The 121896-nt window shown below is 41.7% G+C and overlaps 3 protein-coding genes across 4 annotated transcripts; 2 read left to right on the top strand and 1 right to left on the bottom strand.

Annotated features, from left to right (window-relative positions):
* Positions 1 to 1200: 1200 nt before the first annotated feature.
* On the bottom strand, positions 1201 to 63340 carry PTDSS1 (phosphatidylserine synthase 1). Its single transcript, XM_030553523.1, has 13 exons — positions 63087 to 63340; positions 52657 to 52748; positions 45910 to 45954; positions 37683 to 37807; positions 34250 to 34408; positions 28504 to 28655; positions 26138 to 26279; positions 23949 to 24061; positions 21751 to 21816; positions 7348 to 7447; positions 6909 to 6977; positions 6280 to 6349; positions 1201 to 4705 (listed from the first exon to the last, which is right to left on the bottom strand). Exons 1-13 carry the CDS (start codon positions 63263 to 63265, stop codon positions 4596 to 4598), a joined length of 1422 nt encoding a protein of 473 aa, XP_030409383.1. The 5' UTR covers positions 63266 to 63340; the 3' UTR covers positions 1201 to 4595.
* Positions 63341 to 63549: 209 nt separating this feature from the next.
* On the top strand, positions 63550 to 86441 carry MTERF3 (mitochondrial transcription termination factor 3). Of its 2 annotated transcripts, none has more exons than XM_030553525.1 (8): positions 63550 to 63638; positions 65072 to 65423; positions 69205 to 69357; positions 70796 to 70985; positions 76809 to 76956; positions 77949 to 78020; positions 80516 to 80677; positions 86187 to 86441. In XM_030553525.1, the coding sequence occupies exons 2-8, from the start codon at positions 65093 to 65095 to the stop codon at positions 86379 to 86381; spliced, it is 1251 nt and encodes a 416-aa protein (XP_030409385.1). In that variant the 5' UTR covers positions 63550 to 63638; positions 65072 to 65092; the 3' UTR covers positions 86382 to 86441. The 2 variants fall into 2 exon arrangements, with proteins under 2 accessions (XP_030409385.1, XP_030409386.1); XM_030553526.1 differs by having other exon boundaries at positions 65069 to 65423.
* Positions 86442 to 91445: 5004 nt separating this feature from the next.
* LOC115646987 (cytochrome b-c1 complex subunit 7) lies at positions 91446 to 102386 on the top strand. The gene is made up of 4 exons (XM_030553527.1): positions 91446 to 91540; positions 97226 to 97297; positions 99496 to 99662; positions 102154 to 102386. Exons 1-4 carry the CDS (start codon positions 91522 to 91524, stop codon positions 102229 to 102231), a joined length of 336 nt encoding a protein of 111 aa, XP_030409387.1. The 5' UTR covers positions 91446 to 91521; the 3' UTR covers positions 102232 to 102386.
* The last annotated feature ends 19510 nt before the right edge of the window (positions 102387 to 121896 follow it).

Here is a 121896-nt window from a genome sequence, read left to right as displayed (position 1 = left end):
ATGCAAAATGAATAGCTAGGTTTACTAGAACATAGGTATTCTGCCTGCTAGAAAGCTGAGAAGTAGTGTCAGAAACAAGAGAAAGCTGTCATAATACTGACAGAAACCAACAGGACTCCACTGGCCATCACATACAGCCCCCAGCTAAAACCCCTCCAACGCATCATCAAGAATCTACAACCCATCCTGGACAATGATCCCACACTTTCACAGGCTTTGGGTGGCAGGCCAGTCCTTGCCCACAGACAACCTGCCAACCTGAAACATATTCTCACCAGTAACTGCACACCGCACCATAATAACTCTAGCTCAGGAACCAATCCATGCAACAAACCTCGATGCCAACTCTGCCCACATATCTACACCAGCGACACCATCACAGGACCTAACCAGATCAGCCACACCATCACCGGTTCATTCACCTGCACATCCACCAATGTAATATACGCCATCATATGCGAGCAATGCCCCTCTGCTATGTACATCGGCCAAACTGGACAGTCTCTACGGAAAAGGATAAATGGACACAAATCAGACATTAGGAATGGCAATATACAAAAACCTGTAGGAGAGCACTTCAACCTCCCTGGCCACACTATAGCAGACCTTAAGGTGGCCATCCTGCAGCAAAAAAAACTTCAGGACCAGACTTCAAAGAGAAACTGCTGAGCTTCAGTTCATCTGTAAATTTGACACCATCAGCTCAGGATTGAACAAAGACTGTGAGTGGCTTGCCAATTACAGAACCAGTTTCTCCTCTCTTGGTTTTCACACCTCAACTGCTAGAACAGGGCCTCATCCTCCCTGATTGAACTGACCTCGTTATCTCTAGCTTGCTTGCTAGCATATATATACCTGCCCCTGGAAATTTCCACTACATGCATCTGAAGAAGTGGGTATTCACCCACGAAAGCTCATGCTCCAAAACGTCTGTTAGTCTATAAGGTGCCACAGGATTCTTTGCTGCTTTTACAGATCCAGATTAACACGGCTACCCCTCTGATACATAATACTGATGTATTTTAAAAGTCTGCTCTCCTCTCAAGTGGCAGATTGCAGTGAGACCCCAGAGTGTTATAGCCTCAGTTCTATGATGGAAGTGGATGAACGCATCAGGCTGCAATTAGTAGTATAAAAATTAACAGTTTCTAACAAGTGATCACCTGCTGTGCCCTGTTGTACATAGATGACAAACACATATTGTTGACAAGGGTTGTTTTACTGAGTTACTGCAAAATACGAGACTTTGCAATCAGTACAGAGCAATTCTATTAAAAACAATGTTAAACACATGGTAATTGGTGTGTCATCTTGTGATAATGTAGTAAATACCAAGGCTTTAACAGATGAAACAGCAAACTATTTTCTTCACAGCCGAGTAACAAAAGAACAGAAATCAAGCTCCTCTCTGTATTTTATTAGATACTGTGTTTGATTTACACAGCTCTCCATCCAGGTTTAATACTGGCAGCTGGTAGTGAGGTTCACTTTTGGTGGCTTCCGGTTCATTGTATACCCTCCCAGCATTCCCCATCCTGAAAACCGTCTATTGCTATTAAATCCACTCAGTGTTGTAAAGCGTTGCCACTATCCTCGCTTATGCCATGCTGGACTGAATTAGCCCCCCTTCAATGACTGACATTAAGTAACATCTCTGGAGGGCTAATTCAGTCCATTCAATGGCAGGGAATAGCTTGTTTTAAAACTGGAGGACAGAATAATAGGAGAGAGAAGAGAATAAAAGGAAGGTAAGATGAGAAGACCTGGAAGGACAAAGAATGGGTAAAAAAAAGGGACAGTGCATTTGTAACAGTAACAATGACTATTCAAGCAGCAGAATTCTTGATACAAGGAAATTAGTTAATGGAACAGCTCAAGTTATTCATCACTCTCACTGGCCATTGCACATGAACTGTATGTGGAGTACAGCGATAAGGGGGGAAATGATAATTACTTCAGATTTATAGCAGTGGTCAAAAGCACCATCCTATTTGTGCCAATGCAAGGCCCATTGCCATGGAAAATGGAGTGGAAATAACACTTGTCAGCCAGCAGATGAATTGTCAGAACACTTGTCAATCACAGCCAGGATTGCTGGCGGAGTGAAGAAAGTGCCATTTTTCAAACTGTCTAAAAGATTTTACTTAATTTCCCCCTACCTCCCCCACTCTCCCTTTATTCTTCAAAAGAGTACAAACAAAAATACACCAGGGGAAACATGTGAAAGATGTTTTTTCTGGACATTCCTTTTCCATAGGCATTATGAGTTGAAGGTCCTGACCTATGTTTTACTGGTCTGACCTGTGCTAGTGTAACAGAATTCAGAAGTCAGAACCTTTAACAGATGAACCTTCAACTTTCTTCATATTTCCTTTTTTAAATTTTTAGGGTCCAATTCCCAAATGCGAGTACCAATTCTGCTCTTGCAAAACATTTGCATATACCCGCTGTGTGTGGGAAATGGATAACTTTATACACAAGCCCCAGTTTACACAAGCCAGGGTGTGTTTTATATGTACAATGCGAGCGTGCACATATTTTGCAAGTACAAAACGGGCTCTCACTTTGGAAAAATTGTGCCCTTTAAATACAAATTATACATCTGAAATACAAAATGTAAATATGATGTTAAACTTCAACTTCTTGCTTTGGTATTGAATCAATAGGAAAAACAATTCACAATGCCATCCTCAGTCTTGCAGTGACTGAATTATAAACAAGTGAAATATAAAAGTAACAAATTTGAATAGCCAAAGAAACTTGCAAATACATTCAACAATAAGCAGCATACTAAGAACAAATGGAGATGCCGCAGATCACAGAACTGGCAATATAAATGAAAACAGAATATTTGTAGAAAAATCCAAAAAGTCTTCCAGACCCTTTTCCTGTAAATTCAACATAGTTGCAAAAAAATGATATAGCAGCTTTCAATACAAGTTAGTTCTTAAGTTGTACATTTGTGTTGGACTGCACAAAATTCAAAGGGCTTCTAATGAGTTAGGCAGCAGCATAATAAATGCATTCAAAATTTTGATAATTTGTCATCATGGAATACACACAGAATGGTTTTCCTATTTAGAGTGTCATACGCTTGTATGATAAATCCTTTACAGCATTTTATAGTACATAACCTGTGGCAAATCACAGCAGCATATATCAGAAATGAAATCTTAATTATTATAAGGACTAGTGACTCATGGATGTTATGTATTTGTCTTCACCTGTCTGCTTTGCTGTGCTCTCTAGGGTTACAGGACCCACAACCCAGTTGGCACCAAAAAAAAATCTGATAACAGTACAGGAACTGACTGATCTCGCAGGTTTACTTAAAGAATAATCATTATGCTAGCTGCAGTTTGAGGGAATCACCCACTTTGAGATCATAATTAGTATGGATGTTTCAAATATGTGGTTTTTTGCTGTTTGCTATTTGATAGCATGTTAGGAAATAGGAAAACACTGTTTAAACACAACAATATTGTGTGACCCCCCTCCTACTCGCAGCAACAAAGTGAGTCTTTACGAATGATTGTAATCTTACAAAAAGTGAGCTACAGTACTTCGTGAAGAAGCTGCCTTGTCACCAGACTGGGCAGTACCAAAAGCCTTCAAGCTGCCTTTAATGTGAATCTTATTTAAAACTTGAGGCAAAGCAAAGAGCAAGTATTTTACAAAGTATGACACAACTGAAAGAGTAATACCTACTAGTACTGTACACATAACACTACGTGCAGCTAATGGCAGCAAATACACAGCAGTAAATGGGGAGAGGGGGAGTAAACTGAACAAAACTACATCTGCCCTCGCTACTGTGTAACAAGTTTCATATAGGCATTGGAATTAGGCTTTAACAAATGGGATAGGGAACAGAATCAGAAACGAGGAAACATTTGAAATTAACTCTGCAACCTTTATAAGAAACCTGGACACATTCCCCAGTTGGTAAAATCCTGCCACCGAGTGGAGAGATATCATTAAATAAAAATGAGCAATTGGATAGAAATATGGAATTTTTAAAAAAAATACTTAAAATAAAAGGAACCATTATATGGAAAAGTTTAGTTATCTGATTGAGAATGAAGGGCAGGGCTGCTTTTAATCAAAGATTGTGTATATTTCAAAACAAAGAAACTAATCAAAACAAAGACACAAAAACAACCAACCAATCCCATGGCGTTCCCCTCTCCCAAATCAAACAACCCCCCCAAAAACATCTGGTCATCATCCATTAGCCTTTGGGTTAATGTTCTCAACTAACAAAGATATTAAAAATGCAAATTGTGATACCTGAACATACACCTTCACATACCTGCCAGGAGCAAACTATTTTTCCTTTCAACATACTACTACTTGTTTCTGAATGCCAAGTGCTGAAGAAATTAGATTTAAGTCAGTGAATGGCACATGGCAACAGACAATGATCTGCAATACACTGATGCTACATTTTAAAAGGTATTAGACCCTTCAGTTGCTGCAAACATTTCCCCCATCTTCTACCTGTTTCTTATTACCTTCTAATAGGGAATTCAGAACCAGGTCCAGTTTTCCTTCTCATGTGTAGGCACACTCTGGAACATCTTTAGAGACTGATCTTATTTCTTGCCAATTCCATTGGTTACTTTTGTTTTGGAATGACGATTCCTTCTTCTAGATGAATGGCTCTCGACGTTGCCTGAATGTTTTGGTGGACTATCTTCAGTACCTACAAAGAAAATCAAAATACATATAAGATTTGGAGCTGACTACTGAAAGCAATTCTTCACCATTTTAGTTTTTAAGGTTTCCTAGATATGTAACGTCCTAAACTACTGTAATTATTGCAGGCTGAAACTATTGTTTGATACTAGCACTCCATCTAGTGGCCAAATTAAAACATTTATTCTGTCAGATTCTGCAAGAAAACCTCTCTCCAGGCAACTTCAAAAATTTAACAAACTAAAATGTGATGCTGAAGTGTTCCTCATTTAAACTGATGTCACTCATTTTAATCCACATTCAAATTTGCCATCTCCCTCACATTGTTGACAATTATTTATATTAGAAATTAAGAACCATGAAACTGAGGTTGAAGAGAATTATGGAATGAATCCCCACATCACTAAGTTTCCTCCACGAATAATGTTTAGTATCTCTCATTTTGCATCTTTGCCACACACATTAGCCCTGTGCAGGTAGCAAGGTCTGATGATGATTAATATACACTGGTATTAACCTCTTGCACACTTTAGCAGAAAATTTGCCATTGAGCAGATAACTCTGATGAAGTCAGGGCACACTGTTAATGTTTTTAAACCAGCAATTAGATTATTTTCTTTTTCTATGCTTGAAAAATCTATTTTAATGTATGTATTTTTAAAATAAATCAATCTAACATGCTTCTTTAAATAACAAACCAAAAAGAAATCAATACAGGCAACCTAGGAAATCTAGGCACGCAACTGAAGAAAAACATGTGTAAGTGCTTTAAGTGTCAGGACTCTAGAAAGTTACAATGAAAAGAAAATATTGGTTTAATGATGTAAATACACCTGGAATGTAACCTCTGAATGGTAGTTTCCAGATGCTAATCTTGTCCTTTTTCCATAGGAATGTCCTCACTAAAGTGTGAGAAGGAGAAAACAGGCTGCCTATTTGACCCTCATTGCAATAAAAAGTGGCTGACTAACTGCGTGAACCCTGCTGAACTGCATTAGGTTTGTTAATTAACTAATATACTTTGATCTAGTTCTCTTTGAAACAAAATGGACATCAGTAGGGTCCACATGGACAGCTAGTCTGTGGCAGGCTAGTGCAGGATAGATTGGCACCCCAACTTGCCATGAACTAAATGTTCATGTAGTGAAGCCATTAGTAAGGGTCCGTAGGAACATAAGCTCCTGGGCACATTCCTGCTTGCTCACTAACAAGCAGGCATAAAAGCACATCTTACATTGTTCACTTGAAGCCATACAGGGGATGTTCAGTGAGAAAACCTGCCCAACAAGATAGTGAAATTTTCCAATCTCAAACATTCACTGTCAGGAGGGAATGGAACAGCAACAGGCAGAGGAGCCATTTGTTCCATTAAAAATTAAATCACATTCTAATGAATGGAAAGAAAATCAGTGGGGAAAAATAAAAGTGGCTTTGCAGCTCATTTCTATATGCACCTGAATTGTAAGGGTTAGAAAGTAGATCAAATAACCTATACTGTAGGTTTCTCAAGATACATTTGTTAGGACTGAGCTGTATTCCCACTGAAACGACACTCAAAATGTGCATGCAAAGCAGCAGTACCTTTAGTGAATTTTGAATGAAGCCATGAGGCATCTGGGCTGTATGGGCTGTCCTCACTTTCTGATAAGGTCTGTAAAGACAAGGAGGACACATGTCATTGGGAGGCTGAATCAATCTCCACTTCTCCTTTCCACTACATTTTCGGTTAGGACTTGTAGCATTAAAGCTGCAGCAAGAATTCTGACAAAAATGCTAATGGAAGTACAGGTCTTTCCCCATCTCATTATCAAGCACAAATGGCTGATACAACATCAGGACCGTAAAATGGCAATAAAGCAACAGCTCCGAGGTGGTCTGTCCTTTAACAAGCTTTTCTCAATATTTTTCATATTCTTCTTGTCTTTTCAGGTAGACAGTGGAGACATTAGTTATTTATTATTCCAACCTTGATAAAGTTTTAGCCTTATTTTGTACAGCTAGGATTACAGTGCTCCTTGAAGACAACAACACACTTTGGGCCCACTCCAAAGCAACCGACTTCAATGGAAGCGTTTCCAACTCACTTCAAAGGACTCTGGATCACACCCTGATTCCTATGTCAGAATTCTCTTTACAAGAACGTATAACAATGTGGCTGTGTTGCAGTTTAATTTTGGCTTAAAATAAAAATTGAGTCCCCACCAAAGTACCTTTTCTCGGTGGCCAGAGTACTCTGCATACCAAACCATTCCATATAAACACAGGAAAGTCGTAACAGCCTACAAGAGGGTGGAAAAAACAACATAAAAATGTTTACAGAACTTTGGGCCAAGATTTCTACTGGTTTAATTGCAGAGAGTCAATGCAGCTACTCCATTTGAGAGAGTTTGGCCCTTTGTTTCTGAGAATATTAGTAAATCCAATGTGTTTATTAAAGAAAGAGTATTTACGAATTCATTGCACCATTAACAATTTTCAGAGTATTAGGGCTCACATCTGCAACTCTTACTGGGTTTTAAAGTCCTTACTTACTGAATTCAGCAGGAGTTCTTGTATATGTACACACTACTCAGGTATATAAGGTTTGCAGGATGGAGGCCTCAAGGAATTGCTGGGCACTGTGTTTCATGGGCGAGAAGTCTCACTTACCACACAAAGAAGCCAAAACACAACATACAATATTTGTGTTTTGGAGAAGAGCTCTTGACCAAACTTTATGCACACAAAAGCTTCAAGGAAACCAATGACTCTGGGGGTAGAGAAAGAAAAAAGGTGAGATTATAAACACTGATGAGGTAGAGTCTGGACTCTGTCCACTCTAAATAAGCAGTAGCTTTAGCCAGATTTCTGATGAGTACACCGTTCTTTTGCAGCAGTGTTAGTGTAGAGAACATGAAGAATGATAGGCTGACAGCCCAGAGGGCTGAAATTCTCTGATTATCCATGATATGGGCACAAAGGGTTCAATGACAGTGAAAGCTTCCCCACACTCTCTGCTCATGTGCCTCCGTCTTCACCTGGAGGGATAAGATGATCATTCCATTTCTATGTCCACTCAACCCACAGGTTCTCTGTTGAGACAGTCAACGAGGCAACCATACTGTGGACATCTGTCTACTTCATGCTGGACTGAACCACCAACTCATTTCATACAGGTCAAACAGCCATTAGATGGTAGATGGTAGCTAATTTACCATTCTAGAATGGTTTCAGCTGGGGAGCCAGAGGTGAAAAGCCATTCTCAATCCCCTGAACCACCATTCCTTCTGGGTGAGTCCCCAGGCTGCTGCTCCAGTAGTTAGGTTTGATAGACACGTGAAGGTTCTGGTGCCTCCCTCAAATTTTCCACCCAGCGGTAAGATGGGAAGAGTAGAAGGAGGGTAGCAGGTAGAAGGGGTAGACCTGCCAATTATCAGACAGCCATTTCCTTCTCCTAGCTAATATGCACTGGGACATGAGTAGTGGCCACACAAAGCTGAGACTATGCCTTCCTGGCAGAAGGAGAGATTCTTCCAGGCCCCAAGTACATATGAAAGACATTAAAAATGAAGGTCCAGATCCTCAGTAAATCAGTGCAGTTCCACTGCTGTCAAGAGAGCTGCACTCATTTACACCACATGATTTGGTCCTACCAGTCTGAAAACACAGAGAAACAACCTTAATTGTATAAACTTGAAGAGATTGGTTCTTATATTTATGGTACAACTGACATATCTGACAACATCCCAGGAAACAAAGCTTCCATACTTGCTAAGTAGCAGGTGACACAATATCACTGACATACGTGACTAATTCATGGATCAGGCCACAGGTGAGAGAAGATAAGGCAGCTCAGACAGCAGCAAGCAAAGTAAATTTGCAGACAGAAAAAACAACTTGAAAAAAGGTAGGTTTTTCTGGTTTGTTCTTTACTGGAAGATACCATGTAGGTGAATATGAAAATTGTAGGACAACAATGCAACATTTAATTTTGCACCTTGGAGTGCAATTATTCTTTTGATGACTCTTAAAAAAATTTGCAGATATAATTTGCAGCTGATTACACATGTAAAATATTGTTTGATTCAAGTGACACTGAACATTGTACATTCATAAACACAAATCCAATTTAGGCACAGCAATAAATCCAAATACTTTGCTATTAGACAAAGGGTCAAGTACTGATTGCATCAGACATTATTAAACATCCTTTTAAAAGGCTGCAGAAACAAGGGCTCTTTCAGATGCCATTCTTATACCAAAAAATATTCTTCACAAAGGCTGTCAATTTAAAATAGGTCCCCAGTTATCAAAGACATCTATTTTAGTCAGTTTATAATTAAATCTTCAAAAGCTCATGGGAACTTGGTGAGACTACCATAAGGGGTATATACAATTTATAGCTCTTGAGACAGCTGGATAGGCACTGGTACCTTAGAATGTCTTATTAACTTGTTGAAACTGAGGTTCTCTCAGAACTATACAAATAAGTTTTCTCCTCAGAAGTGTGTCCAGAAAGAACTATGAAAAATTAAATGAGACTGATTGGCTTACAATAACTAAGGACTGGAAAGACTACAAAGAGATGTTATCAGAATATCTGTGAGGTGTTGGTTGGGGGTGAGGGGAGATTTTGTATGATGTCACAACAGTATGAGTGTGTGCATGAGGGGGGGAGGGAGGGAGGAGAGTTTATAGATGCCTAAGCAACTACTGATTAACTGGTCTTCCTAAAGAAACCAACAGAGATGAGAAGGAGTCTAAAGGAGTCTCAGGTTCTCATACAGTGGAGATTCCTAAAGCAGAGGATATGAAAAAGAAAGGACTCTTCGTTCTGGTCATCTACCTCAATCTCCATTGGTTGCAGCTGTTTGAGATGCTGTTTGCTCAGCAGAAAAAGCACATCTATATCCTCCTCAAACCTCCTTGAAGAGGATATCAAACACCCTGCTTAATGCAAATCTTTCTGTAATCATGACCTTGAATCACCCTCACTCATCTAAAACTGATGCTTCAGAAAAGAGGGTAGATAATGTTGACGATTTCACAAGAGACTGGATGCATAACCAGAACGAAGTATGAAGTCCGTTAGTGGAGTCCTTATCGATTCATTGTTAAATAGAACTCTATGAAGAATTGTGAGAACATCAGAGTTACCAGAAAAAGTTGAAGGACCTGGTGCACATGAAGCACTTACATTCCATAGCAATAATACTTTTTAGCATTAGAAAGCATTGGGTTAGAAGTTTGAAACACTCTTCTGTGTTCTCAAGTTTTTCAGAACACATTTTAAATAACACATGGGACCCTTCATCTGACTCATCCCATCTTTCAAAAACCCATATTAAGCAAAAATTGGAAGGTAACAAATAAGAAAAGGAGCATGAAGGTAATCTGGAATCATAAAGACACCTAAAAATTATGACAAAATATACAATAATCGTGATTGTGCAAAGTCTATTCAGATGCACAGTAAATCTTTGACTTGTCAATCAGGATCTTTTCTCTTCAGGCAGAAGGGTGTTAGTTCTTTTTCTTGTCAAAACTTTCTGCAGTTGATCAGGGAGAGAAACACATTTTTCATTTATTCAATTGAGAAAAATAATTTGATTGGGCTAAATAGGGCAATGAACATGATAAAAACTACACAGAACAAAAAGAGAACTTCTGAAGATTCCCTTTCAGATTCTGTTCTTCCTGAACTTCACTCAGGTTTTGTTTAAATATATTATCTGCATTATCCCCCTTATTTTAGTGAAACTTCTATATGCTTTCAAATGATCATTTACACTTTTTTTCTCTGTTAAGGATGACTTTTTTCTGACTGCCCAAGGTGATTAGAATGTTCTTTTTTTTAAATTTATTTTGAAGCTTTTTCAAGGAGAGACAAGGCTGTTAAATTCAGTTAGTGGTAAAGAGACCGTTTCTGCTCCTCCTAACTCTGAATTTTCAGATGTATAAGCACAAACGCACAAACTTCCTAAAATATGTCCCTTTTTGGCAATACATTTTTTTTTATGATTTGTATTATTTGACTACAGTCTAAACACTTCCATAGTTATTTATTTATTAGACAGCTCTCTTCTTACCTAGGAAACTTCAATTTAAATTTTCTTTAAAACACATTTTCTTGCTGCTTGTCAGTCACCCTATTATCTTTTTACAAACCAGATATCAATGACTGAGACTATTAAATTCCCTTCCATGCACACAGCTTCTTTATACATTTTGATTTATAAACCATACCTAACATGACATTCGAGATGTACACACAATGCAGTCTTTAAAAACTCCATACAAAACAAAAGTCAAAGTTCACCTAATCTGAATCTACTCACCCTTACTCAGCCCTGACAAAAGCCTAGAATAAGAAACAGGGTTTCTAACATGCTGTGAAGGTCAAAACTTGTGTCAGACCAAAATTGTCTGGGGAATTTCCACTGTGAACTTCATCTTCCCAACCCCCCACTGATTATTTCTAGAGCTTGTCATCTTGAGCATGTCATCACAACCTCTGAGTTAAAAACCAAGAGGAGAGGATCTTTCTGAGATACACAGAATACAAAACAATAAGAGAGCTTTGTAGATCAATGCCAACACGCTGACTTGCATGAAATGGAAGCCAGTAGAGTCTCTGCAGCACAGGTGTAATGTGCTTCCTGCAGGAAGTACTGGTAATACGTGAGGAGCTGCATTCAATACCAGCTGAAATTAGCCAATTTGTCTTCATAATTCTGTCAAGGCAACATTACCCTCCTGTAATTTCATATCTGCCCTAAAATGGTAATGAAAGAACTAGACTTTCCATGCTGAGCTAGATAACACAACTGCACTGAAGTGTGTTAACATGGGTTTGAGGCAATAATGAACAGTCCAGCAAACTATGAACTGTAGGGTGCATTTTTGATTCATGTACAAAGACCAGACTAATAGACACTGTGTCCACTCTTCACCAGACTATAATAGACACTGTGTCCACTCTTCTCCCAAGAAAGAACAATGAAAGGAATCCACCAATACCACTCCTCAGTTGGCGAGAAAGGCATTGAGCCACTGAGCATGTTTGGTTTTCTCCCTCTGATACGGGAATGTCTGCACTGTCCCATAAAGCTTCAAATCTCCAACAGTCAATGGAAATTGATGTGTTTACATCAAGAATGTAAACAGACATTTACTTAATTAAAATGATACAGTAAAACTACACAGAGAAAGGATAGCAAATAGGATACTGTACTTCTTACTTTTTCATCTTTTGTCAGTAGTACATAAAACACTAGACATATTCCTATAAAAAGCATGCGGAAGCTGATCTAGCAGTGGTTGAAACTAAATTTAAAGGCAACTCCCCTTCAAATAATTTTTTTAAAAAAATCAAATGACCACAGAGAACAAAAAACAGACCCCATATTCATCAGGTAAATCAATTTTGTGGACAAAAGAAACTATAGATATTTAAGAAGGACCAGAAGTTAAATTGTGGCTCTCTTGAAGTCACTGGTAAACTGTCCTCCACTTCAGTGGGACCAGAATTTCACCCCTGGTCTCTATTTAAAAAGCAATTATTCAGTCTTACTGGTCCAAATATTTTGATTCTTTTAATAAAGTATTGCTCTAATTGACTATATCCTGCTAGATTCTTCCACTTCACTAATGAAATAGTGATGCCAAGCAGACTACTGTTCACATTCGTTCTCCAAGAGGCACAACATTACCAACTACTCATAACAGTAAGGAGTTTCTTGGCACCTTTCCCTTTGGTCTGAAATGTACAAGTACACTGATCCAATTAGTGTGTGCACATTCATGCCACTTCTTGATCCATTCTTTAAGAGGAGAAACCTAATCCATCTTGTGAAAGATTAAACAGCTTTCTCTGCACAGAAGAAGGTCAATCTATCTTTAAGACTCAATGACATATAGCTAAAAAGCTGCCTTTATCTTCCTATCTTGTTTGGCCAAATTTGTTCACATGCAGGATCCACTCAAGAAGAGAAAACTTGAACTTGTACATTTAGCATCAAGAAGCTCTATCCCTCAAACCTGCAGCCAAAAGCTCAGACCTACATTAAAGCCTGCACTGCTCTTAAGCACCCTTAAGAAGATATATGAATATAATAAAAAAGGTTCCTTCATTGAACACAAAATAGCTTTTCAGTGAAGACTTTCGCTTAATGTTCTCACCAACTTTCAGGTGCTAGAAATTCACTGCTTTAAAGAGATGTTCATTTGTTCAGATTCTTGATTAACACCTTTATTTTACTAGTGCTTGTTATATAAAATATCCACATATAGTTGAAAGTCTGAACCACCCTCTATGATCTAGCTATATTAGGATTTTGTATAATTTACAGGATTGCCAACCACAAGCATACCAATTTTTTATATAAATAAGACTAAAAGAAATCAAACAGCTTTTAGGTTTTTTAAAATTTATTTTCTTGTGATTGAGCCTCTAGAGTTCACATTTTCCAGCTTTGTTCCACATTCATGAGGGTTATAAACTTCCTTTTAAATGAAAAGTAAGATTCTTACTTAGTCACATGATCCTAGGAGCTGAGGCCATCAGAGAAACAACCAAATACCTTATGACTTTGACAAAATCACAAGGAGTTAACACCAATATTAGATGTATATATTGTGTTACCTAAGCACTGCACAAAATTAAGGAACATAAAGCCTAGAACAAAATGGTGTGTTAGTAAGCAAAAGTACCCAAGTTCAAAGGAACTGACAGATGAGTGCGTGACATATTCTGCTCTCTAGAACAATGGCTCTTGACCAAGGGTCTAGAGCCCCCCTGAGGGGGCCATGAGAGATTTCAGGGGGTCCACCAAAATAAACCAGAGAGGGGCCAGTATTAGACTTGCTGGGGCCAAGGGCAGAAAGCCAAAGCCTGAGCCCCACCACCCTTGGCTATAGCCGAAGCCTGAGGCATGGGGCCCTGGGCAACTGCCCTGTGCGTTACCCCCAAACGTCGGCCCTGGCTTTTAATCTACTGGATATGCAGAAAAACAGTTGTGGCACAGGTGGGCAACGGATTTTTTAATAGCATGTTGGGAAGGCCTCAGAAAGAAAAAGATTGAGGACCCCAATCTAGAACATGTTAAATTGCAGTACGAAATATGCTGTATACTGTATTTTGATTTTCTTTTATCATTTCTTCCAGTGTTTTGTAACTGTGCTAAACAATGTAGCGCTCAAATAAATAGGAAGTGACACTCATTTGGGGAATCTTCTGAGGTTTCAGAGTTTGATACAGGATTATAAATTACTGTCTGGAAATTCCATCCCAAACCAGTACTCTAGAAACTGTAACACCTTCTACTCTGCTGCTTACTATTATAAAATATTAGGGCTGTTGAGTAATCGCCGTTACTCACGCAATTAACTCAAAAAAATTAACTGTGATTAAAAAAATTAATCGCGATTAATCACACTGTTAATAAAATATCAACTGAAATTTATTAAATATTTTTGGATGTTTTTCTACATTTTTAAATATATTAATTTCTATTACAACACAGAATACAAAGTGTACACTGTTCACTTATTATTTTTGGTTGCAAATTTGCACTGTAAAAATGATAAAATAAATGGTATTTTTCATTCATCTCATCTCTTTATCGCGGAAGTGTAACTTACAAATGTAGAATTTTTTTTGTTACATAATAGCACTCAATAACAAAACAATGTAAAACTTTAGAGCCTATAAGTCCACTCAGTTCCACTTCTTGTTCAGCCAATTGCTAAGACAAACAAGTTTGTTTACATTTATGGGAGATATTGCTTCTTATTTACATCACCTGAAAGTGAGCAGGCATTCGCATGGCACTTTTGAAGACAGCATTGTAAGATATTTACATGCCAGACATGATAAACATTCATATGTCCCTTCATGCTTTAGCCACCATTCCAGAGGACATGCTTCCATGCTGATGATGCTCATTAAACAAATAATGCATTAATTAAATTTGTGACTGACTTCCTTGGGGGAGAATTGTATGTCTCCTGTTCTATTTTACCTGCATTCTGCCATGTATTTCATATTACAGCAGAACACCTTGCACAGGCAGATTTACAAAACGCAAAGAGGTACCAATGTGAGATTTCTAAGGATAGCTACAGCACTTCACCCAAGGTTTAAGAATCTGAAGTGCCTTCCAAAATCTGAGAGGGATGAGGTGTGGCAAATGCTTTCAGATGTCTTAAAACAAGCAATACTCTAATGCAGAACCCGAACCACCAAAAAAGAAAACCAACCTTCTGCTGGTGGCATCTGACTCAGACGATGAAAATAAACATGTGACAGTTCGCTCTGTTTTGGATCGTTATCGAGCAGAACCTGTCATCAGCATGGATGCATGTCCTCTGGAATGGTGCCTGAAGCATGAAGGGACATAGGAACCTTTAGCGCATCTGGCACATAAATATCTTGCGATGCCAGCTACAACAGTGCCATATGAATGCCTGTTCTCACTTTCAGGTGACATTGTAAACTAGATGTGGGCAGCATTATTTCCTGCAAATTATACTCAAATTTGTTTGTCTGAGTGATTGGCTAAAGTAGGACTCAGTGGACTTGTAGGTTCTACATTTGTAAGTTCAACTTTCATTATAAAAGTACTTGTATTAGGTGAATTGAAATACACTACTGAAATACACTGGGAAAGAAAGCTTCTAGAGCCTCCCGAGATAGTGCTTGGGGTGTGCTACAGACTGCCGGGATCTGATTTGGATATGGATAGAGACCTCTTTAATGTTTTTAATGAAGTAAACACTAATGGGAAATGTGTGATCATGGGAGACTTCGATTTCCCAGATATAGACTGGAGGACAAGTGCTAGCAAGAATAATAGGACTCAGATTTTCTGGATGTGATAGTTGATGGATTCCTTCACCAAGTAGTTGAAGAACCAACAAGAGAAGATGCCATTTAGATTTGGTTTTGGTGAGTAGTGAGGACCTCATAGAAGAAATGGTTGTAGGGACAACCTTGGTTTGAGTGATCATGAGCTAATTCAGTTCAAACTAGATGGAAGGATAAACAAAAATAGATCTGGGACTAGGGTTTTTTATTTCAAAAGAGCTAACTTAAAGAATTAAGGAAATTAGTTAAGGAAGTGGTTGGAGTGAAGACTGTGGATCTAAATGCGGAGGAGGCCTGGAATTATTTAAGTCGCAGCTGCAGAAACATCGCAAGCCTGCATCCCAGAAAGGGGAAAAAAAACTAGGCAGGAGTTGTAGACCAAGCTGGATGAGCAAGCATCTCAGAGAGGTGATTAAGAAAAAGCAGAAAGCCTACAAGGAGTGAAGAAGGGTGGGATTAGCAAGGAAAGCTACCTTAGTGAGGTCAGAACATGTAGGGATAAAGTGAGAAAGGCTAAAAGCCAAGTAGAGTTGAACCTTGCAAAGGGAATTAAAACCAATAGTAAAAGGTTCTATAGCCATATAAATAGAAAGAAAACAAAGAAGGAAGAAGTGGGACCGCTAAACACTGAGGATGGAAAGGAGGTTAGGATACCTAGCAGGCCCAAATCTAAATAAGTACTTTGCCTCAGTCTTTATAAGGCTAAGGAGGAGCTTGGGGTAATGGAAGGATGACAACGGAATGAGGATATGGAGGTGGATATTACCACATCTGAGGTAGAAAGCCTACTTGAACAGCTTAATGGGACAAAAGCGGAGGCCCAGACAATCTTCATCTGAGAATATAAAGGACTGGCGCATGAAATTGCAAGCCCGTTAGCGAGAATTTTTAATGAATCGGTAAACTCAGGGGTTGTACCATACGACTGGAGAATTGCTAACAGTAGTTCCTATCTTTTCTCCCTTTCTTAGATGATCCGAGTAACTATAGGCCTGTTAGTTTGACATCTGTAGTATGTAAGGTCTTGGAAAAAATTTTGGAGAAAGTAGTTAAGGACATGAGGTCATGGTAATTGGGACAAATTACAACATGGTTTTACTAAAGGTAGATCGTGCCAAACCAACCTGATCTCCTCTTTGAGAAGGTGACAGATTATTAGACAAGGGAAATGTGATAGACCTAATTTACCTCAATTTCAGTAAGGCATTTGACACAGTTCCACATGCGGAATTATTAGTCAAATTGGAAAAGATGGGATCAATATGAAAATTGAAAGGTTGTAAGGAACTGGTTAAAGGGGAGACTCCAACGGGTCGGTACTGAAGGGTGAGCTGTCAGGCTGGAAGGAGGTTACTAGTGGAGTTCCTCAAGGATCGGTTTTGGGACCAATCTTATTTAACCTTTTATTACTGACCTTGGCACAAGAAAGCGGGAATGTGCTAATAAAGTCTGCGGATGACACGAAGCTGGGGGTATTGCTAACACAGAGAAGGACTGGGAATATCATATAGAAGATCTAGATGACCTTGTAAACTGGAGTAATAGTAATAGGATGAAATTTAATAGTGAAAAGTGCAAGGTCATGCACTTAGGGATTAATAATAAGAACTTTAGATATAGATTGGGGACGCATCAATTGGAAGCAACAGAGGAAGAGAAGGACCTTGGGGTATTGGTTGATCACAGGATGACTATGAGCCGCCAATGTGATATGGCCGTTAAAAAAGCTAATGTGGTTTTAGGATGCATCAGGCGAGGTATTTCCAGCAAAGATAAGGAGGTATTAGTACCGTTATATAAGGCGCTGGTGAGACCCCACCTGGAATAGTGTGTGCAGTTCTGGTCTCCCATGTTTAAGAAGGATGAATTCAAACTGGAACAGGTTCAGAGACGGGCTACTAGGATGATCCGAGGAATGGAAAACCTGTCATATGAAAGGAGACTCAAAGAGCTTGGCTTGTTTAGTCTAGCCAAAAGAAGGCTGAGGGGGGATATGCTTGCTCTTTATAAATATATCAGAGGGATTAATATTAGGGAGGGAGAGGAATTATTTAAGCTTAGTACCAATGTACAAATGGGTATAGACTGGACACTAGGAAGTTTAGACTTGAAATTAGACGAAGGTTTTTAACCATTAGAGGAGTGAAGTTCTGGAACAGCCTTCCAAGGGGAGTAGTGGGGGCAAAAGACATATCTGGCTTTAAGACTAAGCTTGATAAGTTTATGGAAGGGATGGTATGATGGGATAGCCTAATTTTGGCAATTGATCTTTGATTATCAGCAGATAAGTATGCCCAGTGGTCAGTGATGGGATGTTGGATGGGATGGGATCTGAGTTACTGCAGAGAATTCTTTTCTGAGTGCTGGCTGGTGAGTCTTGTCCGCATGCTCAGGGTTTAGCTGATCGCCATATTTGGGTTCGGGAAGGAATTTTCCTCCGGGGCAGATTGGCAGAGGCCCTGGAGGTTTTTCACCTTCCTCTGCAGCGTGGGGCATGGGTCACTTGCTGGTGGATTCTCTGCAGCTTGAGGTCTTCAAACCACAATTTGAAGACTTCAATAACTCAGACATAGGTTAGGGGTTTGTTACAGAAGTGGATGGGTAGGGTTCTGTGGCCTGCTTTGTGCAGGGGGTCGGACTAGATGATCACATTGGTCCCTTCTGACCCCAGAATCTATTCCTTTTGTTTTTTACAGAGCAAATATTTGTAACGAAAAATAAGTGAGCACTGTATACTTTGTATTCTGTGTTGTAATTGAAATCAATATATTAAAAATGTAGAAAACATCCAAAATATTTAAATAAATTGTATTCTATTATTGTTTAACAGTGCTATCAATCTAATTGCTTGACAGCCCTAAAGAATATCATTTAATGTTGCTAACTGCCAGCTCCACAAATGAAATAGCTACACAGCACATCAGCCTGTATGCCATTCCAAAAGCAGACAACTGAATCTCAATGTTCACTGGTTGTTATAATGGAATCTCTTAAGATTCAGGAAATGGGCATGAAATGGATGTTCCTTAAAACCTCAGTGCCAACTGATTCTCCTAGGTTGCTTATATTTGCCAAAAGCAAGAAGCAGGAGCAAAAGCGTACCTCAGCATGTATGAGCCCTGATGGGACAATATCTACAAGAGCAAACCTTGCTTACATGAACAGCACTGATGTCTGCAACTTCAAGAGGACAGAATGTTCCTTTCAAAAAAAGCACAGATGTTTTAAGACAGATTTGTTCCCTTCACCTTCTATAATGTTTCTATGATCGAGTGAGAAAACAGGAAGCCCTTAAAGGCTTTCTGCAGTCTGTAATCCTCTCCCAGCTTTATAGGACAGGTTTCTATGATTTTTGCCAGCTGTGCTGCTACATTGTCAGAGGCCAGACTCCTACAACATGGATCTTACCCAGGCAGTTACAGACATTCTGCTTTCCAGAATTGTCCATTATAAAACAATCCTTTCCATATCTCAAAAATTAAAATAAGAAAGGGGAAAAAAAGCAGGATAAGACTCTAAAAAGATATAACTTTAAAAAAAAGTTTTTTCTACTTAACATCTTTCATTACCATTACTTGCATTACTTTTAACATGTTAAACTTCAACTGTTGTAGAAAAGAACATTTGAGATAACCCCATTGTCTAAAGCAGTGGCATATACAAGTGAGGAAACAGTAAATGAAAAAATAAGGAAATGTTAGTATTAAAGGTGTTGCCCTACTACTCCAAGATCGATGGGAAAAAAACAGTTACCTACCTGTAACAGTAACTGTCGGTCTGCAAAACGTGGGTACAGACATATATTCCACTTAGTGTGCGTGTGCCCACTGCACTGAAATCGGAGAATTTTGCTTTACATTGCCCATTGGGGTGGTGCTTGTGCCCTCTGGCCCCATAGCCCCTCCCACAGCTATTTAAAGGCAGCGCTGCCTCGACCCCCTTCCATCGCACTGAACATCAATAGCTGATTTTCTGTTTTGCTCTGGCTTTTTTTTTTTTTTTTTTTTTTTTTTTTGACAGTCTTCTGATTTTGTTTTGTTCAAAATCAATGCTGGTCAATCAAAGAGACTGAGTGTAATTGAGGACTGATTTTTCAGATCTGCCCCTTATAATCAATCATCTAGGTATGGGAAGAGATGAGTTCCCCTCCTCCTGAGATAGACTGCTATCACTGACATGCATTTGGTAAATATGGATGGGGCTGATGTCAAGGCAAATCAGAGAATTGTATACTATTAATGCTGACCTGCAACTAGGAATCTCAGAAACTTCCTGTGGTTTGGGAAAATCAGCAAATGGGAACACGCATCTTGGAGACTAAAAGCAGCAAACCAGTCATTGTGATTCCAGCCACAGGAAGAAGGAACAGATAGAAATTGGATGGTATAACCCAATTGCAAAGTGCTTAGGAGTCACTTGTCTGAGGTTACTGAATCCCAAGCTCTATGGAAGTGGGACAGCATGTCCCCAAAGGGAGGGGAAACAGCCTTGACTGGTGACTGGTTTGTTGCCCTTGAAGGGAGGGTCAAATTGGCTGCTTGCCATTAGTTGATGGACTATAGGCTGGCTGGCTGAAGATGGAAAAAAAGAGGGCCTTCTTTTGTGCAACATGTGTCTCCTCTTGGAGAAGTCCTGTTGTCTTGCAGAATAAGCAGGCTGCCTGAAATACTGTTGGGAGTACTAGTGGAACTGTTGTTGTTGTTGTAGATCCCCATAATGATGCCTTAACTGTTGAGGTATAAACCCCAAAGGATCGTAAAGTGGCCCTGGAGTCCTTAAGAGAATGTAATGTCTCATCAGTCTTTTCAGAAAACAAAGACACAGCCACGTCTGTAGCCAAGAAGCTCTCCTCATTGTTACAGCTGAAGCCATAATCCTAGATGAGGTGTCCTCCATATTGAGTGCTGATTGCAGTGATGTCTTAGACACTAGTGGGCTCTCTGCCAGAAAAATCTTAAACTCTTCCACAGCATCCTCAGGCAACTCGTCTATAAATCTGGACATTGTGTCCCAATTCACAAAGTCATATTTAGATAAAAGCACCTGCTGATTAGCAATGTGCATATGTAAGGAAGACATAGAATAAATTTCTCCCCCATTTAATCCAATCCCTTGGCCTCTTTTAGATATTCACTTATATCTGCCCTGCCACATTCTCTCAGTAGCGGCAGTCACTGCAAGCGAATTAGGTAGTGGATGCAAGTAGAAACACTCAAATCCTTGCACAGGGCCTGGACTAACGTGGCCCTTGGTGTTGAAAACAGGATCAGTTCTGTTATTTTTAAGCATCTGTTGAAGCACTTTACCAGAGAGTTCCCTTGTGATCCAAAAGAAGGCTTCCTGCAGTGTCAAAGAACCTTTTTAGTGGAAAGCTCTATAATTCGGCAGGGGAGTCCACTAGCACAGATTGGAAGTTCTGGTTAGCAAAAAGGTCTGTACCATCTCTAACTTCTATGATATGAAGAGGATTTTGTAATTTAAAATTTTATTAAGCCACTGTTCCAGAAGCCAAGTAACTAATAAATGAAGACTAATACAAATGAGCTTGACTGGATTTTTATATTGATCTAAAAATAAAATCTGCTATATGTCATCTAGCTGCGGAGAATGGTGAAATAATTTACAAAGTGTGCTTAATAAAAATTTGTATAGTGCCCAGCACCATGGGATCCTGATCCATGACCTGGGCTCCTAGGTGTTACTACAATGAAAAGTTATTATGTATTAAGAGCCTAAAATTCAACTCTCGTAAAGCCAATAATCACTGAAAACAGAAGGAGTTGTGCCCTCATACCTGAAGGCAGAATTTAGCCCTACTTAATTACGTTTCAATATCTCTGCTAGGCAAGCACTTTGCACAGTTAAAATGGATGCATAGGGGGAAGCTATTTGCTAAGCCACCAAATGCACCACCAACTAAGTAGGGGACAGAATGCAGAGCCCTAACTAATATTTCTCTCTTTAACCAGCTGCACCTATAACTCTCCCTTCCCTTCTCCATCCTTTCCACCCCACAAATCTAAGATTTTCTTCCCCCATAGGCTTCTCCCAAGGAACCTTTTCTGTGCATGTCTTTTAGAATGAAAGCAGTTTGGGGCAAGGACTGGCTTCATATCATACCTGGCAACGCACTGCCAACACTTAAAACAACAAAAACAGAACATGGCCTCGTGTTTGTAAAATTTCCAACAGTCAAGAACACTTACCCGAACACCCAGCACTGAGTTCCTACCCTTTTGCACTGTGTGTCTGTGAGGTAGGCGTAATATTGCCTGGAAATAGAAACAACAAATGAAAATTCTTTAACGAAGCACAACGCTTCTGAAATACATTTACACTTTTAAAAAATGATTAACATTAATATTCCCTGTATCAAAAGTGGAGCACTTAGGGCTTATATCATACGTTAAGCTAAATCATGATGAAAGCCTACTGGATGGCTTCAGTTTTAGTAGGACTAATCAACAGATGGGGGAAAAAAAATTAACCAGAGGCTAATAAGTCTTGGAAGAGCAAATTTGATTCAAAAAATTATCCATGCTCTGAACTTTGAAGTTATTTTTCATTTTAAGTTATTCTAGTTCCTGAGTGCGCATGTACGGCTTGGGAGGTAAAGTGTGTAAGTAGAGGGTTAGTCTTGGGGAAAAAAACCCATAGTCTAAGGAAACCAAGGATCTGTTTAAAAATTAGATTCATCATTTTAAAATATGCCTCTTTCCTGTTTTGACGTTACTCTGCAAGGCTCCCATTCTGACATTGCGTCTAAGTGGGAATGGAACATAGTTTACATGACTATACTGACAACTCTGGTGACTGTTATCCTCCATTCACAGAACACACACAGCACAGGCAGCAGCACAATGCAAGGTTTTTCATCATCTGCCAACCTGTATCAGCACTGACCTGGAGAGATCACTGCTAGGGGTGGGGGTTAATTCAGTTTCCAAGCCATTCAATTCATGTTTTTTCTACAGAGACTGCCAATAAAGAATACTACTTGTGACAATGATTGTATTTTGAGGGTAACAGATTAATGGCTAATTAATGTGAATGGAAGGTAGAGCAATACTTGTGATATGATTATTAGGAAAAATGCCATTTGCCAGCATAGTGGGACACATGATGCTGAATTGTCTTCTTTTTATCCTTTCACAAATACAGAGGAAATTAAATTCAAAAGTCTTATGTTACTGTAACGTCAGGGTTAAGAATTTAAACAGAGGAAGCATAACGGGGAAGAATGGTCCAGTGGTTCGGGGTGCTAAGCTGCGACTCTGGAGACCTAGATTCAATTCCCTGCTTTGCTACAGGCTTCCTGTGAGACTTTGGGCAAGTCATTTATCATATGCTCCAGCCCAAGCAGGAACGTCTACACTGCTATTTTTAACCCACTTGCAGGAGCCCCACAAGACCAAGTCAAGTGACCCGGGCTCTGAGACTCGATGCCACGGGCTTTTTTTTGTTTTTGTTTTTTTTTGGGCAGTGTAGACATACCCTTTGTTTCTCTGTGCTTCTGTTCCCCATCAGTAAAAGGAGGATAATAGCACTTCCCTACTCACAAGACTGTTATGAGGATAAATACACTAAAGACCGATAGGCGCTCAGATACTATGGTAATGGGATCCATATAAGTACCTAAGAGAGACAGAACACACAATATTGAAAAGTTACAGTTCCTACACAAACAATTTGCACACACATATTAAAATATATATTTACCAGAATCCCACCAAAAAAACAACCTCAAGTACAATATATGCTTCAATAGCTGGAATCTTGACTTCTCTATTTGGATGTAAACAGAAGCTGGTTGCTACACAGAATTACTTCATGAAATAATTTTGTGAGGTGACTATGGATCGATTAGTTCTCAAATCCCAATCATGGTTCATATTTTGTAGCTTCACTAATTATTCAGAACAAGGAACTATCACCTTTCCTTATAAACAAGTTGTGGTATATTCCATACTCAAGCATAAATAGGTAGCTAGAGGCAAGTATTATGGAAAGACCCACAGGTTTAAATTCCCTAACCTGCATGCTGTCATGATTATATGGCTCTTGTCAACAAAAGACCCTTACATGAAATTATGGGTGGCTATATATTGAGTTAATCCATCCAACACAGGCAACTGCTGTGCAATCAGAAGAGAGAATGAGGGATTCTTATCAAATAGAGATTTTCACACAAGTCTCACCATTAGTAGCATACACCCAGACTGCTGAATTTTATCCTTAGTCTTATACCTAGTACTGCAAAAATAATGATAATTTTGCCCTTTTTGAAGACTTAAATGCATTATTTCTTTTCACATACTATATTTATTTATAAAGCCTGCACACCTTTTCTTGAGTTCCAAAGGGTCTGAACTACTGTACAATTAGAAGAAAAAAAAGAAGTTACCTTACAGTGGGTGCTGTGATAATTCCAATTAAGAGAATTCTACCCCAGCTTAAAGGGTGACTTGCTTGGAATACAAAGATATGTTTCAAAAAGAATGTGTTCAACTCAGTCAGCTGGAAATAAAAAAGTCAGTTAATAAGGTTCTATTTTACAGGACAGACACATGCACATGTAACCCCTTCTCAGAGACTGATGCAGAAAATGTTAGGATTAATATAATAATTAAAATACACACGAGGGAATTATGTATGGTTTACTGCAGCTCAGTAACTAGCTCTTTCTGCTTGGATTAAGAACTAAAAGCTCTAAAAATAGCTTCAGAATAGGCAAAGTTGTATACCAAGTCAACATACCAAAAAATAAAAATTAATAAAAACACCACCATCACTCCCCCCCCCAAAAACAAAACAAAATAGTGCTGAACTACTTTGTATACTTCAGATAACCCATCAAGGTTTCAGTTAATAGTTTGCAGAGTTCCATTTTGGAATAACAGCGTAATTCTTGACCACTTTCTCTTCTTTCTAAATTTGTGTCCTAGCACTAGTTCAAGTCTGTAAAATTCAGAGCTCACTGGACTCTTTACAAACCAAATCCAGATGAGTTTTTTCTTTTTAAAAGAGTTCTGCATTTATATCTGTTTAGTTTAAAAAGTTTTTTTTTAATTAAATCCCTTGTAAAGATCTAAAGTTAGTATAAATTATGGGCAAGTGGCTGAAATATGCACAAACATGTTCACAATTTAGTACTAGTATATTTATGCGCTCACCCCAACAAAACCACAAATGATCAAACTAGTCCATCACTTAAAAAAAATAAACAGTTAAAATTGAATATGAAAATCTGCAACTGGAGGTGGCAGCTCCAAGCAGCTGTAATAAACCACCTGCTCCCTTGAAACAGGTACTCGGGTTTAATTATACTGAAATCTTTAACCCCTTAAGAATTCTCAAAGTAGAAAATCAAGTGAGGATGTGACTGCTCAATGTGATCATTTTTTATTTTAGATAGCGACCCCTACATTGTATTGTACTGAAGTATTTTTGGAGTAAGAAGTGTAGGACCTGGTGTCCCAGTGGGCCTCATCTCAAAACAAGACATCTCTCACAAATGAAGTCTGTTCCAATTAGCAAAATTGTAAGCAAGTAAATTGCATGCTATCTTGGGAGTGAATTTTCTACAATGCTAGAATGATAATATTCAAACATCTCTGTGGAGATTGCAGAAATTAGCCTAATTTTTATGGGGAAAGAATTTCTTCTACCTCCCTCCCCTCCCTTAACATTCACTGCATTAATTCTCTTCTTTTTTGCATTAATGTAAAAGCCTTTGGCAGCAGCAACATGATTGGGGGCAGACGCCAGTGCCTGTAAATAGTTTGCAGTTGCTCAGTAATGCAGGGCTCTATTGCTGTATCTCCTTCTGATCAAGAATGGTTTAAATTAAACCAGTGGTTCCTGAGCTTTTAGGGCAAATGTACCAGTTTAACAGAGTTGTATGAGGTAGTGCCTGCCAACTCAGGCAGATTACAGACCACACAACTGAATGAGAGGCAGATAGCAGTAGCACATAAGTGCCCAGAAAACAGGATCATCACTAAAGGGTATGTCATTAAGGGCTATTACGGGCTTCACTTAAGCAAAACTGCCACTTGTATTAAATGTTGCCTGACTGAACACAGATTAGGGGCAATGGGATTAGAGTCCTAAGAAAGAGAGCATATCCCTGGGTACCATCACAAATGCTGTAAAGTATTTCAGCAAGTGCCTAATTTGAGGCACATGAGTAAACCCATTAAAGTCATATGCACTTAAAGTTAGGCATATGTTGAAGAATGTTGGTGAACTGGAGACTGATTTCTGAATATCATACTGGTAGATGGCACCATCAGCTGGGAAAAACCTACCCATCTGTCTCTTCAGTTCTTATAACTATCCACTGCATACAGTAACCCCACAGCCGGTATATCAATCTGCAACCATTTGTTTCTTTCACAAATACTGTAATTTCACTCCTAAACTGTAGTCCACATGCATTGGATAGTGTCCAGAATAGTTGGTAGTATCAGTTCATTTAATTATACATTTCAATGATGGACTAAGATAAGAATATAATATCTTCTAACCAAACTCAGCCAGTAAGTAAACTGAGCTGAGACTAGTTTTGATTTCACAAAAGTTATTTCTTACCTGCCAGATGATCATGAAAAGATATATTCCAGCCACTCTTTGAAATGAAGACTTGGGGTCAAACCAGCGAACATAGGTCCAGCTAGCTGGAGTGAACTGTAATACAGCTCTTTTGATTTTCCCTGTGGTGGTATGAATATCCCTGAAAGAAAAGAATGGCTGCAGTAAAGACAAGGAAAAGATAAGGCGGGGCTGGGGGAAGAGTGATACTGCATTTTAGTATTTCTATAATAAATCATGATGCAGTGCTCTTTCCCATACATCTATACTTAAGGGCAATGTGCTGTGTGTTACAGCAAAGGTTGCATTAAGAGGCAGAATTTATTGAGTGTTTCGGTGAAGAGGCAAACAGCTATTATGAGAAATAGCCTTCTTATAGCAGAGCTATATACAGACTTCAGTCAGTAGTAAAAAAGCAAAAACTAGAAAACACTGAAGGCAAACTCCCAGTGCTATCTAAAGTACAGTTATTCAATTTGGGTTTCAAAGCATTTTTTTCTTCCCCTGAAGGAAAAAGGATCAAAAGGAATGGTGTTCTGCAAATCTCCCACAGAATCCTAAAGAGACGTTCCCTCGTTATCTCCCTATTTTACAGCTTCACTGTCCTTACCAATACGTGTAGATGGTGATTCCCTTCTATAGATCACCAACACCACTCCTTAAAGAATCCGTCAGATTTCGTTATTTAGAAATATGAGATTCCTATTCCACTGGTCTGAGTGTGTTGCTATTGCATGATTCCCAACCCATGCTATCTTGGTATTGGACCCAACTTGGGTGTCCCACATGGCCATGTACAGCATTGTATATAAGCCATAAGCTTATCTCTGCTTCATAATTTCCCCCCCACGCCCACTCCCCATCTTGGAAGGAGGGGGAGTCTCTGTGAGATGGGCTGCATTTTGTTTTTAACATCTTTGTTACTTGAATGGTTAACAAAACAAATGGAAGGAAAGCTGTTGGTGGAACCTTCCAACTCTCCTCTCCTCTCCTCTCCTCCAGCTGAGGGTTGGGAAAGCAACAAATTAGATTTCAGCCTGTTGTGATGTCACTATCCTACTCTAAGTCTGTGCTCCTCCAGGAGAAACGGGGAAATAGAGACTGAAATTTCTGGTATTTGTTTTTTTAAGTGCAAGTTTGATTTGTTTATTTCTTTTAATCTTCGAACCCACCTTTACATAACAGAAAAGAGCAGTAAAGGACATTAGCAAAATCATTTTTCTCCTTGCAGTTCACCTTTGTAAAATCACCAGCCAAGAAATTAAAAATGCTAGGAAATCACATGAGCTTTTTAAAAGATAATGACAACCACCACCACACCACCCTAAAATAAAAAGCTAGTGGTGAAGACGGTTCCCTCAATGGATATACTATTTGTCTTACTCCTAATCTGCACTGCACTCTTCCACAGATGTGGGACACCAACTCTATGATGTTCCTTGTGTCCCTGCAGGATTGCAAAGCAGGAAATCCTGAATTTAGACCAAAACCCAGGTCTCCCTCAGCTTAGCAAACAGCATGTTCAGTTAAGGAAGGTAATGTGGTTTAGTGTATAGGATACAAGACTGGAAGGCAAGAGATCTGGGCTCTCTTCCTAGCTCTGCCCCTAACTTCCTGTGAGTGACTTTGGACAAGTCACTTATCCTCTTTCAGTTTCAGTTTCGCCATCTGTAAAAGATGGATAATACTGCTTTGCCATCTCAGTAAAACTGCAGATGAAATTAAATCTTTGAGTTGGATGGATGAAACATACCATAGGCCAGATTCTGCCACTCTTATTCACACTGACTACTACCTTATACTGCAAGTGCTTCCACTGACATCAATGGAACCACCTGTGGAATAAGGTACTACACAACATACGTTTATCAGAATGTGGTCTTACATATGTTAGGTACTGATAGTATTATTGCTGGGTTACCACACTAGAGCATAACAGCCTGATTTCAAACCTACTATTAAAAGGATTTAACGAGTCCAACAGTTCAGATGTACGTGTGTATTTGGTTCCTTTTCCTTCAAACAATGCTTTGCTGCCATGAATTAAAAGATTAAAAATGCAAATATCATTTCCTTCTACCATTTTGTTTTCTATTTACCCTCAACTTTCACCTTTAAGACTAAGCAAAATTCTTAAAAATCCAATAATAATCAGGAACACAATTCACACAAAAGGATTAACACAAGATGGTGCCCCAACATTATTAATCTCTTATATAGCACTGTCAATATACACTGATCACACTCCATTTCTATAGCATATGCATTTTACATACATAAAGACATTTCACGGGGAGCTAATAATTCAGAATTTTACACTGCAATATTTAAAACATGAAGCTTATTGGCTTTTACTTTAGACCTACTTGAAACTTGCCCAGTGATAGGTCCTCATCTCCAAGAAACGACAAACTATCATGCCCAACCAGATGCCACCCCCGTTACATAGCAGGATGTCCAAAATGACTTGATCCCACCAGCATTCAGCAAAATTAGGCAGAAGATGCATGAAGAACAGCTACAGAATACAGCAAAAAAAATTCTGGGTGAGGAACAACATAGAATTCTTATAAAGATTTTCAACTTTCTTTCTTTCTTTTTATTTTTTTTTAAAAAGCAACTGTTGAACAAACAAACTGTCATATTTTATGAGCCTGTTTAAAAGTCCATGGAAGTCAATGGGCATCTTTCCACTGATTCTAGTGGATTTTGGATGAGGGTCCTACAAAGGCTTCAGAGGTTTCCCTTCTCTCACCTTTTCCCTCTAGTGCTGTACTATCTACAGGAATCAAGTGCAGAGTTTTGACCCCCTCAGATATAATTCAACGTTATAACACAGAACCCTTGCAGAACAACTGCATTTTTTTCAGAAAAAGGAGGGTGGTTTTTTGCTTGTCTAAAATCAAAAAATCATCTTTGTTATTTAGTGTTAAACTGTCTGTTCTCTGAACAGTCAATAACATGGAATCAGCAGAATGCATTTACTTTTTAATCATCAGCATCAATATTGAAGCACATTGGAACGCATGATTTTTAAGACTTAAACTGAAAACAATTCAGGAACTTAAGTCTTTTTTGTTAATGATTTTTTGGGGAATTTACTAGCAACCTGTATGATGCAATTTTTCTATTCATAGATAGACACAGCATAGAGAGTGGCAGTGCAAGCTTTGCCTTGCTGACCTACCAAACTGTCTCAGTCCTTGATCTGGAGGGGCCTAGGAGCAATAGGACATTTCATTTTCCATGTGTTTTCAATCCCTTGCATTTCTGCTAACTGCCAATCAAGATAGTGCTGTGATGGTGCTATTAAAAAAGAGAAGACTAAGGGTTGGTCTACCTACTGCTTAAGTCGATGTAACATAAGTCACTCAGGGATGTGAAAACGACAACCCCCTGAGCAATGTAAGTTACACTGACTTAAGGCGCTGTCCACATTGTGCTATGTTGGCAGGAGACTGCCTCCTGCCGACATTACTTCTGCCTCTCGCGGAGATAGAGTAATTATGCCGAAAGGAGAGCACTCTCCTGTCAGTATAGTGTGTCTTCACGAGACACGCTACAGCAGTGCAGCTGCATTGGTGCAGTTGTGCTGATGTAGCGCAGTAGTGTAGACATGTCCCGGGACCAACTACTTATTTCACATAGTGCAGAATAGACAGTAATGACTTTCAGTCAACAGCTAGATTCAAACGAGCAATATAGGGGTAAAAGAGCTGTTACAATCTCCCAATATTTCGAGTTTCCTACGAACTTCCTTTGGAGAGTGTAACATCATTCATTTCTAAAGCTCACTGTCTTGCTCCTGTATGACTCGTGTTCATGTCATAAGCAGCATATAGCATGAGTCCAGCAATAAGATATACCCTCTGCCCTTCAAGAAGTAACTTTATAATCTTCATTCATAGAGTGAGTAAGGCAGCATAGTGGGACTGAGATATTTTAAGTAAAACACAAACCTGATTCATTCAAGGCTAGCAATGGATTGCTCAGCTTAAGTGAAAACAAGTTTTGATCTTCATTACAGATTATCTCCCCAAACCCCAAAGGTTCGAAATTGGATAACATTTAGCAATTCATCAGAAAAGGGGATATGTGCATGTTGAGCAGTCCCTGTGATATGTTCAAGGAGGTGACAAGTAAAACAGATATTCCTCATAGTATTCTGTATTTTCTTTCATTAACGCTAACAAAAGTAAAAGGAATTGGCTTGCGTAGTCTCTTGCGTTCTACCAGAATTTCACATTAAAACATCTTTCATTGCCAGAAGCATGCAGAAAAAATATTATGTCAGATACGTGAGGGAGGGGTAAGGAGTGCCTCATGCACAGAGCAAGAAAGGATGCTGGTCATTGTAAAATGAGATACAGAGATCTATCCTGACAGTGATACCTTTCCTCCAGGGTAACTGCAGTAACAGAACCGTTTAAACATCTCTATTTTCCCTGCATTAAAGCTGTGGGCCAGTTTTAACATGAAAAGGAAGAACTTTAAATTATTCTCCAGAAGCAAAGATGTACACGATTTATACTCCAACAGTAGTTTCAAATCAATCACCTTACTTTGTAACATTTTTGGATAAATCAGGTGTGAAATGGGCATTATATCCATTTCTTAAATTATGTTTTAACTCTCTTACAGTATTTAATGATCTTATCTAATGCATTATTTTTTTCCCAAAGACACTGCAGATTATAGGCAAGAAGGCTGAGTGTAAACAAAGTAACGATATTTGCATAATACCAATATGTGGTGGTGGTGGTGGTGCTGAGCACGGAGCATCAAAGGTATGTTGGAATTCCAACTTTAAAAAGATAGTATTCAGCATGTGTGAGTGTCCAGTTTCAGTATGGGGATTTAGCCAGCTGACAGCTATCAATGTTAACAGGAGAGGCACAACAACTAAATCCCTATCCAGCTCCCCTGATAACTACTGTAGGTTTCTAATGACTCTTCTGAAATAGTTAAAGCCCTAAAAATCCATTTGAGTGGCAGCATCCTACCTATATGGTAATCTTTCCCCTAAAGACATTGTCTATTCCAATATTCTACCCTTCACTAGCAGGGAATACCAATCATATGGGGTCAAGTTGTGGGGGGGTGGCTTTGTGATAATCAGTAGGGGATGATACAAGTCATTTTAATTTGTGATTGAGTCAGGATTTCAACCTGTTCTCTGAAGGTGAAGGCTAGTGCATTAGCTCACTGTGCCAGCTAGTGCCTTCATGAACTGGAATTCACTTTTAATTTTAAACAATACAGTTCTAAGAGGGGCCTGGAAGAGATAGAATCCATGAATACCTAAGAACAACACCACACATCAGTAGGAGGCCAATATTTTCAAACTGAGGGGGACTCACATTAGGTTCCTAAATCCGTATATAGTTTCTAAAACATAAGTCAGTTGATATTCTGAAGGCTCAAGCACCATCAAACTCCAATGAAATGACTGAGATCTGCTGCTTTAAAAATTAGGCCTACTAAGTTGAGTGCCCTAAAAATGGATTTAATAACCTAAATTTAGATGCCAAAGTCTCAAAATTTTGTCTGAAGCCTTTTTGGCTTGTAAGAACTAGAGCCTTCTTGGTTTGAATTGCTTAATAACTGAAAGCAAATTTCAGAGAGTCTGTCTCACTGCAGCTTCTAGAACATCAGCTTCCCCATAACTGGCATCCTCCATACCCTGATCATTCAGGTATTACAAAACTGATTCAACTTTATAGAAATGTGGCCTCAGGAGTTTAGGTAGATAACATTCTACTGATCAAATTATAGGTTAGATAACTTAATTTTATCCAACTTTTATCTTATTTAGAATAACGAGTATTCAACTTAATTATCACAACACATCTGAGAACAACAGGTTACTGCATAGACTGCTGTCCCTACTGGCCAATTCAACACAGATGTCAGCAATTACACTGCTCTACAGCCAAAATGCTTCTGAAATAAATGTAGTCCATCTTTACTAATTCTGGGTCACTGAGAACGAAAATGATGCTTAAAATTGTTGATTGGCTCTAGTTTTCAAGATATGCTATTGGGTCAGTATATACAACCCTTGACTTGGGAACGGCGGAGGATAAGTGAGTTATAAAGGGAAGGGATCTCAATTTAAACCAGAAATGACTAAAATACATCTTTGACTGGATCTATGAATAAATCTATGACTGGGTTTGGACAGTACTTGCTTTTTAGGCAAAACAATGAACGATGCAATCTGAAGCTGGTATTGCGTCAATCATGATATGAATTGCATCATGTTATTCCTAGAAGTCATGGATGATGCAATCATAACGAAGCTTACATCACTCTGCTGAACAAATTGCCCTATATCAGCTCTAGAAATCATACAGTGTCATGCTCTCTTATTTGTCAGTGTTTGATTTTGCAAAGGGACACATTTCTGTTTAGCCAAAGTGAGCAGAGATGCCTCGTACTTGTGTGAACAGTGCAGATAACTTCTGCTATGTTTGTGGTGAAGTGACTGTTGCATCACAAAAGTGCAGTATAACCACTATGGTTAAGAAAGCCTATCACCTTTATTTTGGCTGCAAAATTGGAGATCAGGACAAGAGGTGGGCCCCACACATATGCTGCAACACTTGTGCAACAAATCTTCGCCAGTGGTTGAACAGGAAAGGGAAATCTATGCCTTTTGCAGTGCCAATGATTTGGAAAGAGCCAACAGATCATACCAGCAATTGTTACCTCTGCCTGGTGCCTCCAGTTGGGAAAGGTGTGTCAAAGAAGAAAAAGTGGACTGTGCATTATCCAAACATTCCATCAGCTATACGCCCAGTACCCCACGGAGAAGGACTGCCGGTTCCTGATGCACCAGAATCATTCTCACTTGAGTCAGACGAGGAAGAGGAAGAGGATGAAACTTCTGGTCCTGAACCATCAATGTCACAGGACCCACATTTTCTCCCATCCTCCTCCTCTGAACCACACCTCATAACACAAGGTGAACTGAATGACCCTGTCAGGGATTTGGAACTACCCAAGAGTAAGGCAGAGCTGTTGGGCTCCAGACTACAGCAGTGGAATCTCCTGGCAGGCTATCAGGGCAAATGGAGCCCATCAATGCTTGCAGACTATTGCTGGACAGTGACAAGAGATGCTCCATTTAATGAATACAAGAGACAAGCCAAGAAGTGCCGAGTAGACACTGAATAGGACTAAACTATGTACATAATAGTTTTTTGCCTTTTGTTTCATAATACATTTTATTTATATAACCCTTTTGCTGATTTTTAAAGTATTACATAAAAAGGACAGGTGAAATATTATCACGTAAAGCAACCATAAACGCATGAAAAGACCTAGGGTTACAATTTATGATTAAAACTCTACTATCTACACAATATACATAGACATAAAATGTAAAAACTTAAGTATCTTAGAAACAGTAGCCAATCAGTTGTTTTAATTGTCATATTTGAATTCAGCACATCAAAATACATAATAAATAGCACATTTTATCTCTGAAGCAGACGACTTCTCAAAAATTGTAGACCAGTGTTATCAAGCACAAAGAGGGCTTGAGAATGAGAGTCAGCTGCAGAAGTGAGTAATGTGTGCAGGGGCCCACGCAGAGAGAGAACTGCTTTAACATCATAGCACAGAAATCAGTCAGTAATCCTTACAGTTATACGACAGTGTGTTAAGATAAAAGTTGAAAACAATACTGTAGGCTGGGGTCACGTTCTGTAGGATACTGTTACATATGGGGAAAAGTAGGGCTGGGCACTGCAGGGCTCGTCTAACCTAAGGCTTTGTCTACACTAGGGAATAGCTTCCACTTGGCAACTGGTGCCCAGCAATTCATGCTGATCCCTTAGTGTGGACAAGGGCAAGCTAAGGTTTGCACTGATTGAGTTAGTCAGAGTTTACTACTAACTATTCTCACTTTCTAATTTTATTTAGTGTAACCTATTTTGTCTTTACATTTTTTTCCTGAAATGATTATAGCATATGCTTTTTACAATTTATTTTGTACGTATACTTGTATTTAGCTAGTGCTGAAATAAAATTGTCAGTTCTCTTTCCTGTATGCTATGAATAATATATAGTACCATCAGCCTGCTCATGATTAACATATTAACCTACCTCAGTGAGCTCCCAGGTAATGCTAATAGTCCAACATAGCCCATAGCTGCGGACCAACAAGGCCTTCATTGCCCAGCCCCAGAAATGCCCGAAAGCAAATATGTCAAAATGGCTGAGGATTCTCTCCCAGGTGATAACATGGCAGTTCACAGCATATTCCTGTTAACAAAACAACAGAACCTCAGTTAGGATTTACATCTGGAAGCACCAGAACAGAAGCATAAACTGAAAGGCTGAAATTAAAGATATTTTGGATTTTGAAATCCATGTTACTATTTCCACCAACATTAGAAATGCCCTCTTCCGCCTCCTCCTACCCCTGGCAATTAGGTTAGAAAAAGGGTCACTGGGAAACTGAATGGTGAACTCTTGAAAACAGAAGGAATTTTGCTTCTTCTGGTGTGCATCTCAATCATTTTTTACTTGTTTAAGCAGGTGCTGATTGTTAACATTGCCGGTAATTATGGGGCAAATTCTGTCCTCAGTGCATAGCCTCAGGTACGTACACTGTAGGTTGGTTTTTGTGCATGGTGTGGATTGGGAGCAGAATGTCCCTCTTGGGCCTCAGAGCTATACAGAATGAAGTCTCTGTACCCTGCTCCCTGCACGGATAGAACTGCACCAATGCTGCTGCGATCAGGACCTCACATACCTGTCTTACATGGAGAGAGGACTTAACACTATGTACAAGTTTATATATATATATATTTTAAATTAACCAAACTGCTGTAAGCAAAAACCATGCTGCGCTCTTTCATAAGCCATAAATCTGAGATGAGGTAGAACAGGGAAAGATAGAAGAAATCCAAAGAAATAGTTATGTGAAATAATGTTGCTCCCCATCCCTCAGTGCTCTTCCTCAGTTTGTAGCCAGTAAAGCTGCAGTAATGAAGAATAGGATAATAATGATGTCATCTTGGTGTAAATGAATCTGAAAGGGGTAGAGACAGTCTCTGCAGTCTTTGGGGTGAATGCTACACGTGTGACTGAAGGACAGAAACAACAGTAAGGAGAAAGAAGAATGGAAAACACAAATACAAACCCCCAAGCAAACAGGTCATGGGATAAAAAAAAGTTATATACAAGTGATCAAGGTTCTCTTGCTTTAATGCTGTCCTTGAAGGTCTGGTTTTCAAGAAACTCAACAGTGGTACATCCTCAGCACAATGCTTGAAGCAGTTCCACAGACAAGTTGCAGCTCCAACTCCCACTGACTTCAGTGGAGCCAGGATTTCACCTAAGCTCTCCCCACACAGGGACTACAAGAGCTGCTCACTGCAAGTGCCCTTGCATGGGCAGCAGGTATAATAGGCCAGGGGAGGCTAAGCCTCTGCTAACCCCGGCTGTTGTATGACGACACTCTGGCCCACTCCCCTTCTTCTCTGAAGCTGGGGGCGCTCAGCTCCAGTCAGCGGCCTGGGAGGTCAGGCTGGGGCTCAGGCTGGCCAGCGGCCCAGTGATCAGGGTGGCCTGCAGCAGCCAGAGCAGCTGGGGTTAGGCCACCCAGAAGCCCAGGACTCTTCCAGCCATGGGGGAGTGGTGGTGTGGCTCAGGGCTCCAGCAGATGAGGCCTTATGCGTAGGGCTGGAGGTGGGGGTGGGGAAGGGCAGGGAGAGAAGGGGCATGGAAGCCCTGGGCCAGGCCCGGAGCAGTTGTGCGTGAGTGTGTGTGTGTGTGGGGGGGGAGGGCGTTTAAGGGGCGCTGAAGCCCCGAGCCCAGGCTGGAGGGCTGGGGGCTGAAGCAGGGGAGATCAGATTTCATGGACGGTGACATGTTTTTCACACCTATGTAACTGGCAGGGCCCTACTTATGCAGAAGGGACGGGGTAGGGGGCTAGCCTCCCGAAAGCTGGGGGTTCATGCGCCAACCATGGTCACAGGTAAAAGCCACTCTAAGAGGATGGCTGAAAGGTGGGATATTGCCCTGTCTCCTCTTCTCACAGGCTAGCGGAGTTGATTGGGCACAGAGAGAAGTGAAAGTATCATCCGTTGTAAGGGTGGCAAAGCTGCAGTTGCAGTGCACGTGCCCAGGGAGATCCCTCCAGAGGAGTTAGGAGCCCTGGAAGGAAGCCTATTGCAATGTAGTTCACTCTGCACCCTGTCCAGTGCAGAATACGCCTTAAAAGCCACAATCTGGCCCTACATTTTAAAAACCATTACACCAGAATTTTAAAAAATGTGTTCCGAGCAAGTCTCCTAGCTGTAAGGTTTGTATTTATTACTACTACAGTGTAATACCAAAGACAGGATAGCATGAGAAAGTTTAGGTCAAAAGCCTATGAAATTACAGAATCTTAATCTAATTATTTAGGTTATTCACTACTGCCACATTACAATAATGTAGGGTGGATTTTTTTTTTTTGGTAAAATGTAAACGTTATCTTATTGATAGGCACAGCATTTTGAGCACCAGAGAGAGACTCTTGTTTTGCCAACAATGCAAACAAAAGCATCAGAATATCTACTTAGTGCTTTAATTTTTGACCACAGATGGGCATATATCCTACAGCATGCCCTAGACTCTTCCCAGGCCTGGCCACAGAAGACCTGCACAGTATGAACTTTATGGGTTTTGGGGAGAAGGACAAGGAGGGAGAATAAAGTTGCTTTATGCTTTATTACTTCTTTTCCTGCATACACATATGCAGAAAACAGGGTCCAAATTCAAGCCATAAAGCTATAAAGTTAAATTAAGTTTATCTCCCAATTTGTAGAATGACCCACATGCATATGCAATTTTTTAACTATGTACTCTGTTTTATTTCTTGAACAAAAACAAAGTGTATTGTTTGCCTGAAGGAGATTGTAAGTTCCTAGACAGGGCAGGGTGCTGCAAGTTTGTATATTGTAGACACAATGATAATACTCAAATAAAAAGCATAAGACTTGCAGCAAAGATTCCCCAGAAAGAAATCTAATTATACCTGGAGCTGCAAGTATAGCTCTGACACCCTAGCAGTACGTGCCACTTGCACTTTCCTTTGTGTCAAGAGGAGACAGGGCCATAACTCTGGATTTAGTTTGTTCACAAATAAGTCATCTATTATAGCTATTTGTAAGTGATATGAAATAAATTAAGTCTGTGCAAAAGCACAAAAGAAACAAAGTTCCATTGCTTAGTACTTTCAGGAAAAACCCCTCATTCCTGATTATATTTGGTCTGATAGCAATGGTAGACCTCCTATTCTGACTTGACTCCAAGCTGCTCAGGCAAGATCCAGATACTACAATGATAGATATCCTTCAGATATCTAGTATCACTTCCATGATTAATATAACCCAGAACCTCAACACAAATATTTCTAATATGCCCAATAGATCAGTTTTTACTAATCTGAATCAGAAAGAGTAAAAAAATTTTTTTGTAAAATGTAGAGATCTGACAGTTAATACAAAATAGCTGTAACTTGCATGAGGATGCTATGTATACGTACCATGATGTCTGCTTCCCTGGTGGCATAACGAAGATTAGGATCTAGCCAATACATCACTGCTTTGACCTGCTCCAAGTTAAGGAAGAGCACAAACACCAGAAACAGGAAATAGAGAACGCTGAGACCTGTTGGAGGTAGAATCATATTCACATGCAATGTTTATTGAGTATCGGAGGGTAGCCATGTTAGTTTGGATGTGTAAAAGCAGCAAAGAGTCCTGTGGCACCTTATAGACTAATAGACGTATTGGAGCATGAGCTTTCGTGGGTGAATACCCACATCCGACAAAGTGGGTATTCACCCACGAAAGCTCATCCTCCAATACGTCTGTTAGTCTATAAGGTGCCACAGGACTCTTTGCTGCTTTTAATGTTTATTGAGGAAATTCCATGGGCCAAATAGTCAAAAGTTAGTTACAAATTGGTGCCCCAAAGCCTGCTTACAGAGGTTAACTGCACATAGAAATGCCAATTTGCACAAATGCAGGTTTTGTTCAGACAATAGCTGCATACAAACATTTTACAAACACAGACCATGTGGTAATCTTTGAAAACAAACAAACAACCTCCCCTCCCCAGCCTTTTATACCATTGCCTATCGCATATTCTATTATGCAGGCATGATGGCGCAAAACAGAACCAAAACAAGGCCATGTCTACATCTAAAATTTTGCAGCGCTGGTTGTTACAGCTGTATTAGTACAGCTGTATAGGGCTAGCGCTGCAGAGTGGCCACACTTACAGCAACCAGCGCTGCAAGCGGTGTTAGATGTGGCCACACTGCAGTGCTGTTGGGCGGCTTCAAGGGGGGTTCGGGGAACGCGAGAGCAAACCGGGAAAGGAGACCAGCTTCGCCGCGGTTTGCTCTCGCGTTCCCCGAACCACCCTGCAAACTGCAGGGAAGGAGACCTGCTTGCTCGGGGGTTCGGGGAACGAGAGAGCAAACCGGGAAAGGAGACCAGCTTCGCCGCGGTTTGCTCTCGCGTTCCCCGAACCACCCTGCAAACCGCAGGGAAGGAGACCTGCTTGCTCGGGGGTTCGGGGAACGAGAGAGCAAACCAGGGAAGGAGACCAGCTTCGCCGCGGTTTGCTCTCGCGTTCCCCGAACCACCCTGCAAACCGCAGGGAAGGAGACCTGCTTGCTCGGGGGTTCGGGGAACGAGAGAGCAAACCGGGAAAGGAGACCAGCTTCGCCGCGGTTTGCTCTCGCGTTCCCCGAACCACCCTGCAAACCGCAGGGAAGGAGACCTGCTTGCTCGGGGTTCGGGGAACGCGAGAGCAAGCCGGGGAAGGAGACCAGCTTGATTACCAGAGGCTTCCTCAGGTATGCTGGGATACCTGCTTATTCCACGGAGGTCAAGAAAAGCGCTGGTAAGTGTCTATACTTGATTACCAGTGCTGGATCCTCTACACCTGAGACAAAACGGGAGTACGGCCAGCGCTGCAAACAGGGAGTTGCAGCGCTGGTGGTGCCCTGCAGATGTGTACACCTCCTAAGTTGCAGCGCTGTAACTCCCTCACCAGCGCTGCAACTTTCTGATGTAGACAAGCCCCAAGTCACATCCAAAGAGCAATTTAAACACAGAACTTAAGCAGGAGCACAGGGGAAGCTCTGAAAAAAAGAGATATTGGGACTCAGGGACTGGGCTTTTCCTATCCCGATTTCATTCTCTCCTGGCCTCACTAACATAGCCTTCTAAACCAATAATTACATATTCAGGAACAGAGACACCTGCTTTGAGCTGCTCTGGAAATGCAAATTTAGCTCAAATTTTAGCTTTCCTGGTTAGCAGCTGCTTTGATGTGCTGGAGATTATCATTAAAAATTTAATTCTAAAAAAAGGAAAACTAAGGAAATTCAAAACCACAAAACTACATTAAGATGGTGTTAAGACTGAGTGTACATATCAGTAATTTAAGGGTAAACACACATAACAGGGATGTTTTAATACTTGATTTTGGGCATAATTACAATTCTGGGAAATTCAATTTAGGTTACACTTAAGAGAAATCTAAACGTGTCAATGCAAGAAATGCACAGTTTAGACACGCAAACAACCTGTCCACTAGCAAATTCTGTCCACTAGCAATACCACGAAGAGGAAAAATACAGAAAAACCACCAATATTTGTCTTTAAAATCAGTTTAATTAGGACAAACACTAATAAGTCTTAATAATAATGAGGTTATTGCATGATGTCACTATATATTAAGAGCCAAATCCTGTCCAGAGATATGCAGAGAGAATATGAGAGCTAGAGAACAGTGCAGAGAGCTTCCCTCCCACAGGGGATCTGTACAATATCAAGGAAGGATGGATACCTATCTAGCTACTAGACGAGGTGTAGCCTACTGATTAGAAGTTGTGGTGAAATATGCACTTTCCAATTGTGCGTGAGACACTGTTTTGGAGTTGCAGTTAGGTGCACCTCTCAGAGGCATCCTGCTCTGCATTTACTGAATAACTGTGGCTGACTAGTCATGCCAAGGGAAGCAGAATCACACCAGAGCAGGATTTTTCCCTAATTACGCAGGCACACTCTCTCTCTAATAGTACAATAGACGTTCTGGGTGTGTCAAACTTGAGACCATCCTTTAAATTTACAATTATTGTAACCCAAGACGGTACAGCAGAAGCCAGGTTATTCAAGCTTCGCAGTTAGCTGAATTCTCAAACTTGTTATAGCTAATCAGCAGTGACTCTCTAATGTCAACAAATGAGTCATCAGTTACTTTAAGGGGCTAGATATTTTAGCTACATAAAAAATCCCAACAGAGGCATCTTCAATATCTTTTTGAACAGATCTATTCTTCATATCAGACTTAATTCTATAAAACTATTTTCAAAATCTGCTTTATGCCCCATGAACCTCCAAATATTTTGAGAGGAATTTTGCACGTTTTTGCCACGTATTTCAGATAGTTTTAAGAAATAGAATTTCACTGAGTAATTCCTGCAGTGGAGGGAATTTTTCTGCCCTGCAATGTAAGTGAACACTGTGCTGATCAATTTATGTACTCTGGTTAAAAGATTTGCAATTAAATACCACATTTAGATAACACACTGATGGTCAAAAATACCTACCTAGATAAAAATATGCTGGCACACATGGCTAAATGGGACCCAAGCTGCTCCCCAATAATGTAAGTGTGAAACATGAGTGATTGTAGCATGGGTTCAACTGCACTGCCAGAAATGATAAAACACAGGGTGCAAACCCAGGCAAACATACCCTTCTCCTGGCCTAGTGCACAGAGGAGGGCTGTTGGGTTTGAGAGCAAGCCTGCCCTGCATCTACCTCACAGTGGCAGCTCCTGTCTCACGGGTTTGGGCCCGACTGCCTGCTACAGGCATTGCAGCTGGTGTACAGAGTCGCAGAGCCACTCAGTTCTGTCCTGGCTGCAGATGCTGCAACACTCATGCACCAAATTAAGATACTTCTAGGATTAAAATGTTTAATAAAATCACAACATTTGAAAACTCCTTTTTTTGAAACATGAAAACATTTCTCTCTCTCTCTCTCTAAGCCCCCATGCTTCCAGAATGAATGTGCAGTGCCTGGGAGAGATCATAAATGCATCAGCGCCCTCAACAAATGATTCATAAATCTGCAAAAATTTTAAATTTAGGGCTTCTTTCAACGTATATTCATAAAAACCTATTCACAATTTTTTCTGCTTCACTGGAGTTGATCATTTTAAGTAAAACTTGAAGCTCTAACTGTAAGACATTTTGGAATACTATAGGTCATCCCTCTATCTGTAGAAACAAAGCAGCATCCCTCCATAGTCAGGTTAGAGTACAGGAGCAGTGTCTAATTAAAATATTTGTCAATGAATTAATGAAAAAAATATACAACACAGTTTAGGAATAAAACAATTACAGAGATGGCAATTTTCTTAGGGAGGTTATTTAAAACTTGAAAATGTAATCTAACTCGATCTCCCAGGCTCCTGGCTCAACAGCAGTCGCAGAGAGCCTCCATGGATTTCAAGCTCCTGAATCCCTGACAGGGAGATCTATGAAAAGAGGCAGGGAAGTTCTGGAGTGAGTTGTAGGAAGCAATGTAAGAGGCTTCTAGGTTCAGCACGTGATATCAAGATGGCCATCAATGGAACAGTGGTGGTGACTTGCAATGGATGTACCATGTTTTTGCTCCTGCTTGAAATCCCTTCTGTCTTCATGTGCATGAAGTGCAGGTTAGTGGCTGTGCTGGAGGAAAAGATTCTTGCGTTGGAGGAGCAAGTAGAGACGTTACTGAGAATCAGAAAAGCTGAGAATTTCCTAGAGAGCCAGGTTCAGGAAACAGCAGTACCCCAGATTCAAGGAAGAATGGAGCTGGCCACAAATGAATCAGAGAGAGAGGAAGTCAGAGAGGAGGCCTGGCAGTTTGTAACTACTATAGGCAAGAGGTCACAGTGGCATTCTACATGGCTGGAGACAGATGAAGATGGGCAGGCTGTGGCCACGAAAGAGAAGAGGACTGTCAGGGATTCCACACATCTAGAAATTTCAAATCAATACCAGATCCACAACGTGGAAACTTTGGAAGACATCTTTCAAGATCCAGCCGATCCAAGGGAAAGGAGACATGTAAGAGGGACACATGTGCCAATTCCAATATATCTTTTTTTGAGATGGGGCAACCACATCTGCAGACAGTATTTAAGATGTGGGAGTACCATGGATTTATAGACAGGCAATATGACATTTTCTGTCTTATTATCTATCCCTTTCTTAATGATTCCCAACATTCTGTCACAGCACACTAGTACTGACTTTGCTAGTGCTTTTTATGTAGCCTGTCGTAAGACTGGGCAAATATCTAGATGAGTTGATGTACCTTCTGGAGGACCTGTGTGTATCACTGGCTGAGAACCACCGTCCTAGTGGAATTTATCATTACCAAGAAATAAGCTACCAAAGACTCTGAACAGAGGTTGCAATGGAATTTTACCTACATATCAAGAATACTTATTCATGGAATTTTCATTGCTTTTTTCCTTCCTCAGGCAGCCAGATTTCAGCACCTTTACTCTTAAAGTGCTTCACATACACAGAGTAATTACTGCACTCGCAAATGGGGAAGAACATGACATTGTTTAACAACATAGAGCAATGTCATACAACAGTTTGGAATAGGAAGTGAATGGGGGAGGGGGAAGGATAGCTCAGTGGTTTGAGCACTGGCCTGCTAAACCCAGGGTTGAGAGTTCAATCCTTGAGGAGGGTCATTGGGGATTAGTCCTGCTTTGAGCAGGGAGTTGGACTAGATGATCTCTTGAGGTCCCTTCCAACCCTAATATTCTATGATCCTACGTGGATAGCCTAACATAAGAAAATCAAGTTTGCCTGCAAAGAGTTCTATCACCCAAAGAAGACAGATGATCCTTGTTGGAGATTTAATCCTCAAAAGAATTGAAAGAACATTCTGCAAGGGACAAGCAGACAACAGGATAGTGTGCTGCCTTCCCAGAACCAAGACTAAATAGGCTTCTGAAGTCAACAGGTGAGGAGACATTGGTGATGGTTCAGATCGGCACTAATGGAACTGCATTGCAGGATATTTCACAGATATTAGATTACTTCAGGGAACTCAGAAATGCGCTGAAGAAGAAGAAGAATGTCCAAGCAATCTTCTCTGAGATTCTTCTTGTTCCATGAGCTACATAATCCTGCAGCACTTCAATTTGAGTGATATATGTGGGAGATCTCATGCGGCCAATACTAAAATATTTTGGAATTTCTAAACATTACGGATGACAATTTTCTACACAAAAAGTGTTGCAGCCAACATGGGGGAATTCTTTATTAAACCTTGTCCTAACAGATAAAGGGAAACTGATGACAGAAATAGAAATTAATAGAGCTTAGGTATAAGTGATCATGACTCGATTAAATCCGTAGTGTTCAAGCAGAATGAAGTCCAGACCAGTAATATTGGTGCTTTAATAGGGCCAATTTCACAAAGCTAAAATCAATTATGAGCCAAATCAGCTGGGAGGAAGAATTTAGTCAGAAAAGAATGACTCATAATTGGGATTCATTTAAGAACACCTTACTAGATGCCCAAAAAGCTGTAGACTCACAGCTGAGGACGAAGGCTGTACTGGTAAAAAAATGACCTGGTATAGAGGGGAAGTGAAGGCAGCTATAAATATATAATTGGAAGAAGGGGAAGCTGATAGTAATTAATATAAATCAGAAGTTAGGAACTGTAGAAAATTGATAAAGGAAGCAAAGGGGTGCAGGGAGAAATATACGGCCAGTACACTTAAGGACAATAATGATTTTTTAAAAATGCATCAGGGATAAAAAGAATCTTGACAATAATATTCACACACTACTAGATAGAAGTGGTAGTTATCAATAGTAATGCAAAAAGGCAGAAGTGTTCAATAAATATTTCTGCTGTGTATTTGGGGAAAACAGATGATATACTCTCATCATATGGTGAGAACACTCTTTCCATTCTACTAGTACCTCTGGAGGATGTTAAACAGAAGCAATAAAAGTTAGATATTTTAAAATCAGCAGGTTCAGATAACTTGCATCCAAGAGTTTTAAAAGAGCTGCTGAGTTGTTCGCTGGACCATTAATGTTGATTTTCAGTAAGTCTTGAAGCACTGGAGAAGTTACAAAAGACTGGAAGAAAGCTAAGGTTGTGCCAATTTTTAAAAAGGGTAAACAGGATGATTCACATAGTTATAGGCCTGTCAGCCTGACTTTGATCCCTTTCAAGATAATGGAACGGCTGATATGGGACTCAATTAATAAAGAATTAAAGGAGAGTAATGTAATTAATGTTTATGGAAAACAGATCCTATCAAATTTTTTTTTTAATGAGATTACAAGTTCGGTTGATAAAAGGTAACAGTGTTGCCATAATATACTTAAGACTTCTCTAAGGCTTTTGATTTGGTACCATGCAACATTTTGATTACGAAACTAGAAAGATATAAAATTAACATGGCACACATTACATGGATTAAAAACTTGCTAATGATAGGTCTCAAAGCATAACTGTAAATGCGGAATTGTCATTGAGCAGGTCTGTTTCTATCATGGTGCCACAGAGACTGGTTCTTCACCCTAGGGTATTAATCATTTTTATAAATCACCTGGAAGAAAACTTAAAATCATCACTGACAAAGGTGGCAGATGACACAAAAATAGGGGGAGTGGTAAACAATGAGGAGGATAGGTCACTGATTCAGAATGATCTGGATTGCCTGATAAACTGGGCCAAGCAAACAATATGCATTTTAGTACAGCTAAATGTAATTGTGTACATTTGGAACAAAGAATGTAGGCCATACTTACAGGATGGGGGACTCTATCTAGGAAAGCAGTGACTAAAAAAAGATTTGAGGGTCATGGTAGACAATGAACTGAACATGAGCTCCCAGTGTGATGCTATGGCCAAGACAACTAATGTGATCCTGGGATGCATAAACAGAATAATCTTGAATAGGAGCAGAGAGGTTATTTGACCTCTGTATTTGGCATCAGTGCAACCGCTGCTGGAATACTATGTCCAGTTCTGGTGCCCATAATTCCAGAAGGATGTTGATCAATTGGAGAGGGTTCAGAGAAGAGCCATGAGTATGAATAAAGAATTAGAAAACATGCCTTATAATGAAAGACTCCAGGAGCTCAATCTCTTTAGCTTATGGTTAAGGGTAACTTGATTACAGTGTGTACATACCTATGTGGGGAACAAATATTTAATAATGGGCCCTCCAATCTAGCAAAGAAAGGCATAACGTGATCCAGCGACTGGAAGCTGAAGTTAGACAAATTCAGACTGGAAACAAGGGGTAAATTTCTAACGAGGATAATTAACCATTGCAACAATTTACCAAGGGCCATGCTAGATTTGCCATCACTGACAATCTGGATATTAGATATTTTTCTAAAAGATATGCTCTAGGAATTATTCTGGGAAAGTTCTATAGCGTGTGTTATATAGGAATCTCAGACTAGATGTTCACAATGTAAGGCCCTGGAATATACGAACCCTGGCAGGGGAGAGCTCTCCGGGAGCTGCAGATCATGCAAGCATTGGATCTATGGGCCCATGGCAGACAGCATGGCAGGGCCCATAAATGTGATTTGGTGGAAGGTAATTGAACCCTACTGGTTTTTTTGAAAAAAATCTCAGGTTCAACCAACCAGCATTTTCTGATGAAATTAGATAAGATAAAAATAAAAATTTTAAACTTACCAAAAACCATCCGCCATATCGCTGGATGTGGGCGAGTAAAAGGCCCTGTGGAGAGAAATGTTTGTTAGATGACAGTGAATTTATTACAAAGAGTAAAACTACAGCATATTATTAAGACTTGGTTCAGGGGAATAGCAGCAAAAGTTAAAACACAAAGATCAGTTTTCCTTCAAGCTTTACAATGTACTTGAAGGTGTGGCCTAGAGAGCCTCAGCTGTATTTAAATAAAACAAGTTTATTAGTAATTGATTCTAAGATTTGAAGGTTTTTTGATCATTACTGGGACATGGAAGAAATATGCAACTACTTTTCACTGGCATTCTTTCCCCGGTGGCAGGAAGATGGCATGTACTTTGGATGCATGTATGCTGAGGTGCCAGCTGCTGGCATTTCTAACAGGCTGATCTCCTGATCTGTTTTCTAGACTACATCTGTTTTGTGGTTTTTTACAGTTGCAGGCACGTTTCATTTTGGGAATGAAAAAGTAATCAAGTACAAGTTTCTGCAGGTTAGCAATGAAACTGGGGGCACTGACTCCTAAAAATATTATCAGGCAGGCCACCTAAAACTTCTAACAGACTTAATATCAGATATCACAAAGAATATCAGGCATCTTATACACAGAGATTGGATCTGGGTGAAAAAATCAGCTCTTCTGTCTACAAAATTGAAATTGATACCTTTAAAGACACCATTAAGATCAAACACAAATCCTGATTAAACACATAGCTCAAAAGGGCTTAACTTCAAGATATTTTCTCAAGAGCCTGGATTCCTGAGGATGAGTGTCCTCTTATTATGGCTTCTGTTTTAGATTTATTTATTTTGCAAGAGATTAGAATGACTTCCTTTATTAAATTAAAACGCCAAACTAGTGCAAAAAGAGAAGTGGAGATAAGGGCCATCTTTGTCTGGTAGAGCTGAAAAGTTTCTAAATATAATCCATTCTTCTAGACTGCAGGAAGAGGCTGAAAACATAGATATTTAATACATATTACGAATTGCTCTTTGAATCCCATATGCAAATAGCTATATCTATTTCACCCTGCAAGGGTTTTTTTCTAAATCCATAAATGAAGGACAGTCACATGCAGATCTGACATGCATCCAACGAAGTGGATATTCACCCATAAAAGCTCATGCTCCAATACATCTCTGAGTCTATAAGGTGCCACAGGACTCTCTGCTGCTTTTACAGATCCAGACTAACACGGCTACCCCTCTGATACTTGACACCATGCAGATCTTGTGGTTTGGGTGATTACATTATGCAACCTCCTTCGCATATCCAAATTTGTTCTTCCCTATAGTTAATCGGTTTGGTCTGCATGTGATACATAATTCATTTATGGGGGTAGGGAGATTAGTGATTACCTTGATGAGATTTTATAGAATGTAGCTATGGGACAGGCACACTGAGTTAAACCCTTGTCTTTTTTTGTCAACAGCATGATAGTGGTTGATGTTAATTTGGACGAAGTTATTTTGAAATTACGAATTGTGTGAGTAATCCCTGAATTTGTAAGGAGCTATTTACTTCACAAAGATTTTGGAAAAAAATCTATCCAGAACTAATTATGAGCCATGAATCCAAGTTTTCTAAGAGATTTAATAAAGTTAACAATCATTTAATCTCCACCTTCCTAGCATCCTGATCTTTCTGTTATCTAAGCATACTTAAAAATACTTCATTCCATCCGTAATTTTTCACTAAATATATAACTCCCATCAGGAAACTCACATTAACAACTTTTCTTTTTTTTTTTTTTAAAGTGCTAGTTCAAAAATTATTATTATGGGGAAGTTCTATGGGATGTGTTATACAGGAGATCAGCCCAGATGCTCACAGTGGTCTCTTTTCACCTTGGAATTTATGAAGCTGAATTTTGGCTGGCTTTTACATCTGATGAGAAGAGACATGATCTCTAATTTATCCTCTCTGCCCCCTCAGATACTCTTGTGTGATCCTTCAAGATTAAAGAATCATTTGCTGTTGAAGACAGAGCTGATCACCAGGAGTTCATACAAGCTCTCTTTTGTGCCAGAACAGCCTCATCTAGAATGCACTAATTCATATTGTGCCAATGTGCACGCCAAAATAAAACTTTCATGGCAATTTTGATATGGGTAATATAACCAGGAATTCAGTTTCTTGCACATAAAACTTAATCATAAGACAAAGGTCTAGCGTGTCCTTTTAAAATGTTCCTCTTTAATGTTGCAAATCTGTCCCGATTGAAACTATTGCTGAACAGAGGCAGCATGGGAATATCTGAAATGGGGGGAACCAAAACTGACCAACAAATGTATGGTTATAGCCAGTCTACAGCAGCAAACAAAGATCACAATATATGTAACTAAGAACAGGATAACACTTCTCCCGAAGAGTCTCCAGTGTAACCAAAGTGTTATTCTTTTCAACTCCCATCATTAGTAGAACACGGCAATACAAATATTTTGATTTACTTCACAACCACACTCACAATCATTGAAAAATTCTTTCAAGTTTCATTTTCTTAGAGGGTGGAGATGAAGTAGAGTAACTCTATTGTTGTACATCCGTAACAATAAAGGTTAGATTTAGGTTTTAGTCCTAGCTCTGCCACTAGCCTTTTATATGACCTTCAGCAAGACACTTTCCCTCTCGGAGAGGAGCGTAGCTAGGGGGAGAGCAGGGGGAGTGGCCGCTCCCCTACTGACCACATTCTCCAAAAGTGGGGCCTTAGGCGCCGACTCCCTGGGTGCTCCGGGGCTGGAGCACCCACGGGGAAAAATTGGTGGGTGCTGAGCACCAACCAGCAGCCCAGCTCCCTGGTTCCCGCCCAGTTCAACTCTGCCTCCTCCCCTGAGCACGCTGCCACATTCCGCTTCTCCCTCTGGCTCCCAGCACTTGCGCCACGAAATAGCTGATTCATGGCAAGCCTAGGAGGGAGAGGGGAGGACGGGGAACGTAGCGCGCTGGGGAAGAGGCATGGCCAGGGCAGGGATCTGGGGAGGGGTCCAATAGGGGCAGGGAGGGGTGGAGTCGGGTAGGGCGGGGATTTGGGAAGGGGTCCAATGGGGGCAGGGAGGAGGCAGGGCCGGGCCGGGGCAGGTGGAAACAAAACATAGCGATCTGGCAGGAAAGAACAGAGATTTTTTTCAAACGAAAGCTACAATAAATTAATAAACAGAAAAACACAATGAAAAATGTGGTCTCCACCCCTGCAAGTGCTTTAGAAGCATCATATCAAGTTGCATACCACATTTCCAAGAATAAAAAGCCTTACACAACTGGGGAAAAACTGGTTCTCTCAGCTGCAACTGACATTTGCAGGACAATGCTTGGTGACAGTGCGGCAGAGAAGTTAAAAATGATCCTGGTGTCAGATAACACAGTTAGCCACCAAATCTCTGATGTGTCAGAAAATATCAAGACACAGCTGATCTCTTGATTGCAGTCCAGTTTATTTGCAATCAGGTTAGAAGAAACATACCCCATACCCCAGTCAAAAGCTCATGATTTATATTAGTGTCTTTGGATTTTCAAGGTGTTCAGCAAGGGGATTTGTGTTCACTTCCTCATTTCAGGTCCAATCCAACATTCTCCATGCACTCAGAACTCCTATACATTTCAACAAGAGTCTTGGTTCCACAAAAAATACAGGATCAGGCCCCTGATTTTCTTCTCAGGATGGAAGCCAAGAGAATTTGATTTTCTCACATTATTACAAACTGAGAAAAACTCTTAAAACTAGCAGAGGCAGCTAAAAAGTACAACAATAAAAATATCCTGAGATTCCATATAGACTGGACACTGAAATGCAGAACTATGACGTGACATGCAAAACAACCAAAAGTGGCAAATGACTTTTGGATTATACCTCATCTGATCCCTTCTTGTTCCACTCATTCAGGTCACCTTTATAGAAGGGGGCCTATATGGTCTGAAAAAAAACCTTCTGGTATTAGGAAGGTAGCTCCTGGAGGCTCCAGCTATATGAGGGCCCATTATGCTAGTAAGAGACAGTCCCCTCACTCCAGACAGACAGAAGATGGAGTATTATCCCCATTTTATAGACAGGGAATTGAGGCCCAGAAAAATTAAGTGACTCATCCAAGGTTCCCCAAGGGACACTGTGGCAGAGGCAGGAACTGACCCTACATCTCCCAAGACCCAGTCCGTTGCCTTATCTACAAGCCCATCCCCTAAGCTGAAGATGCTCCCTAAAGAATGGGAAGTGTTCCAGAGCTCATGTCTGCACCCCATGCTTTCCAAGATGGCAGCTGAGTTTTCTCTAGCAGCAGCAGGATTGGCTGCTTTAAGTGCTATATTTACAATACACCCGCCTTCCCCGCTGCAGAGACTGTACCCTGGATCTGTAGCCCCACAAGTACTAACCCCCTTGAGCCAAGGGAACTACCTTATTGGCTGTGAGTAAGTGGAACCAGCCACTAGGGGGCACTGCACTCCCACAGCCTACCCAATGGTTACACCCACAGATGAGTGAATCTAATTCGCTCCCCTTTCACTAAAAATACATCTAGGATCAGCCCCGTCCCCCACGCCAGCACAGACGATGGCCTGGTCCCCACTGAATCCCTCTCACATTTCATGCAGTCCCCCTGCATATCTGGGTTCGTGGGGTGCTCCTCAGCACCCCTCACCACAAGTTCTTTTATGCACAATGTAGGCTCCAGCAATAAAACCCAAACACCTAATCCGAGCTCTCAGGTATTTCTTTTGCCTCTCTGCACTAAGCCTTCGGCCACTTGGAATTGCTCACTGCCTTCCCGAATGGGTTTGTAGTTGATATTCTGCGCATGTCACTGGTAATACCTTTGTCTGATCTTTTGAAGACATTTTGCTGCAGTAAATGGAACTTGGGAGGTTGTGGGTTGTTGGTTTTCTGGTTTTTTTTGTTTTTTTTTGTTTTTTTGACTGAATGGTGCCCTGGAGAGAGGTGATGGATTGATGGCTCTAGTACCTAGAGTCACCTCTGGTTCCTGTAGAACAGGAGAGCAGCAGGGCCAGCCAGCCAGCCCTCACCCATGATTCCCCAGTGATGGGCTTCTGTAGATAAATCTCCAATAATTTTCATCTGACTTTACATTGTGCCTCTTCATATAACCTTGTAGTTGGTCTATCCACGTATGAACTCTGTTTTCATGAAACTTTGTATCAAAGCCTCATGTAGAAACCTCATACTGATGAGCCTTGGCATATGAAAACTCTGTATCAAAGCCTCATATAGAAACTCTGCATTGCCCTTGGTATAATGTTTAGCCCCCAACGACAGAATAAGACCGAAGAAAAATGTCTCTTTGCTGAGAATAGGCTAAGATTTCCCCCCACCCCTTAACCAATTGCCCTGTTGAATGAATGAGGTGTGAATGAGGAAGGTGTGAAAGGCAAGCACCTCCAGACAACTGCAACTGTTGGAGGGGTGATGGAAGCCAGACCCGAAGACAATAAAACTTGTTAAGTGGGCTCAAGTACTTGTAAAACAATATCATTCTTGTGTTTTTATTTTAAGTACAAAATTAATATGTATAACGAATTGAAAAGTATGTAATTAGTAATTTGATATGTTGTGTGGTGCCTTTTTTATGTGCTCGCTCCCCCTGATGTTAGAAACTGGCTATGCCACCATTCTTGGAGCCTCAGTTTTCCCATCCGTAAAGTGTGGATAATGATCCTGACCGCCCCTTTGCAAAGCACTTTGAGATTTACTGATGTAAAGCACTGTAGAAGAGTCAGGTATTATGATTTATTATTATTAAGAGATTTAATCCCCAAATATGCTGAAAAAGCTGACATTTCCATTTTCAAGCGAGATGTGTTGCTCATGCCCATTCCATGTTAGGTGAGCGTGCTCGCCACATGCATTGGTGCTGGAAGTTTTTCCTCAGTGGTATCTGTAGAGGACTACGTCTGGTGCCCTCTGGAGTGATGCACAGATGCGTCGATATAAGGGGTTGCCCTCCACCATCCCTCAGTTCCTTCTTGTCGGAACTCCGAAAGTGGGGAAGGAGGGTCCAAATAGAAAGCTATGGTGTGCCTGACATCTAGAGTATGAAGGTGTCTCTCCTCATTGATCTTGTGAAGTTTCAGATAGAACATGGGAAGGAAGACATCCTGGTTGATTAGAGGAGCGTGCAAAGTCTGATGTCTCTCCCTCTCTTGGTCCAGAGCTTGAATCCCTTACAAATGCGGCACTTTTTGTGGATATGGGACTCACCCAGATACTTCAAACAGCTTAGGTGTGGATCACTAATTAGCATGGGCTCCTTAAAGCGATCACATGACTTACAGCCCGAGGAACAAGGCATGCCCCATCCCTGGTTTAACTCCCTTAGGGGACTATTCGCTAAGATCTACTAGCTATTAAGAACTGTAATCTAACTACTAACTAACAACTATTTACACAAAGTTCAAAGAACCACGGAATAGAAACCGCTTGCTAGAACAAGGGGAGCGTTCCAGCACCGACATTGGCAATAAGAAGGAACTGGGCTGGGGTAGGAGGTTTATACCGGAGCATATGCGCGCCACTCCAGAGGGCAACAGAACCGGTCCCCAATGGATACCACTGAGGAAAAACTTCCAGCACTGGTGCATGTGGTGAGCACACTCACCTAACATGGAATGGACATGAGCAATCACTTGAAGAAGCAGCAAGCAATCCTTTCCATCTCAGAAAGTAAATGGCAACAAGTGAAAAGAAATATGCAAGTGAAATAAAGGTAAAGCTTCAATATACTTACCATTTGGAAAAGCTAGAACACTAATGATTAGAAAGAAGAAAACCACAGAGAGGATACCCTTCCAAATATTATCTTCCGGAATAGAATCATTCCTGAAAAGACAGACATCAAGTTAGTAACATGACTTTTTTGAAGACAATGACTAAAGGCACTCTAGATACCAGGTTAATGAAATACATTTGGAAATAAGCATTGAAAATCAGTGGCGGTTCACAACCAATAAGAGATGCTAAGTTAGTAATGGTTTCACTTGTCACCCTTGCACATCCATTTATACAAGAACAAAGCTAAACATAAAATCAATATACACAGGCCAGGAGCACAGCTTCTAGCCATTGTCAGAACTGACCTCAAAGTTAAAATAATAAGACTTAAATTATTCCTCTTCTTTTGGAGAAAGGTTGTGGTTATATTATAGCCAAAAGATAGATGTAAGCATCCAGTGTGAATATCTTGACAGGAAATCCTGGCAAGCCTGATTTAGCTGTTTTTCCTTCTCAGATAGGTAAGAGTACCATCTAGTTTACATAGGAGATCCAGCCATTTCAGAATAGATCTGGCTTTTGCAAACAAGTTCTCTCTTCTTCAGTCAGTTCTAGGCAGGGGCAGCTCTATGTATTTTGCCGCCCCAAGCACGGCAGTCAGGCAACCTTCAGAGGCATGCCTGCAGGAGGTCTGCCGGTCCTGTGCCTTCGGCGTACTTGCCGCCGAATTGCTGCCGAAGTTGCCGGAACGGCGGACCTCCCACAGGCGTGCTGCCAAAGGCTGCCTGACTGCTGCCCTCACAGGGACTGGCAGGCTGCCCCCTTGCAGCTTGCCACCCCAGGCACGCGCTTGGTGCGCTAGTGCCTAGAGCCGCTCCTGGTTCTAGGAGCCTTAAATAACAACATCAGTAAGTGTAACCATTAATTATTAAAAGCAGCAAAGAGTCCTGTGGCACCTTATAGACTAACAGCCGTATTGGAGCATGAGCTTTCGTGGGTGAATACCTACTTCGTCGGATGCATGTCATGTTGGATATATCCAACGAAGTGGGTATTCACCCACGAAAGCTCATGCTCCAATACGTCTGTTAGTCTATAAGGTGCCACAGGACTCTTTGCTGCTTTTACAGATCTAGACTAGCATGACTACCCGGCTGATACATTAATTATTAGTAACTCAAATACAAGCATAGTTGATATAGCACATCTTAATTATTACTATTAAGATTAAAATCTTATTGCTTATAACTAAATATTTTAATGTACTCATTATGAACTTATCTAGATACCAATTTACAATGCACACTAATATATTCCATTATTTCTGCCTTCTCTTTTAGTGTCAAATTTTCTTTCCTGTTTTACAATGGACTAAGCTGTGCATGGTGAAGTAAGGGTATCTTATTTCAGGATGGTTCAAAAATGAATCTGCAGCAGCAGAATTTGCCCCACAATAATTGCCAGGATGGGATCAGTGAGGAAATAGTACTGTATGTTAGAGTTTGCACGAACATTTAGCCTCAGATGCACGATTATAAATGTGGGCTGAGCCGCCTCTGGTGGGGGTGTGGAGCCCAGGGTGGAAGTGATGGATTTGTCTCTTCTGGGACTGACTGTGCCAGCCAATCGCACCGGCTTGCTGGGCCCCTCAAAGCACGGGGCCTGAAGCGGTCACCCCGATTCACCCTACCCAAGGGGCGGCTCTGAATGTGTGACATATAATTTTCCCCTCTTCCAAAGTGCTGCATAATCTCCTATTTAGATTGTAAGCTCTTTGGGACAGGAACAACTTTTTTTGTTGTGTGTTTCTACAGCCCTTAGCATATTAGATTCCTAATCTATGACAACAGCTCCTAAGTACTATGGTAATACAAATAAAGAATAATAATATATTACACCACAACAGAGTGCCATGGCAGCCTTTCTTACCCGTGAAACTTCTAAGCCCTGGATAGGTCAGGTCTGCCATGGGAAGGCTGCTGCCATGTGAAGCTCCCATACGGCACATGAATAGAGACCTACCAAATTAATGACTGTGAAAAACACGTCATGGACTGTGAAATCAGATATCCTCCATGAAATCTAGCTAATGGAGGGGCAGGGATGGGGGCTCCTACCATTCACCAGGCTCCAGCTGCTGGGGAGGGGTGGGACAGGACTTCCTCTTCCCCTGCACAGCTGCTCTCAGGGGGAGATCAGACACATCTCTCAGTACCTCCCCTGACTGCAGGAAGCTCATGGCTGCTACCAGCTCTGAAGACTCCCAGCAGCACAGGGGAGATCAGACTCACCTCTACCTCCGGGAATCTCCCCCAGCCGCAGGAAGCTCTACAGCTGCTGCCTTCAGAGCCCAGAACTGAGGGTAGGAATCCCATGACCCCCTACATCAGCTTTGCAAATCCGCCCCCCCACCGCCCTTTTGGCTCAGGAACCATGTGGTTACAACACCCTGAAATTTCAGATGTAAACAAAAATGTGAAATTGACCAGTTTAAAAACCCTCTGGCCCTGAAATTGATCAAAATGGACCATGAATTTGGCAAGGTCCTACATATGACTAAAGCTCTCACCAACAGAAGTGGAGAGCTTTACTCATATTTAATAAAAGATTTTCCTCACCTACCTCTAAAGCACCTCATGGCAGTGATCCTTCTCTAATCTTCCCCCTGTTTCATTCAGATTTACTAGTGTCAGTTTCCCGCTTGTAGTGCCACCCATGCATATCTTTAGAGTCATTCCATGATTAGCTAAAACAAAGGAACTCTGCCCTAGCACTGGGCTCCCTGTGCTCCTCCAGGAGTTCTGCTCAGAGCTGCTCCCCTGTCTTCTCCAGACGACCCCCAGATTCACAATGGCTCCGCATACAAAGGTGGTATTCCTCTGCTACAAATTCACATAGCAGTGAACATTCATTATTTTCACTTAGTAATGCCTGGTAGAATGTTTTCCCTAAAAATGAAAGTCACTGAATGATTTAATAATCAAGTAAAATTGCTGCATAATTCAATGCAACCTAGCCACATATGTTAGAGAAGGGTGGACTAAGTCACTTAAGTTAAGCCTAAGGTGGCAGCAAATATATTTGGCTTTGTACAGATCAAGATTTCTGAGCCTTATAGAGCATTTTTTTTTTTTTTTGGTCACTATACGAACAGATCAGATTCTCCCTCCTATCCCCACCCCCATCCCAAGACCCTGACGATTGTGTTGATCTTTAACATCTTTCTCTCTGTACATCTTCTTTACTTACTGCCTACTAGATAGTCAAAGCCTTAATTAAGAAAGCCAAAAGTTACTGCTTTAGTTAGTTCATTTGGGGATTAATACAGTAACACTTTTTTAAAAGGATGTTATCCTGTCCTCTTGCCAGAGGCAGGTAAGAAAAAATGTAAGTCATAGCTTAGTTACTGCTTCTAAGCTAGAAGATAGACTACAGTGTTTGTTTGGAAGACGTGTTGCTGGGAATCCCGAGAGGAAGGTGCAGGCCCAGGGAAACAAAATGACTGTCACAACAAACCATAATTAAGAAAATGTACTTGAGGGGCTGTGCCAAAAAAATAAAAATTCTGCACACAATATTTTAAAATTCTGAAAATTGTATTTTCAATAAATAAATGTGGAGGCTCCAGCATGGTAGTAAGGAGCACAGGCCACTGGCTGCATGGAGGTGGAAGATCACCCTAAAGCCCCCCCATCCCAGCAGGGACTCGGCAGTTGCACTGTGTCAAGGTTGGGAACAAGGGCCAGGCCTGCCCAGAAACACCCTGTGGCCCTGCCCCTCTGTGCCAAGCACACCAGGTTTGGGCAGGCAGGCTCAGCCCAGCAGGATCCAACTGTGACGGGCCTTAGCGTGGGGTTGTGTGTGGGGAAATCTGGATGTGGGGGGATCGGGATGAACAGAGGCTCATTGGGGGGGGGTTATGGGTACACAGGCAATGGGACTCTGCAGGGGGGTCCAGGTGAAGGTGATTGGGGACCAGCGGGGGGTGGGGTGGGGGACTGGATGCAGGTGGCTTGTCGGGTGGAGGGGTGTCCAGGTGTTGAGGGAGTGGGGCTTGGTCGGTGAGGGTCCAGGTCCAGCTGGCTGGGGCTCAGTGGGGTGGGGGTCTGGGTGCAGCTGTAACCCCACACAAAACCAAATCCGAAGCCAAGAGGTAGGATGGCCAAGACATGTTGGTTTAATCAGCATGGTTCCAGTTTTTTGATGGGATAGGAATGCACAGTCCTGCATTCTGTTCCTGCTTTAATAAAACACAGCCTGTCACCTCCATTAAATGCTGGTGTGTGGACTTCACAAAGGAGTGGCCCCCACAACCACCCTCAGTTGCCATTTGCCCCCTTGTTGATTGCCTCTCAGCTAAAAGAAAGCCATATTCTCCTCCCCAGAGGAGGAAAGGGAAACAGTGGGGCACAGTCAATAGGAATCCCAGCTATAGCAACAGATTTGAAGGTGGGAAGCCAGAGACCAGCTTATCCAATAGGAAAAATAAGGCAGGTGCAGCAGTTGCCCTGAATATTTAGGTAACAGATACATTAGAAAAGCCTAAAATAGGCACATTAGGCAATTAAACACACATTCAAATTTACTTCGTTGGCTTTTCCACACTGAAGCAACCCCTCTCTGAAGGTTAGCTCCATATCAGTCTGCCAACTTCAGGACTGTGACCTCTGTCTCCTGAGATCCTAATGAAGAACCGCTACCAGGTTCCCGAAACTAAGGATGGATCTGGCTGTTGCATCCAACAGAAGATATTTTCCCAGGTTCACCTCAGATCCTTAAATTTCTGGCATAGATGGAACTCAGGGCAAGACAAGAAAGAGGCTTTCCAGGGCTGAGTTAGCACACCCTGGTCTGATGTTCCTTAAAAATAAATTTGTACTAATAATTACAGTACTAAGTGTATAAGACAACATTCTTGAATTTTGGGTTACCTGCCTGCATTGCACATGTGAATCTGTCATGGGTGGGTAGTAAGTGACTGCAGAAGGAAAGCAGCGCTGAGTCATTTATGTTTAGGTCTAAGGCCTGGTCTACACTACGTGTTTAAACTGATTTTAGTAGCGTTAAACTGATTTAACTCTGCACCTGCCCACACAACGAGGCACTTTATATCGATATAAAGGGCTCTTAAAACCGGTTTCTGTACTACTCCCCGACGAGAGGAGTAGCACTGAAATCGGTATTGCCTTGTCGGATTAGGGTTAGTGTGGACACAAATCGACGGTATTGACCTCTGGGCGGTATCCCACAGTGCACCACTGTGACCGCTCTGGAAAGCGATCTGAACTCGGATGCACTGGCCAGGTAGACAGGAAAAGCCCCGCAAACTTTTGAATTTCATTTCCTGTTTGCCCAGCGTGGAGCTCTGATCAGCACGAGTGGCGATGCACTCCCAAATCCAAAAAGAGCTCCAGCATGGACCGTACGGGAGATACTGGATCTGACCGCTGTATGGGGAGACAAATCTGTTCTATCAGAGCTCTGTTACAGAAGATGAAATGCTAAAGCATTTGAAAAAAAATCTCCAGGCTATGATACAGAGTCCACAGCACAGTGCTGTGTGACAAGTGTAACGGAAAGCCAAAGAATCAAAAGGACGCTCATGGAGGAAGGGAGGGGAGACTGAGGACTCCAGCTATCCCACAGTCCCCAAAAAGTATTTGCATTCTTGGCTGAGCTCTCAATGCCTGTAGGGTCAAACACATTGTCCGGTGTGGTTCAGGGTATATCTCGTCAATTTTCCCCGCCTCCCCTCCCGTGAAAGAAAAGGGAAAAAAATCATTTCTTGACTTTTTTCAATGTCACCCTATGTCTACTGCATGCTGCGGGTAGACGCGGTGCCGCAGCACTGAACAGCAGCATCCTCTCCCCTCCCTTCCCCGGTGGCAGACAGTACAGTGCAGAAGGACTGGCAGCAGTCCTTGTCATCATCCCATGAGTGCTCCTGGCTGGCCTCAGGTGAGGTCGGCCAGGGGCGCCTGGGTAAAAATAGGAATGACTCCCGGTTATTCCCCAGATGGTTCAGAATGGCTGGTAACCGTCCTCCTCATAGCTAGGGGCTGAGCTCCATCAGCTCCGCCCCTTTCATGTCTAAAGAAAAGATTTTGTACTGCCTGGACTATCACAGCAGTGAGATGCTGGGCTCCTCTCCCCCTCACTGTTTAATGTCCTGCCTGGACTATCATAGCAGCTGGAGGCTGCCTCCCCCTCATTTTATCTCACTAAAAACTCAGTGTTTCTTATTCCTGCATTCTTTATTACTTCATCACACAAATGGAGGGACACTGCCACGGTAGCCCAGGAGGGTTGGGGGAGGAGGGAAGCAACGGGTGGGGTTGTTGCAGGGGCACCCCCTAGAATGGCATGTAGCTCATCATTTCTGCAGGATCTGACATGGAGCGGCTGTGCTCTCTGGTACACTGGTTCTCTAGTACACTTGCCCCATATTCTAGGCAGGACTGACTATTTTTAGATACAACACAAAGGAGGGAATGACCCGGGTCATTCCCATTTTTGTCTTTGCGCCCCCGGCCGACCTCAGTGAAGGTCAGCCAGGAGCACCCATGACAGCAGCAGATGGTACAGAATGACTGATAACTGTCATCTCATCGCCAATTTACAATGGTACAGCAGACGGTACAGAACGACTGGTAACCGTCTCTGCGACCTTGCAAAGGCAAATGAATGCTGCTGTGTAGTGCTGCAGTACCGCCTCTGTCAGCGGCATCCAGTACACATATGGTGACAGTGACAAAAGGCAAAATGGATTCTATGGCTGCCATGCTATGGCGTCTGCCAGGGCAATCCAGGGAAAAAGGGCGCGAAATGATTGTCTGCCGTTGCTTTCAGGGAGGAAGGAATAAGTGACAACATTTACCCTGAATCACCAACGATACTGTTTTTGCACCATCATGCTCTGGGATCTCAACCCAGAATTCCAATGGGCGGGGGAGACTGCGAGAACTATGTGATAGCTACAGGATAGCTACCAACAGTGCAACACTCCAGAAATCGACGCTAGCCTCGGTACGTGGATGCACACCACCAAATTATTGTGCTTTGTGTGGCCGCGTGCACTCGACTTTATACAATCTGTTTTCCAAAATCGGTTTATGTAAAATCGGAATAATCCAGTAGTGTAGACGTACCCTTAGAAAACTGGGGCTCTCTGAAGGGATATTCCAAAGGGGCAGAGGACTGATTGGGACTGGATGGCCCAATCATGGGAAATGCGAACATGGTGGGTAGAGGCTCAAACATCATGATGAGGAGAACAGGAAAGACAGACAGTGGGGAATGTAACTGGAAACACATGACCGAAATACTCTTTTCTTCTCTACGCCTATTCAAACAACTAGCCACATGTGTTGGATATTGCCTCAGCAATGGAAGAAGAGGTGGCATGTTCGTATTACTCAGATTGAGGAAGTTTTCATGGCAGTTGGTAGTGACAATGGAGGAGAAAATGAAGGAAAACATAATGAGAGCTGTCATCCCCCACCCTTTGAGAAAAAAGAGAGAGAGAAACAAGGAGAGATGAAGAGATGTCAACAGGCAGTTGAAATGCACTGGAAATTAAAGGGAGCAGAAGAAAAAAAAACGGGGAGGGAGGGACAGACAAAAGAGGAAGATACCAGAACTAGGAAAAAAGTGACAGCAGAGAAAGAAAAAGAAAACTAACAAGTCTATCCAAAAACAAGTATCTGAGCACCCAGTTAATATTCTGTGTCTTGAGGACAGTAGATTTGAACTCCAGCCCAACCCACCTTTATTTGGTAACACATAAGGACTAGCCAGGGGTTGGCAACCTTCCAGAAGTGCTGTGCCGAGTCTTCATTTATTCACTCTAATTTAAGGTTTCGCATGCCAGTAATGCTTTTAACATTTTTAGAAGGTCTCTTTCGATAAGTCTCTAATATATAACTAAATAATTGTTGTATGTAAAGTAAATAAGGTTTTTAAAATGTTTAAGAAGCTTCATTTAAAATTAAATTAAAATGCAGAGCCCCTTGGACCAGTGGCCAGGACCCGGGCAGTGTGAGTGCCACTGAAAATCAGCTCACGTGCCTCCTTTGGCACACGTGCCATAGGTTGCCTATCCTGGACTAGGCATTTCTTTTTTCCCCCAGGTGAATCATCAATCCCAAGGACCCAGTCTTTCAAGATAGGCTCAGCATCTCACAGCATTGTGCCCTAATAGAATAACCAGTTGGCTTTGTCCAGGGATAAATAGTTTTAGGCACTAATACAGAACTATTTATGCAACAGAATACGGAGATACAGGGTCATAGCCAAGATTTAAGAAAAGGTTCTCTGGGCCATCCTACCCAAGTTACAAATGATAGTAAATGTTGATACTTGATGAGGACAAGGGACACACTTTATCAAATGTATCTTGTTGAGTGCCACACAGGTAGTAACAGGAAAGGGATGCATTTTGTTGGGAGTTTCTAATTAGATTTTTGATTTTCCTCTCTCACAAACACACATTTCCTCTCACATACACACATCCTTCCCAGTTTTACAAGATATATTTTGTTATCTTTGTAATTTAACTATTAGCTACATTTATATTCTCAAAATCAAAGCTATCAAATTACATTTTTTTTTAAATTTTATCAGCCCTGAGAAAAGTAGTGGCTCTCTCCTCTGTAAATCTCTGTTGGTGTTCAATCAGTAATAAAAAAAGTCGAGTTGTAATCTGTGACCATATACATATAATGTCACCATGATCAACAAGTAAACAGTAAACATGAGTTCAAATTCTGCAAGGCTTACTTTGGCAAACGACCCACTGAAATTAGTGTCTTTTGACTAAGGACTGCAAGGCTGCACCTATAGTGAAGAGAATTCACAAACTCCTGCTCAGGAAATACAGGTTTCTAGCAATCATCAAGCCAAAGGAGAATCACAAATACATGAGCAAGAGTGTGACCCTATTCAGGAGGAGACATTGGAGCATAGGTATATGCACATATATGCTGGCCCCATTTCTGCATGGACCTCTGCATGAGTGGACCGCTACTGATTACAAATAAGACCCCAATCCTGCAAACACTTATGCATATCCTTAGCTTTACTTCTGTGAACAGGCCCAGTGACTTCAGTGGGACTACTCACAGAAGTAGTGTTAGCACCTGAATAAGTGTTTGCAGGATCAGGGCTTAAGCCATCACATTACCAGTGGTGTCTCTGTAGAAGAAAAAATTTACAAAAATGACTGCATAAAACAATAGTGTTCAATAAGCAAAAGACGTGATGCTATACAAGAAATGGTGTAGTTGATAACTTTTTTATTTAATAAAAATAAGACCCAGATAACTGCTTGAGAACTATGTTCACTTCAACGAAGACTTCAACTGATGGTTTGCAAAAACATGGTAGGAAACTTAAAAACATTGAAAAAAATAACAGCATTAGACTTTATAGTACTGAGAGCAAGCTTTGTGGTTTGTTTAAAAAAAAAAAAAAGATTCATTTCTAGTACCTGATACTCTATATCTTGCTAGAGGTATAATACTTATTAAGACACATTGTAATTTGGATTAAGCTCATTGAAAAAAGGCCAAAACAAAGTCTTACTTGATACTACTATTAGACCAATTTGGATGCCACAGCTATGGTTTGATAAGATCTGTTACAGCTCACTCTCACTAATCCTGAAGAAATTTACCAGTGAGGATGATAATGAAACAAACAAACCCACCCTCCTTCCACTGTACACTACCTTCTCCATCAAGAAATAGGAAAAAGAAACATACAACAGACTTCTGTCAGCACTGTCTTCTGTCATGATAAAAGGGACTAGTATCACTAACATAACAGATGCCTTGTCTTTATCTACTGTATCAGCACTTAAAATAATCTGAATTTGAGAGGTTGACACAAAATATGTATCCAGTAAAGAAGACTTCAAGTACATAACCAAACACACAGCAAACCCAAATGATTGTACTTCAGATTTACCCTGTGCATAAAAAACACCAGGCAAAGTGAATGAATGCCAGTTTGCATAAAGTCATAGTATGACAGTCTAGGATGCATTCTCCTGCAGCAGTTAGGTGCTTTCCAAAAGCAAAAAAAATACCTTCTCTTTATGAGTATTTTTAGGAGTCCAGCACAGAAGTAATACTTGGCAGGGATGCCTTGACAGCATCCAGAGGGCGGGGGGCAAATCTAGCAGAGGTGCAGAACCCCAGTCACTCTGTGGTCATGTTCAAAATAATGGCTCGAATTTTTTTTGAAAAAAAAAGAAAACCTGGCGCATGGTAAAGACCAACCCAGACCGGTGTGACTGTCCCCCAGCTGGGCTGCGCCTCCACAAGTCACTGAACTACTAGCCTGTCGCCTAGCCTGGCAACCTTCACGCCTAGCTAAGTAACCTTCCCTGGCAGGCTCTCTCCTGCCATCCAGTCCCTCCCCCATTCATCCCCCCGCGCCGCGCACCGGGTGAAGGCGAAGGCCATGAGGCTGAGGATGGTGAAGCTCAGCAGGGTGATGGTGTGGGGCCGGTAGAAGAACTCCAGGGTGATGTCCTCCACCTGCTGCTCGTTGATCATGCGGAAGTGCAGCCGGTAGTTCACATCGTCCTTGCTCAGGGTCCGGCTCCCCACGCAGGACGCCATGTCCCCGCGCGGCGACGCCCGGCTCGGCCCGGCCGCCTGCTGCGCTCAGGTGCTACTGGGGAGGCCGCCCGCGGGACGGAGAGAGAAGCGGGCCCGGGCCCGGGGCCCTGGGCGCGCGGGACCAAACGGGCGCTGGGACCAGGCCCCGCCGAGGCGGGGGAGTTGGGGCGGAGAATTACTGCGCGTGCGGGGAGAGGGAAGAGAGTCTCCACCCCCACCCGCCGGCAGATGGTCTCGCCCGGCAGGAAGCGCCTCTGCAGCACGTGGGGGTAGGGGGTGGGCGAGGCAGGGTCACTGCGCGCAGACCTGCCGGGAGGGGGCGGCGCGACAGGAGGAGTCAGTGGCGCGGCACAAGGCCTCGCCGCCGCCTCAGGTGAGACCCTCCCCGCCGTGTTCAGCCGCCTGGGTCCCGCGGCCGGAGCCAGGGTCGGTTCCCTCTGCCAGGCGCTTTGCGGCCCCAGGGCTTCTCCCAGCGGGGTCGCCTCACAGCCCCGCTTCCGTCCCTCTGCCGCAGGGCCTGTGTCGGGGGGGCGAGGCGAGCTTCGCCGCGCCTCCCGCCAGCCCAGCACCTCGGAGGGACAGGCTCAGAGCCGGGCTCCGGGCACGGACGCGCCAGGGAGGGCAGAGGCAGCACCCCAGGCACGGTCTGAGCGCCCCCAGCCAGCCCCACTGAGTGTCCCTGCGCCCCCAGCCAGCCCCACTGAGTGTCCCTGCGCCCCCAGCCAGCCCCACTGAGTGTCCCTGCGCCCCCCCAGTCCTAGGATGTCTTGGGTTTTAATTACTTGTATGAGGGCTGTTGTCTCACCTGAAAACAGTGACAATATTTGTAAGGGGCTTTGTGAGCTAACGGGTGCATGTGATTCTGTAATACAAGAAATTGTGAATTGTTTGATTCCTGTGCATGACACTTTACTTTGACGGGGGTTTTGTTAGAGTCAGACTTTCCTGCTGTTTTCAGACCACTTTAAGCACGGCATTATCCATAGGTCTGCTGGGTGCTCCTGCTTCATGTGTCCTGGGGAGCTAAGTGTCCTTGGCATCGGCCTACCTCTGGGATCTGTCTCAGAGCAGGAGCACATAGTAGTGTGTTTGCCATACCAACGTAAGTGGCAGAACTTATGTCACTCAGGCATGTGAATGAGGCACCTTCTGAGTGACATAAGTCACACCAACTTAAGCACTGGTGTGGACTGCACTACTTGGTGGGAGAGCATCTCCCCTTGACTTAGCTGCGTTGGGGGGCATTGCTGTAAGCTCTCTACTGTAGCCATAGCCTAAACGAGCAATGTACCTGTTGGGCTAGGGGGAGCTGCCTTGTCTTTCAAGATACATTATTCATTGCATGCTCATAACCAGACTAAATGTGTTGTTATAATTAATTTATGTGTATTAGCCTAACACCTAGTAGCTTTAGTTGTGGACCAGGACCTCCCTGTGCTATATTCTTGTACAAACAGAACCAAAGGACAGTCTGGCAGTGTCCCATCAAGAGACTTGATACTGTGGTGCCCCGATTCTCTCTTTTTTTTCCATAAAGAGATTATTGAGAATTAACACTTAATGCAAACTGTTTCAGTTTGAGATTTTTAAATAGTTTTTATTGTGTTCAATTATGTATTTTATAGCATATCACATTTGTAAATTTACAAGGCAGCTGAATGACATTAGATACACAGACCTACTTCTGCTTTAATTTTGACAAAGCTGCTTCCTAAACTTTTGACCTAGTTTGTATGAACAGTGAGGTGCATTGCTTTATTCCTGACAATTTTCTCCCTATAATTAAGTGCTGATTTTCCTTAGCAGGGAACTGTATTTATGTAGAAGATGGCTTTTTGGGCTCGGCAGATAAGCATATGGTGCTCATCAGTGAAAACAAGTAATGTTGCTAATTCTATTCAGCAACTGAGAAGAACTCACAGAACGTGGATGCAGTTACATGAGCTTTCAGTTCTATCTTTGCTGTGTACTGATAATCAGTTTTTTCAGCGTGGATTGAAGACCTACCAATCTGTATCTCTGGGGAGCCGTTTACAGTCCACCAACTCAAGTAATGGACAAATTGTTTCTTCAGAAAATAACTTACTTTCTCCAGTAAACCACTACCAGCAGCAAGCAGAAGTAATACCCAGCTCAGATACAGAAACATTATATGAGGGTAAGAAACTTTAAGAACTTTAATTTAACTTAAACTTTAAATCTACCATGTCCCATCAGTTTGGTGTTGTTGGCTCTTAGTCTCCAAGCATTCTTGTCCAGTATATCTAACAAGTTGACACCAACTTTCATGTCCTCCTTCAGCATCTCAAACCACCTTTTTCTAGGTATTCTTCATGTCCCACAGCTACTAGTTCATATACTCTCTAGTCAGCATATCCCATGTCTCATCTCACATGACTCATTCATCTCAGTTGATACTTCCTCTGCTTTTCTGTGATGAGGGCTCATGCCATTTTATTGTGTAGCCTATCTTACCTGGCATCTGCCTAAGCCAGTGGTTCCCAAACTGGAGTTTGCATAATGTTAGAGGGGGGTTGCCAGAAAAATTTCCTTAATGACAGCCAGAGGATCCGGGGCATGGGAGGCAGCAGGCGGGACCCGGTTGTGGAGCAGACAACCCGAGCCCTGTGAAACGCTGAGCGGACAGCTGAGCCCCAGTCAGCGGAGGCGCCAGCAGCCTGAGCCCCAAGCAGAACAGGGCTGGCAGCCCGAGCACCGGACAGTGGAGGGGCCAGCAGCCCAAGCCCTGCAGAGCATGCAGCCGAGCCCCGGCCAGCGGAGGGGCCGGCAGCCTGAGCCCACGACAGTTGGGGCCGGTAGCCCAAGCCCCAGGGGGCTTGGGCTACCGGCCCCAACTGCCCAGCACCATGATCCGACAGTTAGCGTGGGCCGGCAGCCTGAGCCCTGTGATGGGCAGGGCGGCTGCTGAGGCCCCAGGCGTGCAGGTGGCAGCTTGGACCCCTGTCCTTGGCAGATGGGGAAATTGGGTGTCATGAAGGGCAGAGTCAGCAGGGCCTATGCTGTACATGGGTGGTCCCTCACAGGGCACCCTCCTAGGGATGGCCCTGATGGCAGAAGAAAAGATCTTTGCACACCAAACCAGCTGGCGTTGTAGTCAATGTAACAGCGTTAAGTTGCCTCAGTAATTTGATACTAGGTCATTTTCTCTGGAGAGCTGTTTTGCTTCATTGAGATGTGAGTGAATCTTCTCATTTTCTCATTTGTTGGTTGTTAGTATCATACTGAGGAGATTTAAACTTAAATCCCTGGAAATAATTCATTTTTAGGAGGGGGTTCACAAGATTTCACATTTTAGTGAAAGGGGTTCATGGATTGTTAAAGTTTGGGAACCACTGACCTAAGCATTCTCATTTTGGCAACATAATGTAGGAACTTCTGTTGTTCTGTACTGAAAATCCTGCTTTAAACTTTTTACTTTTGGCTGTTAACTCATTCAGTTCTGTTCATGCTGGCATATTTGGACAGTCTTTACAAGATTCGCTCAGTTTGAACCCCAGTATTAATATAGAGTTTCTGTAATATGAGACAAGTATTTGATCCAGAAACCATACTGATTTCTTTTAAATCAAATCAGAAGTTTAGTCTGCTTATCAGAATATCAGATTGGTGGTATAGAGATATGAATTCTCTTCTCCATTGTGCCACAAACTCATTGTGTGACCTTGGGCAAGCCACTGAACCACTCTGTGCCCTCACCCATAAATAAAGATAGTAAAAAACAACCTCTGAAAAGGGCTTTTAATATGTATGGAGAAAAATTGCTATGGAAGTACTAAGTATGAGAATTATACTTCATTCTTATAATAGCATTTACCTGCAACTGTGAAATAAGGTATTAGAGATTGTTTTAACCCTTTATATCATCATAACAATGTATGTTAAATGATTAGTGTGTTAAAACAGTAGTTTAAACACACTAATCATTAAACTGTTTTAGGTACTGCTTGCAGGCCTGTCTTCCACCCAGCAGACAGGTGGGCTATGAGCATAGTACCAGGAGCCAGGAAACAGAGTTTTACTCTGGTTCTGGCAAAGACTTCTTTTTGTGTCCTTTGGCAAATCATTTTCTCCTTTTGCAAATGGGGACTACTAGAAAAGTGATTTTCCTAAACTGTGTTGACTTGTTTGGCCTAAACTTGCAGCTAACCCTGTGTATAACTGAGAAGGATTGAGTCCTCTGTGACTGTAGTGCAAAGTGGGTGTAAATCTGGTTTAGATGAGTCGGCTTTCACCCAGAGTGCATCAAAATAGAGATTCTGCAGTCAGATGTGCAAATTGGTGGAAGAGTAGCAAACTGTTTAGTGATATGTATTCTCACATATATATTCTTGAGCAACATGCACCTTTTCTAACACAGATCAGGACTTTGTGTTTTTAAACATTAATTAAGCCCTACAACCCCTCTGTGAGATATTCCAACTTCCATGGAGTTTTGTCTGTTTATGCCAGGGCTGAATTGGTCCCAGAAATGCAGACAGGTATATTAGGATGAAATGGAGAAAAGAGAAACTTCTGCTGGAAAATCATCTAAAACTCTGTAACAGTGAGAGCTCTGTACAGACTGTGGAATAGAGGTGCCAGAGGCCATGTCTCTATTTTTAGGGCATTTAAAACTAGACTTTACGAAGTATGGTAAAATATGAGAAACAATTCTGCAGTTACAGTGGCAGATGGATGATATAACTTGTAACTCTACCTTTTGTTCTGTCTAGCCACACTGGCTATGCACACTGGCTGGATGTTTATGCTAAAACTATCAGTACTGAAAAATTGAAGTGTTGACATATAGAACCTTGTTAGAGGGACACTATCACTTCATAGCTATTAAATGGATTTTTTTTTTAAGAGACAGTTTCAGGGACGCCACTGGTCCTGAGTGTCCTTGCCAGTTTGTAGTTTTTCAGTTTTATTTTCTTTAAAAACTAACAAAAAAGTTGTTTCTCCCTTATTGTTGTGTGAAAGACCCACACAACTGAAGAAACTTTGAAACAGTATGTGAGAAATGCTGACAAGTGTACAAAATGGAAAAAGAGAAAAGTGTTTTTCTAACTCATTTCAAGACAGATGTCAAATTAGTGTAACAAGAGTAGGTTTAAAAAAAATCAGACAGAAGTGAGAAGGAATATTTTGTGGTTAAGGCACTAGACTGGGAATCAAGATGTATAGGTTCAATTCCCAACTCTGGTATAGACTTTGTGTGCAGTCTTGGGTAAGTCAGTATTTCTGTACCTAAATTCCTAATCTGTTAAACAGAGATAACAGCAGTTCTCTACCTTACAGGGCTGTTGCAAAGAGATATGCTAATATTCTCCAGGCTTTATACATTTAAATGTCTCAATTGATGTGGCTTTTGCAACTTCCCTTGTGTGGCTACTACATAATTCATAGATCTCACTATTAGGAAGCTTTTTGGTGATATTGCTACAGCAGCATCAATCCAAGGACCTTAAGATACATTCCAACTGTTAATTGTTCTTCACTGGCTAGGAGTCTGATATTATCCATATTTGATGGAGAACTGAAGCAAAGATTGAGTGACTTGCCCATGTTGCACTGTAAAGTCCTGCTAATACTTACACAGATGCTTAGTTTTAAGCACATGATATTACCACTTGGATGCTTAAAGTTAAGCATGCAAAAAAAACTTTTGTGGGATTAGCAGGAAGTCCTGGCTGAGCTAGGGAAAGAATCGGTCCTTTGAGTTCATCACATTACAGCTAATTGTGTTTCCTGTTGCCTGGTAATCATAGTTGTCTCACAGAAGAAATACCCTAAACAACTGAAAGCAACAACACTAGTAAAATCAAATTTTGAAAATACTTGAATTTCTAGTTCTTGAGACAGACTGGGAAGGTACTGGAAATTCTAACAGTTTGTCAAGCAAATCTGTTAACATTTCTCTTATTAATGACTTCTAGTTTGGGAAGATACACCACCTTCGTCTGCTTTGGAGGAGATCTCTGAAGAAGAAGCTGTGCAGATTGTAGCTGAGCCACCCCTGCCCCTTGGTTCTTTCACACTTAGAGATTATGTTGATCGTTCAGAAACTCTGAGCAAATTAGTGCTTTTGGGTAAGTACAATGACGTTTAGGCAGATTATTTGCGCTTGATGTGTTGAGCATTCTTTAATTTATATTTTGATTTTACTGACTTAGCAGTAAACTTGCAAATCATAATTTTATAGGTGTAGCAATGCACAATCCAAGGTAGAGGGAAGAGATGCAGGACAAATGAACGCAAGTAGAGGCTGTTCATGTGGGTTACCGGCAATGTATGTTAGTTTGGGACAGAATCTGTGTTCCTCAGCTGTTGATCTAGCATAAGCTAGGAGCACTGAGAGGGCATCACCTTCAGCTCCTGGGGGTAGGGAACACCTTGCTGTACTCTAGCAGCCTCCATCCCTCTGGGCTCACTGAAGAAACGTTAACTGGCTATGGAGAAGCTGCAACTTTTTCCTTCTTGGTAGGAAGGAAAGTTACCATCATGCAGGGCTCTAGAAGTAAGAAAAATTAAGAGGCAGGGCAGGAGAAATGGGGAAAATCCTGGCTCTCAAAAAAGACCTCAAATTGAAAAAGATGCCTGAAGTCAAAGTGATCTCATCCCTCCCTTCCCCATCAACCTTCTTTAAGTGCAAGAAATGCATAGAATAAAAAAATGTGGGAGGGGAGATCCAAAGAGATTTGGGACTTGTCTACACTATATCAGACAGTTGTAGATTTTAGTCCTGATTAATGTGCCGTGTGCTAATGGTCTGTGTAGACCCTGCTGCTATGCACTAAAATTTCTCTAGTGTGTATTAACGTAGTACTGTTTTAAATGGGACTACATCAGAGTACACTAGGGAACTTTTAGTGTGTGGCAGCAGGGTCCATATGGACCAGTTAGTGCATGACACAGTAGCACAGACAAAAAGTTACACCCTTTAGTGTGGAATAAAGCCCAGAGAAAAAAGTGAATTGCTGGATTGTTGGGGCGGCTGGGTTTTGTATTAGAATTGCCTTTGACTAACAATCTAATAATGAGAGCTATTTAGGTTGGTAACCAAAGGCACTTTGCAATACATTTTTCCCCTCATTTACTGTGCCCATATAAGAAAGAGTTGGGAGATCCCCACCTGCACATACCTCTGGGCAAACAAAATGAGATCCCTGCACATTGCACAGTTCAGAATATGGTGTAAAATGCATCTTACTGTGCTTAACTTCTCTGATTGCAATACTGAAACCTGCTGTCTTTTTCTTCAAAAAATAAACTATCTCAATTTTGCTACCAAAATTTGCGTTAGAAAGAATTTAGAGCTTGTTTTATCTGGTTCTGTTCTGAATATACAAGCTATTCTGACCATAATATCTTGAGCAATCAAAATATTTTGTCTATATGCACAAAAGTTGTATTCAAGACTTCATACATGCAGTGCAGCATGTACTTATGTTTCTTATGAATCTCTTCCTCGTAATTTGTTTAACTAAGCATTCAACTAACGTAGTGTCTGTGATTTATTTGCTGTAGGAGTTGATTTGTCCAAAGTAGAAAAACGTCCACATGCAGGCCAACTCCTACTGAGACTGGATTTTGAAAAAGATGTAAGAAAAAGACTTTTGTTTCTTAAGGATGTGGGTGTAGAAGATCATCAGCTGGGGCCATTCCTAACCCAAAATCCATACATTCTTGCTGTAGACATGGAGGCACTAGAGACAAGGTAGGTCTTTCATGAAACAAGCCCAAGATCCATTAATCCTATGCCTGCTAACTATACTCGCATAAACCCAATCCCTTCTACCTTGATTTACCCATCTATAAAATAGGTAAAATATTACAGTGGGATTTTGTTAGGTCTAACATGTAAATGCTTTAAAATCTCAAATATGGGGCTGGTGCTTGGCGTGCAGGTCCCTAAGTAAAAATCCACACAAAATGCCTCCCTCCTCATCTAAAGTCACTCAATTTCTATGCACCTGTGCTACAAACCTGTTGTGTCCCATGCCTTTCTGTGCCCCCACCATTCCCATCTCAAATTTCCTTCTGCCTCCCAACCTGTTTGGGGATCTACATCTACTGATGTCTGCCACCTTTACATGAACTAGGAAATAAGGCAGCAAGGAAGTGCAGCTTTCTAAACAGGGAGCAGAGAGATGCAGTTATAACTGGGGCTGTGCAGCAGGCTGCTGTTGCCAGAATCAGTCCAGACTCTGGAGGGCAATTGGGATTATGGGGGCTAGGTGCGAGGCCCCTGGGAGTTGGAATCCTACAGTCTCATAGATCTAAGTCGGCCACTACTCAAAGAAGAACAGTAGTACTTATGGCTCCTTAGAGACTAACAAATTTATTTGAGCATAAGCTTTCGTGGGCTAAAACTCACTTCATCGGATGCATAGAATGGAACATAACAAAAATTCAAAAACATTTATTAGACTGGGAACCCTACAATTATGACATTTAGGTAGGTAGGAATGTGTGTTTTGAAATTACTCTGAGAATGAGAAACTGTAGTTGAGTCACAACAAAATTCTTCTGCCTGGCTATTTTGTGGGAGTGTGTCTGACTAGCAGAGGACAGAAAACAAATGAAGAAGCTGGAAAGGTTTGGGCTACTCACATCCTTTTCCAGGAGCCTGATTTCTATGTCATGCCTACCTGCTAAGATGGCTTACTCAATTCTCTAGACTGATATAGCTAAACCTAGCAGAATTGCAGTTTACAAGCTGCCCTGGCCAGAGCCGGGTTGGGGAGAGCCATGCTGGCAGCCCGGTGGAGCCTGGGTCCCTCCACCTGCCCTGGTGGAGGGTTCAAGCAGCCCCCAGCCCATGTCTGTGTCCCCCAGATGCCCTGGCCAGGGCAAGTGGAGGGACCCAGGCTCCCCACAGTGCAATTCTCCCTGACTTGGCTCCAGCTGGAGTGGGGGCGGCTTGGAGCCGCAGCCTGGCCACAGTAAGAGCTGGGCTAGCTGCTGTGGGGAGCCACGGTGGACCTTCCACCTGCCCAGGGTTGTGGGGAGGGCTGAGAGCAGCCCCTGGCTGTGTTCCCACACGGCTGAGGGGAGATGGAGGGTCCGTGACTCTGACACGCCTCTCCCCGACTGGGCTCCAGCATGAGGGTGCCTTGGAGCCTCAGCCCAGCCATGGTAAGTAGAGCCCTGCAAATCTGCTGATAACTGCAGATAATTTTTGCAGCTCGTGGCTCGGCTGCGGATACACAGCTTTTGTATCCACGCAGGGCTCTATTAATAGTCCTGCACATTTGCATGACAATGGCCCTGGTGGTGGATTTCTCAACTCCAAACGGATTCCTGAGTGACCAGTAGCAATCTGATGTTTCAGGTTTCACAGTGCGATCGCTACTCACTTCACTGTCAATGCAGCTCTCATTTTGGTCTTGCTGCACTGGAGGGGTTGGGCAAGGTCAGCACACAGATCCAGGAATGTGGCCTTGCACATCTGAAAGTTCTGCAGCCACTGCTTATCATCCTGTGCCTTAATTACAATGTGATCCAGCCAGACAACGTTTGTTTCTCAGGTCCAGAAGCTGTGTGTCACCTTCTGCAGCTGCTCAGTGAACACCATCAACAACCTTGAATTGGTTCTCGCTTTGTCCCACAGCAATCTGTCCTCCAAGAAATCATCATGTTCCCTGCTGATTCATCTCTTCTTGCAGCTCTGCAAATACTGGAGTATTGTGTCCTGTGCTTGCAATGCTCATGACAAGAGTGCAGAACTGTGTAGACTCCTTGCTTCTGTTAGTGATGGTGGACAGTGAGGAGGGCCTCACACATCTGTGGAATTTTGAAAAAAGGAATGAAAATTATTATATAGATCCCTGGTTCTCAACCAGGGTCCCGGGACCCACTGGGGGGCCGTGAGCACGTTTCAGGGGGGCTGCCAAGCAGGGCCATTGTTAGGCTTGGTGGGGCCCAGGGCAGAAAGCCAAAGCCCCATCGAGTGGGACTGAAACCCGCATGTGCTCTGAGTCCCACCACCTGGGGCTGAAGCTGAAGCCTGAGCAATATAGCTTTGCTGGGGCCTCTGTGGTATGGAGCCCCAGGCAATAGCCCTGCTTGCTACCCCCTAATGCCGGCCCTGACTTTTATATGCAGAAAACCAATTATTGTGGCACAGGTGGGCCATGGAGTTTTTATAGCATGTTGGTGGGGGCCTCAGAAAGAAAAAGATTGAGAACGCCTGATATAGCTGACATTGTGGGATGGAGACAGTTGCCCACTGAAAGTTGACCCCTTGCTCCCATGTATTCTTACACAACTAATTTGTGCCCCATTATGTGTTGCCATGACATGTGCTGGACAGTGGTGGGTTGCACGCTGGGATACCCACCCATGGTGCACCGCACTGCATCGATACAAGTACTCCCGGTGAGCACGCACAGTGCAGATGCAAGGAGCTAAGTATGCACATGCACAAGCGACATACTAAGTGCTTCGACTTTATGCTGATGTAACTTGCCTCAACCAAGGTTTATAGCGTAAACATAGCCTTACTTTTCATTACCCAATTATGCAGTTTGTTTACTGTGATGAGGCAGTTACACTTGGATGCTGAAATAACTAGTCGGTTTCACTTTCTGGCCAAGTTCACCACCCCAGTGCTAAGTTTGTGCGAGTACTGCAGTAGAATGGGCTTTTTTTTTTATTTAGAAAATTTCCCAGTTTTTTAAATTGGTCTAGAAATCAACTTTTTACAAAACCTAACTTGGTTTTGCCTATGTCTGCCTGAATTCTGCACATAGCAAATCTGTCTATCCAATAGAGAAATTCCTGAATGCTAGCATTTAGACTAGAAATGCTAACAGACCTGTATCTACTGCACTCTTGCTAGCTGTCACAAGATTAATACCCTTTTTCCCATGGAGCAGCAATATGTCTATACCGAAAAGACACCTATATCACATTCAATATGAAACTAGTATTTACTGGTAGAGCTATGCTGCAGTATGTTTACTTTGAAGGGTCTGCAGCTGCTTCTAATTTTCTCAAGATACTCACTTTAGAATGATAAAGTCAACCTAGCTCATCTGTGAAGTCAAACTTTCATTTTGGTGAATGTCCTGTAATGCCATTTGGCTTGCAAAGTTTTTTTTAAAAAAAAATACACTCCAATTCATTTTGAATATACTTAACATTTGATTTGTGAGTTTATCTTTTATTTGACATTCATAAATGCTTGCATAGCACTTTAAAAATAAGTTTTTAGTGCAGAGGATATAGCAGGCTGTATGTTGAATTAATATGTAATGTATCCTTTGAATTAAAGAAGCAATATCACCTGTGCCTCAACACTTAAATACAGATGGACACAATATTGGTTACATCACTCTCTGGAATGTTATATTGTTATGGATCCCATGTTGCCAGGAAACAAAACAAAAGTTTCAATAGATTTGGCATTTATGACTTGAGATAAACACTGTAAAAGTAAAAACATTCCATAATTCATAACAATTCTGACAGTTGCAAATCAGTATCTGTAGTGCAGCTGCATCGAACGTGTTTATTTTGAAAGACTTAATGGTGACTTGAATCTTTAGCATGCTTTATACAACTGCTGATCTGACAGGGTTGCCAACTCTGACAGGATTATCATGAGTCTTGTTCGTGTCTGTCTTAAAAGTCCCAGCTCTTAGTGTCAGGTGATCACATACAAATATCAGCTGTACTTTTTAAATTTGTTTTTAAAGTAAGTTTCTGGCTCTCATGATTTTGCAGAAAAGCTTGAAACCATGAAACCTAATGACTCACCAAAGAGAAAGCAAAGAAAAAGAACTCCACAATCCTTTGACTTACATTGTGAAATTTTAAAAACCACTGTGTTTTTTAGAATTTTTGGGATTGGCAATTCCAAGTATATGATATATTTAAACTGGCCTTGAACAACCCATTCATTAGGGGTAAATAGGAGACTTCTTCTGAAAATGGGAGACCTCTGCCATTAGTTTCTGCAGAATTCTAGGTTTCATTGCAAGGAATAGAGTATCTAGCAAATTTGAGTGGAAGAAGTGCAGCAGAGTAAAATTGTGACAGGAAAATCATTTCTTTTCAGAACCCTATTGGCAACAAACTGACAGGAATTAGGTCAATTTCACTTTGTTGCTTGGGTTGGGACCCCAAAATTACAACACTCTGAAATTTCAGATGTAAACATCTGAAACTGTGAAATTGACTAATTTTAAAATTGACCGAAATGGACTGTGAATTTTGTAGGGTCCTACATATAGTATTTTAAATAGAATTCCATTTTCACTAACTTCAGCAGATGGAGAGGAAATAAACCTCTCTTAAACATAAAAATGTTACTAATAGACTTTAAGGTCAGAAGGTACCATCATGATAATTTAATCTGACTTCCTGCACATTGCAGGCCACAGAACATTACCCACCCACTCCTATAATAGATTACCTAACCTCTGAGTTACTGAAGTTTTCAAATAATGATTTAAAGACTTAAAGTTTCAGAGAATCCACCATTTACACTAGTTTAAACCCCATGCTGCAGAGGAAGGTGACACTACTTTACTTCCCCTCCCCTCCCCAGTCAGATTGGCAATGCTGCAGAAGAAGGAGAAAGCCCCCTCCCCCATGGTCTTTGCCAATCTGACCTGAGGGAAAATTCCTTCCCAACCCCAGATATGGCGATCAGTTAGACCTTTCAGACCCCCAGCAAGACAGCTGGCAAAGAATTATCTGTAGTAACTTGGAGCCCTCCCCATCTAGTATCCCATCACCAGATGATGGAGATATTTGCTGCTAGCAGTTGCAGATCAGCTATGTGCCATTGTATGTAGGCAGTCTCATCAGACCATCCCTTCCATAAATGTATCAAGCTCAGTCTTGAAGCCAGTTAGGTTTTTTGACCCCACTGCTCCCCTTGAAAGGTTGTTGATCAACTGTTTCTGTGTCCTGGCAACCAGATATTTTATAACTAAATCCTGGGGCCAATGACCAAAAGTAGAGATCTATTATAACAACAATAACTTCTACAGGTCTAAAAATGTTTAATCTACTTTTTTGTGGAAAGTTTCTCCATACATGGCATTGTATGGTATTTCTACTTCTGTGATATTGGCATAATAGGACTGTGCAAGTGAGGATGGTATTGAGGTCCTTCTTAAGTTTGACCAAAGCAATGAAAATGTATTTCATTAAAATAAGCAGAAGGCAATGTATATTATCATAGCCACATGCCCTGATGTTTATTAGGGTGCTTTTAATCTGTGAGACAGGCTGGTAGTTAGGCAGATAACTATTTTAACCTGTATTTTAAGTACAGCTGGAAAGAATTAAAATCTGTCTTCAGTACTGACATTTTGCTCTCTTATTTTGCTTATAGTTAATTGGAAGGGATGGTATTTTGCTTTTATGATAACAGCAGACTTTTCCCCCCTAATTATTCCTGGCAGGGTTGTATGTTAATATTAAAACATCTGTCTGTTTGCAAGATATCATTGAGGAATTTGAGCAACTAGATGAATAAATGGAAGCAAAAAATGTTCATCACTGATTGTTTGCTCTTTCCTAGAGTGGCTTACCTAAAATCAAAAAAATTTGGTAAGGAAGCAGTTGCACAGATGGTCTCGAGAGCTCCATTTTTACTGTCTTTTTCAGTGGAAAGATTGGATAATAGGTTGGGTTTCTTCCAAAAAGAACTTGGACTAAGTGTGCAAAAGGTAAATAATATACCCCTACATACTTATGTATTTTGTTAGTGAAAGTAGGCTAGAATTGAAATATAGGTGCTCATAGATAACCTCAAAATACTTATAGTGTACGTGCAAGGTTATTGATTATCACTCACGCTGTTGCTGAAGACATGACTTTAACTCCCCCAGGCAAGTAGCTTGAATCTTTAACACCAGGGATCCCAAAATACTGCCTCTGAAGGCAGTACATCTGTGAACAGTGTCAAATGTGTATACAGCTTTATCATCTGATGCAGCATCAGAGGATTGATCTTACTGCTAAAACAATAAATAAAACAGACTTCATCTTTTTTTAAAATTCTGCAATATAACAAGGGCCTTAAGTACATCATATAGTATACAAATACCATACTGGCATAATCTCCTAACAATGTGTTTATCCCAGAAACCTATTGGATGTACTCTGCATGGTTGCACAGGAGACCAGATTAGATGCTTGGTTCCTTGCTTTATGGTCTTCAAGGCATTAGCAGTCTGTTCAGTCTTCTGATGCATGTAGGAGTTGAGTTAATTACTTCATTCAATGGCTAATCCTTAATTATCAGCCTCCAAAGGGTGTCCTCTGCTCTTTGGCTAGAAAGATAACTGTCAAAGGATGTGGAGTTCAAAATGCCCTTGTCCGTAGGCCTATTTTAATCTCATCTTCCTGCTGTTTCACCATACCTTTTCAATCCCATCCTTTTCCAAATGGTAAAATTTGACTCCAGCTATTTATTAGTACCTTTTCCTCCTTTTTTTCCCCCTTTCTCTTCAGACTCTCTAATCCTGGTGCTGGAAATATAATGAATTTTCAAGTGAAAGAATTAATTTCCTCAGACTAGAATTGAAATTCAGGAGCATATGTGTGTAAAAATCCAACAAAACATTTGTGAATTTAAAATATGTATCTGATTTACATGGATGGATTTCTAACAGTTGTGGTTTCAATAACAATAATCTTTCCCATTTTTAAATTATAGACCCGGGATTTAGTAGTTCGTCTTCCAAGGCTACTGACTGGCAGTCTTGAGCCTATAAAAGAAAATTGGCAGGTAAACTTAAAAACCATCTGATAAATCAATGTATCATATAGCTATGCTAGTTAAAAATACAGATTTAAAATTCCTTCGATGTAAATTCCACGCAGGAGGTAATGTATTTATATGGGCATCTAAAATAACTTTAAGGATCTTTCTAGTAAAACTGTTTTGGTCTTTAACATTCAGGTTTCAGAGCACACGTGCAGTAGCACTTTGTTTTATTTTTTTTTAATTTTGGATTTAGAGGATTCTCGGGGCATAATTTACTCAGTTAAAAGTCCTGTTGACATCAACGGATATCATTTTCTGAGTAAACAGTGAAAGATTGGGCCGCTATCTTTTCTTAACCCAAGCTGGCAAAAAATATAGTAATTATGCCTGAGGATTTAGGAACAAGAAATATGCAGCTGATTATCTTCTTTTGGTAGGATGTTGAGCTGCCAAAAAGTGTATTTGACACCTATTATCTGATAGCAGATGGTCATGATTAACAATTGTTGGATAAATAACTTGCAATTCCGTAAGGACTTCTTTCCCCTTTCAAAATGTAAGTTGTATATTGCTTTAATTATTGTGCTGTCACACCAGCTAGGCCAACAGCATGATGTGCAGTAACGCTATTTGAGAAATCATATTACCATATAATCCATAAATGAATAAAAATCTATTGTTTTCAGATAAAATAGCTGCTCTGAAACGCCTGACTATTGGAAATCTGCCAATCAGGAAGGGGTGTGGTGAAGGAGGAGGTTTGGAAAGGAGCAGATTGTTTCAATTAATAGCACTTTCTTTTTAATGAACTTTGAATCCCCAATCTGTGCAAGTAATGTCACAATGAATGTTTTTGAAAAGCCCAAGTTTGTGTCTGTCTGTCTAATGAAGTACATAGTGTTGCTGTCATCAGCTTTGTGGATGGGAAGAAACAGTCACTAATTAAATCTAGTAATACTGTGGAGATAAGTCCCCTGAAGGCTAGATAATTCAGGGACAACAAGTGAGATAGTGTTTAATCTTGCAGACTTGATTACAGTCTAGAAGTACCTGTATGTGGAGCAAATATTTAATAATGGGCTTTTCAGTCTAACCGAGAGATGTATAACATAATCCAGTGGCTGGAAGCTGAAGCTTGACAAATTCAGACTGGAAATAAGGTGTACATTTTTAATGGTGATAGTAATTAACCATTGGAACAATTTAGCAAGAGTCGTGGTGGATTTTCCATCACTGACCATTTTTAAATCAGGATGAGATATTTTTCTGAGAGAAGTATCAGGGGGTAGCCATGTTAGTCTGTATCCACAAAAACAACAAAGAGTCCTGTGGCACCTTAAAGACTAACAGATTTATTTGGGCATAAGCTTTCATGGGTAAAAAACATCACTTCCTCAGATGCATGGAGAGTCACCGGACTCCTTGTTGTTTTTCTGAGAGAGATTCTGGGAATTATTTTGGGGAAGTTCTGTGGTCTGTGTTATACAGAAGTTCAAATTAGAGGATCGTAGAGGTCCCTTCTGGCCTTAGAATCTATTAAACTTTAGATCAGTAGTTCAAATCTAGCCTAGATTGGTAGTGGACAAGAGTTGTTTCCATCAGTTGTTAGATGGTCTGATGGTTCTCAGGGCACCCGGGACTGAGAGTCCTCCTGCCTCTGCCATGAGGGTGTCTTTTCTGTGCCTAGCTGGGTATTAGCTGCTTAACACAACCAGCCTTTCAGCCACTCAAGTACTCTTCTCTGGGCTATACTAGCTCTGTCTTTGCCTTGCAAGTTTGGTGCATCTGAGTCCCACAGTCTGAAGCGTTCCTCTGTGGTATCCAGCCCATGACTCTGGTTAATCACAGAAATGCCAGGTCCTCTGCCCCAAAAAGGAGTATAGTATCCAGTTTACTAGTTTTACCTTAAATCACCACTTCTGTATAACACACACAACTTGTTGTAAAACAGAAGGTTTATTAAAGAAAGGAGAAAGTGTGTACTAAAGACAAGATGAAGTGATGGAAACAAAAGGTTACAATACAAAACAAAATCAAAGCAACCCTTGGTCTGCACTTCTTAGTAGTTACTGTTCCTGTCTAATAAAGTAGTTTTTCTCCCAAAAAAGTTCAGTCTGTTGCAGAGCTGGCTGGCTTCACAGGATTGAGAAGCATCCAGTTTTTCATGAGAACACCCCTGCTTCTTAAGACGTCTCCTCAGTAAGGGCTTGTCTACGGTGCTACAGCTGCTCAGCTGCACCGCTATAGCACTTTAGTGAAGATGCTCCTCTGCTGACAGCATTTCTCCCATTGACATAATTAATTCACCTCCCTGAGAGACAGTAGCTTCTTCTGTCGACATAGCACTGTCCACATGTTTGTGGTGGACGCTATAGTTTAGATACCCACAGCTAGATGATCAGTGATTGCAATATCTTAATAGTACAGATAACTTATTTTTTTAAAATATAACAAGTTTTAGTGATTTGTTAAGAAAAATCAAATTATCATCGCTGATTTATTATTTTGTTTTTCAGATGTGCCAGGTTGAACTTGGTTTTCGACGTAATGAAATTCAGCAGATTGTAACTAAAATCCCCAAGATTTTAACTGCAAACAAAAGGAAGCTAACAGAGACTTTTGACTACCTGCACAATGTAATGGGCATTCCCCACCACATCCTTACTAACTTCCCTCAAGTAAGAGATTTAAGAATTGTGGGTTAAAGTGCAATTGCCATCAAAACAAGCAGTTTGATTTCCTTCACTGGGCCAGCACTGAGGGCAAATTTCTACAACTGCCAGAATCCACATGGATTCTTCAAGTGATTTCTGGCAGCAAAAAGTAGTTTGGGGCTTTGCTTAAATTAGAACAATTTTTATTAGTAATAATTCACTCATGACTAGTTCAGTGGAGCAACAGGCAGATGTGCTAAAGATTTCAATTTGGGAGCTCATTTAGCACTTTTTTCTTCCTTGGTCCAGTGAACATAATAATCTTGTTTTCTATGGTTATGGCAGTGGTGACCTCTACTGGTTGATTTACAATATAGAGAAGTGCCTGCTACACTGAATACTGTTGTTGGAGCCTTCATCATCTGCACCTCCGATACTCAGACTGAGGCTCGGGAATTGCAAGTGGTTCTTTAATGTCTCCCCTGCGGCTCTTTGCAGCACATGATACTAAAACAGTGTGATTTAATTATTAACCAATCAGGATGCTTTTACTATATTATTATTGTGGAATACTTGGTCATTTTGTTGTGAGAATAATATATACAGATAAAAATAGTAAATTTAAACAGTGAATTCACACTACTGTGGTTCTTTTGGGTAATGTTAATCGCTAATTTGGCTCCTGAACCACTGAGGTCTGAGTACCACTGGATCTAAGGTTTTCCTGTCAGTTGGTGGGGGAAATAGGAAGGACACTGGAGAAAGTTCAACCTAATTTTTGGAAAATCCAATCCAAAAAATCCAAACCTTCTTCATCAGGTATTTAACTAGTTCTAAAAATGCGGTTCCTGCAATGACTTCTTTCAGATTTGCCCTGTTTCTAAATTAAGTATTTTATCTGGCAGAAGTTTAATATCATTAAATCGCTTGAATGTAATTTCTTGTATTGCCTTTAGAATGTATATGGCAAGCAACAAAATGTCTTTACTCATCAGTGTACTACTTAAACGGCTTAAAATCTTTTCTGCAATACACCTCAGTAATAGTTGAGTTCCTGATAATTAACTTTTTTTTCTACTGCCTTACAGTTTCTTTCATCCTAAAAATAAACAGTATATTTAGGGTTTGCTTTACCCACTGCTGAAATGCAGTCACCTCTGAGTGGAACATGGCAACTTTTTACAAGTGAAACGCGCAATTTAAAACTGCAAAGGGCAGTTTAAGAAGGAATTAAATGATTGTAGCCATGACTCTGAGTCTAACATTCTAAATCTTGAAGTAAAAGCCATGGGATGGCTGATCTTAAGAAGTCAAGACCAAACAAAAAGCTAAACTAACAGATTGTTGGGGAGGATTCTTTCTCTCTCTCTTTCTCCATCTAGGATCTTGATGACCATTTTTTCCCTCCAAGGTAAAATGACAAAATCTTGTGTGACCTCCCATCACTGCCCGTATCTCCACTCTTCCCTCTCAAAATTCTCTAACACGGATTCTCAAACAGGGTCGTGATCCATCAGGAGCTTGTGAGATTATTACATGGGGGAGAGGGGGATCGCGAGCTGTCAGCCTCTAGCCCCAAACTGCACTTCACCTCCAGCATTTATAATAGTGTTAAATGTAAAAAAGTGTTTTTAATTTATAAGGAGGGGTCACACGTGGCTTGCTGTGTGAAAGGAGTCACCAATATAAAAGTTTGAGACCCATTGCTCTAACACTAAGTCCAATGGCCTCAGTATCTATCTCCATATTCATCTTCCTGCCTTTGGTACTATTCACATCATCCCTTAGGTTCATGACTCCATCCCTCTTGGTGGTTCTCCTAACTACATGTTCAGCCATTCTTTCTGCATACATTTTTGAAGGCTTTTTATCTCTTGTGAATTCCTGAAAGCTCAGTTCTTTGACACATCAACTTTTTCGCCTGAGCTCTATCTTTGATGGGGCCCTTGCACTCACTATTAACTATTGCTTTTATGCTGATGATTCACAAATATAAACTGTCTCCAGATGAGCCTCATCTTTGTCTCTCTAACATCTCATTTTAGTTAGTGGATCATCACCATTTCAAGCCTCATGCAAAACCGAACACACACACTTTCAAACCAAGCCCTCTGTTACCTCTTTTCCACAACAGTTGGTGCTGCCATCCTCCCTGCCACCTAGGATTATAACTAAAGCTAAGATTTTGTCACAGATATTTTTAGTAAAAGTCACAGACAAGTCATAGGCAATAATGAAAAATTCACAGAAGCCTGTGACCTGTCCTTAACTTTTACTAAAAATATCCATGACAAAATAGGTAGCCTAGGGAGGAGGGCCTGGCCTCCTCCCACAGCAGCCAGGAGCCCTGGGGCTCCCTCTTGCAGCCTGCAGTGGCTGAGAGCTTGGTGGATCACCCCTGCCACCTGTGGTGCATGGGAGCAGTGTGGATCCTTCCTGCCACCTGGGGTGGCTGTGAGCAGCAGGGATTCCCCCTGCTGCCAGGTCCCCCTTGCCACCTGCAGTAGCTAGTAGTGGCGTATCCTTCCTGCCACCGTGGTGGCTGGGAGCTGCAGTGCTCCCCCTGTCACCTGTGGTAGCCGGGAGCTGCAGGACTCCCCCACAGCTTCCTGCCTCTGCAGGCTGCAGAGGACCCTGCAGCTGCCACCTGGCGCTTGCTGGAGTCACAGAGGTCTTTGTAAGTCACAGATTCTGTGACTGCTGAGACTAAATGACAGCCTTAATTATAATCGGGCTTATTTTTTATGCTTCCCTTCCCCCCCCACATCACATAGGCCATGTGCAAAAATCTGCTCCCTTTGTCCTGATGACCAGATTATTTGTCCACAACCTAATTAGCTCCTGGTTGGACTACTACAGTCTCCTCTCAGATCTATTTAGCACCTATTTTTAGTCCATCCAAAATCCCTTTTTGCACTCATTGCTTCCACTGCCTCATCCCCCTCTTGAGATGCTTCACGGCCTCACCATTGTGCTGCACATGGTATTTAAGTGTCATGTCTTTCATCATTCATCCGTGATCCTCTCTAGGGAGGAAGATGGCAACCTTCATGTGGTCCTACCTGTGCTTCAGCAGGATCAGAGCCCTCAACATGGCGACTGAACACTGTTGACAGCCTTGTGGTCCGAAAAGCAACTCAAGTGACAATCTTAAGTGAAATGGCCCTTTTCAGGGCAAATATTGAAACATTGGCTTATAGCTCTGTTTTCCAACTCATTGTAGAAGGGGACTCTCTCCACTGCAAAATCTGATTACCTGACCAAGCTATTATGCAAACAGAAGACTGATGTCTTCACTTATCTGATAACAAAAACGCATTGCAATGCCAAATGAAAGAAGATAGATCTCTAACCTGGTTTCTCTTTGTGTCTTCTCTGCCCTCTCCATTCTGCCAGCATCATCAGCTTTCATGCCTCTTGTTCTCCTCTCCCATCTCCTTTTGCTTCTTTCATGCTACCCCTTATGCTGGGAATGACCTCCCCAAATCTTTCACCAAGCCCCCTCCTTTGCCTCACTCAAATTGCTCCTAAAAATTCTCTATTCTGCCATCTTGTTTATGAGAAGTGAGGGGAGAAAAAATGTCATTTTTATTAACAACCATTAAAATAGTCTTAATTGTCACACTCTTCCTTCTTCTGATCCCCACTTGGTGCCATGTCCTATTTACATGGTAAGCTTTTGGGGGGCAGGAACATAGGCACTGCCATACCAGAACAGACTAGTGTCCATCTACTCCAGTATCACAGAATATCAGGGTTGGAAGGTCATCTAGTCCAACCCCCTGCTCAAAGCAGGACCAATCCCCAGACAGATTTTTGTCCCAGATCCCTAAATGGCTACCTCAAGGATTGAGCTCACGGCCCTGGGTTTAGCAGGCCAGTGCTCAAACCACTTGAGCTATCCCTCCCCCGTCCTGTCTCCAAGAGTGGCCAGAGTAAGAATACCATACCACTACCAGCCTCTTCATAGGAAAGGGGAAGAAGCCCTGCAGTCAGCAGTTCTGGGTAATCTGCCCCCAGGTAGTGTCATCTTAATTCCCCTTAAAGAAGTTGAGTGATGCTCTGAAGCATGAGAAATTATATTCCTCCCAAAACTCTTGAGTTTGTTTTAATCCGTACTGCTATAACTCTGGATACCTTAGCCATATACATGCCCAATCCGTATTTGAATCCTATCTACTGCTTGGCCTCAGTGTTATTTTGTGAAAATGAGTTCCACAAGCTAATTGTGTACTGTATGAAAAACTTCCTTTTATCAGTTTCATTGTCTAGCCCGTTGGTTCTGCATTATAAAAGGTGAATAGCTGTACCTAATCTACCACCACTCTACTATTCATTATTTTGTACTGTTATCATATCCTCATCCTCTCATTTGTCTCTTTTCTAAAATACAATCCTAGTCTGAATCTCTTTTCATATGGAAGTTTCTGTTTGCCTGCAATCATTCTTGTTACTTATCTCTGAACCCCCATTTATGCTAGATTCTTTTTTTTTTTAAATAAGGTGAGTGACTAGAACTGAACACAGTATTCCAGGGTAGAGAGTACCATTGATTTATGGGTTAGCATATACAGGGAATGCTGCTTAATAGCAAACTCAATGTTAATAATTTTCAGTTAACGGGAGCTAATTCCATCCCATTACCTTTAATATTAATGGGATTTGAATATTGGTAATAGGCATGCTGCTTACTATTTTTTTTTTATTTAATTGATTGATTGGAATAAAGGCCCCATCCACAGGCAAGTTTGCAGGGCTGCAGCCAGGGAAGGAGATCCTAGGGCTGTGTGGTACCTTTTCCTGCGCTCCCCAGGGTGCGTCCTGACCTGGCACTGGAGTCCCAGGCTTAGCACATCAAAGAGCTTCCTTCTCTGGTGGCAGCCCCCTGCCTTCACAGGAGTTAACCATCTGGGGTGCTTGCATCCCTGCCCACTGGGGAAGCCCCTGCAGGAGTCCTGGCGCTGCAGACTGGGAAGGGAGGTTGTGGGTAGGGCAAGGGAGGTTACAGTCTAAATGTCAGGGTTTTCCATGGTGAGTGAAGGCACTGGGGTTCCATGGGGAGGCATGGTACATCTCCAGGTGTTCTCTGGGCTTCATCCTGCATACACCAGCTGCAGACAGGCTTGCAGTGCTGCAGGCAGGGAAGGCACGTCCCAATGCTTTCTTTCCTCGCTGCAGCTCTGCAAACCTACCTTCTGCTTATTGGCAACTTCCAGATAATGACAACTTTTTGCTGGGAACCAAGCAATTGCTAATAAATGGAATCCACTGTGTGAAGTTACTTTCTAGAGATTTATCTTCATGTATTGATTCTCTGTTTAATTCCAACAGTGTTAATTTCAAAAAAAAATTGAGTGTCGAATAGGATCTCACTCATATACTTAATGAGGAATGGTTAAAAAAAATGGAGGGGGGAAAATGCAGAACTTCCATTTTTATTCAGAACTTTTATTTTAGTTGCAAAACTTTTAGTTTTAGATGTACTTATAGAGCCTGAAGCTTATAAAACTCAACCTTTTCTTTTGTTTCCTAGGTTTTCAATTCAAAGCTATTACGAGTCAAAGAAAGACATATGTTTCTTACATTTTTGGGAAGAGCACAGTATGACCCAGCACAGCCTAGCTACATCTCTCTGGACAAACTAGTATCCATGCCCGATGAGGTGTTTTGTACAGAGGTTGCCAAGGCCTCAGTAAAGGACTTTGAAAAATTCTTAAAAACACTTTAATTAGTAACACATGTAAAAAGAGAGAATGTTATGAAATAAATGTGTTTTACAAAAACTGCTCTCTTCTGTCTCTTAACTGCTTATTTACTGGTTTAAAAGGTTATTGCTTATGAAATTACTGCAATGTGTAAGGATAAAGACTAATATATTTTAAATTGATTTAAAATATGGATTTCTTAGTGGAAAAGGGTTAAGCAAATGTATGTATAATTATTGATGTAACTCTTGAAATAAAATCCTAATATTCATTCATGATTGGCAATGCAGCCAACTAAGAACCCAAACTTATAAAGCATGTTAAAATTTATTTTTTGCTACTTTTTCACCCACAATTTGTGTATTGTAAGATGAAAAACTGATCCTATTTTTAGTTTGCTTGGATGGACACAGTTTCACTTTTTGAATGAGACAGATAATGCTGGAACAGGAAGATTATTATTCTGTTCAGTTCTATTGCACCGCTTATGCTCTGACATGGCTCTCACACCAAAGGGACTTCTTAACACCTTCCAGTAAGCATACATCTTTCTTAAGGTGGGCACTGAGGTTACTCTAACAGTAGCTAGACAGCTAAGCAAATCTGTTCTTTAAAAATATCAAAGTACCAAAGGATAGCAAGCTGGAATTTAATCCATTTACAAAATAGTTAGAAATACTTTGATACTTCACTTGCCAATTTGTGTAGTTTTACAATCCATTTTCCTGTCTTTTTTGTCTCTTCTCTTTTGCTGTGTGAAAGACACAAAATGTTGTTGTGTGTACAAAGTTAACTGAAAAACAAGTATTTTCCCCACAACTTTCATGTATAGTAATGTTGGAAAATGTAATACTAGATAAATATATTCAAATGGAAGTGATCTAAACTGACTGCATTCATTAATGCAGAATTATAAAAAAAAAAACACCTTCATTGTCCATGCTACTTGCCAAGGGTGAATAAAATGCATAAAGTAAATTGAACTAGACAGGACACTTTCTGATCTTGTTTACAGTCAGTATGATTCTTCATGCTAGCACAGTGATGTAGTGCTTGGCTTATAAATATTTTAAGTTTAAAAACTAGATATTTTAATTCAAATTTATTAAAATGCAATGAAAATATTTCCACTGATAGATATATTTATATTTTTAAAGCTAAAATTTGGAGCCTATGTTCTCTAATAGTTCTCTCCCTTTAAAGCAGTGATACTCAGACTGAAGCTTGGGAGCTTCAAGTGGCTCTTTGCAGCACATGATAATATTTCTAACAATTAGATTCACAAATCCAGCAACAAAACAGTTTCTACAACACCTCACTGATTACCTAGAAGCCAAAAACACAGTTCCCTTAAAACAATCCAGCCTTAGGCTCCCACCCAGGCAGCCAAATCAAATATAAGGATTACTGAAAATCTTATTCATCATATACAAAATTCCATCAATCCCAAAGGATCGAACACATTACCCACCAGGTCAATGAATATTTCAGTTCTAACCTAAATACACGCTTACAGCCAATTCTTATTAACTAGGCTAAAATGTACTAAAGAAAAGAGAGAGTATAGGTTAAAAGATCATTATACATACAGATATGAATAAAGTTCTTAGTTTAGTTTCATAGCAGAGATGGTGAGCTTTAGAGTTGCAAAAAGTTCTTTCAGAATAAATTCCATAGGTTATAGTCCAATATCAAGAGGACCCAGACTGTAGCTGGGGACCAAAGTCTTGTGACTCAAACTTTCCCTGATGAAGCTTAAAGCAGATCTGAGATAACAGGATTAGGGACCCAGAGTTCTTTTTATAGTTCTCTGGCAGCTTGACAGCAGGTAAATAATAGGTGAAGCATTGTGTCTTTGAAGTAGGCCTATTTCCTAAATATCACCAGTAATTAGCTGCATGGATTAGCATAAGGCAACTGCCTATCTTCTGCCATTTACAGGTAAGTTTATTACATATTTCAAAGAGAAAGAATGATATTGTCATATTCACAGTTTATTTAAATGTTAATATTCTCCTTTGATCTTTGACTCATTAGAACATAGTGACAGACAGGAACCATCTGGTGATACTGTTAATTTCTAACAAGATATAGGTAAACATAGAGTACTACAATCACTATCTTCTTCCAATTATTTAACAATACAAGTCTACATTTCAAAGCATCAATCTATTTAACATGGCTTTGCTAGTTATTTATAAGGAATAGACCTAATTATCATTAAAATCTTTAAAATGTAGAATTTTGGTAATTCCATCTGCAAGTTGCTTAACCCTTTCTGGCTCAGTGTCACAATCACAATCATGAGAGCAATCACTGATTTAAAATAAAGCAAAATGGATTCTGGAGCACAATTCTGAAGGGTAGAATGGATTCTGCTATGGAATTGCAGAATAGACTGAGCCTGGGGTCTAGCAAGTACCTACCCTTTTAAATGGAGCATGCATAAGAGGGTGGGTTCAAATAAAATGGAGGTTATAGTTGCTGGGGTTGCCTTAAGTCTACTTTTCTATACCTTCCATGGCTGCCAATGTGAGGAGGAATACCCTCAGCCCTGGAACCCTGTCTGCAATGCCTGAGACCTTGTTGGGACAGGGAAGACTCAATTCTGATTACTTGTGGGAGATGGGGAGGGAAGAAGAAGGGAGCTGGAGTCCTGAGCTAGGTGGTCGTCTTCAGACTCCCAAGGCTCTGGAAACAATGTGGTGTCAGTATCCTTGGTAAGGAGGGGAAAGGATAAATCTTTTGCTGTGCTGGTAAAACTAGTATGTATTCCCTAGGGCTTCTCTACACTTAAAATGCTGCAGGGGCACAGTTCTGCCATTGCAGCACTTCAGTGTAGACACTGCCTATACCAACAGGAGGGATTCTCCTATCGGTGTAGGTAATCTACCTCCCCAAGAGGCAGTAGCTAGGTTGACAGAATTCTTCCACTGACCTATTGCTGTCTTCTTGGGGACTTAGGCTTGGTCTACACTAAAAACTTAGGTTGACATAAGCCGCATTAAGTAAATCTAATAAGGTATGTGTCTACACTACCGAGTCCTTTCCACCAACCGAAGTGGCCTGTAAAATCAACATCTGTGCAAGAGGTGCAGCACTTGATTCAACAACCATGAGTCAACATGGGGATAGTGTAGACACTGCACTGTGTAATTCAAATGAATTGGCCTTCAGGTCTCACAGGCCTCTGCGGTGACCACACTGGACAGCACTTTCAACTCCACTGCACGTCAGCCAGGTATGCAGGAAACAGCCGCTCCCCTATTAAAGCCCTGAGAACTTTTGAATTTTCATTTCTTGTTTGATCTGCATGGAGAACTTGCCAGCACAGCTGATCACAGAGACTCAAGGCCACAAAAACACTACAGCATAGAGTACACAAGAAGTGGTGGATCTTACTGCTATGTGGAGAGAAGAGTCTGGGCAAGCAGAGCTCCAATCCAGCAGAAGAAATGTTGACATCTATGCCAAGATTACGTGGGGTATTCGGGAGAAGGGCTACACCAGGGACACACAGTAGTGCCCCATGAAAATAAAGGAACTTCAGCAAGCATACCATAAGACAAGGGAGGCAAACAGTTGTTCTGGTTCCGCCTCACAGACATGCAGCTTTTATGAGGAGCTGCATGCTTGCCCCTAAATGCTCTGTGGATACCTCCCAAGAGCCCCAGGCAACCTCGAGCAAAGGAGGACATTGTTGACGAGGAAGAGGAGGAGAAAGAGAACATGAGGCAGGCAAGCAGAAGCTCCATTCTCCCTTACAGCCAAAAACTGTTTTTAACCTTGGAGCCCATCCCTTCACAGGACCTGCTGACAGTGGAGTATGAGGCCAGGGAAGGCACTTCTGGGGAGTGCACATTTCCAATCAAACTGTATGGATTACATGCTATTATTATTTTTAATCTGAATAAAAAAGGAAGTGTAGTGGGAATCGGTGGCCGCTCCAACTACACAGAGGGTACTCTCCAAAAAAGACTGTTTATGTGCATGGGAATGGCCCAGGAATCCTCCATGGAGATCTCTAGGAAGCTGTCATGGATGTGCTCTGCAATCCTTTGCAGAAGGTTTCTGGAAAGGGCTGACTTATTCCATTCACCATGGTAGAACACTTTCCCCCGCCACTGCAGTATTAAGAATATCAGCACAGCCATACCGGGTCAGACCAAAGGTCCAGCTAGAGCTCTGTGGCGTAGGACTCTGGGGGAGGGCGTGCTGGGCATAAGGGTTAGGCACTGGGCAGGGGGGCAAAGTGTTGGTGGCCCAGCCTCAGGGGAAGGGACATGCTGCCTGCACAAGGTTGGGCAGGCCACCGTGCATCTGACAGCTACCAGCTTTTAAACAGCACCCGCCTGCTGGGCTGCACAGAGTGGGTCTGCTCCCATGGTGCCTCATTGCCATACGGCCGCCCTTCCCTCTGGAGACTGACCATCTCGCCCCCTCCCACCTTGCTCCATGGGGGCCCACAGCTACAAGTTAATTGGGCCCTGGCAGTAAATCAAATTCAGTCTCTTTGGCCTACTTAGATTGTAGGCGCCTTGGGGCAGGGACCGGCTCGCGCTCTGCTGAGGTGATGCCTAATTCTGATCCCTGCTGGTCGTCTAAGTGCTGCTGCAATATACAGCGCGCTGCCCTGGCGCGCATGTGGCTGCAGCCTGTCCCCCTTGCGGGAGCGCGGAACCGGGCCGAAGGAACGAGCCACCGAAGCGGCTCCACCGCGCGGCTGAGCGACGCGCCCCGGCCTGAGCGCTGCCTCCTCGCGCGCCTCTGCTTTGCCCGGGACGGCGCCTCCCGGGCCCGCCAGCGGGGAGCGGGAGCTGCTGCACTTAGCTGGGGCAACGCTGGGCACTGCCGAGCCGCCGCGCACCCCGGAGCCGCGCTAACGGTCACAGCCCCGCGGTCCGTAGCGGGGAGCCAGTGGGATCGCAGTGGCCCTGGCGAGGCTCAGCCGGGCGCTCTGCGCTCTCCCGCAGCCCCATCCCCTCTACTCGCCTCGCCCACCGCAGCTCGGCGGGTACCAGTTACGTTACACGCCTTCCAGCCCGCAGGTGCATTGCGCAAACGGAAAAGAGCCCGCGCGGGTCACGTGAGTGCGGCCGCTCCTCACGTGATGCTGGGAAGCGGTAGTTTACCCAGAAGCCCGCGCTTCTCTTTGAGGTCAAGATGGCGGCGAGGGCACCAGGTGAGGAGTTGGCGGCCTCAGCGAGTTGGGTCTTTCCGGTCTTCTGGCATCGGATGAGCCTAGGGACGTGGCAGTGCCGGGCTCCGTGCGCGGAGCGGGTGATCCGCCCCGCCCCTGGCCGCTGTTGGGACGTTGCCCCAGAGGGTGGGGGGAGAGGCCCCATGCGTAGCCTGGCCTCATTAGCCCCAAGCGAGCGGCTCTGCGGGGACAGCTGAGTGTGGGCAGGCGGCGCCAGAGGATGGGTTGGGTGGGTAGACGGGTTCCCATCTGGGAATTCAGTGTGCGCGGGGAGTTAGATGGCGGAATTGGGGCGCAAAGTAAGTTCAGATCTGCTTCTTTGTCAAGTCTGGGGATTTGCTTGTTCAAAGGTGTTTGTGAGGCGGCTTAATGTTCGTGCTGTCGGGTGGCTGACCTAATGCACCTCGTTCATCCCCTCCTCATATAAGTTTCTGTTTTGCCCAGTGTTTTCATATACAGTCAGAAATGTAGGGCTGGAAGGGACCTGGAGAGCTCATCTAGTCCATCCCCTGCATTGAGGCTGGACCAAGTAAACCCAGAGTCCTAGACCATCCTAGAACAGTATTTGTCAACTCTAACCTGTTCTTAAAAACCACCAGTGACAGCGGTTACACAACTAGTTTTGGAAGCCTGTTCCGGGATTTAATTATTCTTATAGTTAGAAAGATTTTCCTAATGTCGAACCTAAATCTCCCTTGCTGCGGATTAAGCCCATTACTACATCTCCTATCTTCAGTGGACATGGAAAAACAATTGATCACTGTCTCTTTATAACAGTCTTTAACATATTTGAAGACTGTTATCAGATCCCCTTCCCCCCCCCCCCCCCGTTGTCCTTCTTTCAAGACTAACCCTGCTCAGCCATTTAAACCTTACCTTATAGATCAATTTTTCTAGATCTTTTATCATTTTTGGTGCCATCTTCTGGACTGTCTCCAGTTTGTCTACATTATCTTCTTTGACACGTGGTGCCAGAACTAGATGCAGTACTCCTGCTGAGGCCTCACTAGTATCAAATAGAGCGGGCCAATTGCCTCCCTTTTCTTACGTATGACACTCCTGTTAATACATCCCAGAATGTTAGCCTTTTTTGCAGCTAAATTACATTGTTGACTTGTATTCAGTATGTGATCCATTATAATCCCTGGTCTTTTTCAGCAGTACTACTGCCAAGCCAGATATTCCCCATTTTATAGTTGTGTATTTGATTCCCCTCCCTCCTCTCCTCTCCCCACCCCCCAATGAGTTTTGTGCTTGTCTGGAATTTCATTTGGTTTATTTCAGACCAGTTCTCCTATTTGTCAAAATCACTTTGAATTCTAATTCTGTCCCCCCAAGCTTGCTATCATCTACATACTTTATAAGCGTACTGTCCACTCCATTATCCGAGTCATTAATGAAAATGTTGAATAGAATCAGACTTTGAAGTGACCCCTGAAAAAGACCACTAGATATATTCTTCTAGTTTGACAGTGAAGTATTTTGAGTACAGTCTTTGAATCAGTTGTACACCCACCTTATAGTAGTATCATCTAATCACATTTCCCTAGTTTGCTAATAAAAAATCATGTGGCAATATGTCAAAAAAGCCTTACTAAAATCAACATGTATCACAACCATAGCTTCTCCTTCATCATCTAGGCCAGTAATCCTATAAAAGGAGAAAATAATCGTATAGACTCATACATAAGCCAAATATTTTTTGGTAAAAAAGTGACGCATCAGAGAGCAGGGATCAGCTTATAAATGGGTCTACACCAAAATTTGATGATTTTAAACTCTATGGAATCATTGAATATCTATTACATTGTCATTTTGTTTACTTGGAGCATCTGCAGCTCCCTATGGCCGCAGTTCCCCGTTCCCAGCCAATGGGAGCTGTGGAAAGTGGCACCACTTTCCGCAGCTCCCATGGGCTGGGAACAGGGAACCACGGCAGCATGGAGCTGAGGGGCTCCATGGCTGCAGACACTCCAAGTAAACAAAACGTCCCGACCTGCCAGCGGCTTCCCCTGATGGCCGGGAGCCAAAGTTTGCCAACCCCTGAAATACAGGGTCGGCTTATGAAAGGATCATACAGTTTTTGCTATTTTTACCTAACCATCTTGGGGAGGTCAGCTTATAAACAAATGAGCTAATGAATGAGTATATACGGTAGTTTGGCATGATTTGATCACTATTATTACTAATAACACTATTATCTTGAAGATGCTACAAATGGATTGTTAACTTTTTTATCTTTTCAGGTACTGTATCAAAATTCAGCTGACTGGTCTAGAATTCCTTGGGTCCTCTTTGTTCCCCTTTTAAAGATAGGTACTGTTTGCCCTTCTCCAGTCCTCTGGAACTTCATCTGTTCTCCACGGTTCTTAGATTGTTTCAGCTAGTTCCTGAAATATTTTAGGGTGAATTTTGTCAGGTGCTGCTGACTTGACTATATCTAACTTATTTAAATATTCTTTAACTTATTCTGTGTTTTTTAATCTGGTCTGTATTCCTTCCTCCTTGTTAACACTAATTGTGTTAAGCATCTGATCATGATTTCCTAGTGAGAAGTGAAGCAAAATAGGCATTCAACACCTCAGCCTTCTTGATGTCATGTGTTATTAGCCCTTCTTCCCTACTAAGTAGTGGACACACACACTTTCCTGACTTTCTCGTTCTATAAACATATTAGCAGCCTCTTCTTATTGCCTTTTATGTCCCTTACTAGCTGTAATTCATTTTGTGCCTTAGCCTTTCTCATTTTGTTGTGCTATTCTTTTGTACTCATTCTTAGAAATTTGTCTGTTTCCACTTCTGGTAGGATTCATTTTTGTACCTACCTGTGGGCTTCTGTCATGGGTCCCCTTTGAACCTAGTTTAAACCCTTCTCATTAGGTTGTCAAGTCAGTGCACACAAATGCTCTTCCCCTTCTTGGTCAGGTGAACCTTCTCTTCCTACCAGTCCTCCTTTCCTGAACAGCATCCCATGGTCCAGGAAGCCAAAGCCCTCCTGTCAACATTACACAGCCATGCATTCATCTCTAACATACACATTTCCCTGATTGTGGCCTTTACCCTCAACCTGCAACTCTGACTCCTTCACCTTTGCTCCCAGAGCCCAGTAGTCAGTGCTGATCTTTTCAGGGTCATGCCTGTGGTATCATTAGTGCCCATGTGAATGAGAAGCATGAGGTAGTGATCAGAAGGATGAATGAACCTTGGCAACCTTTCTATAACATCTGAGATGTGGGCTACAGACAGGCAGTGCTCCTTCTGGGATGTTGGGTCATGTCACCTAGATGGATGCCTCCATCCCCCTCCAAAATGAGTCCCCAATCACCACTACCTTTTGTCTCCTTCTTTTGGGTGTGGTGGCTGTGAGCCTTCCAGCCTTGGGGGCAGGTGGCTCCTTTCCTTCAATTGGTGTCTGCTCCTCTTGTCATGTTGCCAGGACAGCATACTGGTTCTTGACCTTGATGGACAGGGGACCCAAGTGGGGAGTTGAGCACTGTCTACTGCATGATGATGTGGCCAGCAGCCAGTTGTCCTTCCTCTTCTAGTAGGGCTGTAATCTTCTCCAGTCAGCTAGCATCCTCCATTCCTGATGTTTTCATGAGCATCCTGTTAATGTCCTTGTGCTCCCAGATGTTACACAGACAAACCACTTCCTCCTGGGTGTGTCTTATGCTTTGTGAAAAAGTCCACCAACAGACACACTTCATGCTAGATTTCCCTGCCTAGCTTTTGTTAGTGGGGATATGCAGGCTGTATTCTCAGCAAATCAAGACCAGGGTAGAAGCCTCCAGGGTCCGGATGCCTGTCTGGCCAGAGTTTACAAGTACAGGCAGAGAAACAGTTAGCAGTAGAGTTGGTGACACATTGTTTGTTTTCCTTCCATTGTGGGCTCTTCCTTATAGAGTACCTGGAAATTAAACTTGGGAGAGTGTGTGTGAGTGGGGGGAAATCGTCTTATTGCTTTGTCTTCCTCTGCTGGTGAACTCACCTGGTTAACTGCTGTAGTACACCCGCTACCCTTCTGTTGTTTGTGGTTTCTTCAAAACTACTCATTTATACTCTCTGCAACATTTCATGTATTTTTAAGGCACTCATCACATCAGCATTCTTTCTCTCCTCCTTTGAGTATCCCACACACAATTAACTTCCTTGGAAACCTCTCTATTGCACATTATTCGTAGCAGAATCCTAAACATAACATTGCAAGTGTGAGTGTAAAATCACAGAAATTTGCACGGAGTGTCAGGGGTGATGTAGTACCTGAAACTTTTTAATTCCTTCTGTGTAACTGACTACATTTCAAGTTGATAGTGTCCATTTAAGCACTAAAATCTTTCCACTGAGCAAGGCCAGAGAGATGGAGTAATGTGTGTAAAAGTGTTCTATAACATCACTTATTGCGATCCCTGTTAGTGTTCTTTTTGATTACTAGCTCAGGAACAAAAAGAAAAAAAACAAGCCTGTCAAAATAAGACACTCCACTGTACGCACCTCTCCAAAGAGGATGAGAACAAACATGACTAATGTTAGTAAATGCTTAATGCACTACTAGAAGATGCTCAGTGATGTGTGGTATAAAAAGCTATAACAAATAGTATAGAAAGAGAGTTCTAAAAAGCTTGCTGTTGGATCAATACAAGTATTTTTCCACCTGTGCTTCCCTTAATCATTTTCTTCTTGTATTGTGCAATGTTAACTTTGTGCAAAAATCCTCCCCTTCCCCAAATTCTGTTAGGCAAAACTTAAGTTAATATTTATCTTCACTGTTGTTCCCTTCCCCAGTGAAATCTAAGGCTGTCAGTTTCCATTCTGCAATTTGATATACTTTTGGGCACATGGGGAGTAATGGGTGCCCAATTTTATTAAACAATGAAAATAATTTCTTTGTTCTCTGCTAATAACTTAAACTGGTCTAGGTTCTCTAACTTAAAAATCTTAGTTTGTGATCTTAGAGTGGCTTGTAAAAACTCAACTAAATTTCTTAATATCAATGCTCTAAAATGTCTGTCTGTCTCAATTATGCTATAATGTTCACCAGCTTGTATGTCTCACTAGTAGCTAGACAAATGGTGTAAGTTGAAAACTGGCATATAAGTCTTCAGAGAGATTTTAACTAGTGCTGCTTGTGGAAGCAGACACTAGAATAATATTGTACTTAAGTGTGTGTGTGTGTGGGGGGGGAATAGCAACCAAAGTGGCATGACTTCAGGGTCAAATACCTCATAGCACAAGGGCTAGGGGAAATACACAGATATTACTATTAGAAAACAATGCATCTTTGTTTTTTAGTGATATAGAGTATATTTTTATTCCTGGTATGTTGTGAGCTGATGGACCTTAAAATTGTCATTAGTTCCCAGTATTAGTCTGAGGGTTTTTTGGTACTGGGCCAGGACTAGGACCAATATAACTTTGACTCTGTTTAATAAGGCAGATACCAAAATGAGTATTGCAGAAGTACTATAATCTTATGTGCACAGTATCACTTTAAAAACACTGAAGAGCAGATAAAAACAAAACTGGATATGGTGTAGCTTAGATTAAATGGCATAATAAGGAACGTATATGCATAACAAAGTAGGTATTAAAATATTTGCATGTTAACCTGCTGCTAGTTATCTACCAGTGTTTTGTCTTACTCCTCAACTAAATAGAGATCACTTTCAGCTTCAGGAAGTGGTCGACTGTTAGAAGGCCTTCGCAAATGGTATTACAACGCAGCTGGATTCAACAAACTTGGTAGGTGTCTTAATTTTTTAAGAGTTGAAAACAACGAACATTTGTTTGCATCCATTGCCTGTGTAAAGAACCTTTCTAGATTTTTTAAAGTAAATTTCAAAACTGATGTATTTGTATTCAATTTAAAGCCCATCTTGCATATCAAAGTTAGCCACACCCTTCTATTGCAGTTCTGAAAATGTTTGTAGTAGCTTGAGTATTGATACTTGCTAACTAATGATGAACAATCTATCTCTTCTGCAATGTATTATGGTAGATGCTATAACTTGCTGTTCTACAACTAAGAGCCCAAGTATAAACTGAAGGAACTGAAGCAAAAAGTTTCACGAAAATAGCCCCAGTGATCTGGAACCCTGTCCCAAAGGATATCAGGAGTCCAGTCGTCATCATTTTCAGATCTTACTGTAAAGTTCACCTCTTGAGGGCTCTGATCTGAGTCCTATTGATGATTGGGATCACCAACAGTTTATCCATGAGACCTGGATCTGACCACAATAAGATTCCCCAAAAAACAAAGCAACAAAAGCTGGAAACATGCTCTTAAAAATTAACTACAGCTCATTTGGAGGATGTAGTTATGGTTTTACGAACTGTAGAAATAGGAAAGGAAGCTGAAAGAAAATGTTATGCGGATGATGTGCTTCTCCAGTGCTTATGAGGAAATAGCTTTACAACATTTCTTTCATCCATAAAAACAGGACCTTGCCTTGATAGCATTTCCTTACATTTGTTCAGCTTTAGTCCATATGAACTGTGTACCAACTAATCTAGTTTCTGAATGGCTGGTTATTCACTGATATAAAAGAGAATCTGCATAGTCACAAATTAATGGCCTTCTGTTTGACACTGAGTCAGTTTATCAGTGAAAGAGTTACAGTAAGTTGTCCATTTTTTCCACAGAAAAGACAGAGTGGCTGTATAGGCGCTCTCATGCACAGTTGCTGTTTTTCCCTGTAGGAGTGAGATCTTTGTTCAGAGTTTTTAGGCTTGTTCATCACTTCTGCTGAAACTGTTAACAGATATTTCTACTAGTTTTGCTGGTATTTTTTTTTTAATGGTGGACGTATGTCCTCTAGGAACTGGAGTGGGATATCTCATTTCATATTGGTCACCAAATACTGATCAGATGCCAATGATACTTGGGCTCATTTTGAATTGATAAAAAATAGAAGAGACCTTATATCTTATTAGCAATCCATTAAACTATGTAGACCCTGTTTAGTAGGCCTTTAATAAACTGTACTGATTTATACACTGCTGTAACATTACTGAAGCAGACAAATACCCAGTCTTCTTGGATGCACTAGGTAAATGTTACCTTGAGGAACTACAGTTAAAACTGTAGTCATTTATAGAGTATAGCTACAGTACTTTCTGCCTTGAAGGTGAACAACTTTGTCTTGCCTCATTTATTTTCTATGCAGCAGCAAGGGATCGTTGCTGCTCACTGTATTGAGACTATGTCAAGGATTGATGTTTTTGGAGGAGGAGGAGATATTTCTGCTTGATTCTTCTGATCAGTCTTCTCCTTATTAAAACTGATCGGCTTGCCATGCTGCTTGCTGAAGCATCCTCTGCTCTCACATAATGCATCAACCTAGAAATATTGGGTACTGTGACTCCGTATGGGATGAGATCTTACAAACTCCAGGCTTGCACTCTGAAGGGAATAATTCAATCAACATGAAATACTACTATTTGTTATGATCTCTGTGTGTAGTGTCTTTCCCTCTCCAGTGACCTTGTGGCTTCCTATTTAGTAAATGAAGTCCAGAAAAATCTTTAATACACCATAGCTCAGGAACATCGGGGTCTTTAAAAGACAAGCTAAATTACTAAATGGGAAGACCCAAGATCACTGTAGAGGGAAAGACACAACATACTAATGGACTTCCGTGACTTTTTCCTCATTGGGCTAATCTCTTCTTCCTATTCATTCTTATGAAAAGAAAACACCATTGCAATTTGTGTGTGTGTGTAATATAATATGCAGGTCAGTATTTAATAACCTGCTTTGTAGAAAAATGATTTCCATTTGTATGGAGTGATAATAGGGAAACCAAACTTACTATCTAAGTATTAATGTTTGTAACATGTACTCCAAATGCATATCACTATTTAACTAAAATTTAAGATTTTGACAGCTATTAACAATAGGACTGGCAACTCAATTATATTGAAAAATATTATTGTTACAGGATTAATGCGAGATGATACCATATATGAAAATGATGATGTAAAAGTAGCACTGAAGAGGCTTCCAGAAAATCTTTATAATGAACGACTATTTCGCATCAAGAGAGCCCTTGATTTGAGTATGAGACAACAAATTCTTCCTGAAGAACAGTGGGTGAAATATGAAGAGGTATGTGTAAATTCATTTTTTTTTAATATAGGCAATTTATCTGTTCTCATCTTTAAATGTTTTTCTTACATTATGTGAATGCAGTCCTTGTATACAAGTTTTGGCTATGTCCTGGTAAATGAAAACAAAGAATTCTTATTGGACAGAAGACAACCTACTAAGCCTTGATTCTGAAAGGACTTCCATGTGCTTAATTTCATACATGTGCGCAGTCCCAGTGAAATTTATAGAATACTCCCATGTATAAAGTTGAGCAAGTGTATAAGTGTTTGTGAGACTTAAAATTTGCACTTGTATTTTACAGGATGCATTTAATGAACAGTATTTTACTTTGGTCAGTCTACTACAATTTTGTATCTTTTATAAATGGAAGTTCCATTTGCAACACACTACTTAGAAGCTTGAGTATCCTTAACTGCAATTATAAACATGGAATCTTTACACACATCACTCCCTAGCTGCACAAGTACATCATTTCAGGCACCCGGAGCAGCTGGTGGAGAGGTAAATTACCTCAGGGCTGGGGACACCTCAGCCAGTAGCTCCTACCTTGAGCCAGGATCAGCTGCTAGTCCCGACTGGGCTGGAGGCAGGAGAAGATGGGACTTCCTCTTCCCCTGCAAGAAGTGTCTGGGGCTGTGTCAGATCTGCCCCCAGAAACCTCCCCCAGCTGCAGGATGCTCAGCATCTTCCCTTGCTTCTTGCCCCCATTGCTCCTCAGCTGCTGGGGAAGGGGTCACTGTACGGGAAGGTGCTTCCCCATCTGCTCAACCCCTCCATGCATCTGGGTATCTGCCCCCCCGCCCCAGCTGGGGTCTGGACGGGAAGGGGGCAGAGAAACAGGAACTGGGTTGTCATAGGGGTTTCTGTAATTCTCTGCTCCTGGAGGAATTTTTGTGTGCATCTGTATTGTAAGTCATATTTGCTGACATATTTTGAAATAAAGTACCAAAATTAATTGAAATGGTGTGATTTATGTAGTGTTATTTTGATAAATAAATTTGCAGAATTTTAAAATATTGTGCACAGAATTTTTATTTTTTGGCACAGAATGCCCCCAGGAGTAATAGTTATGTATTATTGCTGTGTTTTAACAGAAGTCTGCACTCCTCCATAGTGGAGAAGAGCGACTTGTCTAATAATTCTTAACACTTAAATACCTCTGCAACTGCGAACTAAAATGTTTTATAAAGTATCTTATATGAATTTAGGATGGAAGGTGTTATGTTTTGCATGGTATTTCGTTTATGTATAAAAGAAAGTACCACATTTCATGAGATTTGTTTCTCTTAAACCGTACTGTCTGAGAGATACGGTGGCTAAAAGAGTAAAAACCTTGATTGATGAAGTCAAATCACCTGGCATACTTACAAAATACAAAAAGGAGTTGTTCATTTTACAACATTATGTTGCATGGTCTGGTTAGGTTAATTTGTTTCAAAACAAGAAATTGTCCAAGAAGCCAGAGTTGGTTGTTATCCTAAAGCTGGTGTGACTTTAAAAGGTTTAAAACAAAATGCCCCCAAATGTCTGCAGCAGGATATTGATCACAATGGTCTCTTCTGGCTTTGGAATCTAACATTAAGAGTTGAAGAGGCTGGATCTTATCTGAGATGGGCAGGTCTTTCATGACCTGCCTTTAAGTGTTTGGGAGCTTCTTTCAGGAACAGAAGGGATTCAAGCAAACTGTCAGTATTGGAAAGGTGGTGTGCAAGACTGATCACTATTGCACTGACTGGAGAAGTAGCTATCCAAAGGAAAAATAACTTGGGGTATAGGAGAAAGGAAGATTAGAATCGCTTATGGACAAGACTAATACATTTTTAAATTGATAGGATCCTACAGATAATGGATTGCTCAAGTGACTAAAAGTAGCTGGACAGATTCACAACACTTGCATGTAGTTGTGAAACTGTTTCTTGGACACTACTGCTGCAGCTCAAGGAATGAATTGGAAGAAACTGAAGGGTATTTAATGCTTAAAATACAAAAAAAAATATTCTACAGATAAAATAGCAAGAGCTTAGTTACCATTTTAATTGGCCTTCAAATTGTTGATCATGTGGAACTCAAGTTCACCCATAAAATAGCTAAAACCATGTGACTAAGAAGGGGGTCTCTAAAATAATAAAGCTTGGCTATATCACTAGAGCACTTTGGGTATTGAGCAATGAGTTGGAAAAATTCCTGAGCCTTTGCTATGGAAGACCTGCAACGGGGCATAACTTGGAGATGGTGGGGTTGCACATGAAAGCATGATTTGGCCTGTTAATGGTGATAGAACACAGCTTGACAATCAGAGGACAGGCTGAATTTTCAGAAATTGGAGCTAGAAAATTCATCCTTTGCCCCTTAAAGTAGGCAAGGGTTGATATGAATTTGAGAGACACAGAACCCCTGTGTGCCATTTTCAGTCACACTTGCAGAGTTAGAGCTGCATTTAATGGGAAATTTCTTGGATGTTTTAAAAATAAAATCTGTTCGTTTTCAGGACAAAAAGTATCTCGAACCATACCTGAAAGAGGTAGTCCGTGAACGACTTGAAAGAGAAGAGTGGGACAAGAAGTAACTGCTGGGGAGATGCTTCATGCAAACTGCTGCATTTCTTTCTAACAAATATTTTAGTGTTATGATAAAAATCTGTTAAAGAAAATCTGAGGCTGAAGAAACACTTTGTTCACTGAATTTGTCATCCAACTAAAATAAACACGTCGAAGTACAAAATCTAGTTGGAAACTTTTTTTGTAAATTATAACAAACCAGTGTTCAGACCTTGCCTACAATCAGATACATTGCATATCCTCACATGAATATGTAGTCTTCATTCCAGCTTCTTGATTCATACTAGTCACAGTACAGCTGCTTCCTGCAGCTGGGAGTGTAGATACTCAAAAGTCTTTGAGTGTTTATGCCAGCTCCTCTATTTAATTTATAAGTGATACTTGTACATGGAGTGATAGGCTTATACCCTTCATCGCCTCTCTTCCCTGGAGACAGGAATACTATGATGCATGCTTGAGTACTTAGTCAACAGCATTATGTAACTGTGTGTACCCAAGCACATGGAATACTACAGGAATGGAATGGAATTTGAGGGATTTGTTAATCACAGAATAAAGATGATTGCCTCAGTTTTATTAATGTCCTAGTCACTCCCTTCATGTACTAAATGCTGAACAACACTTTAGAATAGCTGTCTTCATTGGTAACAATGGGTGGTTCTAATTCTAAATTCTTGAAATTTTACAGTGTTACAGGGTTACAGTGACCTACTCTGATACCCTGTCTAGAAACTGATTTTAAAAATGGCATATGTCCTCCTTCCTCCCTCTGCCCAAAGCAAGTCTTTGTGCAAGCTGCTGATCTCAGTGTCTGTGTTTAATACATGGACAGTTTAAGCACAGAGAAAGTAACAGCATCTTCAAAAAGGAGGTGGAGCTCAAATATGGGTGTGTTTAAAATTAAAACCTGACAGTGGACTATATGCTTTCCTGCATTTTTTTCTCCAAAGGCTGTCTCAAAATTCCATGCACATGCAGCCTTGTTGACATGCACAAGTCTTGCCCAGATAATAGCAAGATATGCAGACTCTTAAGAAATAGCCCATGTTTGTGATCTGCAGAAAGATAAAAGGAGGCAGGGCAAAGCTGAGGATTACATATTGTGCTGTAAAAACAAATTAACTGAAAACTTGGAGCAAGCCAAGTCTTGTGGTGGTAGGATTAGTTTAGCCTGCTTACTGGAGCACTGGGCCGGGACATGGCAGTCCTAGGTTCTTTTCCAAGCTCTGCTGCTGGCCTGTTGTGTGACCTCCAGCAAGTCACGTTACCTATGTGCCTCAGTTTCCCCATCTGTAAAATAGGGATCATCCTCTTTTTGTAAAGTGCTTTGAGCTCCACAGAGGAAAAGCACTATGTAAGAGCTAGGTATTTCAAAAATGGATGTATAAGTGGTCCACACAATTTGAAGACAGGTGGTGGCCATAATCTCAGACCAGGAGTTTGGAAAAAGTTGCTTTCACAATTTCATCTGCCACAGCCCCTTACAAATTCTTTCAACAAAGGATCCAGTTATTTTCTTGCTTCCCTGAAGTCATAGTAAAATGTATTGACTAAAACATTCCTGCTGTTACAGACCTGAAAATGAAAGATGGACATGCCTTTTTATAAACCTCTATAAAAAGAAGACCTGAAAGCTTATCAGACTTTTTTAAACCATTGAAGTATCACCAATGTCTAGTCTGCTTTTCCTGGGAGTTTCAGAAGTGGGATTGGTGCTCTGACAGTCTAATCTTATTTCTAACAAAATTTAAGTGTTTGCAGATGGATGTTGAATAGGTGTCTAAATAGTCTCAATTAAAACTTTGCAGTTAAATGATTAGACTTTGGTAGTGCAATATCTTAATCCTACCACTGGTCCATAAAGTACTGGAGGCTAAGGTTTTCATAAGTGACTGGTGATTTTGAGTGCTCAAAGGAAGATGCCTTAAAGTGGCCTGACTCTTTTTGGAAAGTGCTGAGTCACCCGTGCTCTGAAAACTGGATCCTAAAAATGGACACTTGAAATCACTGACTTTTAAAATAAAAAAAAAGTCTGCAGCATTCACAAAATCTACACTTGCATTGTGAAAAACTGAGGAGGCCTTTTGAGCTGCCTTAAAACAATGAAGCAAAGTATAAATTCAGTTTTCCCTGCCAAATAACATTTGAAGTTCTATACTGGGGGAGTGGCCGGGAGGGAACCATATTAAGCAGAGGTCATAGTACAGTCTATTGCAAAGGTTGACTTTCCATTATAAACCTGTTTTCAGTTGCTCATTACTTTGTTAAACTAATCCGTTAGGCTGAAACTTTCCATTGTGTATGTCTGCCTCAGGCTGAAGTATTTTGGAAAGTTTTTCAGCTAAAATGGTTCAGGTGTCTGTGTGATGTTAGAGGAAACAACGCATTTTGCCCCTGTTTAAAAATTCTTCTACTCATTGAGGCCATGTCTACATCTAAAATTTTGCAGCGCTGGTAGTTTACAGCTGTATTAGTACAGCTGTATAGGGCCAGCGCTGCAGAGTGGCCACACTTACAGCAACCAGCGCTGCAAGTGGTGTTAGATGTGGCCACACTGCAGCGCTGTTGGGCGGCTTCAAGGGGGGGTTCGGGGAACGGGAGAGCAAACCGGGAAAGGAGACCAGCTTCGCCGCGGTTTGCTCTCGCGTTCCCGGAGCCACCCTGCAAACCGCAGGGAAGGAGACCTGCTTGCTCGGGGAACGGGAGAGCAAACCGCGGCGAAGCTGGTCTCCTTTCCCGGTTTGCTCTCGCGTTCCCGGAGCCACCCAGCAAACCGCAGGGAAGGAGACCTGCTTGCTCGGGGCTCCGGGAACTAGAGAGCAAACCGGGAAAGGAGACCCGCTTCGCCGCGGTTTGCTCTCACGTTCCCGGAGCCACCCTGCAAACCGCAGGGAAGGAGACCTGCTTGCTCGGGGAACGGGAGAGCAAACCGCGGCGAAGCTGGTCTCCTTTCCCGGTTTGCTCTCGCGTTCCCGAACCCCCCTGCAAACCGCAGGGAAGGAGACCTGCTTGCTCGGGGTTCCGGGAACGCGAGAGCAAACCGGGAAAGGAGACCAGCTTGATTACCAGAGGCTTCCTCCTTCCACGGAGGTCAAGAAAAGCGCTGGTAAGTGTTTACATTGGATTACCAGCGCTGGATCACCAGCGCTGGATCCTCTACACCCGAGACAAAACGGGAGTACGGCCAGCGCTGCAAACAGGGAGTTGCAGCGCTGGTGATGCCCTGCAGATGTGTACACCTTCAAAGTTGCAGCGCTGTAACTCCCTCACCAGCGCTGCAACTTTCTGATGTAGACAAGCCCTTAGTTGAGAACCTCTATGATCATCATTATGTGGAGTAATGATTTGAAATTTGGCAAAATGTTGGATTGCTAGGAGGGCTGTGCCTTGTGCTGTCTCCATAAAAATGTGCATAAATTTGGCCAAGTTATGGGCTGCTAGGAGCATGGAGGTGGAAGATAGAAGCAGAGAGGGATGGAGACAGGCTACAAAATGGGTGCCAAAGAGGGGTGGGGAACCGACAATCTGGGAGCCTAGAAGCAGAATGGTCTTTAGCCACTAAAGACACTCTTCTCCAAAACCTGGAATTGAATCCAGGAGTCTTGAGTGTCTGTGTTCCTCTGCAGTTAGCAACTGAGAAAACCAGTGGTAATGTGTAGTCCAAACAGAGAACAGCCTACTACCACTACCAGTTACTCTGTTAGCTCAAGTGTAGAGGTCTTTATTGCTGATGACCCAAGATGGGGATCAGTATGGCTCTACATGAAGACATTTGGGGTTTTTTTCAGTTTTTGTGTTAAAATTAGGAACTCACTTTTTAAAAAAATTAAAGAATACCAAGGTTGCAAAGTCAAGCATTCAAAAGTTAGAAACTCAGTTTTATGGTTGCCCCTGAAACCTTAGTCCAACCCCCTTGTGTGTATTATGCATAACCTTCAACTGTATGATCAAATGCAATTTTTCCACAAGATCTTTCAGTGCCCAGACTCGGTGCTGTGGAGACTAATTGTGGTTGTGTAATGATGAAGTTGCTGTCTGCAGGACCCTTATCTCATTCATTATCGAAGTTGGAAGGTGTGTAGTGAATGAGGCAGGGGATTACAGGGAGAGAGAGGCTGATCCTGTGGTTGTCAGTTGAATGTTGTCCTGGCAAATTGGATTCTATCCCTGCCCGTGCTACAGAGTTGCTATAAAATTCTGGGCAAGTCACTTAAACCAAAGTGTTCACAGATGGTTGGTTTGTTTCTCATTTTCTTGCAATTAAATTGTGTCAATTTAAGATAGTCGAAATTAATGCTGTTCTGCAGTTTAATGCTATTTAACTTGAATTCAGTTTCCACACTCCTCTTAAGTCATCTTGCCCTTCACTTGAAGTCCTTGTATTAATTTCTTTAACTAAACTTTGAAACAGCAAAGCCTGAAACAATGGATTATTTTAAACTACTCTGTAACAGGAAACAAATGTTTGTTTTAAATCTCTCTTCCACCCTAATGAAAACTAAAACAGATATAAACTCCTGAGGAATTTTCATAAAATATCCATGGTTGTCATAATGGAGCTGCTGAATGTTGGGATTCCCTATGGGACATTTTATGTTTATGGAGAACACATTGTCAAGTTCTGGGAAAGCACTTTTGTCTAGTTCTCTGGGATCCAAAAACTGAATTTGATGCTCACTCATTCAGGTTACTTTGTTATGTATGTAACAGTTCTATGCCCAGCGCCCAGGCCCAGACATGGGGCGGTAGGTACAGGGTAATACCATTACAATTTCAAATCATTTCGCACACTGCACAGTTTATATGCAGCTTTCCTAGCTACTTGTATCTAATTGGTTTGGACATCATATGGCTGGGGTAAGGACCAATCACTTGTATCCTCACGGTATCTGTACTTCAAGCTTATCAGTTCAGGGTGTTTACTTTTCTCAACTAGCCCAAAAACACCATCTCCAGCACACAGCCTGTCCCGCTTTTATAGTTTAACCTTGTGCTCAAATCAAGCTATTTGCAAGTTTACTCATGCCCAGCAAGCTCTAAGCCTGCACTAAATATTAATGTGATAAACATAGTCCTACTTAAAGTATTTTCTCTCTAGAGGTGTATTGTTTTTCGCTGTTCTACAGGTTCCACCACTCAAGCTTCAGGCACTCTAGAGAGAGATTGTGGGCTGAATCCTTTGCCTTGCAATGGAAGCCAAGGATTCCCCTAGGCAATCCTTGGGTAATGCAAAGCCAGAGCAAATTCTGCATCACTGAGCCTGGGGCCCAATATCATAATCTTAGACAGAAACCTTCATCTCCTTTCCTCCCCCACATCCCCAATAGCACACAGCCCTCCTAAGGGCTTCATTTGAGAGGCTTCAATTAACATTTTTTTCACTGAGCATGGGCCCAGTCCTGGGAGGTAGTAAAAGCCCTTCACTCCTGTTGCAAACAACCAGCGCAGTGCTTGCAGTCCAAAAACAAGGCAAAAGCCCGTTGCTGTTCAGCTCCCCAAACTCAGCTCTCTTCAGGGCACTTTTGAGTTCTTCTTTTAGCAGAACCTCCAATTTTGGCGGCAACTTTAAGAAAAAAAAAAAAAGTTCCATAATGGAACTCAAACCTCAGACAGACATGAAGCTGCTATGCTGTATGTGGCCAGGTGGCTGGTTTTCTTCAATTAATGTAAAGCCTGAAGATTCTGGAAAGTTACTGAACTTGGCCTGGAGTTAGCAGCAAGCGTCACTCTTGGGAGCCAGATGTAGGGGGGAAATTCCTTAGATTTCATTGGTAAAGGACCAGGCCCTAATTCTGTAACTATTACTCTGCCAAGGCCAGGTTCAAAAGCCAGTCTACCTGTCTGAACTACTGAGAATGTGTAGTGTGCCGAGTGCTTGCCTCAAAACATGTCATATTCATCATGGCTAGATAGTCTGATGGCTGGTGCAAAACTGGTCTGGACCCTGAAAAAGCTGAGCAGCTACAGGGGGAGAGGCAGGGAATATATTTTAGAGATTTATTGATGCTGTCACCTCTATCCAGAGATGCTGATTTGTAACAACAGACAAATCAGAGCACAAGGCTGCATCTAGCATGAGAACCATAGATGCTTGTGTGGTTCCCCCTCCCCACATGCAACTCGCTTTTGTGATTGTAGAGTAAAATATTGTTTAATTCAAAAGATCAATGACCTTATGCAGCAGCTGCTGTCCTCTTCATTGTCATTGTTTGTGTCTATAATTAAGGTAAATGTTTAGCACATAGTTTGGTATTTATACACACAATGGCCCAGATTCACCTCAACTAGCACAAGATGGTGACTTCCCCCTCCCCTCCCCTTTTCCCTGTATTCTGTGGGATTCTGCCCAACTGAAGTCAGGTGCTGCCATCCTTTCTCTGGATTTTTAAGAGTGGAGAGGACTACAGAGAGTTATCACGAAGCCAGCAGAGGGGCTGGTTGGCCTGCTGACTTTCCTGAGTCAAAGCCAGAGCTGGGAGACTGCCAAGGGCTGATAGCTAGGGAGCTAGAGAGCCAAGACTTGGGGTAGGCTGAAGACTGAGAGCAGCAGAGGAAGATGCCTGCTGGGGAGCTAGACAGCTGTCCTTGTACAAAGACAGTGCTGGAGCTATATGTTGCATGCACTGTTTGGACTATGCTGGCAGAATTCTGGACTGTGGCTGCGGGACTTTTGTTATGACCTATGTGCACAGGACTCTTGAAAAAAATGAACCCCCACAGGGCTATAATTATACTTGGGAAGATATTTTGGACTACTTCTAGGGAGTTTCAAGGAAGGCAAGTGAGGCAGCAGCACCTGTCATGCAGCGGCCTGCAGCAGGAGGGCGCTCCAGGTGGAATGGCCCTATCACATTGCCATCAATCAATTATCCAATGGGTTTTTGTTGAACATTTCATCTAAAGCACTACAAATGCATATAAGAAATATGATGCATAATCCCCCTGTCATAAACAGATAGCTAAGGGTTAATGTTCTTTTACCTGTAAAAGGGTTAACACAGGGAACCTGAAACACCTGACCAGAGGACCAATCAGGAAACAAGACTTTTTCAAATCTAGGTGGAGGGAAGTTTTGGGTGTGAGTTCTTTGTTCTTTGTCTTGGGTCTGACCCTCTCGGCTCTGAGAGTGATTTTTCTATCTCCTGGCTTTCTAATCTTCTGTTTCCAAGTTGTAAGTACAAGGATAGTAAGACAATAGGTTTATATTGTTTTCTTTTGTATTTACGTGTGTATAGTTGCTGGAGTGTTTTGAACTGTATTCTTTTTGGATAAGGCTGTTTATTCATTTTTTCCCTTTAAGCAATTGACCCTGTATATTGCCACCTTGATACAGAGACTATATATTATGTCCTTTTTTACTCTTTTTATATAAAGCTTTCTTTTTAAGACCTGTTGGAGTTTTTCTTTAGTGGGGACTCCAGGGAATTGAGTCTGCAGCTCACCAGGGAATTGGTGGGAGGAAGAAGTCAAGGGGAAAATCTCTTTGTGTTAGATTTACTAAGCCTGACTTTGCGTACCCTCTGGGTGAGGGGGAGAGATTAGATCTCTCGGTACTTGTGTTTCCAGGACTGGAAGCAGGGAATCTCCTAGGGTCATCCAGGGAGGGGAGCCTGGGAGGAAGTACCAAGGAAACAAGGGGAGGGGGTTATTTCCTTTTGTTGTAAGACTCAAGGCATCTGAGTCTGGGGGTCCCCCAGGAAGGTTTTGGGGAGACCACAATGAGCTAGGCACTGTATAATTCTTAGCTGGTGGCAGCGATACCAGGTCCATGCTGGTAACTAAGCTTGGAGGTTTTCATGCTAACACCCATATTTTGGATGCTAAGGTCCAGATCTGGGAAGAAACGTTATGACACCCCCAAACAACAAAAGAAACAAAATTACACACACAATTGAGATCAGAATCTGCCATAGAATCTCCATACTATTAGACGTATAACAGCTGCCACTTGGTACCACAATGTAATGATATGCTGTTAAATGGGAGAAGAGAATCACACTTTCAGGGAAATGAATCTATAAAGTCTTTGGGAAAATCAAATAAGGTCCATCAGTTAAACCTACAAAACAATTAATGCCCTGGTGTATAGATCCAGTCAGAGAAGGACTAAATAGGCTAGCTGATAAGTCTATTCTTGCCATTGGGACACCAGAATCTCACTGGATTTACTATAATGACTCAGCAGCAATCAATACCTCAGCACTGATTCTTTGATGGAGATTGTTCTTACCCAGTTCCCAATCCCTGAAATGGTGTCCCTATTTCTGTTCAGTCCTGTACAACAGGTGTCTTCAGCTCCCAGGCACGCCCTAGAAGCTTTTCCATTCTCTATGGTGACAACTTGTTAGCGGTTGCTGCAAAGGATTGTTAGGTGTATGTTGAACATGAAGATATCTGCTGTGTATAACAGAACTGAAAGAGGGGCCAGGCTGGAAGAAAAAATCAGATGCTTTGGATTGCTGAGTTGGAATGGTTAGTAGGTGAAAGGAAGTAATCAGCCTTGCATAGGGCACCAATAAAGAAACAAATTTCAAAGAGTAAATGAAAACATTGAATGAGGTAGCAGCTATGTAGTGAAATATAAATAGTGTGCTACAGCTCTAATGAGCAGACTTCAGAAAGGTGAGGCCAACAAAGCATTGAAGTTTATTACATCCTTAATTAGACATCAAAACTTAAAAGACTCAGCATTTAACACTATACACGTTCAAAACAACATACTGAGATCAACCAGTTAAGCGGTAGATGGCTAAGATGCTCATTTCACAGCAGGGGAAACTGAGACAAGAAAGATGAAGTGATGTGCTTAAGTCCAAGTAGCAAGTTAATTGCTGTGCTAGGATTGGAACTCAGGACCTGCTGACACCAGTCTGTGCTTATCCTGGCATTCCAAGGTCTCTTTAAACTTCAGAAATGTACAAGCTGAACAAAAGTTCAAACTGCAGCAGATATTTTAAAATGCAGAGATCACGAAGACTAAATTAATTATCAAGAATACACCAATTTATAGCTCTGGATATTTCATGCCATCAGCCTACCATCATCATCTTTAATTTATAGACATATTTAATCCTAACATTAACCATGAACATAAAAAAACAACAACCCATCATACGAACGTGCTGTTATGCCTAATATTGTTGTGTCCTGTTACATACCAGTTCTTCACCCTGACACTAGATGGGTCTATACCATAACCTTACAAGGCACTACTAGAAATATCGTGGCTTTGTCTTTTTTTTATTATTATTATTATTTATTTCATTTTTCAGATAACAACACCTGAGAGGTTTATGACCATCAGGAGAATTTACTACTAAGTCATATACTGATGTAATGAAATCTAATATATGCTGTGTAATGAATTATGAGATGTTACTTAGTTTCAGGATTTTATTACTTCAATCAGTTATGACCATATTTCCTTTTATATGGTTGCTCACTCTTTAAACATACCAGATGACTGTATAGAGAACACCTAATAAAATCTGGAGATGTTAGAATGTAAATGTTTTAATTTTTTTGCCGTAAATTTGTTTTCATTCTAGCAGTGCGAGCTGTCATATTGAAAACAGTACATACTGTGTTGGTATTATTTCAGATCTTTGATAGAAAATAATTGGATGGCACTACTTAATTATGTCTACTGAGAAACATTATTACTAGGTAGTGATGGTGCTTGGGGATAGAAGGGAAAAGAGGAAAATAGTATTCATTTTTAATGGAAAATTGGAAAGGCTATAAACATGCCATTCATGATAGAAACTATTGTCCTGATTCTCCTCTCATTTATACCCATGCACTTCCAGTGACTCACTGAACTCACTCCAGATTGATACCACTGTCAATTAAAGGAGAATCAGGCTTTATGTTCTATAAGCTACAGCAAAATCAGAGGTATGAAAACTGTTACCACAGTCTCCTGGAATTTCCTCCTAAGTTTTGCCCCAAACCAATTCTTGCATCACATTTACAAGGCTATCGTCATTTGACATGTAGGGCTGATGTGATCTCACACGAATGCACTCCATTGAAGCAAGTGGAGATACACAGCTATAAAACAGACATAAGATCAGAAGCAATGTCTTCACAATTCAGTTATAAAACTGTCAATAACTGTCAAAGTATATTATAATAAATAGTAGCTGAAATTTCCCTTTTGACATTGTTGGGATGTTTATAACCAGTGTTGAATCTTCATGGAAAATATTTTAAAATTGGTTTAATGAGGGTTAGTATAATATACTCCATGGAATAAAAATATCAAAGGGTAAGACCTTTGTGTACCTTAATATAGGTACTGCCTTGATATGTGAGCATAGATACCTTGTATTTTATAAGGACAGCAGCTAATGATATGGCTATACTGTGCTACTGCTATACAAAAATAGGCCCCCATTGAAATAAAAGGGGAGTTCTAGTTGTATACCAATGGAACAACAGGACACAAAGAAGCTCTAATTAAAATATTCTAATAATATCTACAGCCCTACATCTAAGGATATATCTACCCAGCCACTGGGACGGGAGACGTCATTCCCATATGTGTGCTAACTCTGGCCGGGCTAGCGCACTAAAACAGCAGTGTGGCTACAGCAGCACAGGTGGCAGCTTGGGCTAATCACCCAAGTACATACATAGCAGGTCGGCCTCCTGCTGGAGAGCACATCAGTCAGGACTGCCCCATGGGATCATCCCTGCAGCTCCATTGTTTGGCTTAGAAAAATGCCAATAGACTAATGTGGCAAAAAGCCCTCTGACTGTGGCCCTCCAAAGCCTCTGAGCTTTGCCCAGTTTCCATTACCCCGTGACCTGATAACCCCATTTTTCATGTTATAGTTGTTCAGTTAGCATTATTGCTGCCTATAAACAAGACCAGCTTTCCATGTGTGGGGACTGGATTGTCTGCCTTAAAATAGTTCCAATACAAAATTACTTAATCATCTAACCAGTATTATTAAGGGGACGTTCTGTGGCTTATGGTGTACAAGAGGTCATGCTAGATGATCACAGTGGTTCTCTTCTGGCCTTGGAATCTAGGAATAAAAAATTCTCTCAACAAGAGTGTATCCCAAGATGTTTTTCAAAAGACCCATCTTGTTTCTCACTCCTATTAATGTCTCTACCAGTAATTTTATCAAATGTTAAAGACCTTCAAAAAGGTATGGAATAAAGAGCTTTATATTACCTTTGAAGACAGATCCTGGGAACAAATTTGGGCTAATTCAGCTAGAGGGAGATGGCACTTGAAATGCCTGGCCAGCATACTTGAAATATGTCTTTTGTACAGTTATACGGCCCAGTTTAAGTCCATTAAAGAGCATTTTGGCAGTTTATCAATATTTGGGAACATGCCATTGGGCTGCCCTGCCATAACCCTGCATGTAGGAAAAGTTGAGCCAAAGCAGCGCAACTGAAATTGTCATCCCTTTACCCTTTAGGTCCTTAATAAATGACTAATACACTTTCAGGGTATGGCTACACTTGAAACTTCAAAGCGCTGCCGAGTGTGGTCGCAGCGCCAGCGCTGGGAGAGAGCTCTCCCAGCACTGCATGTACTCCACATCCTGATGGGGTTTAACTTGCAGCGCTGGGAGCCACGCTCCCAGCGCTGCGGCACTGTTTACACTAGCGCTTAAAAGCGCTGTATCTTGCAGCGCTCAGGGGGGTGTTTTTTTCACACCCCTGAGCGAGAAAGTTGCAGCGCTGTAACGCGCCAGTGTAGCCAAGGCCTTAGTATTACATAACTCTTAAAACTGTTCAGCTGTGTATTATTAACAGATGCCATCCAAAAACATGTTTTGGCAAATATGTTGTATATTTAGTTTGTGTATTTCTTTTACATTCCCGATAACAGTGTAGACTTCCAGACAACGTGTAGAATAAGTCCAAGCATTACTTGTAATTTGAAATGAGCAGGAGGAAACAAACTGTGCTTTCCATAAGTTCTATAGAGGATGTAAGACTACATATTTGCTGGTTTATTTTTTAAAAAAACTTTGGAGTCAATCAAAGATCCTCTTTCTCCCAGGCTTTATTCTCCTCCTCAAATCACATCTGATATAAGTTTGCTGTTGTTTCTCACCTAACCTTCTCAGTAGAAGCCCAGAATAGCTTTGCCCAGGAGGGTCACTTGATAAGATATCCTAGTATCCTGTTGTAGCTGTGTCAGTTCCAGGATATTAGAGAGACAAGGTGGGTGAGGTAATCGCTTTTCTGGACCAACTTCTGGTGGTGAGAGAGAGAGGGAGAGAGAGAAGCTTTCAAGCTACACAGAGCTCTGAGCTGAAGAAGAGCTCTCTGTGAGCTTGAAAGCTTGCCTCTCTCACCAACATAAGTTGGTCCAAAAAAGATATTACCTCATCCAGCTTGTCTCTCTAAGATATCCTACTAGCACTCAGTTGCTGAAAAACTTGCTTTCTCTTGCTTCATTTCCTAACTCAGAAGAAACTAGTATATACCGCAGAAATCAAATAATATGACCGGCTGCCTGTGTCATGGCCAGCCAATAAATCAGCCGTCGGTCCTAGTAACAATACTCTATGGCATGTTTAAGTGTTAATTTTCCAAGTGAAATAATGAGTGCTTGGATATATAATTTAAGAAAATGTTCGTTGGCTCATCACATTATTGTAGATTGACTGGGAGTTGTACCCATTCTTATGTAAATGACGACTACAATTTAAGCAGTTGCTTAAAGAATTTTGGTCCTGATTCTCATCTCACCTATGCAACCTTCCTTACTGCAGACTTTTATGAAGCTACTTTTGATTTACCCTAGAATATGGCCTTTCATTCCTTTGATTGGCAAGGTTAACAGTCAAAGGTGACCCCAGAAACTGTGAATGTTATGCATGGAGGGTGGAGTGGAATTGTCCTGAAAATAGTAGATCTTGTATTCTGGATTTGCTCCAGTTCCATTAGCAATAGTACTTTGTTCTGCTGAGTGAATCAGTTGGAGGAATCTCATGTCTCTTTCTGTTGGCTGAACCAGCCTCTCCTATTCAGCATCACAATGACAGTTCCAGTGGAAAGGCACACAAATTTAGAAAAGGCTGTTTCTTGGCCCTCTTATGATTGCAAAGTGAGTCTGATCTGCACTGTTGAAGATTGGAATATTGGCATAAAAAACACTATAGCCCACAGTGCTGTGATGGGTGAAAATTTGAGTCACTGAGTCAAGAAGTTGGCATAGATGTGTTCATTTGGGATGATGAGCCCATGTTCCTTAGCAGTAACTATCAGAGTGGTTTATTGCCCCTATGCCCCACTTCCTGTGGGGTTCTGTCCAAGAGCAGACACTCAAGATGATTCTGGGAAATATATAGAAAAAGTGACTCCATAGATAACTAAATGTGTATATGATTCAAAACTATCCTCCTTATTCTTGACTCTATCTGGACTGGTCCTCCATATCACCCAGGCCTTCTCTCTCTCTCCTCTCTTCTAACATCAGTCTGCTCATTGCCCTGTTTCACAACTCTTGGTATAGGAGCCTTTTCTTCTGCAGCTCCTGCCATCTGCAACAGCCTGGCAGTATGCCTCTAGGCAATTTACAGTTCAGATCCCTTTCCTATTGCTCTCATTTATTGATGAATGCTGAGACTTGATTATTTAACTCTGTAAAGCATTTGGGAATATGGTTTGTAGATGAGATACTATACAAACAAAGATATTCCATTCTCACTGAAATCAAAAGGGAGGGGTGGGTTGCCATTGACTGTATTGGGAGCGGAAACAGAGCCTAAAGTTGTCCTGTACAACTGTATGGCAAACATACATTAAACAGTCTGAAATCAGAACCCATGTTCTGATAGTGATCTACAGAACAGTCAGTGCAGACAACCTTGCTCTGATGTTATGGGAGCAGAATGTTGACAGCAGAAGCAATATGACAAAATCACACACCAGTTGCATAGGCAAGAGGGAGTAAAATGAATGTGCAAGTATATAAAACTTGTTCAAGTCAATTACATAAGTTAGTAACCCCTACAGGTTTTGAAGTTTAAATTCCTTGGAAATTATTCCAATTTTTATATCAGGGGAGAGCTCCTTCCTGGAAATAGGCTGAGCAGACAAAGACAAATCTACCATATGTAGTACAAGTGACGCAAGGGAGCCGAAGAGAGAATACTTTGTTACTGCCTTTTGTTGCTAAAAATATTTAGTCGTAGGTGGTGATAACAAGTGGGTTTAATAAGGAGCAATTATTTCTCACTGGGTAGACAATTTTTAGTTTCCTTTTCTATCTATATAATGCAATCTTAGCTGCTTAAACAACCTAGGATTGTTCATAATAAATTGCCATAGAAAACCCTCAGCTCAGTCCAGATTGTGTAATACTAAAGAAATTGCACTATTTAGGTATCCACTTTTTTTTTACCAGTTTTTTAACTCAAAATCTATCCTATTGAAAAAAGGAGCAATGAGAAAGAAATTGCTTGCCAGTGTGCAACTGTTTTAAATTATAATGTGGTTGGTTAGCTTTAAAATTGCTGTTTTGATCGTTTATTTTTTAATGCTTTAATTTGGCACTGTTCTGTGGGGATTGACTGAATTTATAACCTCAATCCCACGGTTAAATTGTTCCTATGAGAAAAGGCTCCTTGGATTGAACTTGCTTAAACTTCAGTTGTGGGGGGAGAGGGAGGGTGACCCTCATGTCAGTGTTTAAATATCCTAGGGGATCACTCAAGGATTAATGCCAAGGTCTCCTCAGGCTCCAGGGAGCTGGCTTTACAACTAGGAGTGGACCTGAATGGAAACAGGAGGAGAGGTTGGGCTACAAATCAAGACAGGCTTTTTCTTTCAGAAGCTCAATAGAATTTGGGATTAGCTACTACAAGAAATAGTAGAAATATGCAGGGGAAATGTGTTTATAAAAAAAGAGCGGTCTTTACTTAGAAGTGCTGCGTGGCTGAAGTGCAGCATGAGGCTAAATGGTGCTGTCTCCACTAGAGAATGGAAGCACTGGTAACCGAGCTATGGGATGACACCTGGGTAAGTGCCAACCGTGCAGTGTGCCTGCACGAGCCATGCTGTTTTGGTTGCAGTTTTTCCCTCTGAATACTTTTGCCCTTTACTGCTCAGTTGCAGGTGCCCTGCCCCCGCAGAACCCACTCCACAGTTCCTGACACAGATCCCCTAAGCGGTGGCATCTCGGAAATATTAAAAGGCCCTCTGGGAACCTCCAGGAAATGACTTCAGAAAGAGGAAAGAAACTTTTCTGTACCTCCGAGATGAGTGCACCTTGCCAATGCAGCTGCCCCACCGTGAGGATGAGAGCTCTTCTGGCTGCGAAGAGAGCAGCGATTGCCTGGTGAATATTAGCTGCCTAAATAGTTAAAAGGCACAAGTCTGGGGTAGGCAGGCCATTGGTGACTGCTGCAGTGAAGATTTACATGGCAGTACACTGTGTGTTACACGGTCCTCTGAGCTGTGTACCAGAGCCTGCTGAGGAATTTAAACACCTGGGATTCCTAACTGTGCAGTGAACTTGCTCTCACCCCTGACCACACCAGGATCTCAGCTTATCCATAGTACTAGTACAAAGGACAAACCCCAAAATCATTCATAACAAGAGCATTAGCCCACCCATACCTTGAAATACCAAGAAATGAGAGAAAAGTAACAATCACAGTTCAGATTCAAGGCAAAAGGCTTCTTCTTGGATCAGCGATGGTACAGAGATACTAACATTTACACACAGCACTCATAAGGAGGAAGGTAAGTAGGGATGCTAGATTAATTTGACACTGGAGAGGCATGTATTTATCACGCTAATTGGACAAACAGAGGTTGTGTAATACAGGCAAACAGGACCTTCAAAAACATCTCTTGGCGGAAAATCCCTGGGAGAGAAAGAATTCAGAGAGCAAGGGGAAGCAGATACCGTTGCAGTTCAAGTTGTTCACACAGCTAATATGAAAGGACCAGTTCTGTGAATGGCGAGGTTGTGCGAGTTTCGGTGGGGAAAGACAGAAACATGCAGTGACCCAAAAACTGATTGCACTTGCTTTAAGAGAACTTTTTATATGACTCCTAAGCCTGGGGAATATGAAGGGCTACGTTTAGTGTCTGCTAGATTTTTAGGAATGTGTTTGATGTTCCATGGCAGCTAGCCGACACAATGCAACTCTCCCCCCAACTCTCACAGAGCAGCCCTATTGTTATTGTCCAGGCTTGTTATATAGCATTGCCAGTTTCTCTGCCTTCTTTCAGCTCTGCTTGCAGCACTGAGTGATGGCCAGCTCAGCCAGTCACTCACAAGCATACACCAAAGTATTGTGGTAAAAATAGTGTGCTATGGAGCACCACAGTGTGTGCAGTGTTACTTGGACAGGGAGGTGATTTTGGCAAACTTGATCCCTGGACAGTGGCATGCAGAAAGTAAACCAGACAGGCCACCTAGCTAGTGGCTAGTGATGAATTACAGGTCAATAGAAGGAGGGTGTTTCACCATTATTATTCCAGCAGTTCACATGCATGCTGGCACTACATGACTGGAAATTGGCTTGGGGAAGACCACATAGTGGTTAGCCTTGTTCAAAACAAGTCTAATCCAAATTTGGTTAGGACCCCTATGCACTGTTGGGAACACTTTTGTGTGTGTGGATATGAGGGGTGTAACAATTATCCTAGCGAGATCAAATGGTTAAACTCACAGCATACAATGTACCAGCTTGAGCTGAGTAGCCGCTCAATCGAGATGGAACATTTCATGCTGGTAGTCCTGACCTATCTAGGCTGCACCTTTGTATTAAATTTGATACTGCCCTTGGATTCCTGGCCAATTGCAATGTAGTTGGAGAAAATTTACCATAATCTTGCTGACTATTCCTGTGGAAAGCAAATTTCACCTACTATAGAGATAGGGTGACCATACGTCCTGTTTTGGTGGGACAGTCCCTTTTTTAAGCCCTGTCCCAGCCATTCCAACTTTTTTGGCAAAATTGGGCATTTGTCCTGTTTGCTCTTGCTGACTTGACAAGAGCAAACCCACTTTTGTCCAAAAAATGGGGTGCAGAGGAATGTGCAGGGGGGAGAAGGGGTGTGAGCGGAGATGCCAGCCCCACATGGGGGGGTAAGGGATGGTAGGGCTGGGGGGAAGGCAGCATTCCAGTATGCGGAGGGACGGCAACAGCCTCTTGCAGAGAAGCCGGCAGGATTCCAGTGACTGAGCAACAGCCTTGCACAGGAGGCGGGGGCAACTCGGGCAAGTGGCTGGGGTGTCCTCTTTTTCCTTTGGGAAATATGGTCTTCCTGTATAGAGAAGGAGGATACATTTAATGGATCTATGATTATTTTCATCCTACGGTGCCCATCTATTTTTAAAATCAAAAGTGTGCTAGCATTTAAAGTTTAAAAAAAATCGTATTTGCAAAATACAGTATATGCAACTCTACTGAATATGCTCATCTGGGAAATATACTGTAGTTATATCCAGTGTAACCCTTCTGACAGGTGGAATCGACAGCAAAAAGGGCCAGGTTCAATATCTAGAGGTTCCTTTTAACAAGACAAAACAGAACCAGTTTGAGCCCACACACAGTAATCTGAGAAAACTAAGCCCTACCCCATAGCACTTCGAAGAGGCAATACTTCCCCACGCGCAAGCTCGGAGTCTGCATGTAACAATAGACAACTTCTATTAAAATGGGACAGAGAACCTGGCATTAATTTGGGAAAACACCGCAATACCCACAGTACTGGCAGGATCCTTTGCCTCAGGTTCCCACCTTGTGGTGTGAAAGTCCAAACAAATGTCCCCTTTACATGCCACTCCCATTTCCCTCTGCTGCACCCCACTTACCACTGGTTGTCCTTACTCAGTGAAGACTCAGAGTAGAGAGGTGCATTCACACGGGTCTACCTGCCAGGCCTAGAAGTGGGGTGGGGGCATTGGTTAATGCCTGCACTGCTGCTGTCATTGTTATCTCTGCTGCCATTCATCTCTGCCACTGCGCTGCCACTTCTGCAATGCTGCATTTTGGGCTTCCCCACTTAGTTCAGCTCTTGGTGATTTCACTGGATAGTGAGGAACCTCTGTGGTGCTGCCTCTTTGTTGTCTTGCACTGCAATACTGTTCTAATATCAGATCTAAAACTTAGCCCCCAGATCTGCTCATCACTGAACAGAAACAAGGACTCTGAGTTGAGTCTAATCAGTGCTAGCATTAAACATTAAGCATGTGGGGGAGGAACAGCTGCTGTTGAGAATATTTTAGGCAGTCATCATATCATCAGGTAGATACACTGCCCCCATCTTCCTTTTATCATTAGTAGAATTTGGCATCCCTATCCCTGGCTTAGCAGGTGAGGTTCAGTTTAAGGTGACCTCCTCAATCAGGGCAGGCTAAGTGCAGTTCTGATGCCCCTTACTCAGATGAGAAGGATAACAATATTCCATTACCCCTGCATTCAACACTAAAATGATTTGTAACCCCAAACCAGCCCAAATTGATCACTTTGGCAAAGTAGGTCTGTCTGCTGAACACTTAGGCAGAGTAGGTGCGTCTATGCAAACACAGTCTGCTTCTGAAGCCGCCCCCCACCCTCCATGCATCACTGGATGTCAGGGGAGAACTCACTCAGACACTGCTTACACCAGTATGAAATGGTGTATTATAAAACCACATTACAAGGTTTGCAATTGTATAGGAAGGGGGTCGGGTGGAGGAGTAAATCTCTTAACTCCAGAAGTCTCTGTTGCAATCCAATCTTGATTACAAACAACAATCAGTCTGATGATTTCTACCTAGTTTCCAGTGGACATCTGTCCACCTCTGAAGAATGCAGCACAGCCTGGCCTGGCTGGCAGTTTGTTCTATGGACCAAGCCAGGACCGAAGTACCAAGGCTGATGCTGATCAGGACCAGGGCCGGCTTTAGGAAGTGTGGGGCCCAATTCGAACACTTTTGGCGGGGCCCTGGCAGGGATGACTTAAAAAGAAAAAAGTGTAAAAAAAAAGCCTTCCATTTCTTCCATGTATTATTTACTTTCCATAACTATATAAATAATAAAATTGTATATTATGTACATTGCATCATATATGCTGTTGATTGGTTATTAATGACTGCCGTTTCACATGTGTGGGTCCCCGCCACTCCCTGGAGGCATGCACATGTGTGGGTCCCCGCTGCTTCCTGCCCCCCCTCATTGAAGCAGGTGTGCAGGTTACCGGCCTGGGAACTGCAGGGCAGCAGTGGCCATAGGGCTGGTGACATGTGATTCACCCTATGAGTTTCCCACAGTTTTTCCATGGTCCCTGCCAGGAAATTAGACCCTGAATCTGTAAGGATGTCAGAGGGCCAACCTACCCTGGCAAAGATGTCTGTTAGGGCCAGGCACACAGTGTTAGCCCTGGTGTTGCCTAGAGCTACTGCTTCTGGCCATCGGGTAGCAAAGTCCACTAAAGTCAGTACGTACTGCTTTCCTCTGGGCGTCTTTTTTGGGAAAGGGCCCAGAATATCCACAGCTACTCGCTGAAATGGGACCTCAATTATGGGGAGTGGCTGGAGAGGGGCCTTGACCTGGTCTTGAGGCTTACCCACTCTTTGGCATACCTCACAAGACCGGACATACTTGGCAACATCCTTGCCCATCCCCTCCCAGTGGAAGGACTTCCCCAACCGGTCCTTGGTTCTGTTCACCCCAGCATGGCCACTAGGATGA

Source organism: Gopherus evgoodei, chromosome 2 (genome assembly GCF_007399415.2).
Source record: "Gopherus evgoodei ecotype Sinaloan lineage chromosome 2, rGopEvg1_v1.p, whole genome shotgun sequence".
NCBI lineage: Eukaryota > Metazoa > Chordata > Testudines > Testudinidae > Gopherus > Gopherus evgoodei.
The sequence above is the reverse complement of the archived record's forward strand: the minus strand, read 5'-3'. Positions and strand labels throughout refer to the sequence as shown.

What these genes read in the sequence shown, in the direction of transcription:
- MTERF3 (XM_030553525.1), top strand. Translation starts at nt 65,093, where the DNA reads ATGGCTTTTTGGGCTCGGCAGATAAGCATATGGTGCTCATCAGTGAAA. An exon ending in GAGCAAATTAGTGCTTTTGG is followed by an intron (nt 69,358 to 70,795) that starts GTAAGTACAATG and finishes TATTTGCTGTAG; the next exon opens with GAGTTGATTTGTCCAAAGTA. An exon ending in CTATAAAAGAAAATTGGCAG is followed by an intron (nt 78,021 to 80,515) that starts GTAAACTTAAAA and finishes TTTGTTTTTCAG; the next exon opens with ATGTGCCAGGTTGAACTTGG.
- PTDSS1 (XM_030553523.1), bottom strand. Translation starts at nt 63,265, where the DNA reads ATGGCGTCCTGCGTGGGGAGCCGGACCCTGAGCAAGGACGATGTGAAC. An exon ending in GATATGGCGGATGGTTTTTG is followed by an intron (nt 37,808 to 45,909) that starts GTAAGTTTAAAA and finishes TACCTCCAACAG; the next exon opens with GTCTCAGCGTTCTCTATTTC. An exon ending in ACTCTGGCCACCGAGAAAAG is followed by an intron (nt 6,350 to 6,908) that starts GTACTTTGGTGG and finishes TTGTCTTTACAG; the next exon opens with ACCTTATCAGAAAGTGAGGA.
- LOC115646987 (XM_030553527.1), top strand. An exon ending in AGCTGGATTCAACAAACTTG is followed by an intron (nt 97,298 to 99,495) that starts GTAGGTGTCTTA and finishes TTATTGTTACAG; the next exon opens with GATTAATGCGAGATGATACC. An exon ending in AGTGGGTGAAATATGAAGAG is followed by an intron (nt 99,663 to 102,153) that starts GTATGTGTAAAT and finishes GTTCGTTTTCAG; the next exon opens with GACAAAAAGTATCTCGAACC.